Source organism: Orcinus orca, chromosome 4, assembly GCF_937001465.1.
Source record: "Orcinus orca chromosome 4, mOrcOrc1.1, whole genome shotgun sequence".
In the NCBI taxonomy this organism is placed as follows: domain Eukaryota; kingdom Metazoa; phylum Chordata; class Mammalia; order Artiodactyla; family Delphinidae; genus Orcinus; species Orcinus orca.
This window is the reverse complement of record NC_064562.1, coordinates 77,069,637-77,213,815: the sequence shown is the minus strand read 5'-3', so window position 1 is coordinate 77,213,815 and position 144,179 is coordinate 77,069,637. Positions and strand designations below refer to the sequence as shown.

Sequence of the window (144,179 nt, the reverse complement as noted above, 5' to 3'; positions counted from 1 at the left end):
GTCATATGATTACCTACTTCGCTGTGGCATATGGTCCTTGTATCACTGTATGAAACAGCTCAAACTTAGAGCTAATTGAATTAAAAAACACAGGAAGAATTTGCTAATTTGCAGTAGAAGTAGGGTCAATAATAGAAGATCCAGAGAGAGCTGAAATTACAAAGTGAGTGGAGACTAAGTTTCTACAAGAAAACAAGCCAGTAGACGAGAGACAATAATTAGATGCATTTGGAGATTGAGAGGCAAATGGAGGAGAGGTATTCCCTGGTTTCAGAGAAAGGAGAGAGCAGCCTGAATCTAGAGTTGTCTCACTTTGTTTTTAGGTTTTCTGTTCCAGTTCAGTCTACAGGCATTATTAAAATCATCCCACTTTTTCTTGAAATAACTTGAGCTACTATCCTTCAAAATCACTCTAAGAATTATATCCAGTGGTTAAAGCTGATCCCAAAGCTGCTTTTATGTGCTGAGAGCAGTTTCATTCTCCACTACACTTTAGTTTGTAAATTGGTTAAACATAGTAGAGGGTCAAACAGTAAAGTTTTGCACATCATGTTATTTACTCTCTTATATTGTAAGTCAACTGCTTTTGCTATGGAAGTTTAATACCAGAATTAAGTACAACTGCCATTTATGGCATGCATTTTATTCAGTAGGTATGGAGCTAGGTACCTCAAAATAACTCTGTGACATAGGTAGTAATATCCTATTTTATATTGATATATGAAGAAATGAAAGCCCAGAATGTTTAAGGATTGTTTCAGAGGTCACACTCAGGTCTTCTAAACTCCAAAAACAAGGCTCTTGAAACATTAGAATGAGAGAGGATGATACCCGCTTCTATGTCAAAAAGCCCAAATCTTGTCAAAGAAAAATTCTATGTTTGGTCCTCAAACATCCATAATGTCTAAAGTGCTAAAGTGTAAAGAAATTTAAAGTGCAGAAATGTCATCTGTGCTAAGACATACGTAAGTCATACTACATTAATACTACACAGGAGCTATCTGTGGCCATGACACTCCTCTCCTACCAGATGCTTCCTGGGTTTCCTCCAGTGCTTCTTGTAGTCAGTGGTTCTGACTTCTGAGTCACAGCTGTACCCCTGACCTTATATTTCACGAGGCACCACTGTATCCTAATCATAAATATATTGGAAGCCCTACTAAGCTGTCTGCACTTTACAGATTCACCAGGTGAACCAACATTCTCCATTTCCTTTGAAAAACCTACCAACCTCTCATTGTAATCATGGTTGAGTGCTCACTGCTAGTAGGCCCCTGTCTAGGACCCTACCTACTTCTGATCCTGCTGTTTGAGTTCAGTGCTTAACTAGAGTCAGCCTTGTTTTTTCCCTACTGTGCCAATCGATTGTCTCTAAGTTGAATCATTAAATTCAAATACCTATTACATAAGCCAATGGAATATGAATGCAAAAATAAGAAAAATTTCTGTTGTCATGAAATCTAAATTGAATACTGCGGAAAGACTCAAGAAGGAAAGAAAAATATTTTTTAAAATGCTGTGGAATTGGATGTGAGCAAGTCAACTCTAAAAGACTGGGATACAAATCTTTTTTTAAAAAACATTCTACCCATACTTTTGCTGTGTTTTTGATACAGTTTGAGAAATTCTAAGCTCATGTTAAATTGGGGCCATGGTTTATTTAAAATAGGTGATTCTAAGCTCCAATAAAATATATACCCCAAAAAAGCTTTGGCCCTATATCAGAAGTTTAGCAAACAAATATATACTTTGAAATTTAAGTCAAAATAAAATATTTAAATTAGGAATGTGTCACTTTTTTGGTCCACAACTTAAAGTGGATATTAATTAGTCTACCAATTTCCAAGCTCTCTGGATTTGGATAATAGCACTTTTATTCTCTTCCTATTGCTTAAAGTCGAAATAGAATTTATTATTAGATTCCCCCCTTTACCCCCCAAAACAGACTTTTACTATGCAATTTCTATGGATCATTTGGCATTTTAGCATGGTGAGGGAAGCCAAGGTGAGGCAGAAAACATTATACTGGGAGGAGGAGCATTCAGAGGCAGAGGCAGCTAGGACTCAATAATAAGATGTAGAAGTCACCTAGGTGAGAGCTTCCCTGGTGGCGTAGTGGTTGAGAGTCTGCCTTCTGATGCAGGGGATGTGGGTTCGTGCCCCGGTCTGGGAAGATTCCACGTCTGGAGCCTGTGCTCCGCAACGGGAGAGGCCACAACACTGAGAGGCCTGTGTACTATAAAAATTAAATTCAGGACTTGCTTACTTATTATCACTTTTACACTTTCAATCTGAAAACTTCTTCACTATTTTTTTTGCCACCCTACTCCAAAGACTGTGCCAGCCTAACAGCTATAAATCTTTTTGTTCCATTTTCTGCAATAGTTTCCAGGCTATAAAAAGTCTACCACACTGCTTATGGGTCTAATTTACGGACTCAATAAATATGCCCCATCACTTGATTGACAACAGTGAATTCATTAATTTCTAGCAGAAATTTTAGACAAAAGGGTCAGCTCAGGATTCCTATTCTTGGATGAAGGCACAGTGATGCCCCTATGCATGCTTTGCTCCGGATCCACTAGCAGTGATCTCATCATGTCACTTGGTGTCCAGTAGAAAAGAGATTGATATGATATTTATAATTATTATAGATGCCCAAGCCTCATTGTGGAAGAAAAAAAAAAGTATTAGAATTTTAAAGTTATTTTAGCTCTGCATTCTCTGTCTGTTGGGTCCTCAAAAACATCTTGGGTTTGACTGGCTCAAAAATATATTTAGATCTGATTGATCAAAATAAAGCGAGCTGGTTTCTGTTTTTATTTTTTAATATCCAGTGTGCCTGATGTGGGATTTTTATAAGAGGTTCAAACAGAGAGAAGCAAATATCTATTTTAACTAATGAAATATCCATTAAAAAAGTTAAAGAGGTTCATTATAGCTCTGATCTGCTCATTCCATTAAAGAAATTATTAAAGATTGCTTCAGGATGTGGCCAAAGTAATGAAGTGCTCAGAGTAATATCTTACAAACGTCATTCTTACAACTAATGGCTTCTGAGTAGCCATTTTAAATATTAAACCTTTTAAACATCTTTTCTGAATATTTATGATTTGGGGAAAGAGACTCTACTTATTTAGTATGTATCCCCTTGTACATTTGTATGAATGTATGTTTATACATGTGGTTTATGTGTACAGGGCACTTAAACTATAATCTGGCGATTCAGGTTGATTCTAATTCCATCAATGTACACTTGGATTTGGGACAAATAGATGTCACTAAAATGTGCCCAGCTTCACACTTCTGGCAGCCTTCTTTTATATATTTAATTTAGTTCTTTCCAAATCTCACCAAAAAAAGGTCACATCCAAATAAAAGATTTGTAAATTTCATGAGAGCAGAGACTCATAAATGTTTTGCTATGTTTTGTATACTCTCAATTCCAAGGAGGGTGCCTGGAATATAATTTAAGAATTAAAAGGGCAGGGTACAGAATAATATTGCCTGAATGGGAATCTAGCATCATCACTTACTTGCTGTGTAATGTTGGGTATGTTGTTTAACTTGTTCATGCCTCAGTTTACTGAAACATAGAATGGATCTGATGTCTGCTTCTATGTTTGTAACTAGGCTGTATCTATTCCATGATCACATCAATTACAGCAAGATCCTGTATACTCATCTAATTGAATCATAAACTCAATCTAAATTTTAGTTTTCTCCTACCAATTCATAGCCCATTTGAAAATTTCACTTTGAAATCTACCTCAAATCCTTTTCTTGAACACTGAAATAACTGATCTACTAATCTTATGTGGTGTGGGTTTTGTGTTACCCTTATTCTACCCCCCTTTTATGTCCTCATAGTAGTATACAAACACTTGGAACTTTTAAGCTGAATAATGTGTGTTGTGTGTGTGTGTGTGTGTGTCTCTGTGTGTGTGTGTGTGTGTGTGTGTGGTATGTGAGGAGAAGGAGCAACTGTGCTTGTTGGTGTGGTGTAACAATACTCTTTCCTCTTTTTCAAATCAGTGTGGGCATCAATCTGCTCAGATAATAGAACATGTCAGTGTCTTGAATTTACTTGACATTGCACTAGCTAACTCATGCTTCACATTTTTCTCAAAAAAAGTGAAACAGAAAATATGCTTTAATAAAAAGAGCATATATATGGTTTTCTGGTTTAAAATGTAAGAATTTTTTCTTTTGGTTTGCTCTTTTAATTTCACAATTTCTCCATTTTCTTAATAAGTGGGATATTTCTCAGAAGGGCTGAGTCTGAATTTTGTGCTAAAGAATGAAGAGATTAACCATGTAAAGGGATAAGAAAGAATATACATGACTGTATGGTTTCATAGGGATCAAAATCTCCTAAATTTTAGTGAAACCAACTAGTCATGGTCTCACTAGCTGCTGTGGAGTCCTGGGGATGAGGTTGTATTTATCTACTTAGGACTGATAATAGCTCCATCAACACTGTTGGCAGTATCGAGGGCTGCTGAGAGTTCAACAACGTTAGGGACCAAAATGTATGCATTAGATTTGACTATAAAGTGATCACTAGAGTTATGCAGTCAAGTGGTATGAATGCTGTTCTATTATCTGCTCTATTATCTGAGCCCTGTGTCAGGGTGTCAGAGGAGTAAGGAACAGATCCTTGCTATTCAAACAGTGGTTTATGGACCAATGACATCAGCCCTACCAAGGAGCTTGTTAGAAATGTAGAATCTCAGGCACCTCCTCACAACTACTGCATCAGAATATGCATTTTAACAAGACATCCAGGTGATTGCCAAGCATGTTAAAGTATGAGAAGCTCTGGTTATAGACACCAGTTTTGAGAAGGTTGCCTATGAAAGAAGGGACAAAAAAATAAGACAGCAGGTAGAGGAAGAGATATAATTCATGAATTTTGTTATTATTATTATTGTTATTATTAACAGACTGAGCACATGGAAAATGATAATATGCAACGTTTAAAATGCATATTACATATAATATCAAATCAAACAGTAACAAAATAGATGTTATTTTCAAAGTATAGATTTGGAAAATGAGTCTCAGAGAGGTTAAGATAATTTTTTAGTTATAAAATAAGATGTTAACCATTTTTCAAATGTGGGTCTGTCTGTCTGCAGATGCTCATACCCATTATTATAATTAAGGTTGACTCTTAAAGAGAAGAAACATACTGAATTAAGCAAAGGAAGAAAGCTATGATGGTTAAGACTGTTAGTTTTGGTATTATCATTTATCTTAATTTTTTTTTTTTTTTTTTTTTTTTTTTTGCGGTACGCGGGCCTCTCACTGTTGTGGCCTCTCCCGTCGCGGAGCACAGGCTCCGGACGCGCAGGCTCAGCGGCCATGGCTCACGGGCCCAGCCGCTCCGCGGCAGGTGGGATCTTCCCAGACCGGGGCATGAACCCGCGTCCCCTGCATCGGCAGGCGGACTCGCAACCACTACGCCACCAGGGAAGCCCCTTGGTATTATCATTGATGGTACCAAATGGTATAGGAATTGCTTAATTTATTCACTTCCCAATTATTTTATCTAGCAAAGCAAGTGAATTTGGCTAATAAAACAATCAATGGACATTTTTAGAAGATATTTTGTGATATGGCAGGTTCATGACAGGTATAATCGCTACTAGAGTTGCTACTCTTTTGGGAAGCTAAATATTGTGAAAAACTTGAATAAAATATAATGTCATGTAAACATAGTCTCCTAGCTGAAAGTCTATCGATGTTGTGGTGTCCATCCCAGATAGTCTTCACAGAGTTGATACACTCCATCCTTGAGCTGCACGGCTAACTCCTTTCCAGGAATTGTCCTTAGCTAAAGGAATTTTTTTTTTTTTGCCCTATCCTTGGGCAGCTCAACTCCAATGACTATAGAGGTATAAGGACTTAGCCCTCTTGTTTCAATTTGGTCTAACTGGAGAGACTCTGAGCTCCAGAATGCCATGTGGGATCAGCTGAGGCCTCCGCTGCACCTGCATTATAGTTCAGGTCAATGGTGTGCTGGGGCCAGCTGCAAATGGCTGCTAAGAGGGAATTTTGTGCATCATTCCCAATTCCCCATTTAGTGAGTTTATGCCAGTAGTTTGAAAGAATTAAATACATCACGGAAATCAGCAAATCCTGCAAATCAAGGATTTTTTTTTCCTGGAGAACTTGTTAAACTGTTACCTGCACACCACAGTTTCAAATACTACTTCAACTCAAACCTACATTCCTTACTTCTTTAAATTTGTCATGCATTCCTCAATAAACCCCCTGCATGCACACCTTTCCTAACATCTGTTTGGAGGGAACCCACCTAAAACAATGGCATTTTTGCAAAAGTCAGGTATTTTCAACACTTTACAGAAGGGTTTGGCAAACAATGGCCAAAGGGCCTGGTCTTGTAAATAAATTTTATTGGAGTGCGGTCACTCATTCATATATTTATCATCAATGACTACTTTCATGACAGAATGCCAGAGTTATATATGTCTCACAAAACCAAAAATATTTACTGTCTGGCCCTTTACAGAAAATGTTTGCTGACCTTTGAAGTACTGGATAACTTTTATGTCTCTCTAAGACAATTTAAGCTTAAAGGTGTCCAAAACTAATCTCACTATACTTCCTCTCCTCCATTTTCTATAATATTCCTGTCCCTGTGTATTTCTTCTTTGTTTTCAGTGTCATAAACCATCCAGTTTCTGAAGAAACACTTCAGTTCATGTTTGTCTCTCCATCCTTACTGTACTAACATTCAGAATTGTGTATATTGTTTGGTGCCACCTTTTATCTGCCCCCTTTATAAGCCTTTTCTGCCATGTCAGTTTTCTCTCTATGTTCTTCTGAGAATGATTTTTCTAAAACATAAATTTTATTATACAAGTTTTAGGTTTAAAACCCTCATTCAGTCACCATTGATCAAATAAATTGCAAGCCCCTTAACTTCGTATATGTGCTCTTTTTTTTTTTAACATCTTTATTGGAGTATAATTGCTTTACAGGGGTGTGTTAGTTTCTGTTTTATAACAAAGTGAATCAGCTATACATACACATCTATCCCCATATCCCCCCCCTCTTGCGTCTCCCTCCCACCCTCCTTATCCCACCCCTCTAGGTGGTCACAAAGCACCGAGCTGATCTCCCTGTGCTATACTTCCCACTAGCTATCTATTTTACATTTGGTAGTGTATATATGTCCGTGCCACTCTCGCACTTCGTCCCAGCTTACCCTTACCCCTCCCCGTGTCCTCAGGTCCATTCTCTATGTCCATCCTCTATATTCTCTATGTCTGCGTCTTTATTCCTGTCCTGCCTCTAGGTTCTTCAGCACCTTTTTTTTTTTTTCTTAAATTCCATATATATGTGTTAGCATACGGTATTTGTTTTTCTCTTTCTGACTTACTTCACTCTGTATGACAGACTCTAGGTCCATCCACCTCACTACAAATAACTCAATTTCATTTCTTTATATGGCTGAGTAATATTCCATTGTATATATGTTCCACATCTTCTTTACCAATTCATCTGTCGATGGACACTTGGGTTGCTTCCATATCCTGGCTATTGTAAATAGAGCTGCAATGAACATATTGGTACATGACTGTTTTTTGAATTACGGTTTTCTCAGGGTATATGCCCAGTACTGGGATTGCTGGGTCGTATGGTAGTTCTATTTTTAGTTTTTTAAGGAACCTCCGTACTGTTCTCCATAGTGGCGGTATCAATTTATATTCCCAACAACAGTGCAAGATGGCTCCCTTTCTCTACACCCTCTCCAGCGTTTATTGTTTGTAGATTTTTTGATGATAGCCATTCTGACTGGTGTGAGATGATATCTCATTGTAGTTTTGATTTGCATTTCTCTAATGATTAGTGATGTTGAGCATCCTTTCATGTGTTTGTTGGCAATCTGTATATCTTCTTTGAAGAAATGTCTATTAAGGTCTTCTGCCCATTTTTGGATTGGGTTGTTTGTTTTTTTGATATTGAGCTGCATGAGCTGCTGGTAAATTTTGGAGATTAATTCTTTGTCAGTTGCTTTATTTGCAAATATTTTCTCCCATTCTGAGGGTTGTCTTTTCAGCTTGTTTATGGTTTCCTTTGCTGTGCAAAAGCTTTGACGTTTCATTAGGTCCCATTTGTTTATTTTTGTTTTTATTTCCCTTTCTCTAGGAGGTGGGTCAAAAAGGAACTTGCTGTGATTTATGTCATAGAGTGTTCTGCCTATGTTTTCCTCTAAGAGTTTTATAGTGTCTGACCTTAAATTTAGTTCTTTAATCTATTTTGAGTTTATTTTTGTGTATGGTGTAGGGGAGTCTTCTAACTTCATTCTTTTACATGTAGCTGTCCAGTTTTCCCAGCACCACTCGTTGAAGAGGCTGTCTTTTCTCCATTGCATATTCTTGCCTCCCTAAGAGGGTAAGTTCCCTCTATGCCTGCTTTCTGGAGGGTTTTTATCATAAATGGGTGTTGAATTTTTTCAAAAGCTTTTTCTGCATCTATTGAGATGATCATATGGTTTTTCTCATTCAATCTGTTAATACGGTTTATTACATTGATTGATTTGCATATATTGAGGAATCCTTGTATTCCTGGGATAAACCCAATTTGACCATGGTGTATGATCCTTTTAATGTGCTGTTGGATTCTATTTGCTAGTATTTTGTTGAGGATTTTTGTATCTATGTTCATCAGTGATATTGGCCTATAGTTTTCTTTCTTCGTGGCATCTTTGTCTGATTTTGATATCAGGGTGATGGTGGCCTCGTAGAATGCGAGTGTTCCTCCCTCTGCTATATTTTGGAAGAGTTTGAGAAGGATAGGTGTTAGCTCTTCTCTAAATGTTTGATAGAATTTGCCTGTGAAGCCATCTGGTCCTGGGGTTTTGTTTGTTGGAAGATTTTTAACACAGTCTCAATTTCAATGCTTGTGATTGGTCTGTTTATATTTTCTATTTCTTCCAGGTTCAATTTCAGAAGGTTGTGCTTTTCTGAAAATTTATCCATTTCTTCCAGGTTGTCCATTTTATTGGCATAGAGTTGCTTGTAGTAATCTCTCATGATCCTTTGTATTTCTGCAGTGTCAGTTGTTACTTCTCCTTTTTCACTTCTAATTCTATTGATTTGAGTCTTCTCCCTTTTTTTCTTGGTGAGTCTGGCTAATGGTTTATCAATTTTGTTTATCTTCTCAAAGAACCAGCTTTTAGTTTTATTGATCTTTGCTATTGTTTCCTTCATTTCTTTTTCATTTATTTCTGATCAGATCTATATGATTTTTTTCCTTCTGCTAATTTTGGGTTACTTTGTTTTTCTTTCTCTAATTGCTTTAGGTGTAAGGTTAGGTTGTTTATTTGAGATGTTTCTTGTTTCTTGAGGTAGGATTGTATTGCTATAAACTTTCCTCTTAGAACTGCTTCTGCTGCATCCCATAGATTTTGGGTCGTCGTGTTTTCATTGTCATATGTTTCTAGGTATTTTTTGATTTCCTCTTTGATTTCTTCAGTGATCTCTTGGTTATTAAGTAGTGTATTGTTTAGCCTCCATGTGTTTGTATTTTTTACAGATTTTTTTCCTGTAATTGATACCTAGTCTCATAGCGTTGTGGTTGGAAAAGGTACTGGATGCGATTTCAATTTTCTTAAATTTACCAAGGCTTGATTTGTAAACCAAGGTATGATCTATCCTGAATAATGTTCCATGAGCACTTGAGAAGAAAGTATATTCTGTTGTTTTCGGTGGAATGTCCTATAAATATCAATTAAGTCCATCTTGATTAATATATCATTTAAAGCTTGTGTTTCCTTATTTATTTTCATTTTGGATGATCTGTCCATTGGTGAAAGTGGGGTGTTAAAGTCCCCTACTATGATTGTGTTACTGTCAATTTCCCCTTTTATGGCTGTTAGCATTTGCCTTATGTATTGAGGTGCTCCTATGTTGGGTGCATAAATATTTACAATTGTTATATCTTCTTCTTGGATCGATCCCTTGATCATTATGTAGTGTCCTTCTTTGTCTCTTGTAATAGTCTTTATTTTAACGTCTATTTTGTCTGATATGAGAATTGCTACTCCAGCTTTCTTTTGATGTCCTTTTGCATGGAATATCTTTTTCCATCCCCTTACTTTCAGTCTGTATGTGTCCCTAGGTCTGGAGTGGGTCTCTTGTAGACAGGATATATATGGGTCTTTTTTTTGTATCCAGTTTGCCAGTCTATGTCTTTTGGTTGGAGCATTTAATCCATTTACATTTAAGGTAATTATCGATATGTATGTTCCTATTACCATTTTCTTAATTGTTTCGGGTTTCTTATTGTAGATCTTTTCCTTCTCTTGTGTTTCCTGCCTAGGGAAGTTCCTGTAGCATTTGTTGTAAAACTGGTTTGGTGGTGCTGAATTCTGTTAGCTTTTGCTTTTCTGTAAAGGTTTTAGTTTCTCCGTCGAATCTGAATGAGATCCTTACTGGGTAGAGTAATCTTGGTTGTAGCTTTTTCCCTTTCATCACTTTAAATAGGTCCTGCCACTCCCTTCTGGCTTGAGGAGTTTCTGCTGAAAAATCAGCTGTTAACCTTATGGGGATTCCCTTGTATGTTATTTTTTGCTTTTCCCTTGCTGCTTTTAATATTTATTTACTTTTTTAATTTTTGATAGTTTGATTAATATGTGTCTTGGTGTGTTTCTCCTTGGATTTATCCTGTATGCGACTCTCTGTGCTTCCTGGACTTGATTGACTATTTCCTTTCCTATATTAGGGAAAGTTTTGAATTATAATCTATTCAAATATTTTCTCAGTTCTTTCTTTTTCTCTTCTTCTTCTGGGACTCCTATAATTCGAATGTTGGTGTGTTTAATGTTGTCCCAGAGGTTTCTAAGACTGTCGTCAATTCTTGTCATTCTTTTTTCTTTATTCTGCTCTGCAGTAGTCATTTCCACTATTTTATCTTCCAGGTCACTTATCCGTTCTTCTGCCACAGTTATTCTGCTATTGATTCCTTGTAGAGAATTTTTATTTCATTTATTGAGTTGTTCATCATTGTTTGTTTGCTCTTTAGTTCTTCTAGGTCCTTGTTTAACGTTTCTTGTATTTTCTCCATGCTACTTCCACGATTTTGGATCATCTTTCCTGTAATTACTCTGAATTCTTTTTCCGGTAGACTGCCTATTTCCTCTTCATTTGTTAGGTCTGGTGGGTTTTTACCTTGCTCCTTCATCTGCTGTGTGTTCCTCTGTCTTCTCATTTTGCTTAACTTACTGTGTTTGTGGTCTCCTTTTCTCAGGTTGCAGGTTCGTAGTTCCCGTTGTTTTTGGTGTCTGTCCCCAGTGGCTAAGGTTGGTTCAGTGGGTTATTTAGGCTTCTTGGTGGAGGGGACTAGTGCCTGTGTTCTGGTGGATGAGGCTGGATCTTTTCTTTCTGGTGGGCAGGACCACATCTGGTGGTGTGTTTTGGGGTGTCTGTCACCTTATTATGATTTTAGGCAGCCTCTCTGCTAATGGGTGGTGTTGTGTCCCTGTCTTGCTAGTTGCATAGGGTGTTCAGCACCGTAGCTTGCTTGTCATTGAGTAGAGCTGGTGTTAGCCTTGAGATGGAGATCTCTGGGTGAGCTTTCACCATTTGATATCATGGGGAACTGGGAGATCTCTTGTACCAATGTCCTGAACTCGGCTCTCCCACCTCAGAGGCACAGGCCTGACACCTGGCCGGAGCACGAAGACCTTGTCAGCCACACAGCTCAGAAGAAAAAGGGGGAAAAAAAGGAAGAATAAAATAAAATAGTTACTAAAATAAAAAATGAAAAAAAAATAAATTTAAATAAAAATTTAAAAGTAATAAAATAAAGAAAAAAAGAAAGAAGAGAGCAACCCAACCAGAAAATAAATCCACCAATGATAACAAGCACTAGAATCTATACTTTAAAAAAAACACTGACAGACAGGACTCTAGGACAAATTGTAAAAGCAAAGCTGTACGGACAAAATCACACAAAGAAGCATACACACATACACTCACAAAAAGAGAAAAGGGAAAATAATATATATATATATATATCTAAATATTAAAAAAAGGAGGAAGAGAGCAACCAAATTAATAAACAAATCTACCAATGATAATAAACTCTAAATACTAAACTAAGATAAACATAAAACCAGAAACAAATTAGATGCAGAAAGCAAACCCCAAGTTGCTCCCAAAATCCACTGCCTCAATTTTGGGATGATTCGTTGTCTATTCAGTTATTCCACCGATGCAGGGTATATCAAGTTGATTGTGGAGACTTAATCCGCTGCTCCTGAGTCTCCTGGGAGAAATTTCCCTTTCTCTTCTTTGTTCACACAGCTCCTGGGGTTCAGCTTTGGATTTGACCCCGTCTCTGCATGTAGGTCACCTGAGGGCATCTGTTCTTCGCTCAGACAGGACAGGGTTAAAGTAGCAGCGGATTAGGGAGCTCTGGCTCACTCACACTGGGAAGCGGGAGGAGTACGGAATGCGGGGCGAGCCTGCGGCAATAGAGGCCAGCATGATGTTGCAACAGCCTGAGGCGTGCCGTGCGTTCTCCCGGGGAAGTTGTCCCTGGATCACAGGACCCTGGCAGTGGCGGGCTGCACAGGCTCCCAGGTTGGGAGGTGTGGATAGTGACCTGTGCTTGCACACAGGCTTCTTGGTAGCTGTAGCAGCAGCCTTATCATTTCATGCCTGTCTCTGGGGTCCCTGCTGATAGCCACAGCTTGCACCCATCTCTGGAGCTCATTTAGGTGGTGCTCTGAATCCCCTCCCCTTGCATACCCCGAAACAATGGTCTCTTGCCTCTCTGGCAGTTCCAGACTTTTTTCTGGACTCCCTCCCAGCTAGCTGTCATGCACTAGCCCCCTTCAGGCTGTGTTCACACAGCCTACCCCAATCTTCTCCCTGGAATCTGACCTCCGAAGCCAGAACCTCAGGTCTCAACCCCACCTGCCCCGATAGGGAAGCAGACAAGCCTCTCAGGCTGGTGAGTGCTGGTCGGCACTTATCCTCTGTGCGGGAATCTCTCCGCTTTGCCCTCTGCACCCCTGTTGTTGTGCTCTCCTCCGTGGCTCTGAAGTTTCCCCCTGCCCACCCCCCTTATCCACCAGTGAAGGGGCTTCCTAGTATGTGGACACTTTTCCTCCTTCAAAGCTCCCTCCCCGAGGGGCAGGTCCCGTCCCTATTCTTTTGTCTTTTTTTTTTCTTTTTTCTTTTGCCCTACCCATGTACGTGGGTAGTTTCTTGCCTTCTGGAAAGTGTGAGGTCTTCTGCCAGCATTCAGTTGGTGTCCTGTAGGTGTTGTTCCACATGTAGATGTATTTCTGATGTATTTGTGGGGAGAAAGGTGATCTCCACGTCTTACTCCTCCGCCATCTTGATGGTCTCCCTGCGTTCTTTCTTTGTATGACCCTTCTGCTTTTCCAGTTTTATCTGTCAACAGTCTCCTTCAAATACAGCCTCTACTTTAACGCCACTGATGATCTTTTACAAACCAGAAAAGCTCTTTGTTCTTCTGTGTCTGTGTAAATAGATTCAGCTGCCTCTAATGGTTGCCTCTTTTCTGATTCATAAAATCCTATTTATCTCTCAAGATCCAGCTCAAACGTCCCTTCTAATTTTAAGGCTTCTATTGCTCCATCTAACAAAATTAATTACTCTTTCCTTGGCATTCACAAAGCATGCTGTACTTATCTCTACTTTGTACTACATTGTGTTTCAATATTTAATTTTATATATAGTAGGGCCAGTACTGTTTGTGCATCTGTCTTTCTCCACCCAGTGAGTGAGTTCTCAGATCATGGACAATATTTTGTTATTCCTTTTTATCTTCCCCAGAACCTAGGACAATGCCTGAGTTTCCGTTGGTTCTTAATGAATGCTGCCTGTATGGATAAATAAATAAAAATGTATCCCTTGAAATGTCTTGAGATTTGTCTTAGGGGGGGTTTAATCTTAGCAAATGGTAGGAAGTGGTGTATACTAGATTATAAGATATTATCAAGTTTCAGAATTTTGAAAAGACCACTGCTTTCTGAGTAACATATATTTTAATTTGAGTGTCTGAGTTTTGATGAAGAAATGCCTTATGCAACTTCTGGAACTAGAGAGAAAATTTGGATTTCTTAGGAAATGTATTTTATCATTTTGCTTGGCTTGAAGCAAACAATAAACGTTTAAATTCCTATTCTTGCCATTTTTGCATGCCCTTGAAATATGGTTATGGGAGATTAAATAAATTACACAAATGGTATTTTAACAACTTTTTCCTTTTAAAATCATATCCTGAGATAGAGTTCCAAAAGTTCATGTTTCCTGACTTCTCAGCTGCCATAAAGTTGGACATAGCTCTTTAATTTAAAGGATTAAATTCGTTTTAACTGAAAGAGTAGAGCTTGGTTTTCTTTCACAGATTGCAGTGGGAACGTGAGTGCTGCAAAGCTATTAGACCTCTCATATGAAACATTTCAAATAATTTGGAATATCTCAAAAACTGACATTCAGTATCTCCCAAGCATGATCATCTAGAATATTAAAGCTAGAAGACCACGTTATTTAATGATTTAGTACCTTTTTGGATATTCCAGTAGCACCAATTTAATAAATCATAACCTCATCTGGAATAACATTTGATTCAGTAATATTTTTAAAATGTCTAATTAGCACAGAGTATGTATGGCAAAAATGTAGCAAGCCCAAACATAAGACAACAAAACTCAAGCAATAGGAAAGAAATCATTAAAGATGTAACATGTGAAATTGACCAGTGCTTTTTCTTATGATCATATAAATATTAAAAACATCTATTGGAAAAGAAGCCCATTGAAAATAAGATTTTATAGCAATTTGAAATGTGAAATTTCTATCTTTGACATGTTACTGATTTGCAGTGCCATTTATATAATCAACAAGATAACTGAAATAAGATTGCTTTTTCCTTCATTCAGTATGAGGTCCAAATTTTATCCAAACTTATTGCTACTGCCAGCATGGTAAAAAGTTCTATATGCAAGTTATCTTTAAATTGGGATACATACATTTTTATTTTTAATTTTACTTCAAAGTTGTTCGAAGCAGTTTCATTAAAGGCAAAAAAACACAGCTAATTTTCTTTTAAAAAACAACATAAGCTGCTCCTTTGATTTCTTTCTACATTAAAAAAAAATGCTGTCTGAATATACTTCAAACATCATGAGGCAAACATTCTTTAATTAAATGTTGATTTTTCACATCATTAACCAATTGGTTTTATTCTTTTTCTTCCCTTCTTATTTTGCGAACATCTGAAATTATCTTTTTTTTTAATAGTCCATTATGTATACTTTAGCTTTCTAAGTACACAGGGAACCTATATTTTCCCACACAACTATAACAAAAATTCATTTTTCTAATGATTTTAACTTATGCTCTTGACTCATCGGAAGGAATGCCAATTTTTCCTAAGGGAAGACTATGTTTTAACTATTTCTTAAATATTTCACATTTTCTAACTAGTTCAGGGTCAGATTCATTAAACCTTAAGTAAATTCATCTGAAAGTTTGGCTTTTCATTATTAATGCACTATTTTCCAACATTCTCTATTCTGTTACATCTTCCTAAGAGTAACTGGGACTGTTTAGAGTACTGGGGATAAACTGGTGAGAAAAAATCAAGCAGAAGAACCATGATGTAAAATGTAGCAGCGTGGACTTATTTCATTTTGTCCCTAAACAGAGGGTAAATGTGTGAAGGTAACTGCACTTTCAGCAATTAAAAAAGTTACATAAAAATAGTTTTCACTTACTGGAACATGCTTCAGAATAGATTTCTCATTTGATTGCATAACCTGTTTCTGAGCTTCTTAAAGCAATCTGATTAATGTTAAAGACAAAATTAAAAACCATTTTTAGTCTTTTTCTTCCTTCAATACCTAGAAAAGAGGAAAATTTATGACTGTAGTTTAATTTTATTGCTACTGAATCTTTCTTAAAAATGAACTGGCAGATGCCATTACTAGGTTAATTGATTTAATAATGTTCCTGTGAATAAGCTAGCACTTCTGACTTGAACTGCTTTCTCAATTGATTGGTACTCTACAATAGAATTCTATAAAATGTATAGAAGGAGCAACAAGGAACTCAGCTCTGGATTTTTCAGTTAATTCATTAGCATTTAGAAGTCTAAGAAATCATTGCATTTTCAATTTGCTAAGTACATGGCATTTGTTACTAATAATTAGGCACACGCATTGCTTTTACATAGGCTCTTTAAAATGCAGTCTTGTAAGAATCGCAGTAGAAAAAAAAGTGTGTTAATAACCTAGTGGTGCGTTTATTTTTCAAATGCCAGCAAGTAGCACCTTCTAGGGATTTACAAGATGGAAGAAATCAAGATCAGTTAAGGTAACCTGCAGGGCAGGCTTGGTTCCGGAAAAAGAGGAGAAAAGGGGAGTGTCACAGAGAAACTGCAAGACAGGAGCTGCCACCTGAGACAGGAGTCAGGGGGTGGGGGGACATATCCAGTGGAGCACTGGGTCAGCAGGCAAGCAGGCAGGCTTCTCCTCACCCTGTGAGTTTCTGAGCCTTGGAACATTGAGAGACTTTGGGGGAATGTGGAGGGTGTAGGTGCCTGGCTCCAGTTGCATCTGCGGTAGGGAACAGGATGATGAAGAAGTCCCCACCCCAGAGATCTTCAGTCACTGAGAGACAAGCTTGGGAGAGAGGGTGATACCACTCAGAGTTGAGGGAAGGGCACTTGGATGAAGTAGGCAAGGGGCAGGTATGGTGGCATCAATAGCTGTGGTGAGGGTGCAAGCCACAGAGGGAACAGTGGGGTTACAAGAGGCCGGGCCTGGGGATGGTGGACTCAGACCTTTAGATAGGCCTCTGAGGCCTGCTGTGATGGGGGCACCAGGCCCAGGAAGACCATGAACTCCTTACAGCACTGGCAGCTCACGATGACCCAGAAGGCCATCTGTGACCATAGTTTGTCCCTCTGGTACAGGAAGTTCCCCACCCAACTACTCAGTCTTTGCCCAGGACCCACAGGAAAATCCTACATTTGGGGTTCACCATGTTCTCTTCAATGTCCTTTACAAGCATTATAGTCATGTAGTGCTATATTTATATACTGTATATCTAATAGAGATTTCTTAATTAATTAATTAATTAATTTGCACCGGGTCTTAGTTGCGGCAGGCAGGATCCCTAGTTGCCCACACAGGCTTCTTAGTTGTGGCATGCAAACTCTTAGTTGTGGCATGCATGTGGGATCTAGTTCCCAATCTTTAGACTTCTGGATCTTATATTTGTTTTGTAATGAGCACTACAAGTAAATAAAACATGCTTTCTGGCATATATAAACACAAAGTAGCCATTTTTCCACCTTGTCTTTTAAGGCTTAGCTCAATTCCCCTTCTTTAAGATACTTCTCTCCTTAGGGAATTATTTCCCTTTTCTGTGTTTTAATGGACTGTATGTATTTGTATTCACTTATCATGGTTTCTGCTATATTATATCATACAGATTTATTTGTCTATCTGTTCAACTAAGACCCCAGTAGAAGACACGGTATATAATAAATGCCCAACCATGTTTGTTCAATTAATTAACTCACAGTATTATAACACAACATGCTTCCTTGTTATCCTCTTAGTATATGGCTTCATTAACAAAATGTAATGACATCTTATTTTTGAGTGCTAATACATTTCTTGTTTAAGTAAGATTTCTTTCTTCTTATTTTGTATACTTATCAGTCCTTGAACATAGAACTATCATGAAAGCGATATTGATGTGGAAAATATTATAAATTTTTAAATTATTGTTTTTAATTTCTCATATCATCTATATATTTATTAAATAAACATTCCGTATTTATAATGAGACCTTTATTTCTTTTGAGTGGATTAAACAACACAAATTTATTTTCTCACATTTCTGTAGGCTGAAAGATTAAGGTGCCATCAAAATTGGTTTCTGGTGAGACCTCATCCTGGCTTGTGGATCACTACCTTCTCTATGTCCTCAGATGGCCTTTTCTCTGTGCACACATGGGAAGAGAGATCTCAGCTGTCTCTTCCTTTTCTATTGGATTAGATTCTATTCTATCAGATTCCAGTTCTATCGGATTAGGGCCTCATCTGTTTTTATGACTATCTATAAATAGTCCTATAGATTAGGATTCAGACTGAAGGAGAATACTCTGCCTTCAAAAGACAGAAGAAATATTCTAAGTCAGAGAGGAAATCTTAGCACTAGTAGCTATGACCCTGGGTAAAGTATTTTTACTCTCCTGGGATCCCTTTCTTAAAATATTTAAATAAAGAAATCAAAACTCATTTTCCCCAGATTGGTCCTTGATAGCCACAGAAGAGAAAACCTTATTCAATTTCTTATTTAAAAATCAATTTTATCTATTAAGTATTTATTAAGCATTTATTGAGGCAGGTCCTATGTTAAGCACTGAGAATATTTCTAGGATAAAATGTACATAATCCCTGTCCTCATTGAGATCACATTCTCAAATAGGTGACAAACGTTAACTAAACAATATTTATACAATTAAAATTAAGAAAACCGCTATGAAGAGCAGAGAGAAATATTCTAGCTGTTCCAGAAATATTTCTTTAAGGTAGTTCCATTTCAGACCATTTAGGTACTATATTAGATTACTATTGCCACAAACTCAGTAGTTTGAAACAATACAAATTTACCATCTTACGGTTCTGGAGACCAGAAGTCCAAAATGATTCTCACTGGGCTAAAGTAAAGATTTTCAGGGATGCACTCCTTCTGGAGCAGAATTTGTTTCCTTTTTCAGCTTCTATAAATCACCCACATTCCTTTGTTTATAGTAAACTTCCTCCACTTCAAAGGCAGCAACTATGGTTGTCACACTGTTCTCATGCTGCCGTGCCTGTGGTTCTCTCTCTTCTGCCTCCCTCCTCTACTTTTAAGGTGTCCTGTGATTACACTGAACCCATCTAAATAATCTGGGAACATCTGTCCATATCAAAGTCAGCTGATTTTATCAACCCTATTTCCATCTGCAACTTTAGTTCTCATTTGCCATATAATCTAATATTCATAGGTTCCAGGTTTAGGATTCAGGCATCTTTGTGCGGCCATTATTCTGCCTACCACAAGTAGCAACGTAAATGAGTGGGACTTCGCCCTGCAAAGGCAGGTAAGGAAGGAGAGCAGTTCAATCAAAGGAAACAACGTGAGAGAAGACTGTAGACTGTAATAGAGTGGTATGACAAGGACAAAAGTGGTCTACCCCTCAAGCAGAGAGCACGGGTAAGAGTGAGACATGATCTGTTGACCTCATTACATAATGAGAATCGTTCTTTTGGCCAAAAAATACAGCCATTCACATTATCTAGTGACCCATAATTCCTGAAATTTCTAATGAAACTAGCATTTCCATCAGCAAGAATCTCAACAGTTAGTTATTTAAGTACAGGACATAGAACCAATATCAGAATGACCTAATCTGATGGCGAACACTTTGTTCCCTGTTCTTAACACAAAGTCAGATAAACTTCATCTTCTATCTCAGTAACATGGACAATTTTCTAGTGGGTTCTTTAGGTGGTGACATCAGAAAGATTTGTCTAGGTGAATGCAATTTGAAACTTCATCAGTGTATTCTATCTGTTTTGCTAAATTTTTCAAATTTGTTAAAATTTTGCTAAATATTTGAATTTTACATTGTTACTGAACAAATTGAACTATGACTTATGTTTCACAATTAACATAGCTGTTTCATGGTCTATCATGTTTTGTATCATAGCAAGTTTATCGTTTTCTTCTTCTGTAACAGCATGAGACTGCATTGCTTGTGACAGTATTACCTTGTAACTTGGGATAGTCCCAAAACATCCCTCTCCATATTTCTGTTCATCCACCCTGTCTCCCTCCCTCATCAATCAAGGCTTCCAACATCAGGATTCCTGTCTTAAAAGTGGCTCTTATAGATGGAATATTTGTGTCTCCCTAAATTTATACATTGAAGTCCTAACCCCCAGTAAATTGGTGCAGCCACTATGGAAAACAGTGTAAAGTTTCCTCAAAAAATTAAAACTAAAACTACCATATTATCCAGCAATTCCACTTCTGTGTATTTATCCAAAGAAAACAAAAGCACTAATTTGAAAAGATGTATGCATCACTATGTTCACTGCAGCATTATTTAAAATAACCAACATATGGAAACAACTTACATGCCCATCAATGGATGAATGGATAAAGAAGATGTGAGATATATATATATCTATATATCTATGTCTCTCTCTCTATATCTATGTATCTATATATATATACACACATACATGTACACACACACAATGGGATATTATTCAGCTATGAAAAAGAATGAAGTCTTGCCATCTGCAACAACATGGATGGATCTTGAGGGCATTTTGCTCAGTAAAATAAGTCAGACAGCAAAAGATAAATATGATATGATCTTCCTTATATGTGAACTCTAAAAACAAAACAAAATAAAACAAACAAACAAAAAACAAATGAGCTCATGGACATAGAGAAGAGATTGGTGGTTTCCAGGAGGTGGAGAGTGGAAAGTAGGTGAAATGGGGGAAATGGGTCAAAAAGTAAAAATTCCAAGTTAGAAATGAGTAAGTCATGGGGATGTAATGCACAGCATAGTGGCTATAGTTAATGCTGTATTGCATATTTGAAAGTAGCTAGGAGAGTGGACCTTGAAAGTTCTCATTACAAGAAAAAAAGTTATAACTATGTATGGTGATGAATGTTAACTGGACTTACTGTAGTGATAATTTTGCAGTACATACAAATATCAAATCATTACATTGCACACCAGAAACTAATATTATGTCATTATACTTCAATAAAAACATCTAAGATGAATAAGTAAAAACAATAATAAACCTATGCATTTATCTTCGTGTCTTCAATATATACCTATAAAGTTATCAGTTAGAATATTTTACTCCCAGAGCTTGAAGAAGTTTAATGCTTTTTACAAATCTAAATTTATATGACATGATAATGAACCTTACATAAAATTTACTTGACACTTGTCAAGCATTTAAAGAAAACGGAGAATCTGTAATTTGACTTTCAGTGAACTATGAGTGAGTGAATAGAAAATATTTTTCAATTGAGAGTTAAGGGTAAGTGACTGGAGGGATAGAAAATAAGTCACCCTGAAAGTCTGAATTTCTGAAAAATTTCACAAAAGCTCTAACTTAGTCTAGGATTTTTTTTTTTGCGGTACGCGGGCCTCTCACTGTTGCGGCCTCTCCCGTCGCGGAGCACAGGCCCCGGACGCGCAGGCTCAGCGGCCATGGCTCACGGGCCCAGCTGCTCCGCGGTATGTGGGATCCTCCTGCACCGGGGCACGAACCCGTGTCCCCTGCATTCACAGGCAGACTCCCAACCACTGTGCCACCAGGGAAGCCCTAGTCTAGGATTTTTGATACATACTGGCATTTAAACAAATTTAGAATTTAGAAGTTATTAATATATGCCAAATATAAATACATATTTCTTCTGCATCATAACTAACTCTTAACTAGTAAAAGCTTCCTATTAATTATATGAATCACAATTTTTATTGAATACTAATAAAAATGAATTACAGGCCTTGAAAAGAATGTCACCTGTTCAATTTATATGACTGTTTCATTTTTAATCAGAGCTTCTTCTCAAATGGTTCTTCTTTTTTTCATAGTCACAGAATAAAGGAATTGTTAGAAATGGACCTTGGTAATTAGGCTCTAAAGATGAAAAATTTTAGTGGTGACAGGATGACAGAATTGAATGATTAGCAAAGGAAAAGCAAAGTTTCTATGAACTTACCATACTTGTAATTTTCTCATTTATAAGCATGTCACTTTACCACTAAATAAGAATTATTTTTGAGGAAAATAGAATGCTATATGATTTTTCTTCCTGCTAAAATGGGCATAGATAACCACATATCCTACAAGTAGGGAGTATTTGTACATTCAAAACTGGGTCAAGGAGGAGAAAAATGATGGGGGTGTTGATCAGGAGTAGAAAGACTGGACAAAGTGTTACTAAAATGCAAATAAAATTGGGGAAGAATCACATTTGCATATAATTTTAACTGAATACTATTTATCAAATATCTGGATTTTTTATGGTTTTAAAAAATAATAGATTATTTAAATAATAATAGACAAATCTAGTTACAAAGTGGCACGCAAATGATTATAACATCTTTATTCATAATCACTCCAAACTGGAAGCAATCAAGATGTCACTCAGGTGAATGTGTAAACAAACTGTGATACAGCCATACAATGGAATACCATCCAGTTTTTAAAAGGAATAAACTAACAAGCCATTCAAAGACATGGTTGAATTTTAAATGCATTCTGTAAAGTGGAAGAAACAGTGTGAAAATTCTACAAACTGCATGATTGTAGCCATTTATATGACATACTGGAAAAGGAAAAACTATAGAGAAGTTAAACAGATCAAAAAAAAACCAGATCAATGGTTGGCAGGAATCTAGAGTGGGAAAAGTTCAAATGTGTGAAATGCAATGGAATTTTAGGGATGTGAAACTATTTTGTATGATAGTATAACTGTGAATATATGGCATGATTCATGTACCTATGTACTTATAGAACTTGACAGCTCAGAGTAAATCCTATTGTACATAAAATTTTTAAAAAATTATGAGGGCATGAGTCCTATGATAGAATGCTGTCTGTGGCAAAAGAATATAACTGTATTACAAATAGAAGACACAACCTTATATTGGGGTTCGAAGGAAAAGCTGCTGACCTATGTAACTTTGGAAGTGAGTGTAATCTGTAAGACTGAAAGTAAAGGGAAGTGTACATAACTCTGTACTGCAGTTGATAAAGTTTTATTACATGGGGGTGCAGATTTACAATTCTGAAACCACTATACATGTATCCTGAAATTTAACAATTATGTAAATGAATGGTAGATGGTAGGATTTCTCATTGTTAAAGTGGAAAGGTACATACCAGCAAGGAGAGGAGGCTAGAATAATCCATGCCATAAAGGACTCGGAGACAACAGTATGAACTCATGTTTACCTTTGCATAAATACAGATGTCACATAGAGAAATAATTACATATATGTGTACATACATGGTTTAATATATGTATATATATTTCCTTGCTTAGTCAGGTAGAGCATTTATCAGCAATGACACCTGACTACACTGAGTGTCCAGATCTTGGCTTCTAATGCCATTTTCCAATGAAAGGAACCAGAGGTACTTGGAGAAATAGCTGATTTAATAAATACAAGATGAGCCTGAAACATTTTACAGTGCCTGAAATTAAGGTAGCGCTAAAAAAACTACAATAAAAAACATAAACAATAGTAGAGGTATATCAAAGGGACAGAGGTACCAAATGAAAGAGCTTCTAGTTGCCAAATATAAAACAATTTGAGCTACACATGCACATACACACACACAATAATATTGGATCATAACCCAAAGTATAAAATGAATATCTATGATGAATAAGTAAATGGGGAAAAATTAACAACTCTGGGCAGAAGATTTTCAAAGTATTTATGTAAATAATCCACCCTCCAGGAGGTAGAGTAAAACTCCCCACTCTTTAAGGATAGGCTGCACATAATGACCATCTTCCAAAGATTACAGTATGGAAAAGAAGAAAAATTAGTAACTTTGCAATGGAGAAATCTGACAAATTCTATCTCAACTCAGGTGATCAATTTTAACATTAACACATTAACAGTGATAACTCATGTTGACAGTATGTACTTTTGATATGATGCGATGAAGATGACATTTGACCTCTGTGGTCTTCCTCCCACAAACGTATAACACTAGATCTAATTATGAGAAAAATCCCAATAGAGGGGTATTCTACAAAATGCCTGAATAATACTTCTTAAAATTGTTAAAGTCATAAGAAATAGCAAGTCTGAGAAGCTGTCACCGTCAACAGGAGCCTAAGGGAGACATGATGACAAAATGTAATGTATCCTACATGAGATCTTGAAACAGAAAAGAATATTAGTTACAAACTAAGGAAATGTAACATATGGACTTTAATTAATAATAATATATCAGTATTGGTTCACTAATTATGAGCAATGCATCATACTAATATAAGATGTTGACAAGAGGGTAAACTGGGTATGGGCAAAACTTTTTGTGTTATCTTTGTAACTTTTCTGTAAATCTGAAACTGTTCTAAAATAAAAAGTTTATAAAATACTAAAAGATTAGTTCTGAAAATTGAAAAGTACATTATAGTGGAGTTCTGGATACAGGAACTTGTGAGTATATAGACTTCTAATGCAAGCTGAGCAAAAATACTTTTTATTGACAGAGGGTTGACTATAATAGATCATGTAATTAAAAGAAGAATGTGAACAAGGTGTAAATTTCTGAATATAGTTCAAAAAGATAGGGTGAATTCATCTTACCAACAGTACATTCCGTTCAGTCCTGTGTCCTAGCAGCATTGAAGAGGAAATCTTATTATCTAGTATCTATTAATCAACTCGGTAGGAAATACACACCACAAAACATTAGAGTGATGAGGATTTTCTTCAGTATTTTAGAAGTCATCAAGGTAAAATTAGTATTTTGTTGCATTGCTTAGAGAAAATAACATTTAGCTTTCATTGTCATTATCATCATTGGCAAGTCTTACTTGGTTTTGTTGACAATTTGTCTTTTTTAGAATATTAGTTGTTATTAGTCTCCTAAAGAGAAAGAAAGAGGTATCTTTAGGGAGAAACCATTTGAGTTAGAAATATATGTGACAACAGAGTTGTAATATCTTAGGTGGGAAACATGTTGATTTAAAAATATGAATAGAAATCGTGGCATAAACTTCAAACATTTCAGGTATCATGATCATTAATTCTTATGTATTCTATTTCTTATGTTTCCTTATTATCTCAAACTTAGTTGGATTATTCACTGTGGAATACATTCTTAATCAAATGCATATACGATCTGTACAATTGTTAGCTATTTTATTATCACTGGCTGGAACTCTATGTTCTTGATCAGGTACTATTTTTATAAAAAATGTTTAAGATAATTTATTAGTCAGTTTAGCAAAATGGAAAGGTAGTGCCCCCTTACCAAACCCAAACCCACTCGACAGGTTAGAAGGCAGCATGATTTTGTGATGAGCAGCATTGGTGAGATTTCTTGCTACATATCATGGTGGGAGGAATGTTCATAGAAGAATATAGTCTGATGGGAAGCAAGGTGACTTTGTAAAAAATACCTATATTTTTAAAATACCATCTCTGGGAGAAAAGACTACAGTTGCTGAAATGCCTGTATTTTATTGCTGTTTTCACATCAACACCAATGGGTAAACATACATAATTTTAATGATCTAAAAAGATATGACTTACTTAGACATTGTGATTATTTCTGTGATTACAACACGGCAACTCAATATATAAAAACACATCTTTTTTTTCCAATTATACCTGTTCCTGAACATTTCCTTCATGCTAATTTCAGTTTATGAAATAAGCAGCTGAAATCATTGAATTTGTGTTTCCTTTCATCTCATATTTGTTTAAGCAGACACCTGAGAATTTCTGCCTATAGGGAGAAATATAACAAGATGATTCAAAGATACAGCTTACAACAAAGATGTATTGTTTTCATTTTTTTTGCTGTTATTTATATAAAGTTCAAATTTCCCATTTCTTTCCCCAGAGTTAAAACTGTTTTATCCTCTTCAGCTAGATGTTATTGGTGGGGGAAAAAAAAATGAACCCTGCAACTTGAAAGATTTACCTAGAAAGTGACTTTGATTAAACTTTATCATAAGTAGAGCTGAAAAAGCAACATATTTACAATGAACTAATTTTTCCTATTAGTTCTTGGAATTCAAGTAAACTCATTATTGCCATTTAGATAACTTACATCAATGCCTCAGTGAATCACATTATTGATCAATCAGTTATAGAACTTACTATCTTCATCATATTAGGTGTTATATATAACATGAATTTTGCTCTTGCTGAATATGTAATCTAGTTGAGGAGACATGTCTTAACATATAATTGAACATACAAGAGAGTTAATACTATTATCAATAATGGTCAAAATATGTCACATAATCTATATGTTATTAATTTTCATGAGAAGGTTAAAGATTAGACCAGAGAGGCAAAGCTTTAAGAAAGGGCTGAATTTATATTGGGTTGGCCAAAAAGTTCATTCCGGTTTTCTGTAACATGTTATGGAAAAACCCAAACAAATTTTTTGGCCAACCCAATATATGTGTTTAACTGAATAAATAAAGTTAAGATGTTCCTGAGGAGTGAAAAATATATTTCAAAAAAATAAGAAGAGATGAAAGGCAAAGAGAGCATGGGCAGATATGACTAAAAAGTTAGACCCAACTTCTCCCACTTTTATTTGAAGCTTCAAATCAGTGAACCTGACAAGGACTTTAAAACCTTTCACAGATACATACTAGGAGGCCAAATTATTCTGTTAGGTGAGTATAATTATGAAAAAAGCAAGCAATTAAAAATCACAGTGATGTCTAGTAAAAATTTTAACTTCACCTAAAGCAAGAGCTAGGAGAAATGCTTACCTAATAAACGAGGGAGTATCAATCTTTGTGACCCATTTCACACATTCCCTCTTATTCTCTTTTTAAAAGTGTCTGCTCCTTTTTACTTCATGATTAATTGTCAGAGTAACTGAGTAGCTCTTTCCTGAGCAATATAAATGTCATTCACTTCTCTTGAAACATGTTTGGTACCTCTTCTTAGAAGCCGAAAATCTCAGACTTCAGTAATCTCACAGCCAGAGAATGACAAATTATCTTTCAAGACAGCAACAGGGTCATACTTGTGGAGAATAGATTTTTAAAATTAAGTTACGCATGGAAATTGGTATTTTGTTGTATAAATTGGCATATCAGCGAAAAGTTGCTAGAATATGCCACCATTATTCTATTTTCATCTACATAAAATAATCCTTTGGTAAAACAAAATGTCATGAGTCATTGCAAATAGTGTTTTTTCACATGCCCCCCTTTTAAAAAAGGGATATATCTATGCTTACAGTACTCTAAACATTCTTTTGTATATTTTGTTACTTTTATTTGTATTACCCTTCTCACCTTTGAAAGAATAATGTAGTGTAGGGGCTAAGAACTGAGTACTTCACTTAGACAACCAGAATTCCAGGCTTCTCACAGCCACTTTCAAGTTGTATGACCTGTGCCTCACTCCTTTGTGCCTCGGTGTCTTCACTGTAAACTAAGGAAAAGAATAGTGTCTATATCATGGGTTATTGTAAGGATCAGTAGAATTAATACTTGAAAAGCCTTTAGGGTATTGCCTGGTATATGGTATTTGCTACCATTCTATTATTACCTGGAAAAATTCCGACTCGTTTTTTCCTGGATTCCCTTCTAAAAACTCTTTTCTGACAGACTTGGACAAAATTAATCATTCTCACCTCTGTGTGACCATCTATTTTTACTTATACCTAGCTCTTTTCCTGCTGCATTTCTTATATGGTTATCTCTCCTGCTACACAATGAGCTTCCTGAAGGCAAGATTATGCTTTACACATCCTGTGTCCCTGCAACAAAATGATGTGCCAAGCACATACTGCACCAATGATTATCATTCCTGGCGGGATCACTGTGAGGGGTCCTCAAAATATGTACACTCTGAGATGAGGATTCAATAGGAAATTTAGATTTTTTTTTAGGAAGTTCATTGTATGGTTTTCATGTTCTGACTACTTGAGATTCTCTCTGGCAGGCACACAATAAACAGGTAAATAAAGAAATGAGTTATACTTTCTCCTTGCCTGCTATTTATAAATGTAAACATTCTTATTTCTCATTCATTCTGAGTGTCTTGTAGAAAAATTTCATTTATTGATGGAAAAGAATAGCTAGACATCATCTGACTTGTGTAATTACTTTTTTATATTTGGATACTATTATGTATCAATTTTCTCTGATAAACTCTAAATAATTACATATAATACCTTTGGATTTATTTAGGAATGTCTCTGGGTATGATTCAACACCTTAACAAAAGAGAATTTCATCAGGCAAAGGAAAACTTCAAATGTATAGGGTAACTGTACCCACGCTTTGTATATGTTTCTACTCTCAAGAGTTCTTTATTTGAATGTGGATATATGTTTGTCTAATATGTCCACTGTGTGGGCAAATTAGTTAAAACACATAAAATGTTCCTTGTTATCTCTAGGTTTCAAAGAGGAGAAGAGTATGTGTAGATAATACGGGAAGAAAACTTCTTTGAGGAAAAAAACATTTAAAAATGAAAATCAAATCAAATCTCTCATTGAAACTATCAAATAGTGTGTTGTAACCATGAATTTGGAGTATTGTTGAAAATAGGAATACATTTTGATAGACATATTTTGATATTATTAATAGTTTTAGAATTAGTAAATTTTTTATTACATTGAGATCTATATAATCTTTTTGTTTGTTTTACTGGCACAATTTCAAATTTTTCGTTGCGGTTTTCCAAAAGTTTTGGAATGGGCACACATATGTACACACACACACACACACACACACACACACACACACACACACACTTTTTTTTCTTAATTACAAGCAAGATGAACAGATAATTAGTAAAATGTCATTTTGCCATCAGATTAAATTAAATGAATCTGCACCTGTATAGTGGCCTTGGAACTGAGAGATAAAGTGAACCCATGTGTCTTTCTGTACTCCTAGAACAAGTGTACTTTATCAAAAGACAGATGGCTGTTTAGCAATGTATCACCTGCATAAAGAACATGAGTGGAGCATTAACTCTTTTCTGAACTGTATTGAAATCCCCATGTATTTATTATTTCTCATTATTTTTTCATTAACTGAAATTTCCACTTGTCTTTATAATATAATTGGGTATTTAAATGATACACATTGTTTCCTGTTTTGTATTCAAATCTCTTTGGTTATTTTCACTAGCAGATATTTTAAACAATTCCCCACTCCAAATATATTTTTTGAAGAAAATACATACGGTAAGGTGTTCTCTCATTTGAAAATCACTTGCTGTGTCATACTTAAATACCAAACAAAATTCATAAACTCACAAAAACATAGTTTCCTAGAAGACTTCTGGGTCATTCAGGTTGATCCTATGGTTCTCTGAAATATTGTTGTAGAACTTTTTCATAAAAGAGTTTTTGAAGGATCTTTTGTGACAAATTCCTAGTACACAGTGGGTTTTTGTTTGTTTATTTTTGACCTGTAGCTTTAAAAAATCGTCAGTATGTAAGGAAAGTCACTGAAACTGGGGGCAAAATAATAGCTATAGCTTTGAGTTTCATTCAAATTTTTTTCAATAATGGTATTCTATCCCTCTCTTTTATAAAGCTGAAAACAAGTTTCTTGGAGCTGAAAACTCACTTGGGAGATCCATCTTCTCTTGTGCTCCCAAGGAGGATTCTTTCAAATCTTGATCTAAAAGGAAAATTTAATTGACGGTTATGAGCATGTAACCCCTGCCCTAAGCCAGAAAGGTACCTGTGTTTACCTTACGGGTTATTACTGATTAAAGACCTAGATCTTGTCCAGTAGAGTTTCAAATAATTTCTGTCTATTAGAAAAAAGTCCCAGATGTTATATTTTTAATTCTCTGCAAGTATTAATCAGTTTTGTGTCTTTCCTAGTTTTCTAGTTCCCCAAAATACCTAGTTTCTCAAAATGCTGTTTCAACCAGCTTTTTCATTTACTGGTTTCCTATTTTACAAATTAAATATATTTTTGATATATATCATTCTGTATTTGAAAAAATGGTTTGAGCATATTATTAATCTTTATACGTCTCATAATGCACTTTTTAATTTATTCCACAGAACAGTTTGATGTGCTTGTGACAGGTAAGCCTGAATGAACTGTCTCCCAGCCAGTGAGGCTACTAAAAGTTGAACTGATCAATCTTTATGGTAAAATTTCATGAGAGACATTTTCCTTTGAGTATCTTTTCTAGTTGGAAGGTACAATGAGAAGATAAAAGTTCATGCCAGTGATATTCTCAGTGTGCTCTGAAAATTCCAAGTGATTAGTGGATAATGGGCTCTTTCACTTATCTTTCTAATGGTTAAGATTATTCATGATCTAGAGTAACATTGTAAAGAATGGACTGTATTATGCTAACTCATACATAAACTTAAAACACAAGTCTTACGCAATTCCAAAAGGTTACTATGTAATTGCATCCATATTTTAAGAGAGCCTACATTTGAATTTTGTTCCTGATAAGAAGTCAAGCAGCGGTAAAGAATTAATTTATATTTCTTCTATATATTATTATTGTTACAAATTAGTGAGCTAGTTTTTGGAAGAAGAATGAAGCAACATGTAATTTTTGTTAAATAATCGGTTTTCTTAAATCATATGGCTGCATAAGGATATATGCTCATTTTCTTCTACGCCTACACATTACTTAGATGTTCTTGGAAGAAAGGTAGATAAATTGGAAACAAAAGTAAAATCCTAAAACAAATTTTCAGTCATTCGGAAAAGAGTAGGATAAAATCCTGAGTTATTTTAACTCTACTGCAGGGACTAATCAACTAGTTTCCAGTGCTTTTTTTTGAAATAGATTTTAAACACAATGTCCTTGTTTTTTCCTTTTATACCATTCCTCATGTTTGAGTTATGCATCATTGGTAGTGATTTAAACCATGGCATCTACATCTGGTCTTTATTACATGCTTTATTGCATACTTGAATGGCATTTTTCGAAGCCTGGAGGTTTTTCATATTTCCTTTAGTGAGATTTATGCAATAGAATTTGTAGAGTCAGAAAAAAGAGAATCAAGAAAAGAGAGTTGATGACTCTATTTAATGTAACCTTAGATTGCCACAGGCTAACTCAGACCTAAGGGAAAAAAATCAAGTACCCAACTTAAATCAATGGCTTTAAATTCTTTTTTTTTTTTTTTAATACTCTACTGAAGTTCTAATTCCACCAGTCTTCACAAGTGGCTGCTTGTGATGCCGGAATGCCTTCTAACTTCTTTTTCTATCAAGGGCAACTTATTTAAGGAAATATGCCTATCACAGTTATAGAATGCTTAGAAAACTATTTATTGAATGAAAGGGCAATATAAAAAATCTAAGTAGTCTTTGCACTGTAAGACTCCTTTCAGCAATGGGCAGATGCCCTCCAGTATCTGGGGCAATCAATAAACTAGGATTGTTTCCACTAAGAGTTACATATTTCACAGGCATCAGGGTATAATGTAAAGCACCAGACAGTCATAGATTTTTAATCCCATCTCTGTATGGCTATGGGAATGTTACTTGGCCTACTAGGTTTTAGTTTCCTCTTATATAAAAAGGAATGTGACCTTGGAAGGTTGCTGGTAGATTAGAAATAATGGATACAGAGCACCTGGAACATAGAGTCATTCTATAATAGCTGTTAGTAAAAATTATCCCACCCCAAGTAGAAAGAACTGTCATTTTTTTTGGTTGCTATTAGATACCCTAATTGATTCATGTTCTTTTGGTCTCACAAGGTAACCTTGTTCTTTCAGCCTTACTTACTTTTCTGTGAGGAGTTTATATCATGTCCTCCCAGGAAATGGGACAAGAGCTGTTTTTCTGTCAAAGCTTTATGCTAAGCTCAGTTGTCTCCTCCACTGACCTTCCCCATTTTTTCTGAACTGTAGTTTTGTATTTCAAATCTGTGACTAATCAAGGTGGAAGGGACTGGAAATACAATGCTGAGTTAGATATGATCCCTGCATCTGGGATCTCCTGTCTTCCATGTTACTAATTCTCATGTTTGTTTTAGAATGCTTCCAGCAGAAAGCCCAGGGACCTAAATGCCAAGAGTATCCTTAGTAGACTGATTTACATAAGCTGTTCATGGTCTCAATTTCATTGCTTCTCAGTCTATTAAAATAAAATTTTAAAATAAAATCTCTCTACAATACAATTGATTGTTGAAAACCAGAAAAAAATATACAGTGCCCTCTCCCTCTTCCAATACTTCCATACTTAAATTGCTGCTGCAAATGAATAATAAACCATTTATTATACAGATGTTTACTGGGAAGCTACTAAAGTTCTAGGGATACAACACTGACTAAAACAAACAGCAGTCCCTCATGGAACACACACATTTGAGCCTTGGCCTTGTGTGGAACATAGGTTGTATAGGCTACCATATGTAGGTGATGGGAATCATTTTTTTAAAAAAAATATTATTTTTCTTCTGCTTTTTTTGAGATATAATTGATATACAGCATTGTATAAGTTTAAAGCGTACAGCATGATTTGACTTACATACATTATGAAATTATTATCACTGTGAGATTAGTGAATGTCCATCAACTCATATAGATTCAAAATTAAAGAAATATAAACAAAAGTTCTTTGTGATAAGAACACTGGATTTCCTGTCTTAACAACGTTCATATGTAACAAACAGCAGTGTTAATTATATTTGTCATGTTGTACAATACTTCCCTAGTACTTATGTATCTTATAATTGGAAGTTTGTAATTTTGACTGCCTTCCTCCAATTCCCCCTCCTTCCCCTGCCTCTGGTAGCCACAAATCTGATCTCTTTTGCTATGAGTTTGTTTGTTTGTTTTTGAAGTATATTAGTTCCTGGTGTACACTACAGTGATTCGATATTTCTTTACATTTCAAAATGATCACCAAAATAAGTCTAGTTAGGGTATGTCACCATACAAGGATATTGCATAGTTATTGACTATTTTCCCTACACTGTACATTTCACATTCGTGACTCATTTGTTTTGCAACTGTAAGTTTGTACCTCTTAATCTCCCTCACCTATTTGTTTTCTCCCCTCACCTGCCACCCCGCTCTCAGGCAACCACCTGTTCATTCTCTGAATCTGTAACTCTATTTCTGTTTAGTTATGTTTGTTCATTTGTTTTCTTAGATTCCATATATAAGATAAATCATTCAGTATCTGTCTTTCTCTGTATGACTTATTTTACTTAGCATAATACTCTCTAGGTCCATCAATGTTGTCGCAAATGCCAAGATTTCATTCTTGTTACAGCTGAGTTATATTCCATTGTATATATGTACCACACCTTCTTTATTCATTCATCTGTTCATTCATCTATTGATGGCACTTAGGTTGTTTTTATATCTGGCTATTGTAAGTAATGCTGCTATGAACACAAGTGTGTTTCAAATTGGTGTTTTCATTTTCTTCTGATAAATACTGGGCATGGAATTGCTATGGTAAGTCTATTCTAAATTTTTTGAGGATCTTCCATACTGTTTTCCATAGTGATTGCACCAGGATACATTCCCACCAACAGCGCATAAGCGTTGCCTTTTCTCCATGTCCTCGCCAACACTTGTTATTTGTTGTCTACTTGAAACTCGTGGTTTTGATTTGCATTTCCCTGATGACTAGTGATGTTGAGCATCTTTTCATGTGTTTATTGGCTATCTGTATATTTTCTTCAGAAAAATGTCTGTTCAGGTCCTCTGCCCATTTTTAAATTGGGCTGTTTGTTTTTTTGGATGTTGAGTTGTATATTTATTGTATATTTTGGATAGTAACCCTTTATTGGAAATATCGTTTGCAGATATATTCTCCCATTCAGTACGTGGCCTTTTCATTTCATGATAGCTTCCTTTGCTGTGAAAATATTTTGTAGTTTGTTATAGTCCCATTTGTTTATTTTTGCTTCTGTTTCCCTTGCCTGAGGAGACATATCCAAAAGAATATTACTAAGACTGATGTCAGAGAGCTTACTGCCTATATTTTATTCCAGAAGTTTTATGGTTTCAGTCTTTACATTTAATTCTTTAATCCATTATATATTTATTTTTGTGCATGGTGTGAGAGAGTAGTCCAGTTTGATTCTTTTGCATGCAGCTGTCCAGTTTTTCCAACACCATTTATTAAAGAGGTTATCTTTTCCCCATTGTACATTCTTTCCTCTTTTGTTGTAGATTTAATTGTCCATATAAGTGTGGATTCAATTCCAGGCTCTCTATTCTTTCCCATTGATCTATGTGTCTGTTTTTATACCAGTACCATACTGTTTTGATTACAGTAGCTTTATAGTATAGTTTGAAACCAGGGAGCCTGACATCTCCAGCTTTGTTCTTCTTTCTCAAGCTTGTTCTGGTTATTTGGGATTTTTATGTTTCCATACAAATTTTACAATTATTCTAGTTCTGTGAAAAATGCTGTTGGCATTTTAATAGGGATTGCATTGAATCTGTAGCTTGCCTTGGATAGTATGGTCATATTAACAATATTAATTCCTCCAATGCATGCACACAGTATATCTTGCCATGTGTTTGCGTTGTCTTCAGTTTCTTTCATCAGTGTCTTGTAGTTTTCTGAGTATAGGTCTTTAACTCCTTGATTAGATTTATTCCTAGGTATTTTATTCTTTTTAATTAGATTGTATTCTTTTCTTAACTTCTGATAGCTCATCGTTAGTGTATAGAAATGCAACAGATTTCTATATATTAACATTGTATCCTGCAACTTTACCAAGTTCATTGATGAGTTCAAATAGTTTTTGGTGGTATCTTTAAGATTTTCTGTATACAGAAATGTCATTTACAAATAGTTACAGTTTTACTCCTTTCCATCTAATGTGGATTCCTTTTATTTTATTTATTTTATTTTTTTTTTCTTGTCTTATTACTGTGACTAGAACTTCCAATACTATGTTGAATAAAAGTGGCAAAACTGGACATCCTTCTCTTGTTCCTGATATTAGAGAAAGTGCTTTTAGCATTTCACTATTGAGAGTGATACTAGCTGTGGGCTTGTCGTATATAGTCTTTATGATGTTGAGGTATATTCCCTCTATATCCACTTCATGGAGAATTTTTATAAATAGATATTGAATATTGCCAAAACCTTTTTTTGCATCTGTTGAGATGATCATAGGATTTTTATTTTTCAATTAGTAAATGTGATTTATTTACAGATATTGAACCATCCTTGCATCCTGGGATAAACCTCAGCTGATCCTGGTGCATAATTCCTTCTATGTATTGTTGAATTCAGTTTGCTAACATTTTGTTGAGGATTTTTGCATCTATGCTTATCAGTGATATTGGCCTATAATTTTCTTTTTTGTAGTGTCTTTGTCCAGTTTTGGTATCAAGTGATGCTGGTCTCATGGAATTAATTCAGAAGTGTTCCTTCCTCTGCAATTTTCTGGAATAGATTGAGAAGGATAGGTGTTAACAACTCTTTAAATGTTGATAGAATTCAATTGTGAAACTGTCTGGTCCTGGATTTTTGTTTGTTGGGAGTTTTTCTTTTCTTTTTTTTTTTTAATTACTGATTCAATTTTATTACTGGTGTTGGTCTGTTCATATTTTCTATTTCTTCCTGGTTCAGTCTTTGAGAGATTGTACATTTCTAGGAATTTGTCCATTTCTTCTAGGTTGTCCATTTTATTGATATATAATTGTTCGTAGTAATCTCATAATTCTTTGTATTTCTGTGGTGTCAATCATAACTTATTTTTCATTGGTGATTTTATTGATTTGGGCCCTCTCTCATTTTTTCTTGATGAGTCTGGCTAAAGGTTTACCAATTTTGTTTACCTTTTCAAATAACCATCCCTTAGTTTCATTGATCTTTTCTATTGCTTTTTAGTCCCTTTTTAAAAAAATTTCTGTTCTGATCTTTATGATTTCTTTCCTTCTACTCACTGGGTTTTGTTTGTTCTTCTTTTTCTAGTTCCTTAGTAAAGTTAAGTTGTTTATTTGTGATTTTCTTGTTTCCTGAGGTGGGCTTGTTTCAATAACAACATCTGTCTTAGAACTTTTTTTGCTGCATCCCATAGATTTTGGATTGTTGTTTAATTGTTTTCATTTGTCTCAAGGTATTTTTTAATTTCTTCTTTGATTCAGTCAGTGACCCTTTTCTCATACCCTCACTTTTAGTGTCTTTAGATCTAAAATGAGTCTCTTGTAGACCAGCATATAAATGGTCCTTGCTTTTATATCCACTCAGGCACTCTGTATCTTTTGACTGAAGCATTTAGTCCAATTACATTTAAAGTAATTATTGATAGGTATAAACTTATTGCCATTTTATTGTTTGGGGTTGATTTTTTAGTCTTTTTTGTTCCTTTTTTCTTTTTTTGTCTTTTTTCCTTGTGATTTGATGAATATCTTTAGTATTATGTTTGGATTCCTTTGTCTTTTTTGTGTATTATCTATTATACATTTTTTGTTTGTGGTTACCATGAGGTTTATATTTAGCAATTTATGTGTGTGTGTGTGTGTGTGTGTGTGTGTGTGTGTGTGTGTGTGTATATGTATATGATTATTTTACTTTCAAACACATTTTAAGAACTGTGTATTTTTACTCACCTCCCCCTCACAGTTACTGTTTTTGACATCATATTTTATATGTCTTTCTTTTGTGTATCCCTTAGCTACTTATTGAGGTTATAGATTTTACTACTTTTGTCTTTAATCTTCCTACTAGCTTCGTACATGGTTGATTTACTACTTTTACTGTATATTTGCCTTTACCAATAAACTTTTTCCTTTTCATGTATCTAGTGGTGGCCTTTTCGTTTTTGCTTAAAGAAGTCCCTTTAACATTTCTTGTAAAGCTGGTTTGGTGAAGTCTTTTAGCTTTTTTTGTTTCTAAAACTTTTAATCTCTCCATCAAATTTGAATGAAATTCTTGCTGGATAGAATATTCTTGGTTGTAGGGTTTTCCCTTTCATCACTTTAAATATATGATTCCACTCCTTCTGGCCTGCAGAGTTTCTGTAGAAAATTCAGCTTATAGACTTATGGGAGTTCCCTTGTAGGTAACTTTTTTGCTTTTCCCTTTCTGCTGTTAATATTCTCTCTTTATTTATTTTTTTTAATTAATTAATTTATTTTTGGCTGCATTGGGTCTTCGTTGTGGTGCATGGGCTTCTCATTGCGGTGGCTTCTCTTGTTGTGAAACACGGGCTCTAGGCATGCAGGCTTCAGTTGTGGCACATGGGCTCAGTAATTGTGGCACATGGGCTTGGTTGCTCCTTGGCATGTGGGATCTTCCTGGACCTGGGTTCGAACCCATGTCCCCTACATTGGCAGGCGGATTCTTAACCACTGATTTGACGAATATTAAATTCATCAAAGGGGAATTTGAGAGAGGGGAAGTCCCTCTCTCTTTATTTTTAATTTTTGCCATTTTAATTACAGTGTGTCTTGATGTGGTCCTCTTTGGGTTGATCTTGTTTGTATCTCTGTGCTTATCAGACTTGGATATTTGTTTCCTTTCCCAGGTTAAGGAAGTTTTCAGATATTATATCTTTAAATATGTTCTCTGTGCCTTTCTCTCTCTCTTCTTCTTCTAGGACCCCTATAATATGAATGTTAGTATGCTGGATCTTTCCTCAGAGGTCTTTTAAACTGTCCTTATTTTTATTCTTTTTGCTTTTTTCTGTTCAGCTTCAGTGATTTCCACTGTTCTGGCTTCCAGATCTTTGATCCATTTCTCTACATCATCTAATCTACATAATCTTATCATATTCTTCATATATATTTGGTTCTTCTTTATATTTTTAACTCTTTGTTAAAACTTCTAATTTTTCACTCTTTTCATTCATTCTTCTCCTGAGTTCTTTGAAGCATCTTTATGATCATTACCTTCAACTCTTTATCAGGTAGACTGCTTATCTCTACTTCATTTTTTTTAAATTATAAATTTATTTATTTTTGGCTGCATTGGGGCTTCATTGCTGAATGCGGGCTTTCTCTTTAGTTGCAGCGAGAGGGGGCTACTCTTCATTGTGGTGTGTGGGCTTCTCATTGCAGTGGCTTCTCTTGTTGTGGAGCACAGGCTCTAGGCACATGGGCTTCAGTACTTGTGGCTCATGGGCTCAGTAGTTGTGGCTTGTGGGCTCTAGAGTGCAGGCTCAGTAGTTGTGACGCACAGGCTTTGTTGCTCTGCGGCATATGGGATCTTTCTGGGCCGGGGCTCGAACCTGTGTCCCCTGCATTGGCAGGCAGATTCTTAACCACTGTGCTACCAGGGAAGTCCCTCTACTTCATTCTTCATCTTGGGTTCTATTGTATTCCTTCATTTGGAACGTATTCTTCTGTCGCCTCAATTTGCCTAATTTGCTGCTTTTATTTCTATGTTTGGTGAGCTGGTTAAGTTTCTCAACCTTGGAGAAGTGACCTTTTGTAGGAGATGTCCTATATGTCCCAGCAGGGCACTCCTCTCTGACACCAGAGCTATATGTTCTAGGTGTGTCCCATATGTGTGCTGCATGGGTCCTTCTGTTGTAGCAAGCTGACTACTATGGGTGGTCTGATAGGCATGGCTGACCCCCAGTCTGGTTGATTGCCAGGCTCTGACTCGTGTGGAGACTGCCAGTCACAGATGGGTTGGGTCAGGTCATGAAGCAGTTGGCTGCAGATCCTTGGGGGTTCCCAGGGCTAGTTCTGGCCTGCTGGTGGGTGTAGCCAGGTTCCAGAGTGGGTAGTGCAGGGCCGGGGACCCTGGATCTATATCAGCCTGCTAGTGGGTGGGACTGGTTCCTGACATGGCTAGCTACTGAGTCTGGGGAGTCCCAAAGCTGATATTAGTCTGCTGGTGAGTGGGACTGGATCCTGGGGCAGCCAGCTGAGGTGTCCAAGGTGTCTCAAAACAAGTGGCAGCCTGCTGGTGGGTGGGGCTGGGGCACAGGGTGTCCCAGAGCTAGTCCCAGGCCAGTTGTGAATGGATCTAGGTCCCAGGGTTTCTGGCTGCAGGGTCCTGGGGTTTCCAAAGTTGGTGTTGGCCTGCTGGTGGGTTGGGCAGATCCTGGGGCTGCTGGCTGAAAGGCTCAACGTGTCCCAGAGCTGGTTTTGGTCAGCTGGTGGGTGGGACTGGGTCCCGGGGGTCCTGGGGCTGGTGCCATTCTGCTAGTGGGAGGGCTATTTCCTCACATGACAGACTGAGGGACTGTGATGGTCTCAGGGCTAGTGCCTGCCCACTGGTAGGTATAGCCAGGGTATTGCTGCTGGCTGCAGGGCCCTGGGGTTCCTGAAGTTAGTGTCATCTTGCTGGTGGGTGGGAGTGGGTCCCAACGTCTGACTGTGTGGTCCCTGGGCGGTTCGAGGACTATTGCTGGTGCTCTGGTATGCAGGGCTTGGTCCTAGGGCTTTATGGTGGACAGGACCATGTCCCAAAATGTCTGTGGGCTCAGAGGGTCTTAGGGCAGTTGGCCTGCTGTTGGGTAGAGATGTGTCCCTGCCCAGTTAGCTGCTTGGCCTGAGGCATCCTAATACTGGTGCCAACAGGCTGGTGGGCAGGGCTGGGTCCCATCACTAATAAGCTAGAGGGAAGATTCCAAAATGGTGCTTGTCAGCACCAGTGTCCTTGCGGTAGAATGAGTTCCCAAAGATGGATGCTGCCAGTGTCTGTATCCCTATGGTGAGCTCCAGTTTCATCCTGCCTCTACAGGAGGCTCTCTGAGATCAGCAGGTGGGTCTCACCCAGGCTCCTTTTAAATTACTGTTTCTGCTCTGGGTCCAGAGTGTGTGAGATTTTGTGTGTACCCTTTAGCAGTAGAATCTCTATTTCCCATAGCCCTCTGCGTCTCCTGAGAGTAAGCTCCACTGGCCTTCATAACATGTTCTGAGATCTCATCTTCCTGGTGCAGGACCCCTGGGCTGGAGAGCTTGATGTAGGGCTGACACCTCTTGCTCCTTAGGGAGACTCTCTGAAATTGTCATTATCCTCCCATTTGTGGGTCACCCACCCAGGTATATGGGTCTTGAGTATACCGCATCTTCAGCACTCCTACCTGTCTCATTGTGGTTCCTTCTTTATATCTTTAGTAGAAGATCTTTTCTGCTAGTCTTCTGCCTTTCTGCCTTCTGCTAGTCTTCTGCCTTTCTGCCTTCTGCTAGTCTTCTTTAGTAGAAGATCTTTTCTGCTAGTCTTCTGCCTTTCTCATCAATAGTTGCTCTGTAAATAGTTGTAATTTTAGAGTGCCTGTGGGAGGAGGTGAGCTCAGGATCTTCCTACTCTGCCATCTTGGCCACTCTAGGAATCTTTTTTTTTTTTTTTTTTAAAGTGCATTTCTTTCTCTGTTCTGCTATTGGTTTCTTTGGAAAGCATCAATTATCTGCTAACTGGGCATCATTGCAGGTTCTATAACCATTCATCAGAAATTTAAGATCCCTTTCTTAAGGCACAGGCAAGACCCAAAGTCCTATTTAGCCAGAATAATCACCTCAGGTTAGAATTTTATCCAGGACATTTATTATTCTTTTATTTTTGAGCTAGAAAGCTGTACTGAAGCACGTTGTGACAAAGGGAGAGTGTGGGTTTTTAATTTGTTCCTGGGAATAAAATATCAGTTTCTTTTCTGCCTGAAGCTATTTGCTTGCTTCACTTAATAATTAACCCCTCAGAAGAACCAAAACGCAAAAACAAAAACAAGAACTTTTCAAGGGTAAAACTATAAGTTGTTTTCTCAGACCATTAATAATTTGGTCAGCAGAAGCTGAATTAACTATAAAGTTATAGCTATAAAAGCTGTTTTACATAGTAGAAAGAGAGAGCTCAAGAATGACCTAGACATTTGTTAAAATCTTTACTTCACCACCTGGCCACTGTGCAGTCTCGGGTAAGTTTCTTATGTGTAGTAAGCTGAAATTTCCACACCTGTAAGATAAAAATAATATTACCTATCATATAGATATTTGGGGGGAAAATGAATACCATAAGTACAATACTGTGACTAGAACATGGTAAGTAGTCAGTAGGTAGCAATTGTTCTCATTGTTATTATCTTTCATAAATTCACAGGAATTAGAGAATTAATCTTTTTAAAAACTATTTAAAATGTGAATACTATTGTAGAAATTTAGAAGAAAAGGTAGCGTTTTTACTTGAGCTGAACTATTGGATCGGGAATAGACCATAAAGATTTCTCTATTTACTAGAATTTTCCTCTCTCCCAACCTGACAGAGAATGTTGAGGAAATCTTTGTTGAAAATTTGTATTACAGATATCTCCACTTTTAGATAAGAATAACTTATAGATAAAATAACATTCAAATTCATAAAACCAGTATTTTACTAACCATTGTTCATGTGTCAAAAATTGGTTTAGATGAGAAAAAGATATATAAAATTAAGAAAAACAATATTCTCAAAACTTTGCTTTCTCATGGATAAATTCTTTCACTCATTTGCAAATGCCATAAATTGTTTAAAATGCTAGATATACACATTTATATAAAATTTAATTTTCTATCTATTACTGTGTAAGAATAAGGTAATATAGAGTAAAATCTTTATTTGAAGGTAAAATAATATAGAGTTTTACCCTTAAAAAATGGGATGTCTTGAGACCTACATGTCTTTATTTTATACTCTACAAAGTCAGCTTGAAAGCATCTAGTCCAGACTTTGTTTTCGGAAAACAAAATGACTTTTTAAAATATAATACATGACAGATGGATGAAAACATATACACACATGCACGTTGAGTGTTCTTTCACACTGATTCCTCAGTGAAAGGAGAGTCTAATGAGAGTTCCTATGAATGGTGACCAGGAGGTGACACAGAAGAACTGTATGCTCACCTTTCTTCCTTAATTTTACTTTGTTAAGACTTGACATTGTTCGTGTAAGACAAGCTTTGTTTGTTCCCTAACATTGTACTTCTTCCACCATCATTTAGTGTTTCAACTCATTTATAAACTCATGAAGATGAGATGAAATACATTTTTCCTAATGGAATCTTAATCTTTTTCTCATTCAGTAGAAAACTGAAATTTAAGTTACCATTACCTTTGGGCAACTGTGAGATATACACTAAGTCTCTGGAGTTTAAAATACCGTGTTGGGTTTCTACCTTTGAAAATATTAACAACTATAAATACTAAAGCTGGAGGGTTAAAAATGTTTCATTAAAATTCTTGTGGAAGTAAGGTGCTGTGGTCAGAAGAATCTCTCTTCTCTTGACTCAAATCCAGCCTAAGAACTTGTGGAATCCAGGTGTGGGAAAGCTGTATGCCTAGCTGGACCAGCATGCCAACACAAGTACCAAAGAAACTGCCCCGTAACAACTTCATGAAATCGATATTGCCCCAGTTTTGCTGCTGTGGAATTTGATGCTTAAAAAGTTATGGCAAATTAAGAAGGTCACACAGCTGATAAGTGGTGAAAAAGACTCTCCTTGACTAAACTTTATTCAGCTCCTCTAAGCCCTCTTCTCAACCAGACCAAACTGTGGCCCCAGTCCTGCTAGGCCTGCATAGTCCAATTTTAGTGAGAACCCTGTTAAGCCAGTTCAGAGAGAATCCTCTACCCTCTATATCTGATCAAATTCCTCATGCCCCACATTGGCCTGCCTTCAGCAAAAATCCCAAGTCACTTTAGCAAGAATTCCCCTTACTCTTAATGTCTCCTCTTAGAAATTTTCCATCCACCAACAGCCGCCACCAACCTGCTCCTCTACTGTGTTCCCTTTTCCTTATTGTATTCAGGGTAGAGCTCAGTCTCTCTCCTCTATTGCTATAGTCTTGACACCTATCACAATAGTCTGGAATAAAGTTTGCCTTACCATTTTAACAAGTGTCAGAATAATTTTTTTCTTTAACAGAGACAAAACCAAGAATGGAATCAAGTCAGCTGAACTCAAAATCCTGGTTCTTTTCCTTAAATTGCTCAACATTTTCCTTTTCCTTAATAGCTCAACATTTGATATTTTTATTCTCTAACATTAAATTTCTGTTCTCTTAACTAGGCATATTAAAATAGTTTTTTAAAAAGCAGTAGACAGTTCTATTTTTGGATAGCAATGAGCATGACACCTAAAAATTTTTCAAAATCACTTTTTTATGTCACAGAAGTATTTATACTACGGTTTATTTCCTTTTTAAAAAATCTCTGCAGGCCATATGGTCTGTGGGCCAGTGCCTTCTCTGAACCATCCAATGAACTTGGTCAAACATACTTAGTTTAACAGGAAGAGAATTAGCAGATTTTCTTTTTCCATTGTAGAGTCTTTTTTTTTTTTTTGGTAATTTTATTGAAGTATAGTTGATTTAAAATGTGTTAGTTTCAGGTGTACAGCAAAGTGATTCAGTTATACTTCTTATACATATATTCATTCTTTTTTAGAATCTTTTCTCATATAGGTTATCATTGAGTAGTTTTAATGACTTTTCCTGCTGTCATAATTATAAATATTAGTTAATGTTGCATTGAGTTGGTGTGTGATATATGTGATTTAAAAAATGGGTATGTAAAATAAGTTTCCAAAGAATAGTGGTTTTCATTTAATACCTTCATTCATTCATTATGTGGTAATATTTGTTATTATTGCTGAGAGAAAAATGTAACAAAAAATCTTATTAGAAAATCCCTTTTTTGTGGTAGCTATGATGTCTCTCATCACAACTAAGTTTAAACAATTAGAGGTGATTTTCAAAATCTGTAGTCCTATATTTTGGCTGTTTTAAAAATAGAGTTTGTCACTACTTATCACATTTATTTTTTAATTAGACAAGAAAGTGTTTATTTTTCTTCATAGTTGACACTTTCCTTCTACTTCATCAAAAGCTTTCATTTTCCTAACTTTAATGCTTTATTGCTGCCTGCTGCTCTTAAAGAGATCATGTTTTCCATTGCCTATAAAAGATCATGCTTAAATTGTGTTCTTTGCTACATCACACAAACAATAGTTTTAATAGTTTTCCTTATTAACTGTACTTTGCCTACTTTAAGAAAAAAGTCAGATAAACAAACATCTTCAAGCACAAATGTTTTATTTATCCTGATTTTATTACTCAACATTTATAATCCCTCGAATAAAAACAATTACTAGTGACTTAGGCAATACTTGAAGATCATATCATTTTCACAACCACTGTATGTGATAATTATTATAATGCCCAAATTTTAATCTGAAGGGTTTAATTTACTTCTCTGAATTCCCACAAACTGTAAGTAATTAATCTTGGACTTGAAACTTGGTCTTTTAAAAATTCAAAGCATTTTACATTTGATCTTCACAAATGTACAATTGAGCAGTAAATATTTATTGTTGATGCTTAATTAAAGTTGTCTGTATCCATTAATCTATTTCTCTATGCTTCAGAAATGTGCTTACCGTGCCTTGAAGAATATTGAAAGTAAAGCTTGGGTGTTTCAATAGAAAATCTTAAAGATATCTGGGTTTTATTTAACGGGACCTATTTCATTACAGAAAAAAAATATTCTAATGTATACTTATGCAGCATCAAAAAGAGCATATCTGACATCAAAAATTTTTGGCTCAGGTTTATTCTGTTAAAGTGTGTCATTCACTTTAATTATCTTGAATACTTGCCCTCTTCTGTTTAATAATGTTGATATATATATATATATATATATATATATATATATACATACATACATACATACTTAGAGAATGAACTTATGGTTACCAGGGGGAAGGATAACGGGGAGGGATAGGTTGGAAGTTTGTGATTGATGTGTACACACTGCTATATTTAAAACAGGTAGCTAACAAGGACCTATTGTAAAAAAAAATAATTAATTGAAAAAAAAAAAAGACTTTCCCTGACCCCTTCCTCTCCTGGAACTATCTCACTAGCCCATCTTATTGTCTAAGGAAATAAAAACATTTTTATATGTGTGTGTGTGTGTGTGTGTGTGTGTGTGTATAAATACTGCAGCTTTAAAACCATTCTCAGAAACACTAGGTTTACATATATGTACTTGGCCTGCTAAAAATGTATTCAGCCCACCCCTATGTATCAATAGCTCCCCTTAATCCGTACCTCCTGCTGTTCCTTGTTCTAAGAAGCTAAGACAACACTAACATTTGTCTGCGACAATTATGCTTAGAATTTACGAAAGCATGCTGATGCAAGCCAAACAAGTAGTTTGTGGATTTAGAAGTGGCTTGAATTTCTTTTGGGCTTGCTACTTTATTCTTGTTAGTCCCCTGCCTGACTGCCATCAAGCTCAGTTCAATTCCATTTAAGCCTTTAGCATACAGACTGTATTTGTCATCACAGCTGATAAAGACAATTTATATGATTATACCGATTTTTGCAACTTTACTACTGAATTCAATTTGAAGTCAAATATATTTTATAATTTAAAATATGTAAAAGAATATGGCCTCAAAATACATAGTACTTAGTATTGTCCACTTTGAATGATACTGAGCTGTCTTCCACTGAATAAGAGTTGATATTAGTACTACAAAACTTTATAAGGCATTTACTACAAACTGGAAAAAGATTCTATTCAGCACTGAATTTAGGGCTGAAATCTCCATTTCAGTGTGGAGGCAGTGTGACCTCTGTTTAATGATCTTATTTTAAGTATTGATAAAATCATCCTCAGGTTTTAAAGGTTAATGTTCCTGAAAATACTCAAAGCAGATTTCATCAGAAAATATTTCTTCTTATTCACAGTTGTATGTATGCCATATAGTACTTTTTAAATAAATGAGGGAAATGCCTCATTACAAGAATGTACCATGTAGATTAGACTGCCTATATAATGCAAACACTGATATATTAATGACTACTTAAGCAACTGGTTTCTTTTTTTCTTTAACGTCTTTATTGTAGTAAAGTTGCTTTACAACAGTGTGTTAGTTTCTGCTTTAAAACAAATTGAATCAGCTATACATATACATATATCACCATATCTCCTCCCTCTTGTGTCTCCCTCACACCCTCCCTATCACATCCCGCTAGGTGGTCACAAAGCACTGAGCTGATCTCCCTGTGCTATGAGGCTGCTTCCCACTAGCTATCTATTTTATATTTGGTAGTATATATAAGCCCATGCCACTCTCTCACTTCGTCCCAGCTAACCCTTCCCCCTCCCTGTGTCCTCAAGTCCATTCTCCACGTCTGCGTCTTTACTCCTGTCCTGCCTCTAGGTTCTTCATAACCATATTAATATTTTTTTAGATTCTATATATATATATGTTAGCATATGGTATTTGTTTTTCTCTTTCTGACATACTTCACTCTGTATGACAGACTCTAGGTCGATCCACCTCACTACAAATAACTCAATTTCATTTCTTTTTATGGCTGAGTAATATTCCATTGTATATATGTGCCACATCTTCTTTATCCATGCATCTGTCGATGGACACTTAGGTTGTTTCCCTGTCCTGGCTATTGTAAATAGTGCTGCAGTGAACATTGTGATACATGACCCTTTTTGAATTATGGTTTTCTCAGGGTATATGCCCAGTAGTGGGACTGCTGGGTCATTGGTAGTTCTACTTTTAGTTTTTTAAGGAACCTCCATACTGTTCTCCATAGTGACTGTATCAATTTACATTCCCACCAACAGTGCAAGAGGGTATGCTTTTCTCCACACACTCTCCAGCTTTTATTGTTTGTACATTTGTTATGATGGTCATTCTGACTGGTGTGAGATGATACCTCATTGTAGTTTTGATTTGCATTTCTCTAGTGATTAGTGATGTTGAGCATTCTTTCATGTGTTTGTTGGCAATCTGTAAATCTTCTTTGGAGAAGTGACTATTTAGGTCTTCTGCCCATTTTTGGATTGAGCTGTTTGTTTTTTGGTATTGAGCTGCATGAGCTGCTTGTAAATTTTGGAGATTAATCCTTTGTCAGTGCTTCATTTGAAAATATTTTCTCCCATTCTGAGGGTTGTCTTTTTGTCTTGTTTATGGTTTCCTTTGCTGTGCAAAAGCTTTTAAGTTGCGTTAGGTCCCATTTGTTTATTTTTGTTTTTATTTCCATTTCTCTAGGAGGTGGGTCAAAAAGGATCTTGCTGTGGTTTATGTCATAGAGTGTTCTGTCTATGTTTTCCTCTAAGAGTTTTATAGTGTCTGGCCTTACATTTAGGTCTTTAATCTATTCTGAGTTTATTTTTGTGTATGGTGTTAAAGAGTGTTCTAATTGCCTTCTTTAACATGTAGCTGTACAGTTTTCCCAACACCACTTACTGAAGAGGCTGTCTTTTCACCATTGTATATTCTTGACTCCTTTATCAAAAATAAGTTGACCATATGTGCGTGGGTTTACCTCTGGCCTTTCTATCCTGTTGCATTGATCTATATTTCTGTTCTTGTGGCAGTACCATACTGTCTTGATTACTGTAGCTTTGTAGTATAGTCTGAGGTCTGGAGGTCTGATTCCTCCAGCTCCATTTCTCTTTCTCAAGATTGCTTGGGCTATTCAGGGTCTTTTGTGTTTCCATACAAATTGTGAAATTTTTTGTTCCAGTTCTGTGAAAAATGCCATTGGTCCTTTGATAAGGATTGCTTTGAATCTGTAGATTGCTTTGGCTAGAATAGTCACTTTCACAGTGTTGATTCTTCCAATCCAAGAACATGGTATATCTCTCCATCTGTTTGTATCATCTTTAATTTCTTTCATTAGTGTCTTACAGTTTTCTGCATACAGGTCTTTTGTCTCCTTCGGTAGGTTTATTCCAGGGTATTTTTTTTCTTTTTCTTGCAATGGTAAATGATAGTGTTTCTTTAATTTCTCTTTCAGCTTTTTCACCATTAGTGTATAGGAATGCAAGAGATTTCTGTGCATTAATTTTGTATCCTGCTACTTTACAAAATTCATTGATTACCTCTAGTAGTTTTCTGGTAGGGTCTTTAGGATTTCCTATGTATAGTATCATGTCATCTGCAAACAGTGACAGCTTTACTTCTTTTCCTATTTAGATACCTTGTGTTTCTTTTTCTTCTCTGATTGCTATGGCTAAAACTTCCAAAACTATGTTGAATAATAGTGGTGAGAGTGGGGAACCTTGGCTTCTTCTTAATCTTAATGGAAATGGTTTCAGTTTTTCACCATTGTGAATGATGTTGGCTGTGGTTTTGTCATATATGGTCTCTACTATGTTGAGGTAAGTTCCCTCTATGCCTACTTTCTGGATGGTTTTTATCATAAGTGGTGTTGAATTTTGTCAGAAGCTTTTTCTGCATCTATTGAGATGATCATGTGGTTTTTCTCCTTCAATTTGTTAATATGGTGTATCATATTGATTGATTTGCCTATATTGAAGAATCCTTGCATTTCTGGGATAAACCCCACTTGATCATGGTGTATGATCCTTTTAATGTGCTGTTGGATTCTGTTTGCTAGTATTTTGTTGAGGATTTTTGCATCTATGTTCATCAATGATATTGGCCTGTAGTTTTCTTTCTTTGTGACATCTTTGTCTGGTTTTGATATCAGGGTGATGGTGGCCTCATAGAATGAGTTTGGGAATGTTCCTCCTTCTGCTATATTTTGAAAGAGTTTCAGGAGGATAGGTGTTACCCCTCTCTAATTGTTTTATAGAATTCGCCTGTGAAGCCATCTGGTCCGGGGCTTTGGTTTGTTGGAAGATTTTTAATCACAGTCTCAATTTCAGTGTTTTGATTGGTCTGTTTATATTTTCTATTTCTTCCTGGTTCAGTCTCGGAAGGTTGTGCTTTTCTAAAAATTTGTCCATTTCTTCCAGGTTGTCCATTTTATTGGCATAGAGTTGCTTGTAGTAATCTCTCATGATCCTTTGTATTTCTGCAGTGTCAGTTGTTACTTCTCCTTTTTCATTTCTAATTCTATTAATTTGATTCTTCTCCCTTTTTTTCTTGATGAGTCTGGCTAATGGTTTATCTATTTTGTTTATCTTCTCAAAGAACCAGCTTTTGGTTTTGTTGATCTTTGCTATAGTTTCCTTCATTTCTTTTTCATTTATTTCTGATCTGATCTTTATGATTTCTTCCCTTCTGCTAACATTGGTGGTTTTTGTTCTTTCTCTAATTGCTTTAGGTGTAAGGTTAGGTTTTCTACTTGAGATGTTTCTTGTTTCTTGAGGTGGGATTGTATTGCTATAACCTTCCCTCTTACAACTGCTTTTGTTGCATCCCATAGGTTTTGGGTCATCGTGTTTTTATTGGCATTTGTTTCTAGATATTTTTTGAATTCTTCTTTGATTTCTTTAGTGATCTTTTCATTATTAAGTAGTGTATTGTTTAGCCTCCATGTGTTTGTATTTTTTAAAGATTTTTTCCTGTAGTTGATATCTAGTCCCATAACATTGTGGTCAGAAAAGATACTGGATATGATTTCAGTTTTCTTAAATTTACCAAGGCTTGATTTGTGACCCAATATATGATCTATCCTGGAGAATGTTCCATAGCACTTGAGAAGAAAGTGTATTCTCTGTTTTTTGAATGGAATATCCTATAAATATCAATTAAATCCATCTTGTTTAATGTATCATTTAAAGCTTCTGTTTCCTTATTTATTTTCATATTGAATGATCTGTCCATTGGTAAAAGTGGGGTGCTAAAGTCCCCTACTATGATTGTGTTACTGTCGATTTCCCCATTTTTGGCTGTTAGCATTTACCTTATGTATTGAGGTGCTCCCCTGTTGGGTGCATAAATATTTAACAATTGTTATGTCTTCTTCTTGGATTAATCCCTTGATCATTATGTAGTGTCCTTCTTTGTCTCTTGTAATAGTCTTTATTTTAACATCTATTTTGTCTGATATGAGAATTGTTACTCCAGCTTTCTTTTGATTTCCATTTGCATGGAATATGTTTTCCCATCCCCTCAGTTTCAGTCTGTATGTGTCTCTAGGTCCGAAATGGATCTCTTGTAGACAGCATATATACAGGTCCTGTTTCTGTATCCATTTAGCCAGTCTATGTCTTTTGGTTGCAGCATTTAATCCATTTACACTTAAGGTAATTATCGATATGTATGTTCCTATTACCATTTTCTTAATTGTTTTGGATTTGTTATTGTAGGTTTTTTCCTTCTCTTGTGTTTCCTGCCTAGAGAAGTTCTTTTAGCATTTGTTGTACAGCTACAACAAATTGCAAAACTGGTTTGCAAAGCTGGTTTTGTGGTGCTGAATTCTCTTTGCTTTTGCTTGTCTGTAAAGGTTTTAATTTCTCCATCAAATCTGAATGAGATCCTTGCTGGTTAGGGTAATCTTGGTTGTAGGTTTTTCCCTTTCATCACTTTAAATATGTCCCGCCACTCCCTTCTGGCTTGCAGAGTTTCTATTGAAATATTAGCTGTTAACCTTATGGGGATTCCCTTGTATGTTATTTGTTGTTTTTCCCTTGCTGCTTTTAATATTTTTTCTTTGTATTTAATATTTGATAGTTTGATTAATATGTGTCTTGGCGTGTTTCTCCTTGGATTTATCCTCTGTGGGACTCTCTGTGCTTCCTGGACTTGACTGACTATTTCCTTACCCGTGTTAAGGAAGTTTTCAACTATAATATTTGAAATATTAGCTCAGACCCTTTCTTTTTCTCTTCCTTTTTTGGGTCTCCTATAATTCGAATGTTGGTGTGTTTAATGTTGTCCCAGAGGTCTCTGAGATGGTCCTCGGTTCTTTTCATTCTTTTTTCTTTATTCTGCTCTGTAGCAGTTATTTCCACTATTTTATCTTCCAGGTCACTTATCTGTTCTTCTGCCTCAGTTATTCTGCTATTGATTCCTTCTAGAGAATTTTTAATTTCATTTATCGTGTTGTTCATCATTGTTTGTTTGCTCTTTAGTTCTTCTAGGTCTTTGTTAGTGTTTCTGTTATTTTCTCCATTCTATTTCCAAGATTTTGGATCATCTTTTCTATCATTACTCTGAATTCTTTTTCAGGTAGACTGCCTATTTCCTCTTTATTTGTTTGGTCAGGTGGGTTTTTACCTTGCTCCTTCATCTGCTCTGTGTGTCTTTGTCTTCTCATTTTGCTTAACTTATTGTGCTTGTGGTCTCCTTTTTGCAGGCTGCAGGTTCGTAGTTCCCATTATTTTTGGTGTCTGCCCCCAGTAGGTTAGTCTGGTTCAGTGGGTTATGTAGGCTTCCTGGTGGGGGGGACTGGTGCCTGTGTTCTGGTGGATGAGGCTGGATCTTGTTTTTCTGGTGGGCAGAACCACATGTGGTGGTGTCTTTTTGGGTGTCTGTGAACTTAATATGATTTTAGTCAGCCTCTCTGCTAATGGATGGGACTGTGTTTCTGTCTTGCTAATTACTTGGCCTAGGGTGTCTAGCACTTTAGCTTGCTGGTCATTGAGTGGAGCTGGGTCTTAGCATTGAGATGGAGATTTCTGGGAGAGCTTTCACCGTTTGATATTATGTGGAGCTGGGAGGTCTCTGGTGGACCAATGCTCTGAACTTGGCTCTCCAACCACAAAGGCACAGCCCTGACACCTGGGTCCAGAAGAAAAGGGAGAGAGAAAGAAAGAAAGGAAGAAAGGAAGGAAGGAAGGAAGGAAGGAAGGGAAAGAAAGGAAGGAAGGAAGGAAGGAAGGAAGGGAGGGAGGGAGGAAGGGAGGGAAAGAAAGAAAGAAAGGAAGGAAGGAAGAAAGGAAGAGAAAGAAAGAAAAAGTTGCTAAAATAAAAAAATAATTATAAGAATAAAAAAATTAAAAATAATTTAAAAAAAGAAAGAAGAGAGAACAACCAAACCAGAAAACAAATCCACCAAAGGTAATAAGTGCTAAGAGCTATACTAAAAAAAAACAAAAAAAACCAAAAAACCGACAGGCAGAACCCTAGTACAATTGATAAAAGCAAATCTATACAGACAAAATCACACAAGGAAGCATATATATATATATATATATCTTTGCTCCCAAAGTCCACTGCCTCAATTTTGGGATGATTTGTTGTCTATTCATGTATTCCACAGATACAGGGTGCATCAAGTTGATTGTGGAGATTTAATCCACTGCTCCTGAGGCTGCTGAGAGAGATTTCCCTTTCTCTTCTTTGGTTGCACAGCTCCTGGGCTTCAGCTTTGGATTTGGCCCCGCCTCTGTGTGTCGGTCGCCTGAGGGCCTCTGTTCTTCCCTCAGACAGGATGGGGTTAAAGTAGCAGCTGATTAGGAGCCTCTGGGTCACTCAGGCCGGGGGGGGGGGGGGGGGGGGGGGGGGGGGTAGGGAGGGTTATGGAATATGATGCGACCCTGTGGTGGCAGAGGCCAGGGTGCTGTTGTAATAGCCTGAGGCCTGCCGTGTGTCCTCCCAGGGAAGTTGTCCCTGGATCACAGGACCCTGGCAGTGGCGGGCTGCACAGGCTCCCAGGAGGGGAGGTATGGATAGTGACCTGTGCTTGCACACAGGCTTCTTGGTGGCTATAGCAGCAGCCTGAGCATTTCATGCCCACCTCTGGAGTCCGTGCTGCTAGCTGTGGCTCACGCCCATCTCTGGAGCTCCTTTAGGTGGTGCTCTGAATCCCCTCTCCTCACGCACCCCGAAGCAATGGTCTCTTGCCTGTTAGGCAGGTCCAGACTTTTTCCCGGAATCTCTCCCAGCTAGCTGTGGCGCACTAGCCCCCATCAGGCTGTGTTCACGCAGCCAACCCCGGTCCTTTCCCTGGGATCTGCCCTCCGAAGCTCAAGCCTCAACTCCCAGCCCCCACCCGTCCCAGCGGGTGATCAGACAAGCCTCTCGGGCTGGTGACTGCTGGTCGGCACCGATCCTCTGTGTGGGAATCTCTCCACTTTGCCCTCTGCACCCCTGTTGCTGCGCTCTCCTCTGTGGCTCTGAAGCTTCCCCCCTGCCACCCCCCATCTCTGCCAGTGAAGGGGCTTCCTAGCATGTGGAAACTTTTCCTCCTTCACAGTTCCTTCCCAGTGGTGCAGGTCCCATCCCTATTCTTTTGTCTCTGTTTTTTTCTTTTTCCTTTTCCCCTACCCAGGTACATGGGGGAGTTTCTTGCCTTTTGGGAAGTTCTGAGGTCTTTGGCAGCGTTCAGTAGGTGTTCTGTAGGAGCTGTTCCACATGTAGATGTATTTCTGATATATTTGTGGAGAGAAAGGTGATCTCTAAGTCTTACTCTTCTGCCATCTTGTAAGTCTCTGGTTTCTTTCTTACTTCCTGTTTTGATTAATAATTTAGGAGTGGTATGGAAAACAGGGTGGTAGAAAGGTATATTAGATACAGTATTATGGGTGAAAGGGTGTAGAAAATAGAAGGGAATATTGAATGTTTAGTGTAGAAAAGGAAAGGAATCTTGAGAGAAACACAAAAATATTGATACTTTCATGAACCAATACTCCTTGTACACATCAAAACTTCCGAATACTTCGTGATGAGTTCTTACATATTTAACTATAGAGTCTTTTGACTTTTTGTTTTCTTAGGGAATGTTTTTGGGGATAGCAGACATATTAGCTCTCTAACAGACAATTTGAACTAATTCTATAATACTGAAGGCCATTAAAATCTATTTGGCTGGCAAACGAAAATTAAAATGTAAAAGTATTAAAACTAATCTTTGTTATAATTAACGAGGCTTGGATTAGGAACAACCATAAAGCCCAACACTGAGAAATGGTGTTGAAAATTCTTTGTGATTCTTCTTCCAGTTTCATTTTGATTTCTATCTCTAAAAACATCTGAAAAGTTGTTTAAGCATGATGTTAAATGGTGAATGCTAGAGATTATAGTATTGCAATTTCATATATTTGCTTAATAAGTATTTGCTTTTTTCCCTCTCTCCGTTCTTTCTTCCCTCCCTCCTTCTATTTCCCATTCCTCCCTCCACCCTTCCCCCTTCCTTCTTTCCTTTTTTCCTTCTTTCCTTTCTTTCCAGTTCTTAATAAAGAATTCATGCAGTATAAATTCTTCTTGGGAATATTGAATCTTAAATAACATTTCTTTCATTTATCAAATTTTAATATTCATCCTATACAATGCTATAAAAATAAACATTATTTACATATGTATTTAAACAATATTCTAATACATAAAAACGTGTTATTTTTAAAAGAGAAAATATCTGTAGTTTTATATCTATGTAGATATTTGCAGATAAGTCTTGGGAAACACTGCAAACTAAATAAGGTTTTCTTTTTGAAGCCATGTTGTGTTTCGTCTCTGCTTCATTTTCAGCTCTCATATTGTCATCCAAGCCCTCACTTCTCTTGTCTCACAGAGATTGTTACTGCTGTGCTCTGTTTTGCACCTTAGGTTGAACTTTATTAATATATTATTGGATAAGGCAGAAAAAGAAATCACTGAAACATCTGCCAAAGATCATCTGGAACTTCCATGTGGCAAGAGAATGTCTTTAGCATCCAGCAGAAATGGCTATGTATTCTCTTCCTGAAGGCATTCACATGAAGGGCCTCTATCACTCTCCCTGCTTATTTTCCATTATTTAGTCAACTGACAATCAAAATATTTTTCTTGGTGCTCGTCTGATTCCTCTACTGCCTTTATTTAAGTCCATTGCTTCCATGTGTTCCTCTGAAGAGAAACGATTAAATAGCAGTTCTCTCAAGACTGAAAAAAAAGTTTTTATTTTTGAAAATCCACAAAATTACCCAGATTCCCTTAGAAAAAAAAATTGGGGTCATAGGCACAGAAATGAGTTCTATCAAATGGAAGAGTCCCAGGTATTAAAAGGTAAACTACATTTTAGCATAGAGATATCTTTTCCTACACAAAACCTGACAATTGCAGGTTTGAGCAGCTTATTATATAGTCATTGCTTCCTCTTCAATAACTCATTTTGATATTTTGTAATTTGCCAAAACGTGCCTTTGTGATCCCACAGGCTCTTAAGTACTTTGTAATGAGTGTGTATGAACAGATGGAAAATGTTTTCAATTTCAGGGAAAACCACTAATGGATGTCACCAGCTATTAGAAAAGCTCAGGTGGCTCCATTTTCCAAGGAAAGGTATTGTCATAAAGCTCTTCATTTTTTAATAAAATGTTTGCTCATTTATACCTGGATGGTAATTTAAGATTTCACAAGTCTAAACAGATTACAACTATAGTTGGAAATTATTTAGTGCTAAATAGCCTGGAAATCCAATCTCAAGAATCTCACCTGAAAACAGTAATGACAATCCAGGTCATTTTATTAGCGCAACATGAATTACTATAAAAACAATCCCCCTGAAGAAGTGGACAAAGACATTTCACTAAGAAGTCAAATCCATGCTTGAGCTTTGGTGATAATCCCTCTTTTAAAGTAAAAAGGAGTATACCTTCTGTCCTCAATTTGTATCCCAAACTAACACATCTTCTCAAAGAGAAACACATCAAAGGAATGATTGTAGCAGAGGCTGTTCCCAAAGTATAGTCTATCTCATGTTCAAAAGGTAGTTACTTGTTCTCCAAAATGCAGAGCCATTAGCTGTTAACTCTCCCCTCAAAATTCACACCAGCTCCTTCTTTTACAAAGCTCTTGGTCTGATATCCTGTGGAAGAAATAAGAAGATTTCTGATCTAATTAGTTTATTTTCGGCCTTTGTTACCTCTCTTTTACTTAGTAAAACATTGGTCAAAAATAAATGCAACACCATCTGTGCAATGATTGATATAGCATGTGCTTCTTTATTTAGAGCTCCACTAACAAGAATTATTTATATGTAGGTTAGGAAAGAATGGAGCTAGCAATTCTATCTAGCAAAGTAACTTCCTATAATTTTAAGGAGTGCTTCATGGCTGCATTTCTTCCTTACTTGGATATGAAGTATTCAATATATATTTTGGATAAACGCTTTTCTCTTGTCATGGAAAATAGGTGGTCTAACACCATCCAGAGTGCTGACACTACACTTCTTTTAGTATCATGGACATCATGTAAATGTAATTACATCAAAACCAAAGTTATTAACAATAATATATATCTTTTAATAAGAGTGCTTCAATATAGAACAAAAAAGTTAAAAAAAAATTATAGGTCTAAGGGCTATGTCAAATGCACATTGGAGTTTCTTCATATTTTGTTTCACCATGAAGACAAACCATCTGACAGTGGTACTTCTGATGAGCCTACATTTTAGAGTAGTAGCAATTAGACAATGTTGTAGAAGCAATATGCATGAGAAAAGTCACTGCTTTTAAAAATATAACTACTCTAAGGATACCATTTGCTTTGATCTCAATGACTTTTATGTATAGATTCATAGGTTTAGTAATATAATTTTTTAAACAAGACAAATGGCACACACCTCACTTTCTTTTTCATTATAAATGCTAGGAAGTTCCCACTTGTGATTATATTATTTAGCTAGGGATTATTGATATAATTTTCTTAGCCTCACTATCCAACTTTTATAACTTGCTTTCATTTTCATTATTCTTTTCAAATAGATCTTGGTCATATGGTATGCATTATATTTTTTAAAATTTCAAATCAAATCACCTTTTAATCATTTGTTTATGTACATGTAGCTTTAAGTCTAAATGAATTGTTTATGATAAGATGGACTTACTCTTCTTAAACACACGTTAGAATAGAATTTAGAATCTTGTTTGTAATATGGCTTAACAAATGAAGGGCTGTAATTAACTCATGAGTTAAATTAGTGTCCCTAAACTTAGCCATCTGCATCAAAATTTCTCCATGAAATTTTTGGCCTCTGTGAAGGGATGTGTTAATTTCTAACTTTGAATATTAACATTATTAAGACATGAAATTTTATGCTTCTGTTCTTTTTACTCAAATGAACACACACACATACATAATTATCTTAATCACACATGAAATTAATAGAAGATTAGATAATGGAGAAGAAAAGATTAGTGAACTTGAAAAGATAGTTAAAGAAACTATCCAAAATGAGGCAGAGAAAGAAAATCTGTGGAACAACTTCAAGTTGCCTGATTGGGGTCCCTGAAAAAGGGGAAGGGCAGAAAATATTTGAAGTAATAATGGCTAGAATTTTTCCAATTTTATGAAAATAATAAATCCACAGATTTAAGAATCTCAACAAATCCCAAGCAAATAAATATGAAGAAAAGTACCTTAAATCATAGCATCATATTGCTCTGAAGTAAGTACAGAGGAGCAAATATATAGAGATGATAGCAGATTTCTTATCAGAACGATGCAAGTAGGAAGACAATTGAGCAGTGTTCTTCCACTTTGTCTTCATTATCCCTCTCACACAGAAGACTTTTTAAATATATATATTTTTCCTAATCAATCCTGCCTGATGAAATCTCAATACTTCAAATGTAAGGTATATCTGTTCAATATATACAGGTATACATACAGATATTTGTTCAAAATTATATATATATTGTATGTACTGTGGCTCTTTTGAGAGACACAAATCATTTCATATGACCCCCCCACCCCAAGAATAAACTTTCACTCCCTTGAGGGTGGTCTTGCCCCATTGAGGATGCATGCAGAAAGTAACAGCTTGAAAATAATGGGGGAAACTGTCAATCTGGGATTCTATATCCAGCAAAGATATCCTTCAAAAAACTAAGAAATAATAAATACTTTTTCAGATACAAAAGTGCTGAAAGATTTCATCACCAGTACAGCTGTACTATAAAAAAGGAAGGGCAGAAGGAAGGCAATACCATATCAAAATCTAGATCTACACAAAGAAATGAAGCACAGAAAAAATGGAAACAGCTTTTGAAAATATAAAGGCTTTTCCCTTTATTATTTACATCTCTTTAAAAAGGTAATTGAATTAAACTATTAACAATGTTTTGTGAGGTTTGTAACTTTACCCCAGTGAAAAGAAACAGAAAATAAACATTAAAAATACTCAAAATAATGGCTATTAATAAGAGGTATGAAGAAAATAAAAGAGTATAATGGTTTAGTAATTGACCACAATGGTGGAAGCAGGCACTGGTATTGAAATGATAAAGTTCTCCTTGAGGAGCTCAGGAAGTCAACCACAGGAGAATTCTAAAGTCAGAATAATCAAGGCAGGAGAAATAGTTAGAACAAAGATTCTTAAAAACCCTACACAGAAATCAAAGTGTGTGGTATAGTGATAAAAGATGGGATGATTAGTTGTCAACTACGCAGAAAGAATACAGATTGGGGGGAGTGTTCAAAGGAGGAATAACAATATTCAATAAGTCTCTGGGGTCAAAAGGACCTTGTTTTGGAGAGAAAAGAAAAAGGAGAAAGAGGAAAAAGATAGGATTAGACCTAAAGGGAATCTTTTTTGACACATCTCATTATTGAGTTTGACATACCAAAGGATATCCTAATAACATGGTTTTAATCTAAGCATATTCATTCGACCACCTAAAAAGCATATTCTCTTATTTTAGATTATCATACATGTTAATAACTTAAGAATATGACCATTAATCTTTCCTTACTGTGACTCCAGTGCTAGTATATAGCTTTCATATCAAAACTTTCATATCCCCCGTTGGACTCTATGCCAGAGCTTTATGACGTGGTCAGAGCTAACCCTTTTTATTCTGTCTAAGCAACCTGTTACTTAAATGTAGTTTATCACATAACACAGAGGCACGATGTTATCAATTATCTCAGACATAGCACAGATAATCTAGTATATTTACTGGCATTTTTGCCCAGGTCTTCATAATTGTTTGGTTAAAGTTGGCATAACATCATAGTAATCTTTTCTTCTATGTTTCTTATTCATGAGGTTTTTTTCAGTATCTTTATTGGAGTATATTTGCTCTACAATGGTGCATTAGCTTCTGCTATATAACAAAGTGAATCATCCATACATATACACATATCCCCATATCCCCTCCCTCTTGTGTCTTGCTCCCACCCTCCCTATCCCACCCCCCTAGGTGGTCACAAAGCACAGAGCTGATCTCCCTTTGCTATGTGGCTGCTTCCCACTAGCTATCTATTTTACATTTGGTAGTGTATATATGTCCATATCAATCTCTTACTTTGTCCCAGCTTACCCTTCCCCCTCCCCATATCCTCAAGTCCATTCTCTAGTAGGTCTGTGTCTTTATCCCGTCTTGCCCCTAGGTTCTTCATGGCCATTTTTTTTTCTTAGATTCCATATATATGTGTTAGCATACAGTATTTGTTTTTCTCTTTCTGACATACTTCACTCTGTATGACAGACTCTAGGTCCATCTACCTCACTACAAATAACTCAATTTCATTTCCTTTTATGGCTGAGTAATATTCCATTGTATATACATGCCACATCTTCTTTATCCATTCATCTGTTGATGGACATTTAGATTGCTTCCATATCCTGGCTATTGTAAATAGTGCTGCAATGAACATTGTGGTACATGACTTGACTCATTCTGAATTACGGTTTTCTCAGGGTATATGCCCAGTAGTGGTATTGCTGGATCGTATGGTAGTATTATTTTTAGTTTTTTAAGGAACCTCCATATTGTTCTGCAGAGTGGCTGTATCAATTTACATTCCCAGCAACAGTGCAAGAGGGTTCCGTTTTCTCCACATGCTCTCCAGCATTTATTGTTTGTAGACTTTTTGATGATGGCCATTCTGACCAGTGTGAGATGATACCTCATTGTAGTTTTGTTTTGCATTTCTCTAATGATTAGTGATGTTGAGCATTCTTTCATGTTTTTGTTGGCAATCTGTATATCTTCTTTGGAGAAATGTCTATTTAGGTCTTCTGCCCATTTTTGGATTGGGTTGTTTGTTTTTTTGATATTGAGCTGCATGGGCTGCTTGTACACTTTGGAGATAAATCCTTTGTCAGTTGCTTCATTTGCAAATATTTTTTCCCATTCTAAGGGTTGTCTTTTTGTCTTGTTTATGGTTTCCTTTGCTGTGCAAAACCTTTTAAGTTTCATTAAGTCCCATTTGTTCATTTTTGTTTTTATTTCCATTTCTCTAGGAGGTGGGTCAAAAAGGATCTTGCTGTGATTTATGTCATAAAGTATTCTGCCTTTTTATTTTCTCTAAGAGTTTGATAGTGTCTGGCCTTACATTTAGATCTTTCATCCATTTTGAGTTTATTTTTGTGTATGGTGTTAGGGAGTATTCTAATTTCCTTCTTTTACACGTAGCTATCCAGTTTTCTCAGCACCACTTATTAAAGAGTCTGTCTTTTCTCCATTATATATTCTTGACTCCTTTTTCAAAAATAAGGTGACCATATGTGCGTGGATTTATCTCTGGGCTTTCTATCCTGTTCCATTGATCTATATTTCTGTTTTTGTGCCAGTACCATACTGTCTTCATTAATATATCTTTGTAGTATAGTCTGAAGTCAGAGAGTCTGATTCCTCCAGCTCCGTGTTTCTTTCTCAAATTGCTTTGGCTGTTCAGGGTCTTTTGTGTTTCCATACAAATTGTGAAATTTTTTGCTTTAATTCTGTGAAAAATGCCATTGGTAGTTTGATAAGAATTGCATTGAATCTGTAGATTGCTTTGGGTAGTATAGTCATTTTCACAATGTTGATTCTTCCAATCCAAGAACATGGTATATCTCTCCATCTGTTTGTACCATCTTTAATTTCTTTCATTAGTGTCTTATAGTTTTCTGCATACAGGTCTTTTTTCCCATTAGTTATGTTTATTCCTAGGTATTTTATTTTTTGTTGTTGTTGCAGTGGTAAACAGGAGTGTTTCCTTAATTTCTCTTTTAGATTTTTCATCATTAGTGTATAAGAATGCCAGAAATTTCTGTGCATTAATTTTGTATCCTGCTACTTTACCAAATTCATTGATTGGCTCTAGTAGTTTTCTGATAGCATCTTTAGGATTCTCTATGTATAGTATCATGTCATCTGCAAACAGTGACAGCTTTACTTCTTCTTTTCCGATTTAGATTCCTTTTATTTCTTTTTCTTCTCTGATTGCCATGGCTAAAACTTCCAAAACTATGTTGAATAAAAGTGGTGAGAGTGGGCAACCTTGTCTTGTTCCTGATCTTAGTGGAAATGGTTTCAAATTTTCACCATTGAGAATGATATTGCCTGTGGGTTTGTCATAAATGGCCTTTTTTATGTTGAGGTAAGTTCCCTCTATGCCTACTTTCTGTAGGGTTTTTATCATAAATGTGTGTTGAATTTTGTTGAAAGCTTTTTCTGCATCTGTTGAGATGATCATATGGTTTTTATCCATCAATTTGTTTATATGGTGTATCAAATTGATTGATTTGTCATCATGAATGATACTTGATATGATTTCAACATTCTTAAATTTATCACGACTTGATTTATGACCCAAGACATGATCTGTCCTGGAGAATGATCCATGAGCACTTGAGAAGAAAATGTATTCTATTGTTTTTGGATGGAATGTCCTATAAATATCAACTGAGTCCATCTTGTTTAATGTATCATTTAAAGCTTGTGTTTCCTTATTTATTTTCATTTTGGATAATCTGTCCATTGGTGAAAATGAGGTGTTAGTCCCCTACTATGACTGTGTTACTGTCGATATCCCCTTTCATGGCTGTTAGCATTTGCCTTATGTATTGAGGTGCTGCTATGGTGGGTGCATAAATATTTACAATTGTTACATCTTCCTCTTGGCTTGATCCCTGGATCATTATGTAGTGTCCTTCTTTTTCTCTTGTAGTAGTCTTCATTTTAAATTCAATTTTGTTTGATATGAGAATTGCTACTCCAGCTTTCTTTTGATTTCCATTTGCATGGAATATCTTTTTCCATCCCCCCACTTTCAGTCTGTATGTGTCCGTAGGTCTGAAGTGGGTCTCTGGTAGACAGCACATATACGGATCTTGTTTTTGTATCCATTCAGCCAGTCTATGTCTTTTGTTTAGAGCATTTAATCCATTTACATTTAAGGTAATTATCGATATGTATGTTCCTATTCCCATTTTCTTAATTGTTTTGGGTTTGTTATTGTAGGTCTTTTCCTTCTCTTGTGTTTCCTTCCAGAGAAGTTCCTTTAGAATTTGTTGTAAAGCTGATTTGGTGGTGCTGAATTCTGTTAGCTTTTGCTTGTCTGTGTAAAAGTTTTAGTTTCTCCATCGAATCTGAATGAGATCCTTGCTGGGTAGAGTAATCTTGGTTGTAGGTTTTTCCCTTTCATCACTTTAAATATGTCCTGCCACTCCCTTCTGGCTTGCAGAGTTTCTGCTGAAAGATCAGCTGTTAACCTTATGGGGATTCCCTTGTATGTTATTTGTTCCTTTTCCCTTGCTGCTTTTAATATTTTTTCTTTGTATTTAATTTTTGATAGTTTGATTAATATGTGTCTTGGCGTGTTTCTCCTTGGATTTATCTTGTATGGGACTGTCTGTGCTTCCTGGACATAATTAACTATTTCCTTTCCTATATTAGGGAAGTTTTCAACTATAATCTCTTCAATATTATCTCAGACACTTTCTTTTTCTCTTCTTCTTATAGGACCCCTATAATTCGAATGCTGGTGCATTTAATGTTGTCCCAGAGGTCTCTGAGACGGTCCTCAAGTCTTTTCATTCTTTTTTCTTTATTCCACTCTTTGGTAGTTATTTCCACTATTTTATCTTCCAGGTCACCTCTCTGTTCTGCTTCAGTTATTCTGCTATTGATTCCCCTAGAGAATTTTAATTTCATTCATTATGTTGTTCATCATTGTTTGTTTGCTCTTTAGTTCTTCTAGGCCCTTGTTAAACATTTCTTGTATTTTCTCCATTCTATTTCTAAGATTTTGGATCATCTTTACTGTCATTACTCTGAATTCTTTTTCCGGTAGACTGCCTATTTCCTCTTCATTGGTTAGGTCTGGTGGGTTTTTACCTTGCTCCTTCTTCTGCTGTGTATTTCTTTGTCTTCTCATTTTGCTTAACTTACTGTGCTTAGTGTCTCCTTTTCACAGGCTGCAGGCTCATAATTCCTGTTGTTTTTGGTGTCTGCCCCCAGTGGGTAAGGTTAGTTCAGTGGGTTGTGTATGCTTCCTGATGGAAGGGACTGGTGCCTGTGTTCTGGTGGATGAGGCTGGATCTTGTGTTTCTGGTGGGCATGACTGCATCCATTGGTGTGTTTTGGTGTGTCTGTGAACTTAGTATGATTTTAGGCAGCCTCTCTGCTAATGAGTGTGTTGTTTTCCTGACTTGCTAGTTGTTTGGCATGGAGTGTCCAGCACTGTAGCTTGCTGGTCGTTGAGTGGAGCTGGGTCTTAGTGTTGAGTCGGAGATCTCTGGGAGAGCTCTCGCTGATTGATATTACGTGGGCCTGGGAGATCTCAGGTGGACCAATGTTCTGAATTCGGCTCTCCCACCTCAGAGGCTCAGGCCTGACAGCCGGCCAGATCACCATGACCCTGTAAGCCACACAGCTGGAGAAGATGGGCTATGAGTTGGGTGTCAGCCACTGCCCTGTTGTAGCTCTGTCTTAGCTATCTCCAAAGGTTCACCCAGATATATTGGGTTATTCCACCATTCCTCATAACTTGCACATGCCAGTCTGGGATTTGTAGATGTCCTCCTTATACTCTTCATTGAAACATCTTGCATTCATTGTGGTGAGAGATATGCTAATAGTGTTGGTTCTCTTCAGTTCAGAGACTGGGACAGTCTGAGCCTGCATGTGGCCAAGTCAGGAGCAGCTGGCCACCAATCCCAAAGTGATAACTTGTCAGATTCCAAGAAGGCTTTCTGCAGCACCCGAGCATTAATCCCAAGCGGCTGCTCCACTCAGTTGCAGCACTGTGACTGGGGAACTCGGTGGGACCCTCAAACAAGGATTTCTGCTGGCCCTAGAGCCTGGCTTGCCCACCCAGGCAAGGAGCTGAGGAGAGTGTCTCCCGGCCCGTCCCACCAGAGGGGCAGACACCTGGAAGCTGCACAGCCGACAGCACAGGAGTTCTCATGTTTTTCTATCAGTGTGTATTCCCCACTCCCAAACCTTCCCCTCAAAAACTTAGCATCTGTAGTTTGTTTTAAAAAATATTTCTAACAATTTTCACAGAATATGGGGATTTCTTATAGCTTATATGAAAATATTAAGTAGTGATGTTCTACATCATTAGCACATGACAAGACAAAACTTTCAAAATATTAATCCATAATTTCTCTGTGTTTTCTTACATGATTTGACCTTTTCCTCACTTAGAGGAGGGCTAATTTGGCTAAGAGAATGCAGTGGTCAAAATCTGCTTTTTGTGTTTCAAAAGCCTTGTAATTGGAGGGAAATTAAAGCAACTCAAATTTTGAAAAATAAATATAGGAGAGAATATCTATGGTATAAAAGCCAGGTATTCTATCTTCGGACTAGATCAGAATGGAAAAAGAAAAGTATCAGAGTAGAAAGAGGGAGTGATTAGATGTGGGAGAATCCCTTTGAAAGGGTTTAGACTTCAAGTGGGATGAGCCTCAATTGGAGTGGGACAGTGAGAGACCAGTTAGGTTTGTGTAATCTAAGAGCAAAAAAAAAAAACACAAAAAACAAAAAATGGTGTGTGTATATTTCTTGGTAAACATTAGGAAGTTAGAGAGACCCAATTCTAGGAATATATATGTAATGTCTAGAAATGAGCTTACTTGGTTCTCCCTTGCACCAGTATAGTATTAGGTGTACCTGAATAATTACACAAACTTAAGAGTACATTTGGCATTAAACTAGACATCATGTGACATCCACAGAGATACTCTCCTGTCCTGGTATGGTGTGAAGCACTAAAGTGAACGCCAACAAGGAATGCTACTGAAAGTAAGAGCAATTAGTCAGACATTAACATGGGATGAAGCAGAGGCACTGGAATGGATCAGTGATGGATGATCATTCAGAATGATGAATGTTTCACTGAATGTCAACAGAGACTGAAGGCTACGAGGACAAGATATTACATACAAAATCCTTGCCATTCTGCAGGGTACACACAATTCTTGGCAGTAGGGTAGGGAATTTAAATGGACTGGTTTTAAGTTTTCTCGTCTCCACTGAATAGGAGCTTGAAATAAAAACTATACTGAATTATAAAAAATAAAGAAAATGACACTTCTGGCATATTTCTGGTTTTGGAGTGAGACATGCACCTTCTATGAATAAAGTCTATGTTTCCTCTGAGGCACATCTTACATTACATTTGAACAATCAAATATGTCATTGTCTATGTTTGCTTTTTCTCATATACCTGAAAAATGGCAACAAAACTCAGACATTTTTAACTCATTTTTTCCAGATGATTTGTATTGGTTATCAAATGTATTACTTAAATTTAAAAAACAAACCCACAATATCTTTTTCTCTGTAGAAAAAAAGGACTCTTCTAAAATTATAACTAGAGTTGATATCTTTTCCATGTATTATATTCAGCTCATGGAACATAATCACATTAAAGGATCCTAACTTAGGACCTCACCCCATCATGTTATATGCCACATATTGTTTATAAATTAGTTAGCCACTTTCTCTCTACTTAATATTAGCAATTCTAACCAGATGTCTTTTTCAAAATTTATAGAGTATTTATTTTAAAAAACACTTAGAAACAGTATGGTTAAGTCTTAGATAGTAATATACTTTTCTAATTCACTTCTAGATTTTTATCAGTTTATATCAAGTTATATAAATTTGCTTAGGTTATAATATCTGATCCACTTCTGAAATCTCAGTATCAAAAATGTCTTTCTCTCTCTCTCTCATCATATCCTATTCATCCAATTTACTTATTAAAGAACGCTTACAGCAGTGATTCTTTGATTTCATCGAGATCTCTAGTCCACTTATTTTACCACTTTATCATTATTAATCGGAACTCTCAGGTGTTCATTTTTCCTAGTCTAGCGTACAATTCATACTCCATCATTGTCATTATTTCTTACTTTTATTTTGCATCCGTAGTACTAAGGTGAACACATTAAAGTGATGTAAACCCCAATATCCATTTATTTTCTCCAGATCTGTACTACAGCACATAACTGCTTGGTTGACGTGAATCATTTCATATTACACGTTTTAAGCAGGTAATCAAGACTACTTAACTCTCTTATAGGGCTTTCTTGTTGGGCTCATGTTCTCATGCCATGAAATATTCCTTCTCTCTTTTAACCCTAAACTTCTTCACCTTTAATCTGAGCTGAATATTCATCTTTTAACTCATTGAGAAAGTGGAAGCCACCAGAAACCATTTCCTTCAACATTCCACCACAAAATCTACAGATTTATCTATCCCACACCCATCTTCTCTTTCTACCCTACCACAGTTTAGAGTGTTACCCTTCTTATCAAAAAATAGTCCATCCCTGCATTCTTTGGATACAGTTCCTTTTCAAAAAGCTCACTCTTGGGCTTCCTTGGTGGTGCAGTGGTTGAGAGTCCGCCTGCCGATACAGAGGACACGGGTTCGTGCCCCGGCCCGGGAAGATCCTACATGCCGCAGAGTGGCTGGGCCCGTGAGCCATGGCCGCTGAGCCTGCGCGTCCGGAGCCTGTGCTCCGCAACGGGAGAGGCCACAACAGTGAGAGGCCCGCGTACCGCAAAAAAAAAAAAAAGAAAAATGCTCCCTCTTTTTGTCATATCTTCTGTTTCCTCCCTCGAGATTCTCTTCCTTTATAGCCAGCTGATAATTCCTGCAAGCATAAAACATATTTTTGCTAGCTCGTATTTGTTCTGTGCACTGCATATTCCTTCCACCTTCTTTCTTGGCTTCTACAAAATTCACCTCATTGGGGTTTCCTTTTACCACTTATTCAATCTTCTTTGCCAACTCATCCTCCTAAACCAAACCTTTAATTGTTAAGATCCTCAGAATTTGGTCTTGGTCCTTTTATTCATTTCTTTTTGATTACTTCTCAGTAATGTCATTGACTCCAAAGAATTCCAGTGTCATCTGTATGCTGATGACTCAAAAATTATCTTTTCTCTCCACAGGCATCTCCTTTGACTATCTGTTTCTCTCAAATTGCATATCTTGCTCCTTTCAATAAATGCCACTATCACCCACCTGAGGCCAGGAATTCAGAAATAATCATTTATTATTAATAGTAATCTGTCATACAGAGTGAAGTAAGTCAGAAAGAGAAAAACAAATACCGTATCCTAACACATATATATGGAATTTTAAAAAGCGGTAGTGATGAACCTAGTAGCAGGGCAGGAATAAAGACGCAGATGTAGAGAATGGACTTGAGGGCACGGGGTGGGGGGAAGGGGAAGCTGGGATGAAGTGAGAGAGTAGCATTGACATATATACACTACCAAATGTAAAATGGATGGCTAGTGGGAAGCTTCTGCATAGCAAAGGAGATCAACTCAATGCTTTGTGATGACCTAGAGGGATGGTATAGGGAGAATGGGAGGGAGGCTTAAGAGGGAGGGGATATGGGGATATATGTATACGTATAGCTGATTCACTTTGTTGTACAGCAGAAACTAACACAACATTGTAAAGCGTTTATACTCCAATAAAGATGTGAAAAAAAGTAGTAATAATTTATATTAGTAACTATATTAGTAATTCTCTAAGCTAACAATTGCTCCCTCCTATCCTTTCCTATTGATTATAGCTCTGAAATATATTGATTACATATTTGAATTGTATACTGATTATATTTTGGAAATATCTGCCAATTTTTAGATTCTTTTACTACATGATTGTTCTTTATCTTGAGTTGCTATTAACTATTATCTGAATTACTAGAGATACCTCCTGTCCATTTGCTTCAACTTCTTCTCTACATGGCAGTAAAAGTGATCTTTTAAAATGTAAGTTGGATCACATTGTTCTACCAAAAAGTTTGAGTTGTTTCCCAAACCTCTCAGAAAAAATTTAACGTTTCCTATGGTCTATACAGTTGGGCATGATTCACTTCTACTGAATCACTAAACTCACTTCACACTTGTGCCCCTCCATCTCCTTCCCCAGTCACATTGATCTTTTCTCAGTTGTGAGAATATGTGAAATTATTTTCATTACTTTGGGTGGAAATATACATGTTGGACCCCAGTTCCCACTAAACGTGCCCACAACTTCCTCTTCATCTGATTGTTTCTTTTTCATTTTTAATTCTTATCTTACATGACATGTGCTCAAAGAGACTCTCCCTCACTACTTTATTTAAAGTAGTTTTTTCCTCAGTGATCTCGTACCTTTCTATTTTATTTCTTAGCTCTTATTCACCCTAAAAGTATTTTCTTTGTCTTGTATTTGTCCCTTTGTCTGTCTACTCTACTAGAGTGTACATTCCATGAGGTTAGGTACTCTTTCTCCTAGTTTACCACTTTTTCTCCAATACCTTTAATGGGGTCTGTCATACTGTAGATGCTCAGTAAACATATATGTTGACTGAATTGCTCCTCATCAAAGGTATTTTTGATAAATAGCCATCATTATATCTGATGAATATAAAGCTTGGCAGGACATTTTGAACTGTTTATCTTACTTCTTGTAATAATCAACCACACGGGTAGGAAGATGGCTGTATTCCTAAGGATCTTTCATTTTTCCTATTCATGGTAACTTTTGCTACTTTACCTTTGCTTTCCAAATAAGACTATGGGAATTGTGCCCTAATCACAAATTTTAGGACATATTTGAAGTTTGGACACATTTTCTTACATTTGGAGGTAATTGTTGATGGTATTGTTAAGAAAACTCCCTAAATAGGTGCTTGATTTTCACTAATACCTAATTCCAGACTTTATTATGGTCAGTGCTCTCATTCTCTATTGTAGCACAACAAACTATCACCAAATTTAGTGGCTTAATACAACATCCATCTTGTTATTATTCTTTATATTTTTTGGATCTGGGACTTAGGCAGAGCCCACAGGGAAAGACTTGCTTCTGCTCCACAAAATGTAGCCTCTACTTGGGGTAACTCAAACAACTGGAGGCTAGAACAGTTGCGGACTAGCTAGGCATCTCTTTTCACATTATCTCAGGGTTTCTTCTTTTGGTTTCTCCACATCATCTTTTATCTTGGTGTCCTCAGTAACATAGCCTCAAGATAGTTGAACTTCTTACCTGGTAGCTCAGTATTCCAAGAGCAGGTGTTCTGAGAGCGGAAGAAGATGTCAATCTCTTGAAGCCAGTACCTGAAAGCAGGTACAGAATCACTTCCACTGTATGCCATTTGCCAGAGCAGCCACAGAGCCTGCAAAGATTCAAGAAGAGGACACTTAGAGGAATGCCAAACAATTTGTAGCCATCTTTAATCAACCAAAGTAAGGTACTGAGTTTTAATTATAAGTAGAAAGACGTTATTAAAATAAAAACAAGTGAAGGGCAAATCTTTCTTATTAATGATGTTATTGAAAAATCAATGGGCATTTCTGCCAATTTATAATTGATAATTTATTCCTTTATGAAGATGAAGCATATATTGTATTAGCCTCATATTCTTTACTGAATGCTCATTCATCCCAGTTTTGGTGTTTTAAATGTTGGCAATTATTGATACTTACATACATCCCTATGCTTTTATGTCATCCAATTTTAAATAATAATTTGGCTGATCCAATGAAACTCTCCTCTAAGCCTTTCTTTTTCATTTTTTAATTCCTTTCCATCTTTTAGTAATAGAAAATTTATTTCATGGTGTGGTGTGCGGTTTTTGTTGTTGCTGCTATTTTTGGTCATTGTTGTTTTTCTTTTCTTTGTTTTGGACATTGTGGAAGGTGAAAGGGAGGAACCTCACATATTCCAAATACAAGAATGAGGACCTATGCTGTGAACAACATGTGGGTTCTCTAAGCATTTAAATGTTTTGTTTTATTTAATCCTCACAACAAACCTATCACAACAAATGCTCCAGTTATATAATTGAGAAAAATGTTTAATATGGGTTAATGAAATTGCACATTGGATTGAGAAATGTACCCATAATGAAGGCAGAAGGCCATTCCTTGAGTTTATACTGACATTTTTATGGACAACATTAGTCTGGGTCTTGATCCTGATTCTGTAGGTACACAAGCTTTTAACTTTTACACAAATGTTAGATTAGTGGATATCTAAATTTCCTATTGGTTACAAAACTCCATGAAGGCATACAGTCTTGAAAGAGAAAAAATGTCTTTTCAAGTTCAGGAGAAAACAATTTTTGTTAGTTAATTGAGTTGTTTAAATAGATGGCAAATTAGAAAGCAGGACTTATGTTGGAAATTCCTTGGCTATAATTCACTTTTACTTACACCTGGAAATAACTTTTCATGTGTCTTGAAATTACTCTTTGGTCTTGATCCATTTTCTGAACAATATTTCCTTTTTCATGAAAGTTAGCATGTGTTTACAGCTGAATAGTTTTTTTCATCTATTTCCTGACAGTAGAATTTTGGATGTCTATAGGACTCTGTTCATTTTGTGTTCTTTCTGTTTCTTTCAGTTCAAGCTGGCATCTTGCTGAATATGGAAATCTTTTAAAACTTTGTAGATCTCCTATTAATCTTTTTTTCTGTCTACCACATTCGACAAAAAAAAAAACAAAAAACCTGTAGATTTCTTCAAAATAAGCACTTTTAGAACTTATATTTCTCCTAAGGAATAATATCCTTATACTTCTTAGGAGCACTATTTTTTATTCAGAGAAATCTGTGAATTATACTTTTTAGGTCCTTAAAGGGTCTTTTATCTGACTAAACAGTGCTTTCAGGCACTGTTTTTTCCATCCATCAGTTTCATTTTTCTTTTGGTCTGAAAATTTGTTGCCTTTTGCTTAATAACAAATTAATTAATTACTTCCAAAACAAGCATTTATTATCTCATAAAGTTTCTAAAAATCAGAAACCCAAGGGTAGCTTAGCTGGGTGGTTCTGACTCAAGCTCTCTCATGACATTACAGTTAATCTGTTGGTGAGGTAGCAGTTATCTGACTGCTGAAGGATACACATCCACACTTACAACCATGGAAGTTGGCAGGGGCTTCAGTTCCTTGCTTTGTAGCCCTCTTCATGCAGCTGGCTTCTTCCAGAATGAGTGACCACAAGAGAGAACAAGATGCCACACTGCCTCTTGTGGCCTAGTCTTAGAATCAGAAACCATTAATTCTCCTTCATTCTATTAGTTAGAAGTGCGCCCCCAGGTCCAGCCAACACTCAGCACAAAGGCACAGATACCAGGAGTTGGGTATCACTGTGAGTCAACTTGGAGGCAGACTACCACAATGCATTTCATCGGTTTTGGATAATCCATGGGCAGTGCCATCTCAAGTTTTACTTTTGCTTTATTATTGCTCTTATTTCTTCATACTACTCCATATACACTTGTATCTTTTCATCGTGGATTTTTTTTCTGTTTTCCACTTCATGCTTTGTTTTGTGCTTCAATCTCTATTCATTCTACTGACCCATATTCTAGTTTCTAAATTGTCTTTTCTGCTGGGTCTAATGAGATGTTAAATCCTTCTACTGAATTTTAGTTTCAACTATTGCATTTTTTAGCTTTAAAATTTACCTTTTGCTGTTTTTATTCCTGTTCTTTGTGAAATTCTTTATTTTAAAATTTCTTTCAATAAACATCCTAATCCTTACAATTTAAAAGTTCAATACCTATTATGTTCTCTATATCCACTTTTCACAATTTTGATATTTTGATTTTTGTCTTATAATACAGGTAAGCTTTAGTTTACATGCTGGAAATTGCATAATAAAAATAAAACAGATTCTGCATAATAGTATCTTCCTTCAGAAAGGATTTAATTTTCTTCCAGTAATTAGAATATGGGCATATCACCCTCCTAGTCAATGTTGATAAATTTCCAGTTTGCCTTTTGTCCCCAGGACCTAACACTTATAAGGTTGAACTGAAAGGTTGGGATGTTTACTTGGCCTCTCATACTTGAAAAGCCCTAAGTGCTAACTTCATCTCCCTAGTGTGATAAGGCTGTTAAAATTTCTGCTTAGCTTTTAGAAGCTGCTATAGATTTATTACCCTAAGAATGTGAATCTTTGGAGTCAACCAACAAATGTAAATTTTATTCAAAATGTTGTACTTGCTTCTCTCTGGTTCCCTTTCCTCTGTGTCTTGACCCATAAAGTCATACTTTATTTGTTAGACCTCAATGACAGTTTTTGTCTCCTCAGCCCAGTGAGACTGTTATAAGCTCTAGATCACTGTATGTTTTTGCTCGTTGCCCCTGAACAGTGAATAATCAAATTTCAAACCTGGGAATGGGTGGAAATTTAGCACTCACGTCAATATATTTCCCATCCTTCAAAAACTTTGTCTCTCAAATACCTGCTACCATGTTTAATTCCTGATGCCTCCAAACACTGTTTTTGTATTTTAACCAGACTTTATAGCTGTTATTAGTGGGAGATTTAGTCTAATGTCATTTATTTTATCTATGCCAGAAGCAGAAGTCAAATCAAGTAATTACAACATATATGCACATTTAATACACAGATATGTAGTTTATTTTTTCACTTATTCATAATTAGTTCTTAAAAATGTTGAGTTCAGAAGCTCAGATTTAGCTATGGTTCTATAGGATGTACTGGGAGCCAGAGTATAGATATACTGGTTGAAGAGAACATTATGATACAATCTGGAAAAGAATAGATAAATATTTTTTTCTGATAGTAGAAACTTATTTCCTCTGATATCTGACTTATCAATTGACCTCAAGCCCAACTTTGCTGAAACAGTATAGGACCACAAAATAGCAGATTACATTCTGTTTTCTTAAAGATTCTGCTTGGAACTACCAAAACCCAGAGGGAAAATATATTTCATTGGGATTAATGGATAATATCTATTGAATGCAAAAAGTTAAAACTATATTATGTCTACAGTTGTTAACACTTTAGCAAAGAGAGGATGTAATTTTATTTATAGATTCTTGCTTTGAACTGCATTTAACTTTCTCAAAAGTATCTTTGGGCGATAAAACTTTCTGTGATTTTCTAAAAATATTTTATTTTTGGTTCTGGCTTTTTTAAGAAAGGTTATAACATTTAAACTTTTTGTAGAACTAAGAACTAATGTGATAATAGAACAAGGCTTAAAGAAGTAACGTTATAGTATATTAGAAAACGGCAAATATGCTTTAAGAAAACATTTTAACATTTACATTTTTTACACTCAAGATCAGATATTCTATTGAAATAATTATAGTGCCAACTCATTTTAGAAATTGGTTATTAAACTTGAAATTTATTGGCACAATTTTTCATTGTCTACATGTTACTACTTTATTTTTTTCAGGTTTTAAAAAAAAAAATTATTGGAGTATAGTTGATTTAAAATGTTGTGTGGCACATTTAACTGAAACTCTACTCCCTTTCCACAAAACTTTGAAAAAAATCTAAATACATTAACATGTCCCACAAAACCATGCATGATCTGAGTCCTCATAATGCAGATGAAATTACCAACTTTCCAAGTTCATCTCCTGTCTCTACCTAGTTGCTTCCTTGCCTTCAGCCACTAGGAATTATGCTGTTCCTTCAAATTGTGAACTTATTCTCACCTAAAGGTCTTTTTCTTATTCTCTTAAATTGAAGAGCTCTTCTTCCAGATTTTTAAATGACTTTCTCAGTTGCTTCACTTGTCTTTCCTTGTTTTTTTACATTTTCAGAGTCTCTCCTCTCATTATTGTAACAAAATAACATTACTGTTCTCTTACCCATACTGCATTTTAAAAATAGCTTCTAACATTATATATTTGTTATTTTACTTGCTTAGTATCTTTTTCCCACTAAAGTGTCAGTTCTGTGAGAAGCTGTATTATCAGCGCAAATATTAGTGCTTAAAGAGAGTAAATAGTTGCTATTTGTTATTGAATAAAGGACTCCCAGGCCCTTCACACATACATACAAATAGAAAAAGACAGGATGTAACTAACAAAATAACATTTATAGAATTAATCATCTGACAAATATATGTTTCTATTGATTTTTATGCATAATTTCCTTGAGAAGCAAACTGATACTTTGATCCCATCTTTAGAGATGTATGATCCCATCTGTTTAGAGATACTAAGCAAGAATCAAAGTATTTGGATCCTAGTGATGAAACATAACTAGTAGTTAGGAGGTATGTGTTCCCTGGAGGGTGAGAGACAAGGTTTCAAATCCCAGGTTTGTCTTTTATAAGTGCTATTGTGTAATATTGGACAAGTTGCTCTCTACACCTCAGTGTCTCATCTATGCAATCAAAATGATTATAACTATAATACTTCATGAAGTGGAATAAACTAGGTACATTCTAAAACAGACTAATGAAACAATAAAATTTAGTTATTATTTTCACTATTAGTTCTTGTTTCAGGAGATACAGGCTATGAATGACCATTTATGTCTCCGAGGCTCATTTTTCTCATTTTCAAAAATAGCATTTGCAAAACTTAAAAATGTTTTTATCTTTGAAGGTAGAGAATAGTTAGTGGTTGCTCTTACCATTTAGAGTATCTCAACACTGAAAAACAATAATTAGGACTCTATTCTATTTTCTCTTTTCCAAAGTAAGTAAACAATCTCATGGCTTTTAATACCATCAAGGTTGACATTTTTAATTTTATTCTCAATCAGAGACCAGCTTCATGAAGAGCACAAAATCTGACTTTGCTGTTATTAAGGAACACTGTCAAACACACAACTCCTGAGCTACCATGTCTTTTCTTTGCCATGTGGGTGGGTCAAGGGTAGTGGGAACAAACTAGTCTCTAATTGATCTTACTCTGCCATGGTGCATGTGGAGTCAGCAAAGTTGGTATCTCCTTTGAACTTTCACTATATTCTCTATATCTTTAGGTGAGATTCATTTATAACAGGAGATTTTTAAGTTCAGTTAAAAACAAACAAACAAACAAACCTCAGTGTAGCTTAAATAAAGAAAGGATTTTATTGGCTTACTTATCTGAAAAGTTAGAGGCAGGCAATACTGGATCCAGTCTCCCCTAGGACTTCATGTCTCTGTCTCTCCGGAATGCTTTAATGATGTCAGTTTCCATACCAGAGCTCCAGATTCTACTGTTAGGATAGTAAAATCACTACAGCATATTCAGACCACACATTTTTACAGTTTCCAATCCAAGAGAAAGTAGTGTGTGTCTTTTGCTATATCTTGAAATCTTGGAGATTACTTGTTTCCATTTATTTGAATCATCTTTCAGTGGCCAGAGAGGTTTGTTTTAGGCCATCAGTTCTACTCAAGCCATGTAGCTAAGAATGGGAAGAACAAAAAATGTTGATGGAGAAAAAAGTATTGGACCTGAAGAAGCAATCAGCAAATATCTACTGACCTGTTTTAAGTTATACATTTTCATATTGAGAAAACCTGTCTGATAAATACCACCAGGAATACACCAGCAATAAAACAAATTTGGTTTATTTAATTTTCTGCAGTATTGGCAAACACTGTCCATGAGTAACACTGGGGCAGATAACTAAAAGGGAATGGGAAAGGACTTTTAATATGGCTTGCATTTCTGCCTAATGACTATTTCTAAGGAGCAATTTAGAGAAGCATGAAACATTGCTAGATGTTTGTCACAGCAGTCCTATGCAGGAGGCAGGAGAAACAAAGCAGGGCTAAGGAAATCATTGGTAAGGAAGCCATAATTTCTCAAATTATGTGTCCTTGGCCATGTCTAGTTGAAAACTTTCTTTTAGTTTCCGTTAGAAATGCTATAGTCTGATTACTAGTCACACTAAGAAGATGACTTTGGGTTGTGTTTCTTCAGAAACCACAAAGTTAGGGTAAATGAGGAATGCTGTGAAAACAAAAATCAAGAGTGAACCCCCAAAAAAATCCTCTTATTTGAAGAACTGAGGATGGAAATTAAAGCTACTTCAATTGTGACCCAAAATAGATCAGCTCCTTTAAGCAAAGACAGAATGTTCTATTTTCACTGATTTAATTTCAAACAGTTACGTTTCTCACAGCTGAGAGTTTTAATCAACAAGGTTTCTCAGCACTAGGTGTTTGAAGTTAGTAAAAGAAGTCTTTACATATTCAAAATAGATAACTGCCACACTTAAAAAAAAAGATATTATTTTTTTAGTGCAGTTTTAAGTTCAAAGCAACATTGAGGGGAAGGTAGAGATTTTTCCATATGCTCCCTACCCCTTATATGCATAGCTTCCCCAATTGTCAGTATCCCCCACCAGAGTGGCACATTTGTTATAATTGATAAACCTACATTCACACATCTAATCACTAAAAGTTTACAATAAAGTCCACTCTTGGTGTCGTATATTCTATGGGTTTGGACAAATATATAATAACTGTACCCAACATTATAGTATTATACAGAACAGTTTGACCACCCTAAAAATTCCTTGTGCTCTGCCTGGTCATCCCTCTACCCACCCCCAGCCCCTAGAAACTACTGATTTTTTTTTTCACTGTCATATGATTTTACCTTTTCCAGAATGTCATGTAGTTGGAATCATGACATGATAATGACTTTTGAGATTGGCTTCTTTTGTTTAGTAATATGCATTTAAGGTTCCTCCATGACTTTTCATGGCTTGATAGCTCATTTCTCTTTACCACTGAATGATATTCCATAGTCTGAATGTAGCAGGGTTTATCCATCCTCTACCAAAAATATCTTTGTTGCTTCTAAGTTTTGGCAATTATGAATAAAGCTGCTATAAATATCTGTGTGCAGGTGTTTGTGTGGACATACATTTTCAACTCCTTCAGGTAAATACCAACGAGTTTAATTGCTGGATCATATGGCAAAAGTATATTTAGTTTCATAAGAAACCATCAAACTGGCTCTGCAATTTTGCTTTCCTACCAGCAATAAATGAGAGTTACTGTTAATTCATGTCCTGTCCAGAATTTAGTGTTGTCAGTGTTCTATATTTTGGCCATTCTAATAAGTATGTAATGGCATTTTGTTGTTTTAATTAGCATTTTCCTGATGAGAAATGATGTGGAACATCTTTTCATATGCATATTTGCCATCTGTATATCTTTGGTGAAACATCTGTTTAAGGTCTTTGGCCTGTTTTCTAATTGGATAATTTTCTTCTTATTGTTGATTTTAAAGAGTTCTTTGTATATTTTGGAAAATATTCCTTTTTCAGATGGGTCTTTGTGAATATTTCCCAGTCTGTGACTTGTCTTCCTATTCTTTTGGCATTGTCTTTGGAAGAGCAAAACTTTTTAATTTAATGAAGTCCAGTTTATCAATTATTTCTTTCATGCATTGTGCATTTTTTGTTGTCTCTAAAAAGCCATCAACACAAGGTCATATAGGTTTCCTCCTTTTTATTTTTGAGTTTATAGTTTTGTGTTTTACATTTATTTAGGTCTGTGATCCATTTTGAGTTCATTTTTGTGAAGGGTGTGAGGTCTGTCTGCAGATTTAAAAAATTATTTTTTGCATGTGGATGTCCAGTTGTTCCAGCACCATTTGTTGAAAAGACTATCTTTCCTCCATTGTACTGCCTTTGCTCCTTTGTCAGAGATCAGTTGAATGTATTTATGTGGATCTGTTTGTTTTTCCTATTCTGTTTCATTGATCTATTTGTCTGGTTTTGGCCAGTACCACACTGTCTTGGTTACTGTGTCATTAAAATAAGTCTTGAAATTAGGTAGTGTCAGTTTTCCAACCTTGTTCTTTTCCTCCAATATCGTGTTAGCTATTCTGGGTCTTTTGTCTCTTCATACAGACTTTGGAATCAGCCCATCAATAGCCACAAAATAATTAGCTGATATTTTGGTTGGGATTACATTGAATCTATAAATCAACTTGGGAAGAACTAACCTCTTGACAATATTGAATCTTCCTATCTATGAACATGGAATATCTATTTATTCAGTTCTTCTTTGATTTCATTCATCAAAGCTTTGTTGTTTTCCTTATATACATCTTGTACATCTTTTATTAGACTTATACTTTAACATTTCATCTTTTTCGGGGTAATGTCGATAATATTATGTTTTTAATTTCAAATTCCACTTGTTTATTGCTGGTATATAGGAAAGTGGTTGACTTTTGTATATTAATTTTGTATCCTGAAACCTTGCTATAATTGCTTATTTCAGGAGTTTGTTGTTGTTGATTTTTCAGATTTTTTACATAAATAGTAATGTCATTTGCAAACAAAGACAGTTTTTATTTCTTTTTTCCCAATCTGTATCTTATTTCCTTTTCTTATCTTATTACATTATCTAGAACTTCCAATATTATATTTAAAGGAATGGTGAGAGGGGATATCCTTGCCTTGAACCTGATCTTAGTGGGAAAACTGAGTTTCTCACCATTAACTACTATGTTATCTATAGGTTTTTTATAGATATTCTTTATCAAGTTGAGGAATTCTTCTCTATCCCTATTTTACTGAGAGTTTTTATCATGATTAGGTGTTTGCTTTTGTCAAATGCTTTTTCTGAATCTATTGATATGGTCATGTGATTTTTCTTCTGTATTCTATTGATGTGATGTATTATATTAATTTATTTTCAACTGTTGAACTAGACTTGCATACCTGGGATAAATCCCACTTAGTCATGAGGTATACTTTTTTTATACACATTGTTGATTTGCTAATATTTTGTTGAAAATTTTTGCAGCTATATTTCATGAGTCTAGTGTTCTATTTTTGTAATATTTTTGTCTGGCTTTGGTATTAGGGTACTGTTGGCCTCATTAAATTAGTTAGGGATTATGTCTTCTGCTTCTGTTCTCTGAAATTGTAGAGAATTGGTATAATTTCTTCCTTAAATGTTTGGTAGAATTCACCAAAGACCCAATCTGAGACACTCTATAACTTATTGTTAACTAAAATATCCATGAAAACCCTTAAATAACTTAAACATATGTGGTAAAAAAAAAAAGTAGTACTATTCTTTGTTCTGTTTTTTTAAATTTTGTTTTACCATGGACATTTAGTCTAAAAATTAACTTTAGGAACCTTTTATTCTGTCCTAATAATTTTTCATATAAGAAACCAGAGATGTGTATTGGTGAAATAACTTGCTCAAGTTCACAAGCTAATTAGTGCCAGACCTAAGAGTAGGTTCTCTCTCCACAATACTGCACTGTTACCAGCTAAGTGGCAACAAATAAGAAATGTTTGTACAGAAAGGTGCATGCTACAGTACTACTAGTTGTAAGAACTCACTCGGACAGAAGTTCCTTCCCTTAAATAATCCATCATCTTCTTCCATGGGTCTGCTATTTGTATGCCATTCATTTGGACAGTTTAATTATTGGTAAAATAATTTCAACTGCCATTGGAAAAAAAACTTTTTATTATTTTATCGGAAAAATATTAGCTACAGCTTTTTCCATCTGAAAAGAAAGAAAAAACACCAACTTATCAAGAAGGAAAAGTTGGAGGGCTATCTTCTTAACTATGATGATTTGGGAAGTAAAATCTCATTATGGGAAGAAAGGGGTGGGATGGGGGGAAGGTGTTTGCCTTGATAGCTAAAAACTGACTCATCACTGTCCCCGGTCCTTCTCAATGGATCTATTGATAGTTTCATTCATTCAACAGACACTTTTGAACATCATTTTGTGTCAGGCACTATTCTAAACTATAGAGATATATAGTAGCAGTTATTAAAGTAAACCAAGTCCTTGCCTTTAGAGAACATACTTTCTAGTGAAGGGAGGCAGAAATAATCCAATAAGGAAATAAATATATAACATTCCAAATAAAATAGGGAATGGGATTTGGGGGCATTCATTCAACATGTATTTATTTCACGTCTGTTATATGTAAGTGCAATCTCACCTCTTGGAAATGCAAAGACAGAAGTGTTTCATCCTTGGGAATTCACAGTGGGAAACACAGTTGAATAAACAGGCAAAGTTAGATTAAAGCTTTATAGAAGAGCAAAAATGGAATATAGAAACTTATACATTCTGCCTTATTCTTTCCAGAGTTATGGTGATTGGGAAGATGCCATTAGCATAAGCTAGTTGGGAGAAAAGTAACTACCTGGTCAATTGGAAGCCCCACCCTGATGATCAGACCTCTCATTGCTGAACTTAGATAGATTTTTACTATAGCAAAGGAACTGTAAATAAAAGAACTGTGAAAGAACTATGGGTATTCTACAGAGTAACCCAGACTATTAGAAACATAATATGAGCCACAAATAAAAGCCACATATGTAGTTTAAATTTTTCTAGTTGCTTGATAAAAAGTGAAATGGATTTTAATAATATATTTTATTTAACTTGATATGTTCAAACTATTATCATTTCAAAATTTAATTACTATAAACTTATGAATGAGATTTATATATTTTTCTTTCCATACTCTCTTCAAAATCTAGTACATATTTCCACCTAAGCACAGCTCATTTTGGACTAGTGATATTTCAATTGTTCAATAATTCATGTCTACCATATTACACAGCATAGCTATAGAACTTTCCATCTCAGCCTACCCTGCCTTTCTGCTGAGATTTTTATCTTAGACAATAAAGATATGTACAGATTTCAGCATAGAGTATGGATTTTCTAGATTGTTTTGATTATAAATTGCAGCTGGCAATTTTGGGGGCTTTTCTGTTTATGTTGAATATTTGGTTAATAGTTCTAATAAGTTACAAGGTAGTAGACATTTTTGTGTAGAGAAAAATGATGCTGTATCTGAATAAAATAAGCCGAATCTCTGTGAGCCTCTTACCCCTGCTAAATTACTGTAAAATTATTAATTATTTTAAGAATCAAACAAAAATTTTTCCTTTTTCTTTTTTTTTTTTTGGTCCAATAACAATGAGAGTATGAAGGTCAGGCTCAAGTGTCCCAAGATTTTCTGAAATTGTAAAACACAGTGTAACAGAGAAGAATCTGCATTTCTTCTGGTTTCTCATTGAATTACATAGTAACTAAGAACTGCCAACTTGCTGACTATATATATTTTTAAGTTCAAAAGGCAAAAGGTGAGTATTCACCATTGACCTGCTTGTCAAAAACACTGAACAATTTTTTCTAGATGCTGACAGTTTATTTGAGTTTTTTCCTGCTTTGTCCTTACAGCCTTCTCTCACAGGTGTTTTCTTTCTGTGCTTTTTCAGAGCATTTGTTCAGGTGATGCTTGAATTTATAAACTCACTAAAGTATAAGATCTAATTTAGTTAATCAGAACCAAGAGTCTGTAATCTGGAAAGGTAGATTTTAGGTATCACAATACAGTATAAATAACATACATCATTTAAAAAATAATCTATTTTTGATATTTAATTAGTAAGTTATTGGTAATTATGACTCAGCATAACTATGGAAAGACTAATAATGAAATATCCTCCAAATCTAAATGATATTCTTATAGGACACAAATTAAAAAGTTATGCTTTTATGTATATAATCTGACCAGAAAATGAAAAAAGTTTATTATTCTTCACTGTAGTAATTTATGGTTAACTTCCATTTTTTGATTTTTCTAATTGAATAGTTAGTTGATAGCTATATAAAGAAATTTTTATTCCCCTATACTGTTTCCCTGCCTTTCTTTCAGGTCAAATGGTATTGAAGCATTGATCTTTTGTAGGTTGCAATTTTCTCATTAATACAACTTGAGGACACCACTATGTTCACCCCAAAACAAGCTTAAATACAGTCATCAAATACATACAACAGAATGCGTTATAAACCTTTAACTTTTCTTTGGTGATTTACTGGGGAAATGTTTAAACCTCTCCAAGAATTTTAACATTCCTGAGTATATTTACTTCTATTCGTGTTGTGTTGGTCCACTTTACTTGAGATATTAACTTGAGAGAAAAGATCTGCCAAATCACCTTAGGCATGAAATACAAAATGTTAAAAGAATTTTCTTCTAAACACAATGTATTTTTTAAGTCAGTATTTAAAACTTAGGGGTTGACCAAGTTTACTAATTGAACATTTTTATTATTAGATTATAAAGTTGCTTAAACATGTCTATGTATGCCATTTATTTTATCCTGAGACTACAGATTTTTAACTTAAATCTATATTCTATGTTACTGGGTTGAACCTCTCTTTTAAATTATCATAATTACTTTTCCTTTGATGTATATTCCTCTTTTAAATTTCCTTTGGTATGAGAATCTGCAGTATTTTATAATGTAGTATTTGTTCCTCCGTATTATATTTGTTATAGCATGCTATGAAAACTACATTCAGACTTTTAAAATTTCATTCGACATTTTAATAGTAACTTCCTACAAAATTTTTAAGGAAAGCATCACTGTTTTATAGTTAAAAAAGGAAGAATAGGTTAAAGAGGCAATTCTAGAAATTCCAAATGGTCTATTCAAATCTAGAGGCAATTGCAGTAGACCATGTTGATTCGCCAGAGATCTAGTGTCCCAGTTAGCTAGTTATACAGGTAGACTCAGGCATCTGAAGTGTATTTTCAAACCATCATTTTTTATCTAGTTATTATAAGCCTATTCATTAAGTAGAAAGAAAACACAAAAAATTTAGTCATGGGATGAAAATGACAAAAGTAGGATATTTTATTGTTAGCTGTCTAAGGAAAAGAGCCAACATAGGTTCTCAGGATGTTTATTAGGACAAAGTCCTGGTAAATAATTTTGACCAAATGAAAATATTTGAAAGGACAGGTAAACTGAGGTATAGAGAGTAGACCAAATTATCTGAAAGAGTATTTGTTCAACAATTTTTTAAATTTTTTATTCTGAGTTGAGTATAGATTCATAGGAAATTGCAAACACACACACACACACACACACGGAGATTACGCATGCTTCACCCACATTTCCCCAGTGGTAACATCATGAGTAATCATAGTATAGGATCAAAACCAGGAGATTGACATTGGTATATGCTACACAGAATTCATTTGTTTGTGTGTGTGTGTGTGTGTGTGTGTGTGTGTGTGTATGTGTGTGATATGTAGTGCTATGCATTTTTATCACATGTATGGATTCATGTAACTACCACCACACTCAAGATACAGAGCTGTTACAGTACCACAAGGTCCATCAGACTAACCCTTCATAGCCTCGCCCAAACGTTCTCTCATCTCCATCCCTAACCTCTGTAAACCACAAATCTATTGTCTATCTCTATAATTTTGCTATCCAGAAATGTCAAATAAATGGAATGATACAATATCTAATCTTTTGAAACTCGCTTTTTATTCACTCAGCAAACGCCCTTGAGATCCATCCAAGTTTTTGTATGAACTTCACATTCTCTTTCTCCTCTCTAGGATTTCAGTGCTAGGCAGAGAGTCCTGTATTTGTCTGCAGGTCCTTGTGGCTCTATTCTTTTTTTTTTTTTTTTTTTTAAGTCTGTATTCTCTCTGTTTTCCAGATTATTCAGATTGGGTAAATCTTTGAGTTCACTGATGCTTTTTTCCATCATCTCATTCTGCTATTGAGCCTATCCATTGAGATGTTCTCCCACAACCCCCTTTGGTTACTATATTTTTCAGATCTATGATTTCTTTTTGTTTCTTTTTTATATTCTCAATTCCTTTGACAAGATTTTCTATTTTTTCACTTGTTTCATGACTGCTCATAATTGCTCATTGAAGCATTTTAATGATCACTACTTTAAAATCCTTGTCTGGTAACTACAGTTTCTCAGTAATCTCAATGTTGATATCTCTTGATTGTACTTTATACAAGTTGTTTATTTGTAAAAGAGAAATTATTTGCAAAAGAGATTTTTTTATTGTCATGTGACTATTTTGGATATTACGTTGTGAGACTCTGGAATCCATATAATCCTTTTTAGTAGGCAGCTGTCCTGTTTAGGATACATTGGAGTTAGATGAGGGTGAAGGTTCAGCTCCTCGTTGGTTCTTGTTGACACCGAGGTAGGGTGGGGGAGGTCAGAGTACTGAGTAACCTTGCCTCACACAGCCTCATTCAGTCTTGTTGCTGCTGGATGGGAGTGAAGGCTCAGCTCCTCATTAGGTCTTGATGGTACTGAGACATGGTAAGTTGAGTGCTAACTAACCCACCTTCTACCACATTGTTAGGTATTTTTGCTGCTGACTGTGGTTGGTGGCTCAGCTCCCTGCTGGACCTTCATGAAATTTCCAAAGTAGGTGAATTAGAGCATTGCCTAATTCCTTCTTCTGTATAGAGGATTGAAGACCTACTCCCTGTTTAGGTACACTGACATTACCCTAGTAGTATAATTAGAGCATTGCCTCTTTATGCCAAGTAGGGGATGGAAGATCAACTCCTGTGGTTGGCAAACTCTAATATTGTCCCTCAATATTTTTCTCTTTAATCCCCGTGACCATAAGTATAGAGATATCTTGCCCATGATTATGTCATTACAGAGTAAAATGGATTTTGCAGATGTAATTAAGGTTTCTAATCAGTTGACTTTGAGATAATCAAAATGGAAATTATCCTAGTGGGTCTAATCTAATTATATGAACCCTTTAAAAGCAGAACTACTTCTCTAGCTAGTAGCAGAATGGGAAGTCAAAGATATTCAAAGAAAAAAAAAAAAAGATTTCAGACATCTTTGCTGGTTTTAAAGATGGAAAGGGCCATGTTCATGGAGCATAGAGCAGCCTCAAGGGGCTGAAAGCAACCCCTAAGCAACAGCAACCAATTATTAAAAGTAGGATTATGGTGGTTGATTATATGAATAAGATGCTTAAAGATTTTTCTGAGACATGCATATTAAGCTACCTGATTATGTCCCTTGAGTGGTATCCCTAGGCCACTACCAAGCCATCTGTTGTACAGAACCTTGTATTATGTGACTCTCAAGATGTTGATCTTAATTTAATTACCTAAGGATGGCCCAGGTCATTGCTTTATTACTAAAAGAGTAATCCAAAGTTTCTAAGTTATCCTAACTCTTAGTGGAATTTAAAAAATAATAATCACAATTTGTTTTCTCTGAGTGCTGTGATAGCAGAATGTGAATGAGAAAAATCATAAATGAGGATGATCTGTGGAGATAGATCTGATTTTATGCTGGGTATAAAGAATATGGCTTAGAATAATTTAGTTTGTTTTTCACTGAATCACTATTTTTTATATGAATTGTCATTTTAAAACTTTATTATTGCATAGATTTTGTAGATATGATCCTTTGTCAATACAAAGACTCAATAATGGAGCAGAGGAACAAATGCAAAATAAAACTTTAAAGGATTTTCCTATCTCCATATCTTTGATGGCAAGGGCAGTGAGCAACAGTATTAAGAGCACATAGATCCAGAAGAGGTGGGAGAATCTCCTGCTAAAGGATTCTTGAAGAAGTTTCATTGCAAAGTTAATTTTATGAAAATACAAGGAATGCTCACAGGAACAGTCAGGATTTCAAGGCTGCTTATCCAAAGTTTTAAAATCTATTACAGTACAAAAGTGAAATACAGACTTTAGTGGAAGAAGCAATAATTTCCTGAATGTTAAAGAAAACACTTAACAGTTATATAAAAGTAGGAGTAAACTTTATTTACAACTGCAGCTATATTCTCAAATTCAGTATTGAAATCAATCAAGACTGAAAAGCAAAAGTGTCATTTACAAGCTATTCCCTCATGGTTCCTTTTTACTCAAATCACATTTGGAGCCTGTCTTCTGTGATAGAAGGTAACATTTACTGCATGTACTGGGTGGCATTTGCAATATACCCTTACTGAAATCCCAAATCATATTTATAAAGAAAGGTTCAATCAAAAAACATTTTCAACCCATTTACTGATACATACTTTATAATCTTCAGTACTTTCCCTGTTTCCTAATATGCAAGTTTGTTACAAACTGACTATCATGCAAAGGAGAAGAAAATAATAATTTTTACATGGCAAGAACACAAGATTTCAAGCTGATTTTTACGTTTGTGAATATGTGTCGTTGGCTAGATTTGCTTAAACATTCCCTGAAATGAATTCAAGACTGTTTTCAGGTATCAGATGAAAAAGCATATGTAAGAATAAAGATCCTATATTTGTGTTACTGCAGAGTTTTGTTTCCTCCATAGATATATATAAAAAGTAAATCAAAAAATAAGGCTAAAAAAATTATGTTTCCTGAGCATCTACAAAATTTATTATAAATCTGTTGTTCCCTTTCCAACATTAGATGTTTGTGTGTTGTTACCAAAACTATTTATGCACAAGTGAAGATTTTCAAAGTGCAGGAGGATTTAGGATGGAGAAATGGAAGAATGTATTGAATCCAATGATATACAACTATATACTTTTCAAAATAGGCTCAATTTTTTTACCTGAAATGGGTTAAACTTTGCTATGACTACAAAGTAAATAAGAATTGCATATTCATGCATATCTTAAAATGAAGATTTTGAATATAAAATATATACATTTCATATATGGCAAACCTTTGAAATTAGTGAAAATTAAATTAAGGTCTAATAAATACCTAATTTTAGCTGGGTAGCTATTTGAAGAATAAAATGAAGCTGGATTTCTCTGTCTCTATATCAGAAATAATTCTGGCTGACTCAATTTTAAACAAAAAAGGCAGCTACTAAATAAATTATGAGTGAATATTCATTGTGGAAAAGTGACACAAATTCCAACAGAGCCTTATGTTGAAATAAAATCATCACAAAAAATTATGGGAGATAAATTCAAAATCTAGTTCTATGGTTAAAAGAGATAATATGCACATTCTTTTTATTATAAAATAAACAGTAATAAATCAGTAAAAGGAACATCCCAAATAAATGAGAGTAAAAAATGAAATGAATTATACAACAAATGATCAACCTCACTAATAAAGAAGTTAAAAATAGATTTCAAAAAGTACCTTCCCCATCTATCTATTTATATTTCTCTATACCAATATATATGTTCACATTTCATCAACAGTCACATAAAAGAACTTTCTTTTCTCCATGCCAACAACAGTCTTAATTATTTTTGTCAATCTTATATGGATGGGCAAAGATAAGCAAAGACAAAATTATTGTTAGCATGGAGAAACAAGTCTCTTTATATGCTGTTGATGGAATGTGAACTCAATTTCTACATCATTTTAAATCATTTATTAAAAGACAAACATTTTAAAGAGTTTGCCACATTCTCATCTTTAGAATATCACAAACATATTTGCATGAATGGGACAGTACAGGCATCTATATACTGTTGACCCTTGAACAATACTGGGGTTAGGGGCACCAACCCTCTACACCAACCAGCTGAGGACCCGTGGTACATATTTATTGAAAAAAAATCTGCATGCAAGTGGACCCGCATTTCAGACCAGTGTTGCTCAAGGTCAACTGTAGAAGGTTTTCAGTTTTTCACATCATTGTTTGTGCTCTTCCTCTTTGATAGATTAATAAATGAAATATGACCCACCCATATGACTGTATCAATTTGTAGCAACAACAAACGGATGTTTAGAATTTAGTGTGAAACAGCAAACAAAACATTGTAAAATACTTAGTATAGTATCAGGATGTTTATTAAAATATGCAGTAATAATATATGATTTATTATCATGCAAGCATATTGAAATGAATTAATCATATTTCATCATTTAGTTCACAAATACTTTGAGACTCCACACTGTGTCAATCATGTGGTTCTTTCTCTTTTTTATGTCATTATTATGCAACCATATGATTATTAATTATTTTGTAATAGTTGTGCAAATAGTTGGTACATATATATCTACATGGTAAAAATAAGCAATAAAATGACCATCTTTTTTTTTTGTGGTACGTGGGCCTCTCACTGTTGTGGCCTCTTCCATTGCGGAGCACAGGCTCCAGACGCGCAGGCTCAGTGGCCATGGCTCACGGGCCCAGCCGCTCTGCGGCATGTGGGATCCTCCCAGACCGGGGCACAAACCCGAGTCCCCTGCATCGGCAGGCGGACTCAACCACTGCGCCACCAGGGAAGCCCTAAAATGAACATCTTTTAATCCACAATCCAACTTAATTGGAACTTTGCCAATAACACTGCATCATCTTCTGTGCTTCTCCAAATTACCATCAAATGCCTCATTTTATTTTAATTATTATTCCCAAACTGTGTGTATCATTCCCTTACTTTTCATTTTAATATTTTTCAAAGTATAATATTCATATAAGAAACAAGTAAGCGACCAGTTTGATGATTTTCACACTTACACAATAAAGCAAAACAAATACAAAAACAAAAAAATAACAACAATCCCCAGATGGAGAAACAGAACTTTACTAGCACCCAAGAAGCTACTCATTCCCCCTTTAAGTCAATATTTTCTTTGAATGGTAACCACTTCCCTATCTTCTTACACACTGTATCACTTTTGCCTGTTTTGGAATTTTATATAAATAGAATTATAGTGTTTTGTTTCTCTTGTTCAATATTATTTGTAAATTTCACCTATCTTGTTCTATGAAGCAATGGCTCATATAGTCTCGTTAGATAGCTGTTTGTTATAATGTAGTCTAATTTATTGTTTTTTCTCATTTACAGTTTGTACTTTTGCATCGTGTCTTATACCCTGTGACTATAAAGATAGCATATATTATATTTAAAATTTTTTATTGCTTACAGTATTTAAATTTAAATCAATGACCAATGTGGAATTATTTTCTATGTATGCTGTGAGTTAGGGTCACAAGTTTCATTTTTTTCCATAAGGATTTTCATACTGAATAACCCATGCCTTTTCCCATACCTGAAACCCTGAAACACGCTTTCATCACTGCATTCCCACATCACTCTTACATGGTTTATTTAGAGTTACACATATGATATGGCTGCATAAAATCACTGAAGCCTCTTCGGCTTACAACTAAATCTTTGGATAAAATACAAAAAATCTCCTTGGAAAGAAAAAGAGACTCTGCATTGACAAACTGTAGAGAAATAGAAAGGAACTAGCTACCTTTTGCCCTCTCTGTAGTCATGAACAGAACATGATCAAAAGGCATTACACTGGCCTTCTGTTTCACGATGAGGCCTGTGTATACTCACTTCCCCATCAGCATCGTTATTCAAAACAACAGGTCTCTTGTTAAAATTTCAAATTTCTTGGGCAAAAATATATCCACAGGGTTCAGATGAGGCCAGGCATTGCTTCTTCAGTATCTCAAGCACCAGAAAAATATGTTAATTCCTGAAGGAAACGATATTAAACTTGTATCAGATTCAGCTGCTTTGATTCAGCAAACCCCAACAGTTAAAAACATGGTTATCAGAAAATTTTTGCATAGTATTTATGTTGCTGAAAAAGGATGTTCAGCAGGCTGATGATTAAGACCTAAGTTGTCCAGCTACAAAAACAGTAAGGTGCTGGATGATTCCTGTTTATTATATATATATATATAATTTTTTTTTTTTTTTTTTTGCGGTATGCGGGCCTCTCACTGTTGTGGCCTCTCCCATTGTGGAGCACAGGCTCCGGACACGCAGGCTCAGCGGCCATGGCTCACGGGCCCAGCTGCTCCGCAGCATGTGGGATCTTCCCGGACCGGGGCACGGCAGGCGGACTCTCAACCACTGCGCCACCAGGGAAGCCCTGTTTATGATGTTTTAAAGACACAATGAATGCCCTGTGTCAGAAAAAAAGAAAGTTAATAAGCAGCTTTTCATTCTTTGAATGGACCAGGCACATTTCCTACTTCTCTGACCTCAAGTTGGAGGACCAGGTCATTTTGTTCTGGGCAGGGTAGAAGGGATTACTGATTACCTCCTCTTTCCACTTGGTTTCTGTGCAGGATGGCATCCTTCTGGCCATAGGCTTATACATCCACCTGAGCAGTGTCTATAATGCTGGGGTTGGCTCCATCTTTGACAGAGTTCTGACTGAGCTGGTGTTCAAAATGAAGCAGATGGATAAGTTGTAGCTGGGAATCCTGCAAGCCATTGTGCGTTTAACCCAGATGCCAAGGGTCTGTCCAAGCTCCCAGAGGTTCTGTGGAAGTTTATGTTATTCTTGAGGCCTATACCAAGCAGAAGTATCTGGAAAAACCAGGCAGCTTTGCAAAACTGCTGCTGTGCCCCCTCGTCCTGCACTCCATCAGCTTGAAATGCCTGGAGCATCTCTTCTTCAAGCTCACGGGGGACATGCCCATTGACACCTTCCTCATGGAGATGGAGATCCTGCTGCAGTTCACCTGAGCCTCACCAGTTACAGCCTCCTCTACCTCATAATTGTTTATGATAAATGTAAGCAAGTATAATCAGATTGTAGAGGGAAGAAAAAATTTGGAGAAGTCGAGCACATTAGGGAAATGAAGATATTAAGGGAATAAAAAAAGGTATTCTGAAATGAATGAAAAGTAAGAGCATTTGCACTAGCAAACTTACTGTATGAGAAATGTTAAAGAAATTTCTTTAGGCTGAAGGAAAATAATACCAGAGGGAATCCTGGGTCTTTAAGAATGAAGAGAGACCAGAAATGCTAAACACCTAGTTAAATACAGTAGACTATTTTTTGTTTTAATTTCTTTAAAATACAAACACATATTGACAGCAAAAAGTATAACAATGTCCAATGGGACTTTCAGCATATGTAATAGATTTAACAACTATAAGATAAAGTTTATGGGGGTATAAAGAGACTTAAATGGCAGCAAACATCCTATATTTTATTGAAGTAGTGCAACATTATTCTGAGACGACTCTGAACACTTGAATATGTGTATTTAAATTCCTAGAGTAAGAAAAAGTTATACAAAGAGATATAACCAAAAATCTAATAGATACCTTAAAATACAGTGATCCAAAAGAAGGGGTAAAAGGTAAAACAGAGCACCAAAAATCAGAAGAGAAAAACAGAAAACAAGCAATAAATGAGACTATATCAACCACATGAGACTATATATAACCATAACAATAATTACATTAAATTTTAATGGTCTAAGCACCAAGAACCAGAGACTGACAGAGGTAGATTAAAATGTAGAACTGCATGATATGTGGCCTACAAGAAAAAGATTTTAAATGTAAAGTCACAGGTCGATTAAAAGTAAGGAAATAGAATGTCTTACCATACAAACAGTAAGCTTAATAAGATTGGAGTAGCTGTCTTAACATCAGATAAAACAGACTTCAAGACAAAGAATATTACCAGAAATAACGTAGGACATTTTATAATGATAAAAGTTAGAAATCTTCAACAGCACATAATTCAAAATGTATATGCACCTCAAATAAAATAGCTTCAAAATATACAAATCAAAAATTGAATGAATTGCAGAAAGAGACAATTCAACAAACATAGAAGATATTAACATCCCTCGCTCAACAACTGATAGAATAACAAGACAAATAAATCATTAAAGACATAGGAGATCTTAGCACTATTCATCACTAGAAATATTATTTATTACATTATCACATTCAATATAATGTGTACTCAACACACATTCTTTTCTATAGAAAAGAATGCTATTTAGATTGACCATATACTGGACTATAAAATAATACTCTAAATTTAAAAGGATAAAATACATAAAGATTTTATTCTCTGACCAAAAGAGAGTTAAATTAAAATAAGATATGTAGGGCTTCCCTGGTGGCGCAGTGGTTGAGAGTCCGCCTGCCGATGCAGGGGACACGGCTTCGTGCCCCAGTCTGGGAAGATCCCACATGCCGCGGAGCGGCTGGGCCCGTGAGCCATGGCCGCTGAGCCTGCGCGTCCGGAGCCTGTGCTCTGCAACGGGAGAGGCCACAACAGTGAGAGGCCCGCGTACCGCAAAAAAAAATAAAAAATAAAAGATACGTAGACCTCTGTCCCAAATATCTAGAACTTAGTAAAATACATCTATATAATTCATGGGTCAAACAATACACTCCTGTATCATAGATGAAATCAGAAAGGAAATTAGAAAATGGTTTAAACTGAATGACAATTGAAATCCAGCTGATCAATATTTGTTTGAATCAGCTAAAGAAACACTTGGTGGGACACTCATAGCTTAAAATGTTTATATTAGGAAAGAAAAATAATCTAGAATAAATTATCTATGGTTCCAAATTAAGGTATTAGAAAAAGAAAAGCAAAGTAAATAGAATTAAAGAAATAATAAATAGGGCTTCCCTGGTGGCGCAGTGGTTGAGAGTCCACCTGCCGATGCATGGGACACGGGTTCGTGCCCCGGTCCGGGAAGATCCCACATGCCATGGAGCGGCTGGGCCCATGAGCCATGGCCACTGAGCCTGCGCGTCTGGAGCCTGTGCTCTGCAACGGGAGAGGCCACAACAGTGAGAGGCCCACGTACCACAAAAAAAAAAAAAAAAAGAAAAAGAAAAATAATAAATAGAAGAGCATATATAAATGCAATGAAAACAGGCAACAGAGACAATTAGAAAAGCTAAAAATGTGTTTTGATATGATCAGTGTCATCGATAAATTCCTAGGTAGACTAATTAAGAGAAAAAGAGGTAACACAAATCATTATTAAGGTGGCTATTGTTATAGATATTATAGAAATTAAGATGTAATAATTGAATACTATGAACAACTTTATGCCAACAAATTTGATAACTGAGATGAATGGACATATCTCTTGAAAAAGATAAATTATCAAAATTGACACAACCCCTCCCCCGCAAAATTTGAGCTCTATATCTATTGAAGAAATTGAATCTGTTATCAAAATAACTCCAAAAAATTTTCAAGATCCCGATGATTTTGCTGGTGAATTTTATTAAACACTTAAGGAAGAAATAACACATTTAAAATAAATCTTTTCAAAAAATAAATGAGGAGGGATGACTGATCAGTTCTTTTAATGAGGCCATTATAAACCTGATATTAAAATCTGACAAAGAAATTGGAAATACAGAAGGAAGCAAGGAAGGAAGGGAGGGCGGGAGGGAGGAAAGGAAAAAGAAAATTACAGAAATGGCTTATTGATACATGCAATAGCAAGGATAAATATCAATATCATTGGTACATAGTTTATGATTCCGTTTACATAAAGTTGTAAAATATTTATACGTGCTAATTACTGTACTTAATATATCTTAATAAAGTTATAGCCTATAACATTATAGGAAAGTGCCTAATAGAGCATATAACAAGTGTTAAATTTTCAGTAAGTTATTATTGTATTAGTAGTTTCTTTGGGTTGCCATAACAAAATGTCATAAACTGGGTGGTTTAAACAACAAAAATTTATTGTCTCAAAGTCTGGATGTCTGAAATCGAAGTGATGGCAAGGCTGGTTCAGTCTGAGGGCTGTGAGGGAAAATCTGCTTCATGCCCCTTCCCAGCTTCTGGTGAATTGCTGTCAATCTTTAGCCTCCTTTGGCTTTCTGATACTTCACTCCAATCTCTGTTTCTATATTCACGTGGTATTCTCCCTGTGTGCCTGTCTGTCCCTGTGCCTAATTTCCACGTGTTATAAGAAAACTGGTCACATTGAATTAGGGCCCACCTAATGACTTCATTTTAACTTGTTTACCTCTGTTAAAATTCCTTCCAAATAAAGTCACAATCAAAGATATTGGGAGATTGGGAGTTAGGGCTCCAACATATCTTTTTTGAGGGATAACAATGAAACCCCTTGGAGGAAGGAATCTATTTCAAGAAATGGAAAAATCATTTAAAAAATTAAAAGTTTTTTTTTATATTAAAAAAAATTCTCTCTCCAGATTCTGTTTATACATCACATTTATGAGGACCATTTGTTCACCCAATTCTAGCCGGTGGTGTTTGAAAGCCACCCTGGTACTCACTGTCCAAAATTAATCTAGACCAACTCCTCTTTATATGCTTGATCTTGCTGTTTAAAAAAATTGCTCTTCAACTTCTTGTTCTGTAAATACATCTTCATACTTAGCATTTGTCTGGCTCCTTTGATGAACGACCAGGTTTGGGTTCACTTTTCTGCTTGACTTGGTTGCTATCATCTAGGAAACCACTTTTGGTATTTCCGGCCTTTTCCCTAGGCCCTTTTGTGTTCATCTATCAAGTCCAGTTTTAGTACCATGAAAATGACTGGCTTTACACATCCTCTGTTCAGTATCCCACAGAAAATGCCCTTACTGATATTTCTGAACAAAGCAAAACAATTCTGTGCTCTGTTCCATGTGACAGCACTTGAAAATATTTGAAGAGAACTATTTTATGCTTTTAATATACTACTTTTTCTTTTGAATTGCCCATCTAAGCCTTGTTTTTCTTGAATTCTTACATATCCTACAAGGATAAACTCAAACATTACCTATCTAAAAATTCTGCAAACCTTAAATCCTGGCTGTGTTGATCATGACTTCTACCGAGTTGTAGTTCTCTGCATGCCTTAGATTATCTATTATAATTTATTGTAATTATTTAATCTTATTTTACCCACAATGCTATCTGCCTCTTGAGTAAGGATATCTTGCTTAAATCATCTTTTCGATTCCAGGGCAAAGAATTAAAACGAAAATGAAAACTTACAGGCAATCAGTAAATTAACTTTGAATGAATGAATGAATAAAAGAGTCATGAGCTCTGTAAGCATTATCTTCAAGTTGAATAGTCATCAGTTCTCCAATATCTTATTATATTAGGTCTACTATCTGTCTGGTTAAACGTCTGAGTGCAGGCTCATTAGTCCATGCTTTGCTTAAAATGCAGTGAGCAGAACTGAACAAAATGATCTTGAAATACAACTTCCAGTTAGAACTTACTGCAAGTTTTTGTTCTGAGAATGACACATAACATTAGTTAGGATAATCTAGATTTTGGTGAAATATTGTACCTGTGATGGTTAATTTTATATGTCAACATAACTGGGCTAAGGGATGTCCAGATAGCTAACCAGTTAGGATTAAGGTTAGGGTTAGGGTTAGCTAACATTATTTCTGGGTGTGTCTGTGAGGGTACTTCCAGAAGAGATTAGCATTTGAATCTATAGACAGAGTAAAGAAGATTGCACTCACCTATGCAAGTGGCATCATCCAATGCACTGAGGGTCTGAATAGAACAAAAAAATGGAGGAAGAGAAAATTTGCTCTTTGCCTGAGTTGGGACGTCTGTCATCTCCTGCTCTCTAACATTGGTGCTCTTAGTTCTCTGGCCTTCAGACTTGGACTGGGACTTATTATCCTCCCCCTCTCCCCACTCCCCCTTCTTGGGCCTTTATACTTGGACTGGGACTTAAACAACATTGGCTTCCCTGGTTGCCAGGCCTTCAGACTTGGTTCTCTGGAAGATATCAGATGTGGGACTTCTCAGCCTCCACAACTGCATAAGCCAATTCCTATAAAAATATAGATATATAAAGATTATATACAGACCTCTCTCTATATATACATACATATATACATATATATGTAATTGGTTCTGTTTCTCCAGAGAATCCTGACTAATACAGTACCCAAATATTAACTATTTTAAAAATGCTGTAATTCTTTCTCAGGTAACATTGCAGGCTTGGGCAGACATACTCTGAATATTTATTTGGGGCCTAGAGTAATAGCAGGCCTTTTATCCTCTATATGTCACATGCAAATTCACTTTTGAGTGAATGCAAAATGCAAATTCATTTATTTCTGATCTGATCTTTATGATTTCTTCCCTTCTGCTAACATTGGTGGTTTTTGTTCTTCTTTCTCTAATTGCTTTAGGTGTAGGGTTAGGTTGTTTATTTGAGATGTTTCTTGTTTCTTAAGGTAGGATTGTATTGCTATAAAGGTCCCTCTTAGAACTGCCTTTGCTACATCCCATAGGTTTTGGGTTCTTGTGTTTTCATTGTAATTTGTTTCTAGGTATGTTTTGATTTCCTCTTTGATTTCTTCAGTGATCTCTTGGAAATTAAGTAGTGTATCCTTTAGCCTCCATGTGTTTGTATTTTTTACAGATCTTTTCCTGTAATTGATACCTAGTCTCATAGCGTTGTGGTTGGAAAAGATACTGGATATGATTTCAATTTTCTTAAATTTACCAAGGCTTGATTTGTGACCCAAGATATGATCTATCCTGGAGAATGTTCCATGAGCACTTGAGAAGAATGTGTATTCTGTTGTTTTTGGATGGAATGTCCTATAAATATCAATTAAGTCCATCTTGTTTAATGTATCATTTAAAGCTTGTGTTTCCTTATTTATTTTCATTTTGGATGATTTGTCCATTGGTGAAAGTGGGGTGTTAAAGTCCCCTACTATGAATGTGTTACTGTCAATTTCCCCTTTTATGGCTGTTAGTATTTGCTTTATAATTGAGGTGCTCCTATGTTGGCTGCATAAATATTTACAATTGTTATATCTTCTTGGATTGATCCCTTGATCATTATGTAGTGTCCTTCTTTGTCTCTTGTAATAGTCTTTGTTTTAAAGTCTACTTTGTCTGATATGAGAATTGCTACTCCAGCATTCTTTTGATTTCCATTTGCATGGGATATGAACAGACCAACCACAAGCATTGAAATTGAAACTGTGATTAAAAATCTTCCAACAAACAAAAGCCGAGGACCAGATGGCTTCACAGGCGAATTCTATCAAACATTTAGAGAAGAGCTAACACCTCTCCTTCTCAAACTCTTCCAAAATATAGCAGAGGGAGGAACACTCCCAAACTCATTCTACAAGGCCACCATCACCCTGATACCAAAACCAGACAAAGATGTCACAAAGAAAGAATGCTACAGACGAATATCCCTGATGAACATAGATGCAAAAATCCTCAACAAAATACTACCAAACAGAATCCAACAGCACATTAAAAGGATCATACACCATGATCAAGTGGGGTTTATCCCAGGAATGCAAGGATTCTTCAATATACTCAAATCAATAAATGTGATACACCATATTAACAAATTAAAGGAGAAAAACCATGTGATCATCTCAATAGATGCAGAGAAAGCTTTCAACAAAATTCAACACCTATTTATGATAAAAACCCTCCAGGAGATAGGCATATAGGGAAGTTTCCTCAACATAATAAAGGCCATATATGACAAACCCACAGCAAACAGCGTCCTCAATGGTGAAAAACTGAAACCATTTCTACTAAGATCAGAAACAAGACAACGTTGCCCACTCTCACCACTATTAATCAACATAGTTTTGGAAGTTTTAGCCACAGCAATCAGAGAAGAAAAAGAAATAAAAGGAATCCAAATCAGAAAAGAAGAAGTAAAGCTGTCACTGTTTGCAGATCACATGATACTATACATAGAGAATCCTAAAAATGCTACCAGAAAACTACTAGAGCTAATCAATGCATTAGGTAAAGTAGCAGGATACAAAATTAATGCACAGAAATCTCTTTCATTCCTGAACACTAATGATGAAAAATCGGAAAGTGAAATTAAGAAAACACTCCTATTTACCATTGCAACAAAAAGAATAAAATATCTAGGAATAAACCTACCTAAAGAGACAAAAGACCTGTATGCAGAAAATTATAAGACACTGATGAAATAAATTAAAGATGATACAAATAGATGGAGAGATATACCATTTTCTTGGATGGGAAGAATCAACATTGTGAAAATGACCCTACTACCCAAAGCAATCTACAGATTCAATGCAATCCCTATCAAACTACCACTGGCATTTTTCACAGAACTAGAACAAAAAATTTTGCAATTTGTATGGAAACACAAAAGACCCCGAATAGCCAAAGCAATCTTGAGAATGAAAAACAGAGCTGGAGGAATCAGGCTCCCTGACTTCAGACTATACTACAAAGTTACAGTAATCAAGACAGTATGGTACTGGCACAAAAACAGAAATATAGATCAATGGAACAGCATGGAAAGCCCAGAGATAATCCACGCACATATGGTCACCTTATCTTTGATAAAGGAGGCAAGAATATACAATGGAGAAAAGACATCCTCTTCAATAAGTGGTGCTGGGCAGACTGGACAGCTACATGTAAAACAATGAAATTAGAACACTCCCTAACACCATACACAAAAGAAACTCAATATGGATTAAATATCTAAATGTAAGGCCAGACACTATCAAACTCTTAGAGGAAAACATAGGCAGAACACTCTATGACATAAATCACAGCAAGATCTTTTTTGACCCACCTCCTAGAGAAAGGGAAATAAAACCAAAAATAAACAAATGGGACCTAATGAAACTTAAAAGCTTTTGCACAGGAAAGGAAACCATAAACAAGACCAAAAGACAACCCTCAGAATGGGAGGAAATATTTGCAAATGGTGCAACTGACAAAGAATTAATCTCAAAGATTTACAAGCAGCTTATGCAGCTCAATATCAAAAAAAACAAACAACCCAATCCAAAAATGGGCAGAAGACCTAAATAGACATTTCTCCAGAGAAAACATATAGATTGCCCACAAACATGAAAAGATGCTCAACATCACCAATCATTAGAGAAATGCAAATCAAAACCACAATGAGATATCACCTCACACCAGTCAGAATGGCCATCATCAAAAAATCTACAAAAAATAAATGCTGGAGAGGGTGTGGAGAAAAGGGAACCCTCTTGTACTGTTGGTGGGAATGTAAATTGATACAGCCACTATGGAGAACAGTATGGAGGTTCCTGAAAAAACTAAAAATAGGACTACCATACGACCCAGCAGTCCCACTACTGGGCATGTACCCTGAGGAAACCATAATTCAAAAAGAGTCATGTACCAAAATGTTCATTGCAGCTCTATTTACAGTAGCCCGGACATGGAAGCAACCTAAGTGACCATCACCAGATGAATGGATAAAGAAGATGTGGCACATATATACAATGGAATATTACTCAGCCATAAAATGAAACAAAATTGAGTTATTTGTAGTGAGTTGGACGGACCTAGATTCTGTCATATAGAGTGAAGTATGTCATAAAGAGAAAAACAAATACCGTATGCTAACACATATATATGGAATCTAAAAAAAAAAAAATGGTCACGAAAAACCTAGGGGCAATATGGGAATAAAGACACAGACCTACTAGAGAATGGACTTGGGGATATGGGGAGGGGGAAGGGTAAGCTGTGACAAAGCAAGAGAGAGGCATGGACATATATACACTACCAAACGTAAAATTGATAGCTTGTGGGAAGCAGCCGCATAGCACAGGGAGATAAGCTTGGTGCTTTGTGACCACCTAGAGGTGTGGGATAGGGAGGGTGGGAGAGAGGGAGATGCAAGAGGGAAGAGATATAGGAACATATGTATATGTATAACTGATTCACTTTGTTATGAAGCAGAAGCTAACACACCATTGTAAAGCAATTATACTCCAATAAAAATGTTTAAAAAAAAAAAAAAGCCAGTACCTGCATTTTATTTCTCACTAGAAGGAATCTTTTCCTAATTTCTAAATTTAAAGTACATTTCAATCATTTTGTGGTATACCTTTCTATCAAGTTGTGGAAGCTTACTTCTATTGATAAGTTGCTGAGATGTTTCAGTGAAATCCTAGTCTTTGTATTTTGCATTGATTTTATGTTTCTCACCTTAAAATGTTAATATATTTAATAACTTTTATATTTATTTTAATTATAAATTATACTTGCATTTCCGAGACTGATTGAACCTGATCATGATATATACTTATTTTATGAAATTTTGTTGCATTCAGTGTGCTCATATTTTATGTACAACATATTTATGATAACTTATGAAATTAGATGATAATTTTAATTTATCACATGATTCATTCCTGCCTTTGGTATCCAAGATGTACTTGCTTTATGTAATGAACCTGGGGACATTCTGTTTTTTCTCTTATCTCAATGTTTATATGAGATTGATAATATATATTACTTGAAGTTTTGATAAAACTTTCTGATAAAAACATCCGAGTGTGATGATTTATTTTTGGGGAGAATTTTAAATATTTATTTGATTGTTTAATACTTATAAAACACCATATATTTCTAGTTTTTATATAAGCTTGGTAAGTTATATTTCTAGAAAGGTGTACATTTTGCTTGTTGTCAAATTTATAGCATCTATATTTTCATAAAACCATGCAATGATGGTTTTTAAAAGTCTTTACTGCTAGTATTATTTTTTCATATTCTTTTTTTACTCTTTGATCTATCTTGCCAGAAGTGTGCCACTTTTATTAGTTGTTTCAAGGAAATGTCCTTTTAGTCTATATTTAATATTTCATTAAGCTTTTTTCTTGTTTTATTTCTAGATTGTCTAGTTTTCTTTTCATATTCATCTAGCTTCTGAATTAAACACTAACTTAATATTTTTAAAAATCAGTATTTTTAAAGATGCATTTAATGTTATAATTTTCTAAGTATATTTATTTAGTTATATTCTGTGTCTTGTCTCTAGCTTCATACAAATATTTCAGAGCTCTTCTGGCTGCCATGACACAGCCCATCACAAAGAGTTTCTTATAGAATTTCTATCCTAATTAAAGGACCAGCAAAATATCTTTTGAAGTCTTATAATTTTCATTTTGGAGTTCACCCATTTCATTAAAAGTTATCTGCTTTACCTGTAAAAGTGATTTTATGTTTAGTTCAGGTGAAGGGAGGGGATAGAATGGTACAATGAGACCATTGTCATAATACATGTTTAAAAAACCTAGAGTTTAAAGATTTGAAAATATATATGTGTGTGTGTGTATATATGTATATATATTCTTAGTATATTTCTTATGTATTGTTGTCTTTCCAGGGGAAAAAAACAAATTAAGTTCTTTGAATCTAAAAGTTTATCTTGATTTTGGATATAAAATTTTCTTATCTTAAAGGTCCCCATGAAAATTCTCTAAATCCTCACTTTCACCTTTTCCTGTCTTTTCTTCAATACTAAGCACAAATAAAGCCAGCCTAAAGTCAGTTTAGCTTCACTAATAGTTGAAGATAATGTCGGAGACAAACATCAGATTGGAAGATAGCCAAGGACTCTAGTCAAGCACTGGAGCGCCTTGCTGCTTCCACCAAAAGTGGTATATTGGTCAGTACTTCAAACCCTTGGTTTCTTAGATCTCATTAGAACTCCCCAAAATGCCTTTTGTCTGTTTTTCTAATCAACACCCTGATGGAGAAACAAAGTCTGAAACTCTTCTCACTTATAGTCTTACACTTCCTGTTTCCTGTAACTATGTGTATTCTGCTGATTCTGTACAGTACTAGGAGTAAAATTAATACTGACATTTGCCTGCAAACTGTGTGGAATGTGTGACAAGTGATGCAATTCACTGTACAAAGTGAAAAACCAGACATTTTAACAAGTAAAATTATTACCTCCCTATTCTCTCTGATATCAAAACTGTTAGTTGCTAGCCTTCATCTTAAGGATGGAACTCAACTGTTCATAAAAACCTCTCTTAATGAGCAATGGCTGGCTAGTGAAAAATGATCATTATCCTTCCTTCTTTGCAAAAGAAAAAAAAAAAAAAAGACCTTGACATGATGAAGTGCTCTAATCGACTGTAACCTCTCTTTCGTTGTTGAAAAATCTATTAACCTATGGGGAACTGTGGCCTTCAAGGCCAAAGAGTCAGCATTGCTGATTGAGGAAGATCTATATTTTTTGTTTGGCAGTTTTGCCCAAATTAAAGGAATAAGAAAAATGGCCATATTTCCCCCCCACCGCCTTTTCCCAATAGTATGTTTTGTTTTTTTTTCTCCCCATTCTATCTGATTACTTATCCTGAGGTGAAAGCGTTTTTAAATAGCTCAGAGTGTTCTGCCTGGACCTTTTCTGTATCTGGGATACTTCTAGAATTTTACACAGGTGGTACAGCTCAAGCTGGCACTGCCTTCTCCTTGGCAGTGTCTCAAATATTTATCTGAGGAAAGAAGGTTTAAGATTTCCTCCAGACTTCTTGATGGTCTCAATTTTTCAGAGTCAACAGCCTTACTTTTCCATAGGGAAAATCAGTGTTTAAATCAGGATTAATAGTAATATAGATCCTGGGTTCTACTTTAGAATGATTTCGGTGCTGGAATTATTAAACGAACTCAACATGGTGGACAACTTTTGACTAAAGTCATTTTTTAAAATTCATATTACACTTTCAAATAATAAAACAGCTAGAATCCTTTTTTTATTTAGTGAGTTACCATATATGTTTAAAAGTTCATTCTATGTATATGCTAATTTTATAATTGGATAAAAGTGACTATTTTAGAAGGATATCTAGATTTAGATATAGATCTTTTTTCCCATGGAAGAGGAAGACTATATCCTAAAGCTGGGAGATAAACCCTAACAATCTAAATATGGCCATGTATAAGGACCTTTCTTGCCTTGGGATTCTTCCTTTTGTGAAATTGCTAAATGATCTCCCTTAGTGAATGGCTTAGGATACACAGTCCCTTTCATATGGTTTTCTAGTGTCAAGATAGGAAGGGTATGCTAGAGAACACAGAAGTGAGCAAAAACAACTCTTAGGGAACAGTCACTATCAGTTTATATTACTTCAGACCTTCACTTTCCATACTTCCCTCAGCTACCTCCTGGCCCTATGAGTCTTCTTCTTTTATATTAAAAAATATATGTCTTCATGCCCTCTTATCCATCCTTTATTAAAACTTACTTTCAGAAAATATGTTTATAACCATGTAAGATTTTCAAAACATTAACAACAGGTAGAGCATGGTGAGTGTCCAGTCAGAACTGATGGCAGCCATGGGGCTAGAACAGGATTGTGGGTACCTTCTACTGTGCAAGGCACCAGCCCTGGGAGAAAATGTGTTAGATACATATATATATATAGACTTCCTGGCACCTTTGAAATCACCTCAGAATCAAGCTCTTTTTTCCTGGGGTCAGCAATAAAGTAATGTATAATTACATGCATTTCATTGGCTGATTTGTCTCTGAACACTTTGGGGCTGTTTCATTATTGAGGTTTAGGAAATTTAGATTTCTGTGGGTTAAAGTACGTTGGCCCTGGGATTATATGCTAAGGAACTACCAAGTACAGAATCAATGAGTTTCAAATTTCTTTATCTCAATGGTTTCTGTAATGTTGGTTATCACATTCTCAGTAAAACTGAAAAGTCAAAATATTTTATTTTAGTAAATTAGTTCAAGGTATATTCATTCCATATAATATGAAATTGTTTAGATATATTTTGTTTACCTTATAAACATGATTTTAGCACTTATGCAAACAGATGCAAAAATTCTGAATTAGATATTAATTAGCATTATATTTCAACCATATATCAAGAATAATACACTGTGGCCAAATAGGTTTAACTTCAGAAATGGAAGGGTGGCTTCAATGCAATTATGTATTCATATATAATCAATTACATCAACACATAAGGGGGAAAAACATGAAGATAAACATAAAAATGTAGAGCATTTGATAACATTTCACTACCATAGTAAATAAAACACTAAACATACGTAATAGAAGAAAACTATATAAATAAGATAAACTACTTAAATTTACTTAATAAAAATACTATACCAAGGCTTCACTGGTGGTGCAGTGGTTAGGAATCCTCCTGCCAATGCAGGGGACACGGGTTCGAGCCCTGGTCTGGGAAGATCCCACATGCTGTGGAGCAACTAAGCCCGTGCACCAAAACTATTGAGCCTGTGCTCTAGAGCCCGTGTGCCACAACTACTGAGCCTGCATGCCACGAGCCTGTGCTCTGCAACAAGAGAAGCCACTGCAATGAGAAGCCCGCACACTACAACGAAGAGTAACCCCAGCTCGCCACAACTAGAGAAAGCCCATGCACAGCAACGAAGACCCAACGCAGTCAAAAATAAATAAATAAAATAAATTAATTTTAAAAATAAATAAAATAAAAATACTATACCAATGTGGAAATCTTTAAAAATTTTAATTAAAACAAGAACTAGCCAGGAATGCCAGCTATCACCTGTATTTGTTTAATGTCTTAGAGATTCTAGCAGATGCATTGGACAAGAAAATTAAATAAGCAGCATACGTATTGGACAATAAGAGGCAAGTTTAGCTCCTTTACTATCATTGAATTCATTATGGTTGAATTCCTCAAAAACCTGAGAGCTTCCAGTGAAAAACTGCCAGAAAAAAAAAAAGATAATTTGATTGTATACAATATTAGCATGTAAAGTCATTTATTATTTATGCCAGCAATATGCTCCCAGTAGTAAAAATTGGAAAAAGATGTTATTCACAAAACCACATAAATACTAAAAACTTAGAAATATGTTTTAAGAAGATATAGAAATTATATTAAAAATCTTGGTGAAATATATAAAGATCTAAACATACGGCAAAACACAAATGTCCTTGGTTATGAAACCAGTATCTAACAGATATGAATTCTCCAAATACTTTGTTTTCAAAATAATTTTCCTATATCCCTTGTATAAACTAACTTCAACATTCATATGGCAAAGTAATATCTTACAATATCTAAGAAGAAATTTTAAGAAGAAAAAGTGCTAAATTGTCAATATCATATTATCTATTATGACCATAACATCAATGTTATATGGTACTAGCATTGGCATAGATGAATTGAACAGAACCACGCAGCGTGATATGCAGAGATAGATTTCAGTTCAGTATACAAGAATATATTCTATGAAAAGTGGTATTTCAATTCAGTGGGAAAGGGATATATTATTTCTTAAATAATCTGGCCTAAGAGGACCTTCAAGATGGTAGAGGAATAATACGTGGAGATCACCTTCCTCCCAACAAATACATCAAAAATACATCTACATGTGGAACAACTCCTACAGAACATCTACTGAATGCAGGCAGAAGACTTCAGACTTCCCAAAAGGCAAGAAACTCCTCAGTACCTGGGTAGGGCAAAAGAAAGAAAAAACAGAGACAAAAGAATAGGGATGGGACCTGCACGTCTGGGAGGGAGCTGTGAAGGAGGAAAGGTTTCCACACACTAGAAGCCCCTTCACTGGCAGAGACACGGTTGGGTGGGGGGGAAACTCTGGAGCCACCGAGGAGAGCACAGCAACAGGGGTGCAGAGGGCATAGTGGAGAGATTCCCGCACAGAGGATCGGTGTGGACCAGCACTCACCAGCCCGAGAGGCTTGTCTGCTCACCCACCGGGGCGGTTGGGGGCTGGGAGCTGAGCTTGTTGTTTGTGAAAAAAACAACATATATATATATTTCTGAGAGATATATATATACACATATACATATATCTTACAAAAATCCAAATCAATACCCGTACAGTCCAAAGACATGGAAAACATTACTTATCAAAAGTAGAACCTTAGAAACTATAAAAAACAACATAAGCATACTACTTTGAGAAATTATATATCTATATAATCTTCAATTCAGAAAAATACTCAGATGGTAAGAGTCTAGATTCTGGAATACACAAAGAGTTCTTAGCTCTTACAAATTGACAAGTAGAAGCAAGCCACTCAATGCATAAATAGGCCAAGATTTTGAATAAGAAATTGTGAGAAGAGCATATTCAAATGCCTAACAAACATGTGAAAAGAATTTTAATTCACTAACAGTAAGATAAATGCCAATTTCAGTAACATCAGACTGGAAAATATCAAAATGAGACAAAAATATTTTGCCAACTGGCAGGGTGGGAGAATGGTATTCTCATATACTGAGAGTTATAAAATGTGAAATTACAAATATACTGAAAAACAAACTGGAAAAATATATTAACACTTTATATTATTTTTGTATTATTCTAGCAAACTGAATTATACAAATCTATTTGCTAAAGCATGAGAACTTAAAGAAAAACATATAAGAAAGTTTTCTGCAGCATTTTTGTAGAAACAATATACAAACCTATCATTCTTTGTGATAATGTATCAAGTTGTGTCATATCTATACCATGAGTTAACATGCAGCCATTAGAAAGAATTAGTTTAAGCTCTAAGTTGTCTTTCAATGTATTACAGAAGGTATGTTGGAAAAGAAATATAAGATGCAGAAAAATGTGTCATACTAGATTTTTTTGGCAAAATGATGAATAATCTCTTATAAATATATAGATTTAAGTAGAGACATAGAAAAACATGGACATATGCATATTCCATTATTAATTTGGTTTACACAGAGGGGAAGAGAGAGGTAAGAGAGATGAAGAGGGAAGACAGGCATTTTAAAGGCAGCTCTTTTAAATCGGCCTACATTCATGTAAAATTTGGTATATGTGATTAAGTGACCTTAAATTAAATTTCCAAATAATTGGAAAAAAATTTTAAAATAAGGAAGAACTTTAAAGGAGATACCCCAGACTAGGTATTGAGTAGTTCATATAATAAATCTTATTATTTTTTTACTTGTACTTAAAAATATTAATCAAGCTTATTTAAATGTGGTAAAGAGGTTTCATTTCATGATGTTAAAAAATATAACAAAATCACTTTATTCCTTAACTTTTTATATAATGCATACTCCATGTGAATTTCTTCAAAGATGATAGTAAGAAAAATAAGCAGTGAAATGGCTAAGTAGCTGTCATTTGTAGTTTGCATAGATGGTGTCACATTTGTTTATGCTTCAATAACTATTATCTTCCTCTGTCTACTTCAGAAGTTTCATTTCACATGTGACAGACTGCCAAATTGAGGGTGTATTTCTATTTTCTTTATGAATATTCAATCTTTTAGGGTGATTTAAAATGTATTATTATCAGAAAACTTGGAAGAATATCATATAGTACATTTATTGGTATTTATTTTGTGTGTGGTAATAAATGTTTTACCTTAGGACAGAGCTAAAAACAACATTTAAAAATTTTTAAATTGACTTTATTTTTTAGAGCAGTTGTAGATTCACAGCAAAATTGAAGGGAAGGTACAGAGATTTCCCATATATCCCCAATCCCATACATGTATAGCCTCCCCCATAATCAACATCCCCAAGAGTGGTACATTTGTTACAACTGATGAATTATGCATAGGCACATCATAATCACCCAAAGTTCATAGTTTATGTTAGAGTTCACTCTTGGTATTGTGCATTCTGTGGGACTGGACAAATGTATAATGACAAGTATCCATCATTACAGCACAATACAGAGTATTTTCACTACCCTAAAATCCTTGGTGTTCCAGCTATTCATCCCACCCATGCCCCTAGCCCCTGGAAACCACTGATCTTTCTACTGTCTGCATAGTTTTGCATTTTCCAGAATGTCATATATTCTGGAATGATACAGTATGTAACCTTTTCCAATTGGCTCCTTTCACATATAATATTCATTTTAGGTTCCTTCTTGTCTTTTCATGGCTTGATAGCTCTCTCTTTTTTTTTTTTTTAACTGAATAATATTTCATAGTCTGTATGTACCATAGTTTATTTTTCCATTAATCTACTGAAGGACATCTTGGTTGTTTACAAGTTTTGGACAATTATGAATAAAGCTGCTATAAACATCCATGTGCAGGTGTTTGTGTGGACATAAGTTTTCAGTTAATCTGGGTAAATACCAAGAAGCTTGATTGTATGATTGTATGGTAAGAGTATGGTTCATCTTATAAGAAACAACCAGACTGTCTTCCAAAGTGACTGTACTATCTTGCAATGAATGAGAGTTCCTATTGCTTCACATCCTCATCAGCATTTAATGTTGTCAGTGTTCCATATTTTGGCCATTCCATCAATGTGTTTTAATTTGCAGTGTTGTTTTAATTTTCATTTCCTCAAAGACATATGATGTGGAGCATTTTTTCATATGTTTATTTGCCATTTGTAAATCTTCTTTGTGAGGCATCTATTCAGGTCTTTGGCTTGTGCTTTCAATTGGATTGATTGTTTCTTATTATTGAGTTTTAAGAGTCTTTTATATTTGATAGATAGATTCTTTGTATATTTGCATATTTATCCTTTGTCAAAAGAACATTCTTTATGTTATTCTTTTTCTTACAACTTATTCCTTTATCAAGAACTCAACTGACACAGGGCTATAATAAGAATCATTATGACTAAGATAAAGCAAAGACATGTACCTGAAAGAGCTGTACTAGCTTGTTATAGGAGTAATGTAGATTTATAAAAATTGAGATCATCCTCTGAAATTGTCAACCTTCATTCTCTTGTAATTTAGAACCATGGGAATAACATTTTAATTATGTTAATGTGAAGCAGAAGTATACTACATTAAAAGCAAAATTGGGGTTACACTGAATTTTTAGTAAAGCCTTTATATCATTAGGAAAGTTACAGTTGCTAGGAGATATTCTGAAGCGTATATTTTCTAACTCCTAGAAATGTACATCTTCAAAGTCCAAGTCAGAAACATATGGCAATTAAAGATATAAGTAGGATAAAAATAATCCTAATTGTAGTCTGCAATGTAGAATTTATAAGGAAAATATCCCTTTATTTTTGAAAGTGGTCATTAATCATTCCAGCTATATAATGCTATGAAAAATTCTACATTTGGAGTGAAGACAAACAGGAATATTGTATAGACTATGAAGGATCAAAAAGGCCACTAGAACCAGGAAAACCATTTTGTCTTGTTTTTTATACAAATGAGCCATCTGGCTTTGAGAAAATTAGTTAATATTTCTTATCTTCTGCCCCTGTGTCTTATGACTATATAACCCAGTTTACTTTTATAGTCCTAGTTTATGTCTGTGTCCTAGTAAAATAGTAATCAGGTACCTTTCACTGTTAAAACCGTTGCTTTAGACAATATAATTGTAAACTTGTTTATGTACATATACTTTTTTTACATGGTATTTAAGTCCCCTTAAAGTTTATTCGTGGAACTCATAGAGAAGTGATTCTTTTTTTTTTTAATTAGTTTATTTAATTTATTTATTTTTGGCTGTGTTGGGTCCCCGTTGCGGCACGCGGGCTTCTCATTGTGGTGGCCTCCCCTGTTGCGGAGCCCAGGCTCCAAGCCCGCAGGATTCAGTAGTTGTGGCTTGCGGGGTCCAGAGCACAGGCTCAGTAGTTGTGGCGCACGGGCCCAGCCGCCCTGCAGTGGGATCCTCCCAGGCCAGGACTCGAACCCGTGTCCCCCGCATTGGCAGGCAGGCTCCCAACCACTGCGCCACCAAGGAAGCCCAAGCAGTGATTCTTAATTTTAGTGTGCATACAGATCTCTTGAATGCTTGTTACATATCACATATAAAGCACTGGATCTCTCTCCCAAATTGTCTTGTTCTACAGCTCTGTAAGGGTGAAAAATGTCTTTTTACTCAGGTGGCAATCGTTAGTGTTGTTCACTGCTATGCAGTTCTCTGATTTCAGGCGTGGTGGAATTGCTTTCTGTGGACCCTTTGTGTCCTTTGTGGTTAGCTGGGATATGTGACTAGTTCTGGCCATTGAGTTGAAGATAGAGGTGATATTTGTCACTTCTGGGCTGGGACTGTTCTTTTGGGCACAGTAACAGGCAACATTTGAGATGGTAGCTGATCTACTAGCCTTATTCCTTGACTATTAGCAAAGATTTCTTCCTTGCCAGTCCTTGATGCTGATTATGGAAATGAATGAGAAACAAACCTTTTCTACTTTAAGCCATGGATATTTTTTAGCCTTTAGTCAGATCTAGCCTGTCTTGATTGATATGTGCTTCAGTCCACATTTTGTGAACATTGGATAGAAACTTTATTGATCTAAAGTTAATACTTAATATACTACAGGAATCCCAATAAATTATGAGTTACAATATCTAAAGATTGTATGTAAGAGAAACAATGATAAAAGAGTTTCTAAATCTATTTTCAGAATGGCAGATGGAACTAGAGGAGGAAGAATTAAGAGAAGAAAGTGTTGCAAGAATATCAAATGGTCACGTGTCAAATGCTGTGAAGTTAAGTAAAATAAGGACTGAAGGTATGTACTGGATTTTGTTTTATGGTGCCCAGTTTTTGATTGGCAAAGGAAGATTTTGTGAAAAGTGTTGATAAGTCAGCAAAGAAGAAAGCCATTTAGACAACCAGTGTAAATTACTCTTTGAGATATTTTGCTTTGAAGGGAAGAAAAGCAATATCTGGAAGAGACAGGTGTACTGGGAGGGATAGTTTTAATTACATGAGAGATTATAACAATGCTTTTCAATCCTTTACATTAAAATAATCTAAAGAATATTTTTTAAAAAAGATGTCCAGGACCTACTAATGGCCAATTAATCAGAACTGCTTGGCATTTGTAAAAGCACTCCGCGTGATTATATTGTAGAGTCACATTATGAGAACTATTGACAGAAACATATTTGAATTCTAGTGGGAGGAATTTAGTGGATTGAAAATGTCTCTGAGAGACAGAAAAGAAAATTATAGCAAAAGAGTCCTAAGAATTCCAAAGAATTTGGGATCAAAGCTGAGATAAAGAGCTGAACTTAAGTAAGAGAGATATTTTCTTTTTCCCACATTATAGCATAAGGGCAAGAGGAGAATATTTATAGTGCATATCATTCTGTTTATTAGAGACAGAATGTTGACAGAGTTTGCATCTGATAGAAACTTCTATTTTTGTTAGTGTAGCAGAGGAAAAGTAATATTCTTAGTACAGAGAAATATAAGGAGGTCAGAGGTTTAAGGAGAGCTAACTTACTGGAGAAACATTGTGATGTCTCTGAGAAATATTGAAGTCCCTTATGAGACGGAAAACCACAAATTATTATAAACTTCTCAGGTATGTGATTTTTCTCCAGAAATGTCCAACTTCCTGGTTATAGTCAAGGACAAAGCTTCTGATTGGGTTCACTGTGGTTGTAGATATGCCATAAGATTGTAATTGGAAAGCAGTGGTGCAGGGATCTGGACATTTTCAAGATAGTGATTGAAATGAGGGGGTTTTTGCTTGGAATTAAAGCTGGATATGGAAAAAATAAACGGATGATGGCACTGATTTTACATCATATACTGTGGGTCTGCATTATGACTAAGAGCAGGAAATTGAAGAGGGAAGAGATTGTGGCCAGAGAATGGCATGTTTAAGTTAACAATTTAGGAAATGAAATAGTTTTAGGTCATGGGAAGAATATAAGATCAGGTGGCAGAGAAGGAGGATAAGGTTATTAGTCTTAAGGAGAGAGAAAGACTGATTTGCTAGTATTCTTTGGAAAATTCATTTTCAAGGACATTGACATGTTAAAATAGTGACAAGGGTTAGGTTGGAAAGGATAGATTTAGAAGTCTTCATTGATTGATGACTAATGATTAATGGCTAATTGATTAATGGTAATGATAGGGAAATTTGGAGACTGCTGCAATGAAGGAGGAAGAGGTGTATAGTTAGATATGATTAATTCACTGGAGCTGCAGGACCTATAAAACTGGTAGAGCAACTACCTAGAAAAGGCATTGGAGAGCTGTGAGGATGCCATCTCTACCTTCTGACCTTTAGGTACATGGGGTGTGAGAGAGAGACAGCTGTGAAGGAACATTACAGATTTTCCTGTTTCAGTTATGGGTGGTAGAAATAATGAGATAGTGTGAGTTAGTGAACACTACAATGAGCTAATAGGAGTTGGAATGATGTTGGGAGGAGATAGATGCTAAGGAATCTCCTTTCTAGGGTCTTTAACTTTAGGATTTCTACTGATTTCTTAAGGTGATTTCAGTGTCTTCCGCTTTGGGGAAGGAAGTTGGATTTAACCAGACCACCTCTAAAGCATCTTTTCCACTGCTCTGAGGCTTGAAGTGTTCTTCACTTCACATGAAAGTATCAGTGCTTTAAAGTTGCCTAAGGTAATTGTATAATATCATGATGATATGGGAAGTCATATAACTAAAACCCCAAATAGAAAAGATTTAGGAGTGTCTCATAGGATATAGGCTACTTTCCTGAGAGAGTTCTTATCTACATGGCAACCGTATCCCATTAACTATTTTAAGCTGCTTCAGTTACTGTTCTCTCGTTTGTCAGAAGTGAGTAAAGAAATGAAGGAAATGAGTATCATTGGGAGATTTCTTCAAAGTCACAAAAACCTTCTCAAAGCTTCTAATATGTATAAAACACTTACACTTCTAATATGTATAAAACACACAGGGACACGCTGTTTCTATATTGAGTCAAGTAATGAGTACAGTAATTACCTGGATATATTTACCTTTTATGACCAAATGTTGTCTTTTCCTTCCCACAATTTTCTCTGAAACCTAAAACACAGGTATTAAAACAAATGAACCACACCTACTTGAATTGGTATTTCGAACTCCGTTTCTTTGAGATCTGTTGATATTTTCTTAGAAAGGATTCACCACCAACACAATTTAAACTTTTCAGTGTGACTTTTTAAATACAAATATGCATTTCCATCAGTCACAAAGTAAAAACTACCTCAGCAATTTGAACATGGGCCATTTAATGCAAATCATTATGAACTAGTAAAAAGGGTAACTTCTAAAAGGTTTGCAAACTGGTACTCTAGGAATACAGAAAAGCCAACGCAGGGGGCAACTACTCCCACTAGGGCTGAGAAAAAGCGAGCAAGGAAGAAACTAAAAATTTAGGGAAACATCCTCTGGCCCCACCTCCATCAATCCTGAGATTCTGAACTTGTGGAAGAGTGTGTGGCTGCCACAGAAACACACAATCTATCAGAGGCAGAGAAACTTGACGGAAGGAATGGGTGAGGACTGAAGGGCTGAACCAACAGGAGACAGAGAAATTCACAAGGGAGTATGGGCAGGCCAAAGCTGGCTTGTAATAACAGTCCGCTGGGGCCAGGAAACTTACTGAAAGTCCAGGTGAACCAGGCCTGGTGTGCAAGGGCCACTGAGATAACCACCACAGGACCTCCCACAGGCCCAGCTGCTAGCAGGCATGCCCACAAAACAATAGCACATCATAGGAAGAAAAGCATCTTACTTGTGCTATATCTTCACAATGACCCTCCTCTATCCTCTATGAAAATGCCTAACGTTGCTCTAGTTAGCTAAAGAGAAATGTTTACAGAATTCAGCCGTAGAATCATCATCATAAAAAGCACCTCAAAAAAAGCATGCAGGGCTTCCCTGGTGGCGCAGTGGTTGAGAGTCCGCCTGCCGATGCAGGGGACACAGGTTCGTGCCCCGGTCCGGGAAGATCCCACATGCCACAGAGCGGCTGGGCCCGTGAGCCATGGCTGCTGAGCCTGCGCGTCCGGGGCCTGTGCTCCGCAACGGGAGAGGCCACAACAGTGAGAGGCCCGCGTACTGCAAAAAAAAAAAAAAAAAAAAAAAAAAAAGCATGCACTTAGAACTGAAAAGGAAATATACTGATCGTTGTCACAGCTTCTACATCGGAAAATCAGAAAACAGTTCCTAATTCCGGAGTCTCAGAAGCAGAAGAGCAAAAGTAAACTACACACAATTATCCGTCCGATTTTACGCTTCAATATAGTCATCCCCAAAGATGAATTTTGGAGTAATTAGGCAAGATAAGCAACATTTTATCTTAAAATTCCAATTCAAACTTAGACATGACTGAAGAATAATAACAAGCTGTAATACATTAAGATTGCTTTTATAAAATACAGAGAGATAAATTTTATAAGTGACAGATTTTATTTTGTAAACATTTGACACATTATGTGCCAGTTTTGCAGGTTGATGTAAAGGGACATAGGAGCTGGAGCAACCCCTATGTCCACATTGTCTATCTGTTGGCCACCATCACATATCATTCACTTACAGTACTTAATGCTTTGGGTTAATTGTTTTCTTCACTAGCTTCTTCTTTAGAAATGTAAATATCCCCAAGAGGATTATCCTGTTTAACTACTGTCAGCTACCTCTGGAGCCAAAAACATATGCAGCTTTTAAACAGTCATTACTATTCATAGAGGCAAAAAGCACTCCCCTGGTTCTCAGAGAAATCTTGAATGTTATTCTTATCAAAAGCCAAATGCTGCATGTAAAAATTAGTCTAAAATCATAAGTATTATTTATCATAAAATTTCTCAGATTTTAATATCTTGAAGTGGATTTGAGGCTATCTTGCTCAATTGCTCATATTTTCTATTTAAGAGAGGGACAAGTGCATGTAACCCATGATCAGTTTTAGTTACTGTGGGGACACAATAGTACTCATATCATCAGACCGCCCGCGGTGAGGTACAATGAAGACAATGCACAAAAAATGTAGAAGGGCTTAAAAAGATACTTAGAAAATCATGAAAGCTAAAGTGGAGTCACTGTGTTGGACATCTCAGAATTTTAACAAGGGCATGCTCCAATTCTAACTCTGTAATTGTCTCTACATCATTCCAAGTCACCGTTTAAAAAAAATATTCAGCCAACCAATCAGCTGATTTTTGTGGCTGTTGTTGCTTTTATTGGTCTCTGTATACAATAGCATACAACTGACCCAACTGCCCTTATATTTCTCACTGAATTGACTTTTGTAGGCTAACCAAATCATTGGGGCTTTTGTTAGGCTTCAAGCATAACTGGAATTCTGCCTGTGAAAGATGAATAGCATTGTTAATCAGCATCTATAAACCATGCTTAACAAATGGCAGTGCAGAAATACCAACAAGAAAATTTAGTTTGGTTTCTAAATTTGCCTTTACTCAATATGTCTCATGAAGAATGGCAAAAGATTTCCAATCAGTTATTGGACTGTAGGAAGAAGTGAGGTCACTGCGTGTAGTATGGTCCTAGGGCGCATTTGGAAGAGAATCTTAACATTGGAAGTCGTTTGGCATGAACATGAGTTTCGGAAAGTAGCTAGTATAGGCCAAACCACTGGGTATTCAGCCTCAAGAATAATACTAAATGCTATCGATACATTTGAGGGTATTTTTCCATTTCACAATGGCCTCTTATTACTGAGAATTGCCTCCCTGACCCCCAGGGATTAAGTGCTATTGTTGTACTATGTGACACTGTCATTTTAGTGCAATTAATCAGATGAGATAAGCTGCTGCCTCATGCTGGGCCAATCATATTCTGTCCCTGAGAATTCTGGATTGAGATTCAAGGACACTGCTGAGTCTCTCTGTATGAGCTGGAATTATAAATTGTAAACTCAGGAACTGTGGGGTGTCCATACTCAGCTATGAGAGTGGGAAGCCATGTGATGTATAGCCTTGAAAACTGAGGCAAATAATAGAGAAAGGCAGAGGCAACTATAAGAGAGGAAATTCATTTTGGCTTTATAGTTCCTGATTTCAGTCCTTTGGAAGTAACCTGCTTTTTTTTCTTTTTCTATCCTTTCACTAATTCCTCTTTTTTTTTTTTTTTTTTTTTCTGCTTAGGGTAGCTCCAATGATTAACTTGAGGTTATTTTTAAAAATCACAGTTTTATTCTTTTTTTTATAAATTTATCTTATTTATTTATTTATGTTTGGATTCATTGGGTCTTCATTGCTGCACATGCGCTTTTCTCTAGTTGCAGAGAGCGGGGGCTACTCTTCGTTGCAGTGCGCAGGCTTCTCATTGCAGTGGCTTCTCTTGTTGCGGAGCACGGGCTCTAGAGCTCAGGCTCAGTAGTTGTGGCGCACGGGCTTAGTTGCTCGGAGGCATGTGGGCTCTTACTGGACCAGGGCTCGAACCCGTGTCCCCTGCATTGACAGGCGGATTCTTAACCACTGCGCGACCAGGAAAGCCCCCGCAGTCTTATTCTTTTAATGTATACCATAATTCCTTTCACTAAACCTTCAAAATGTATACGGCACATGTGTCTAAGTGCCTTACATAGAATGGGTGCTCAAATTAAACCGTACAGGAAGGTAACAGAATTAATAACTAACAACATTTTGTGCCTTATGTTAAAATGTCAACAGCAAACATTGTGTCCAGTTTTGTTACACTTTTTTTAACTAAAATAAGCCATTCATAACACAGGTAAAACTTTTCCTTTAATAGTGATTGTTCCTATATATGACAATACAGGTTTCAGAAAAGAATTTTGCCAAATAATTTTTCCATTTGTTTTATTATGTTTTTATCAAAGAAAATGATTGGCACATTTTTTTCTAAATTTTAGCTGTTTGATTGCATTTCTTGGGAGACTTTGTGGTATAGGTTATTGTAGCAAATTTAAAGAAAACCAAGAATAAATAGTTTTTAAACACCTGTCTTGTATTTAGGTTCTTATGGACAAGTACTCAAGCAAACAGGAGGTTGTAATAATAGGATATATAAAAACTGAGTGCCAATAAAAATTTAGAAACAACATAAATTATTATTACTGATATTAATATTGGTAATAGTTAAGATGGTCTTTGAAGTCCCAGTAGTAGTATAACTGACATTTAACAAGTACCTATTCTATGCTATGAACTCTTCTACAACTTTTATGATTTTCTCATTAATCTTTGTAGCAACTATGATAACTGTTTTCATTTTACAGATGAGAAAATGAAAACTTAGTGACATTAATAATTTTTAAATGTCTGTGAGGTTCAATTAAGTATTTTAATTTTATGTTTTGAGAAGATGCATTTTAGTATGTGAGACCCATACTTTACATATGAAACATAATCATTGTAATTTTTCTTTTGAGACTTTTTCTCCTGACACTTTCATCTACCTTGAAGCAGATCTTCTCCATATCCTTAGGTACTTAATAAAAAGCATAAAAAGGTCATTATTAAATGTTCCAACCAAAATATTAAACCCCAAATATTTACCCTAATACCAGCCAACTAAACATTATTGTCAAGGGAACAGAAGTCCTTATATCTTTTACTATTCTGTCTTCAGTTTTTCATAATATTTTTTCTTTCTGATGTTAATTTTCTCCTCAGGATATGACGTCCTCTGATATTTGAAAATGAATGGTGTTTCCACCAAGTTTTGAGTGACTAGGAGGTTGTTAAGATTATAAATGTGTATCCTCAGACACTTGAACATTGTTCATAAATTGGATTTTTGAAGTGTTAGCAGTGTTCTCTTTGAGGGATTAATCTCTCCTTCAATAGACTTGGGAAGGAGGATGAGCAGCCTAAATGTAATATTCGACCAACTTTATCACACTCAGTTTTTAAAACTCAAGACCCCAACTTATCTCTTGAGGAATTTTTCATCTCTTTAATCTCATATTTCTCCTCTGTCAGCCAGATCACACATTTTTAGTGCATTTCCAGAATTTTGTCTATGTATCCTAAATATGTTTTCATCCCTATTTTCATGTCATTCCATCTTATTTCAAGGGTTTCAAGGCAAGTGCCTCAGTAAAAACATTTTACTTCACTTATTTTCGCCTTATAAAATTCACAGAAATAAGTGGAACAAAGAAATATGTTTGAAGGCATCTTAATCAAAGATAGGGGTGCCCCTTCCCTCTTCAAGGAAAACTTTACTTTTACCATAGGGGCACCTCTAATTTGGAAATTTCCATCCTAAGGAGAAAGTCTAAAAGCATATTTTGTTCCTTGTTTACTCCTAGGTAGTAACCAGAACGTCTAGGGAAATGTTTTGGAAATTTAGTAAATATAACCCTTTCTCTGATCTAAGAGGATTGCCCATGGTATATAGAAACTTGACAGTGATAATGAATCTTGCAAGTGATTGACATAGTACAAAGCAATCCAAAAATCTTATTCTCCTAGAAGATAACAGTTCCACTCCAGTTTTTTTTTTGGCGGAGCACAGGCTCCGGACGCGCAGGCTCAGCGGCCATGGCTTATGGGCCCAGCCGCTCCGCGGCAAGTGAGATCCTCCGGACCGGGGCACAAACCCGCGTCCCCTGTATCGGCAGGCGGACTCTCAACCACTACGCCACCAGGGAAGCCCCCACTCCAGCTTTGAATTAATAACTTAAGGAAGCTAATCGTTTGTTTCTAAAGTTGGGAAAGCAGATCCTCAAATGAGATAGTCATATTTACAAGGCCATCAGTTACTTTTGTGGTCAAGGGCAATTGCTAGGAACCCTTGACAAAAGATGAAATAATAAGATTGGGGGATGGTATTGTGGAGTCTTTCTTTAAATAATTTTAACTTACAAAAATATGTCATACAAGGTGACATAAAAATAACTATAGTAATTATGATTGATGATACAAATACATTCTGCTATTTAGATTTTATAATGCTTTGCAGAATATATTGTTCTCTTTTAAAGGTTCTATAAGAAAGGCATGGAGGATATTTTTTTTTTTTCACCTTTTCAAAGATGATGCAATGACATATAGAGTTCAGTGGTTTGTACAAGGACATATTGTTGTAAATATGATAAATGAAACCCAATTCCAAGTCCCTGTGTGGTATAGGGTAGGACTTTCTAAAACTGTAGTATACATTTGAATCACCCAGAAAGTTTGTTTAAACAAATTTCTGAGTGCCACCCCTATAGACTGATTCCGTGCATCTGAGATGGGGCCAAGGTGGACTTTTCCAACAAGCTCCCAAGTGACAGTAACACAGCTGCGCCATTGATCACACTCTGAGCAGCCGATTCTGACAGATATTGGTTTTAATCTTGTGGTAGCACATTATAATTCTTATTTTTTAAGTCATTTAAGCTTTTTAAACCACGTTCTCCTTAGCCTCACATTAAAAAATAATAATAATATGTAGTTTTATTGTAAGAACTAAATGAAAAATAGGTTAAAAACATCTAGTCTATCCTAAGTGCTCATATTACTAGTTCCATTCTGCTCTCTATGGAGCCATCCTGTGGAGTTTTATTGATTCCTCCAGTTCCTTTCTCAAGATTGCCACTCTATTCCCATTCTGATGGAGTCAAGCAACCTTTAATGCTTCATTCTGACATCTTCCTGAGAAGGTATTGAACTGAAAATTCAGCAGTTGAGAGAATTATTTACTATTAGAAGTATTAAGTTCTTTTTACGACACCAGCTCTCTCCTAAGTTTGCGATAGAGTCATCATTTTAATATTTCTTTCAGCGCTTTATCATAAAAATGACTCATTAATTTAGACCATTCTGAAAAACTGAATGTGAGAATTTGGGAAAAGGCAAGACCTAAGTTGAACTTGTCATCATCTGTGGGACGAAATTTCTTCTAGCGGACATATTGACATATGAGTACAAAATTATTTGAAGGTATGCATGTAATTTAATTGACAGAGTAAACTAAAGCATTTTTAATAAAGAGTTGTTTTAATTTGAAACAAATTTTATTTTATGCTATTTTGCTTCATTGCAACTGTGAGCTTCAATTTTCAAATAAACACTAAAAATTTTAATAAGATACATTTCCATCTACTCAAGTACAAAAAAGTCATGAAAACACTTTTATATAGCATTTTAAATAATTATATATATATATTTTTTTTTTTTTTTTTTTTCTTGCGGTACGCGGGCCTCTCACTGTTGTGGCCTCTCCCGTTGCGGAGCACAGGCTCCGGACGCGCAGGCTCAGCGGCCATGGCTCACGGGCCCAGCCGCTCCGCGGCATGTGGGATCTTCCCGGACCGGGGCACGAACCCGCGTCCCCTGCATCGGCAGGCGGACTCTCAACCACTGCGCCACCAGGGAAGCCCAAATAATTATATTTTTAAATATAGTATTTTACATTTTATTGCTATGATATTTTAAATCAATTTTATTGGGATGTATATAAAGAAAACGTATGGCAATGCAGGACTATACATACAAATTCATGCATATTAAATATTTTTAAAAAGTGAAATTGGAGTTCTTACATATCATTTTTTTTAATTTGGAGGAAACCAAAACGTAAACTTAAAAAAACATTATTTTTTAAAATGACAATTGCTATAACTTCTATACTAAAAGGAAAATAAAACTAGATAGCACAATGAAAATATTTTGGATTCCACATGATTTAAGTCCAAATAATACTTTCCAAATTTTTCCCAGTAATAGAACATGTAACCAGATCACTTCAACCAGTATTTAATATGGGTTTCATTTTATTGATGATTTATTTATATCTGTTAATAGTTGTATGGGAGTATTGGAGAGTGTTTCAGTTCTACTACCGAGGGACTATCTTCTTGAATTAACCCTCCTCTTTCTGCTTTGTCCTTATCTTTTTTTTTTTTTTTTTTGCGGTACACAGGCCTTTCACTGTTGTGGCCTCTCCCGTTGCGGAGCACAGGCTCCGGACGCGCAGGCCCAGCGGCCACAGCTCACGGGCCCAGCCGCTCCGCAGCACGTGGGATCTTCCCAGACCAGGGCACGAACCCGTGTCCACTGCATCAGCAGGCGGACTCCCAACCACTGCGCCACCGGGGAAGCCCTGTCCTTATCTTGTATAAGGTTCAGGCCTTGCTTTACCAATGTCTTGAACTTGCAATTCATAATCATATTTCCTATCTCAGAGTGCCTCATGTTTGGTCAGGATGATGATGAAACTACCCAGTGTTTTAATTCCCCTGATGTGGCTTCAAGAGATTCCTTCAGATTCGTTCCCATTTTAGTTCCACTAGTGCAGTTCAATGTATTCAGGTCAAGGAACATCTTTTTGTTATGTCCCTACCAAAGATGAGCAGGTAGTGAATACCCTAAATTAAGACTGTGAACATTTCTTAGATAGTAGGACATATAAAAATTCTGTAGATCTAATGTCATTAAAAACTTCATTAAATATTTCTTGTTGAAATGAAAACAGGGCCTAGAAATTCTCTGAAATGACCCTCAATTAAAGAAATTAGGGCTTCCCTGGTGGCGCAGTGGTTGAGTCTGCCTGCCAATGCAGGGGACACGGGTTCGTGCCCCGGTCCGGGAAGATCCCACATGCTGCGGAGCGGCTGGGCCCGTGAGCCATGGCCGCTGAGCCTGCGCGTCCGGAGCCTGTGCTCCGCAACGGGAGAGGCCACAACAGTGGGAGGCCCGCGTACCGCAAAAAAAACAAAACAAAACAAACAAACAAAAAAGCTACATATTAGAACCAAGTCCAAATGTATGTATTTCCATGAAGAAATACTATGAAATAAAAATCTGCATGTTAGTTTCCAGATACATGGAATAAATAGATATTGTATTGCAATTTTTAGGTAGACACTCCTTAAAAAAGCATAAATTGCAAACAATTTTCCCTGGGAATGAAGAGGATATGGTGTTTAATGATGTTGCTGTAGTTTTGCATTGAAATCTGTTAATGTGGTTAGGCTGAAGTATTTCCCAGAATTCCCTTTCTGCTTATGGTGTGACAAGAGAAAGATTCCTGTGTGAATTTTGGAGGGCGGAAAGGAACTGTATATATATATGTATGTATACACACACACACACACACACACACACACACAGTTCTTATAGTTCTGCTTCTCTGAGTAAACCCTGAACACAGAATTTGGAACAAAGAGTGGCTGCAGAGTAACCTACTGTCCTGATTTGCTAGGAATATGGTGTTTTCTGGGATGTGAGTTATTCAGTACTATCATTGGGACAATTCTGGGCAAACTGGGGTGATTCATCAATCTACCTCAGAGAACCAGAATTTTGAGGATGAGTTTTCTGAATCGTTTTAGGGTTTCCTGAAACTGGTTCTCTGATTTTATTAGCTTTAAACACATTAATGTTTATATTTCCAGTGGTTAAGTGGGCACTGGGTAATCCATGGCATGCATGGCAAGTGGTCACTCAAATTATCATGTATAAATACCTGTAATCAATTGCCTATAAAAAGCAAGGCACTGGGTAACAAAGTATTCACTACTATAAAAACTTAAGTGAAAATAAAAAGAGTATAATGGGCTTGGTTTTTGCTTCTAACCACACTGAATAATTTAGGAAAGAAAACGGTATGATCATGCTTTAAATTCTCAGCTCAAAGAAACTGAAAGCTTCTATAATTGCCCTGAAGGAAACCTACATCTTTCATATCTCCAGAACCAATATTTCTGAAAACCACACTCAATGTCTAACCCTGCAGATGGCTGAATAATAATGCAAGTTGAATTCCCAATGTCTCAAAGTCACTCTCAATCAAGCTGGAGCAAAGATTGAGAAGGAATGCAATAGTAAAATTTGGCATGGGGGCAAATGAACAGATTCCAGTTAAGCTGAGAACCTCGAAACCCTAATTTATGCTGTGTCTTCTGTAGAATCAGCTCTGCCTAAGAAGACTAGCCTCCCTCACCTAAAGAAACTATAATTTGTTCCTGTGAGGCAGTTGCCTTGCAAAACACTGATGATTCCTCCTCAGAGCCTTTCCTACCACCTATCCTTGTGTCCAGATTCATAACCAGATTAAAGTCCCATCAGGCCCCAAAGGATCTGAGGTACAAAATGTGTCCCATGAGGAAGTATGATGCACACTAAAAAAATTGCACAATTTTACCAATATGTGGGGATAAAGCTTAAGAGAGGAGTGTTCAGATTGAAGAAATATAAAGTTGGGCTCCAGATTCAATGTTTTAGCTTGAGAAGGTTAATAATGATTGTTTGCTTGGTTGGTTGACTGAAATAAGGATCAAAAGATGCCTTACACTCACTAAAGATAGATACACACACAAAGATGCCTTACACTAATAAAGCCAATATGCCAGAACTTAGTTGGTTTACTGTAGATCAAGGTATCCAAAGGCTTAGAACTGCTAGAGGGCATTTATCGCATAAGTCTTGCCAACCCACCTTCATGGAAATCCAGAGGATATGCTCTTCACCATACCTGTAAAAAACAAATTTGTGAAAGAAGTCTCAGCATCCTTGAAGAGCTCTGTGGTCACTCTTAGCTGGGGTCAGAAATTATATTGAGAATTGCTACCATAGAACTGGGATTCCCTAAATTCCATGGAGATAATTGGATCCCAGGGTACAGGGACCAAGTGGCAGCACTTAATTGCCAAAGACAAGATGGTCATAGTTTCTGTAATGGACAGTAAAGCCAAAGCAGTAATCAGAATATTCTGACCTATAGAGATACGGTGTTGGCTAGTTGATCTTTGGTGTCCCTGGAGTGAAATAGATGAGCAGAAAACTACATTGTTACTTGATCTGTATAAATGGGAAAGCTCTAGGTCTAGTGAACAGAGGTTTGACTGGAATAATCAAATCAAAGAACCGTGGCCCTTCCTTCATTTAATTCCCAAATCTGAACCAATTCACAGACCTAGAACTCCTTGAAGGAATGTAACGCTATGTGCTCTTGAGGAAGAACCCTGGTACACTGCCAACATCTTATACTGCTAATTTTTCCTCCCTGCCTTCTTTAAGGAGAACTGTAGCCATTTTCCAGTATAACTGTGAATTAAGGAAGGGAGCCTAATCAGACATTTTAGGGATTACAAAATACTGGATAAGAAATGAAATTAAGATCTAGAGACCCAAACATCACTGTTAAAGCAGTGGCTAATAGTTAGAGTAGAGGCTAATGGTCAGGTGATCAAGGGAGTTTTGCCTCTAATTAAGCCTACAGTGTGCCCAGTAGGTCCCTGAACCCATTCTATGGTTATTTCCTCAGTTCCAGATGTATAATTGAAATAGACATAGTGAACAGCTGGTGGAGCCTCTGTATTTTATTCCCTTACCTTTGAAGTAAGGGCTGTTATGGTAAGAAAGGACAAATAGAAACCACTAGAACTACCTCTCTCTCTCTCTTCCTCTCTCCCTCTCTCTCTCTCTCTCTATGTATCTATATCTATATAGATATAGATATAGTAAATGAAACAAAAACAATACCTCATTTCTAGAGAGATTGCAAAGACTGGTGACACCATCAACTTGGGAAATTCAGGGGCGGTGATTCCTACTGTCAAAGAGAAACAAGGTTGGGTAGAAGTTAAAGGTGGTAAAGCCAGATTTTATTCAGCGATAACTACCAGAGTTGGAAGAGAATTCAGCATAAACTGAGCTCAACTTTGCAGAAACAAAAGGCAAGAGACTTTTGAAATGCTGGGTATGCTATAGGAAAGACACTGAAGGGCCTTAAGGGGAGGTTTGATCCATGTGGCCAGGCTATCTGGGTTTACTAATTGATGCTTGTCTAGAAGAGAAACAAACTTCTGGTATTTCTGTGACAAGCAGGGGGAATAATTGTACAAGTTGGAGTGAGGTACCTAGAATTTAAGAACTTCCCCTCCCACAGGGACTGGGAAGAAAGAGAGTTATCTCCCTGAATATTTGCATTTCAAAGAGAGGACTACCAGGTCCTTAGGATGACAGTTCTGGGGGGTGGAAGATTAATATCTCAAAAGGGCAGAGAAAGGATTTATAATTATAAGTTTTCTAAAATAACTGCTCTAAAGGGGGTTCAGAGCCTATCATAGAACATAATTCTCCTGGCAGCATTGAGCTTTCTTAGGCAGGCATTTTAAATGGGGTTGGGTCATCCTAGGGAAGCACCTTAAGCTGCTACAAGTCATGCTGGAGTTTGGTATAGGGGTCTCAGTACAGGAGTTTGGATGGAGAGTTTTGGTGCTCAGAGTTTTTTCAGTTAACACTACCACATTCCCGCTCTACTCACCAATTTGGCCTCTGTAGAAGAAAAATGAATCTTTAAAAACGCGACTGATAATTATAAACTTAATGAGGGGGTGACTCGAATTGCAGCTGCTATAGCAGATGAGATTTTGGTGTAAGAGCAAATATATACATTCCCCGGCACCTGTTATTGATTTGGCAAATGCTCTTTTTTCTCTACATATTGTATCAATTTTCCATTGCTGCTGTAACTCATTATTATGAATTTTGTGGCTTGGAACAACACAAATTTATTATTTTACAGTTCTGGAAGTCAGAAGTCTAAAATCAATTTCCCTGGGCTAAAGTCAAGGTATTAGCTGATTCCTTCTGGAGACTCTGGGGGATGAATCTCTTCTCTTGTCTTTTTCAACTTCTAATGGCTGCCTGTATTCCTTGCCTTGGGGCCCCTTCCTTCATATTCAAAGTGGTCACTCCAATTTCTGCTCCCATTATCACATCTGCTTCTCCTCTGACTCCTCCTGAGTCCCTGTTACAAAGACCTGTGTGATTACTTGGACCCACCTGGATCCAGGATCACCCCATCATCTCAAGGTCGTTAATTTAGTCACACTTCTAAAGTCCCTTTTGGCATATTCATCAACATTCACAACTTCTGGGGAATAGGATGAGAACAACTCTGCTTTCAATGTCACATCCCCTTCTCTAACTTTGACCTTCTTGTTTCCCTCCTATAAGACTTTGTGATTACATTGGGCCCACGTGGATAATCTCCCCATCTCAAGACCTTTAACTTAATCATATCTGTAATATCCCTTTTCCATGTAAGGTAACACATTCACAGGTTTCTGAGATTAGGATACAGACACTTTGGGGATGCCATTATTCTGTTTACCAAAAGCCCTTATCATGATGTGAGATGGGTTTTGTACAAAGGTGGTTCTGTAAACAACTATATACACTGGTCATAGACCAATTTTACTCAAAGTTTGTGACACAATCATCATTTTTAAAATATTAGAACTAAAGAACGTAAATATATACACATATATATGTATGTATATACATATACATGTTTTATAGGACATATAGAGAAACAATTGTTGTGTCAATCTAAAGAGACAAGTTTCTTTAGAAGAAGGATTTATTTACCACATGGCTGAGTGTCTGTTATCTGTCAGACACTTTAGGTGGTTACTATACATCCATGAACAAAGTAATGATCCAGTCCCTCATGGAACTTACATTCTAATGGAGAAAAGATAGACAGTAAATAATGATCATAGTAATCAACAGATTAGAAGATGGTATAAGATATACGGAAAAATGAAGCTAGAAAAGTGGAGTTTGCTGGATGACGAGTTGCAATTTTAAAAAGGGTCACTGAGTATGTGGATATTGAATGAAGACTTGAAGGATTTGAAGGAGATGGTCTTCTAGATAGGAGGAGAAAGGACACAGCAGGCAGAGGGAACAGCCAGGGCAAATGCTGTAAGGCGGCAGGAGGCCTGGTATGTTCATGGAGATGCAGGAGGCCAGGATGTGGAGTGAAGTGAGTAAGAAGATAAATGTAGGCCAAATTCTGTGGGCCTTTGAAGGCCATTTTCAGGACTTTGGCTTTTATTCTGTGTAAACCATTGCAAGATTTTAAATATAATATTCACATTATCTGATTTATATGTTCAAAGGGTTATACACAGTTTCCCAGGATAGAGGCCAGGTCTAAGAGAAAGGGAGAGGACTTCCCTGGTAGGGCAGTGGTTAAGAACCTGCCTGCCAATGCAGGAGACATGGGTTCGAGCCCTGGTCCGGGAAGATCCCATATGCCATGGAACAACTAGGTCCGTGAGCCACAACTGCTGAGCCCATGTGCCACAACTAATGAAACCCACACGCCTAGAGCCCGTGCTCTGCAACAAGAGAAGCCACTGCAATGAGAAACCCGCACACTGCAACAAAGAGTAGCCCCTGCTCTCTGCAACTAGAGAAAGCCCACACGCAGAAAAAAGACTCAAAGCAGCCAAGAAAGAAAGAAAGAGAGAGAGAGAGAGAAAGAAAGAAGAGAAAAAGGGGGAAATGTAGTACGACTTCAATTTCAGAAATGGAGCAACTGAAATGTGGAATTGCTGTCAACTGAGATGGGTTGAGCAGAGTGGTTTTAGGAGGGAAATGAGAAATTCAGGTCTGGGCATGAGGAGTTAGAAATGTTTTTAAGGCATCCAAATGTAATTGTCAATTTGTAGTGTCAAATCGGATGTCTGAGTAAAGAACCCAGCTAACAATGTAGGATAGAGACATAAATTCAGGATTCCTGGACATTTGAATGTTATTTAAAACTGTGAAACTAAAAGAAAAATGAATTTAGATATAGAGAAGACAGATAACCAAAGAATGTGTCCTGCAGCCTCCAACATTGAAGTAGAAGAGTAAAGGAGACTTTGAGACAGGAATCTGAATGTAGTAAGTTGTGAAATAAACAAGCTGTCAAGTTGTGACCAATGATGTAGGCCTGGGGACCAAAAAGACCAGAATATCACAATATTTCTCAAAAAACATTGCCATTATTTCTGTCGGCTTTGTTTTTTTCTTTTTCTTTTTTAAAATGCTAGGTTGAATTCTCAAAATTAGTGGGTGATTTTGGAACCATTTCTTCCATTATTGAGAAGGAGATTCAGCTCTTTGAAGTGTAAAAGGCTGTGATGCAATGATTACTAGATACTATTTTCACTTGAGCTGAGACATTTGATCCTAACCTTCTCTCCCTAGTGAATCCAGATTTTGGCTCCATTCTCTGCTCTGATTACTGAGGCCCAGTGAACGGCCTTAATGAATTATAGTGGCAACTCCCTGGTGATTATTGATTTCATCCAGCTCACTGAACAGAAATAAGTACTTTCTAACTTGTTGTGACATTGAATAGATGTGTTTATTTATTAAAGGATGTTGTAATGGCAGCATGCCATCTTGTCAGGAGAAAGAACAACTTTCCTTTTCTGGGACAGAGAGAGCATCAAGGAAAGACTGGCAAATTAGAGTTTGCTACAAAAACCCAAAAAACGGCCATCTATGTAGTTTTGAAATATGACAGAAGCAAGAAAAAGAAACTAGAATTAGATTCAAATACCTCTGAATTTCTTCTCAACCCTGACACACACTAGCTTTGACTTTTGGTAAATTATCCAACATCTTATTATCAGGTTTTTCATCACAGAGACATGGATGATGGCAGAAACTACAAGGATCATTCTATACATACAATGAAAATAAAGGACTCTGTAAAGTTTAAAGTGGTTCAGAAATACAAAATACTATTGTCATTATTAATGACTAAATTTCCAGTGCCTTTAATCCAGCTAAAATTAAGGCCAGATCAACTGTTATTACGCTTGAACTTCTACATGACTCGAACGTTTGAGCTTTCTTGAGTTTTAAATTAAATACCTTATTGAAGGCCACCATAATAGGAACAGACTCAATTCATTTGTAGAGAAATAACCCAAAGTATAAAAATTATGTAAGTCTTCTACTTGTAAAGATCTTGTTGAGGGATTTCTGCATTTGAATTAAAGACAAATTTTTTTCCAGAAAATATAGACATGGTTATCAAAAAGAAGTATAGTGTTGATAAAAGGATAATTTGAATAAGATTTTTTTCATATTGTGATGGATTCTTTAAAAAGTTAATACTTGTAATAAGAGGTATATAATGAAAACATGAATAATATAAGCCTTCTTTATCCCAAACCTACATTTCCAATTTCTTTCTCTTGAGATAATCAATGTTACATAATTATAAATTATAGTATCCTCTCTAATATTTTAATGCCCCTAAAACATATGTACACATGCATTCTGTCCTTGAATGAAAATTAGTTTGGTTCAGAATTATATATTCTTAAGGATCAACAACTTTTTATTAAAAGAAATAGGGTCATGGCATTTAAGTAAAATGTAAATACTCTGAGTATAGATATTCTAGTATAGTCTGGCAAACTCTTGAAGAGAAAATTGAAATGTGTTTTGTGCCTACCTATCAATCCAAGGGGAGTGAGAAGAAATGTCTGTAGCATGTTTCCAAATATGCAGGTGTTTGGTACCACATGAGTAAACACTTGGATGATGTTTATATTTATATAAACCAATAAATAGCCTATGTGAAAACAATATTGAATGAATTCAACTTTGACTTTCCCTCAGAAATTTCCAGATCCTCCTATAAAATTAAGAATAGATTTCTCCTTGATGGCTCCATTTTTACACTTCGTACATCTTATGTGTGTGTGTGTGTGTACATTACCTTAAACAATAGTATAACAGTAGATAAACTCTATTTAAAAATCATCAAGGACTTTTTAAAAATCATGTTTTTTTCAATTGTGGTAAAATAAATAACATAAAATTTACCATCTTAACCATTTCTTAGTGTACAGTTCAGTAATATTAAGTATACTCACATTGCTTGCAAACAACCTCCAGAACACTTTTCATCTTGCAAAACTGAAACTCTATACCAGTTAAGCAACTACTCCACATTCCCCGTATCCCCCTTGGTAACCACCCTTCTACTTTCTGTCTCTATGAATCAGACTACTCTAGATACCTCATATGAGTAAAATCATACAGTATTTGCCTTATTTGTGACTTGCTTATTATCAAAATATACCACAATTTCCTCAAGTTTCACCCATACTGTATTGTATATTAGAATTTCCTTCCTTTATAAGGCTGAATACTGTCCCATTGTATGTGTATGCCACATTTTGTTTACCCATTCATCTCTTGGTGAACACTTGGGTTGCATCCAACTTTTGGCTATTGTGAATAATGCTGCTATGGATGTACACATGTCTGTTCAAGTCCCTGTTTTCAATTCTTTTGTGTATATAGCCAGAAATGGAATTTCTGGATCATATGGAAATTTTACTTTTAATTTTTTGAGGTACCACCATACTGTTTCCATAGTGGCTGCAGTTTTTTACATTTCTACCAACAGTGCACAAATGTTCCAATTTCTCCATATCCTCACTAATGCTTGTTATTTTCTGTTCTTTTAATAGTTGCCATCCTATTGGGTATGAGGTGGTATCTCATTGTGGTTTTCACTTGCATTTCTTTGATGATTGGTGAAATGGAACATCTTTTCATGTGCTTCTTGGCCATTTGTATATCTTCTTTGGAGAAATATTTTTCAAGACTTTTACCCATTTTTATTTGGGTTGTTTGTGTTTTTGTTGAGATATAGGGGATCTTTATATATTCTGGATATTAACCTTTATAAAATAAATAATTTGCAAATATTTTCTCCCATTAGGTAGCTTGCCTTTTTTGCTGTGTTGACTGTGTCCTTTGATGCACAGAAGTTTTTAATTTTAATGCAGTCCAATTTATCTATATTTACTTTTGTTACCACTATTTTTGGTGTCATAACCAAGAACTTGTTGCCAAATTCAGTGTCATGAAGCTTTTCCCTTGTGTTTTCTATTAAGAGTTTTATAGGTTTAGGTCTAATATTTAGGTCTTTGATACATTTTGAGTTAATTGTTACATATGCTAAGAATCCAACTTCATTCTTCTGCACGTTGATATCCAGTTTTTCCAACACCATTTGTTGAAGAGACAGTCTTTTCCATTGAATTGTCTTGGCATCCTTGTCAAAAATTATTTGATAATGTATTTCAGGGCATGTACCTGGGCTCTCTATTTTTTCCTATTGGTCTGTATGTCTGTCTTTATGCCAGTACCATTTTGTTTGATTACAGTAGCTTTGTACTAAATTTTGAAATCAGGAAGTATTGAGACATCCAACTTTGTTCTTTCACAATTGTTTTGGCTATTAAGGGTCTCTTAAGATTCCATGAATTTTAGGACAGAGCTTTCTATTTCTGAAAAAAAACACCATTTTGGGGATTTTTATGGGAATTGCATTAAATCTGTAGATTGCTTTGAGTAGTATTGACATCTTAACAATATTAAGTCTTTCAATCTATGAGCACAGGATGTCTTTCCACTTATTTGTGTCTTCTCTAATTTATTTCTGCAACATTTTGTAGTTTCCATTGTACAAATCTTTCACTTCTTTGGTTGAGTTTATCTTTAAGTATTTTATTCTTTTTGGTGTGAGACCAGCTGGATTCTGTGGTACCAAGTTCATTCTGGAATCATCCAGGTTGATAAAGGGTCTGGCTAAAGATTCTCTGGGGCCATTATGTTCATCAGGGGTCCTGAAATTCTGATCAGCTTGGTCTTGTGGTATCATGTCCATGCTGTAATCGCCCATGTGGATAAATGAGTGGGTCTGGGGAATCCCAGGTGCCCCTCTGTTCTTCTGGGCAACAGAGGGCTGCATTGGTAGATCTAGCATGAATCCCCTTGGAGTGCCCATTTTCTCTTGATGTGCCTCTCTGTGGATATGAAGCTTCTTCAGTGTGTTATCATCAGGGATTTTAATTTTGAAATAGCTCAGAACCACAATTTTCTTTTAAAGCAGTCTATTTGATAAATGCTACATTTCTGACTTGGTAAGTATGGGGTTTACATTATTTTCACACCTTTGAACATTACTAATTTATAGTCAGTGGAATTTCAAACCTGAACATTGGAATCAGACAAGTCCTCATTCTCAGGACCTGTAAGGGTGATGATTATGTCATGTTACATGGCACCATTTATCTGAAAAAAAGTGGAAATTATCTAGATGGGCCTAAATTAATCACATAAGCCCTTAATCAGAGAAATTTCTCTTGGTGATGGCATAAGACTAAGGCAGAAGAGGAAGACAGATACAGCAGAAGGGGCTGTCTGAGATTTGAAGCATAAGAAGGGCTCAATACCCTGTTGCTGCTTTCAACTTGGAGGGGGCTACATGAGAAGAATACAGAAGGCCTCTAAAAGCAGAAAGTGGCCCCTGACTGATAGCAGCAAGGAAACAGGGACTTCAGATCTACAACCCCAAGGAACTAGATTCTGCCCATATCCTGAATAAGTTTAGAAGATTCTTTCCAGAGATTACAAATAAGAGCCCAGAGCAGGTATCACTTTGATTTCAGCCTTATGATATCCTAAGAAAAACCCAGCCAGCCAAGTTGGACTTTTGACCAAAAGAACTGCGAGGTAATATATTTGTGGTGCTTTAGGACACTATGTTTGTGATAATTTGTTATACCACAATAAAAAAACTAAGAAAGGTCTCAAAACAGCACTTGGTTCATTGAAGGTGTTCAGTAACTGTTAGCTCTCCTTCCTGCTTTACACAAGCTCTAATATCATTGTTGGGTACATTGACTGGTTTCACTTAACATTTATGTAAAAGAACAAAATTATTACCATGCAAGGCATAACAGAATGCCACCTTCCTCAAGAAGATTTCTCTGATCTTGGGCAAAAAAATGTTTTTTTTTCCCCTCTCTTTGAATGACCATAATGGTTTTATTTATATCGTTTTACCCCACTAACTGTATTTTGATGTTTATTATAATTATGCATAGATATCTTCAGAACTAGGCTATACATCCTTTGAGAGCATAGACTAGATGTTTTTCATCTTCAGTTCTGATCTTATTGTTTGTTCCATTAAGTTGTGCACATTTGCATCTCTTCAAATATTTATTGAATAAATACATGTTTACTGATTCACTACTTGATGTATTTTATAATCAAATATACTCAAGTGACAAAAAAAATCTTACTGCTAAAACTATAATTATAAGCTGATAATACCTGTGGAATAAATATCTGCTAATAAATATTGAGAAACTCTGTAAGTGGAAAAGTTAGCTGATTATTACTAGTTCTATTTTGAGTCCACCATTGCATTTGTAGCTGTCCTATTGTCTGATTTATTTCCTGTCTTGCAAGTGAACTGATTTCCTAGCTGCCTGAAGGTAACAGGTGTCCCATAAACGTTAAACAAGAGAAAAGGTTTGGGAAAGTATTTGAAACATTAAGAATAAAGCTTTAGTGTAAAGAATTCCCCACCATTTGAAGAGGGCCAAAAGTCATCAATAATCATTACAGTATCTTACAAGGGCAATATAATTTTAAAACATTTGTCAAATACTATTTAAAAAATACTTAACATCTTATAGTTGAAAGAGTTCAGAATCTAAATATTTACCACTTCTTTATCTTGTCATTATTCCTTAGTAATTCTTAGAGAGGTCAATGACTTGTATGTAAGGGTATCAAAAGTCTACACTTTTCTTTAATATCTTTCAAATCTGAAAATAAATATAAAGGGAGAAAGTAATGTTAGTTCTACTATTTATATAAACTTATGTTTTAAGTAGGTTTCTGGGCTAAATATAATAATGAGAAGAAATAGCAAAATTAGAATCTAAATAAATGATGAGAATCCCTATTCAACACAGGAATGAAATAACATATTTAGATAGGTCAAAATTAAGGCTTTCAGAGGGAATTCACTGTACATTTCAATTAAATAGATAAGAAATCCACAGTCATATTTTAAATTTTGTTATAAAATAAACCATTCATGGCTATAAATGAAGTTTTAAAATTACTTCAGGTATTGCTTTAGGAAAATACATTAATGTGGATAAAAATACTTCTCCCTCCTGAGTCCTACCTTTTCATGTTCTTAAGCGTTCCATTTTCTGGGGGGCTAAACTTTCATTCAATAGAAACCAGTTGATTTACTCTGTGTGACAATAAAAATCTGGTTTCATGTCATCTGGAATCATTTTTGCTATGGTTATTCTTTCAAATATAGCACTCCTTAAAATAAAAATAGAAAATATGTTTATAAGTATGCATATATATAATTATTATCATCATATTAATTAAAGTACAATAATATAATGGAAAGTTGAAGACAGTTGAAACCTGCAGTACTATAAGCTAAATACTCTTAGGGATTTTAACACCTGAGAATGGGCTTGAGTTGAAGAGCTAAAAAGAAAAGAATCTGTGCTAATTAATGCTAATTAATATAACTAATGATTACACTAAACACATAAAGATTGAACATAAGATTGAACTTAAAGGCTGATAAAGAAAAAAATATTTTTACTTGACTATCTATAAACTAGTTCTATTAAAGTAAACTACCATTTAGAGAGAATAGGGGCCATTAATATTACTGCATATTTAGGAGAAAATCGGAGAAAACCAGAGGATGTTGGGCAAAAACTTCAGAGGAGGAATTGTGTTTAGATGAAATAGGTTTGTATAAAATAGATGATTGCTGAATAAAATCTTTTTGAAAAGTAATGAGACAAAAATAACAATAATAAATAAAGTAATGAAACAAAGCACTTATCTAGTTTATCTTTCTAGAATTTCCAAAGACTTTAGCAATTGAGACAACATTCACAGGTCATACCTTAAAATTAATATCATGATTACAAATGTTATTTGAATCAGTATATGCACAGAACTTTAAAGTTTACAAAGGATATGTGTATTAATTTATGTATATACATTATATATATGCATATATATAGTTATGTATATACATACACACACATATATGTATATATACATACACAGTTTTTGATAACTTGTTGATTATTCTGATTCTACCAATGAAGCAGCTTAGGCTCGGAGAGTTAAAATGGCTTGGCTCACGGTATACAAGAATATAAAACGGAGCTATAGACAAGTCAGTAATCCACATAATAATTCTGACAGTTTTAATTCATAATCCAAGCTATTTCTACCATACTAATTTGCCACAAAAGAATACATATGTACTCATTTAAAGTCAAAATTATAAAGACAATATTGAGGATTCTAAATTAAAGAATATTTTTGGTAATTAAAAAGCAAAAGGCTGGGGAATCATTTCCTTGACCCTTAAGGGAAAGTCAGTCCAAGGATACATTACGAATGCTTGTATTACTATAGAGAAGTTGGATATTATCTGTGATGGACAGACCCTAAGATTTCTTAACCCCTGGTGTCAACTTGTGGTATAATACTCTCCCCTTGATTATGGGCAAAACCTATGGCTTCCAAGCAGTAGAATATAGGAAAGGTGATTGTGTGTTATCCCTGGGATCATGTTATGCTATATAAATCTTCATTTTATCAGATTAGAGTTTTTTATTTGCTTGGTGAAGTATGTGTCCATGTTAAGAAAGTCCACGAGGCATGGGACCGTTGGTGGCCTCAAGGACCTGAGAGCAAATTCCAGCCTACAGCCAGCTGAAAGGAAATGAATTCTGCCAACAATTTGAATGAGTTTGAAAGCGGATTATTTTCCAGTCCAGCATTCAGGTGGGAGCACAGCCTAACACTCTGCAGATTTTTGAGATCCTTAGCAGAAGTTGCAGCCAAGACTTGACAGATGACATACAGAATCTAGGTGATAATAAATGTGTGTTGTTTTAAGCTACTGTATCTGAGATAAATTTGTTACTAAGCAATAGAAAATTGACAGCAATTTTGGTATGCAAAGCAGGGTGCTTCTGTAACAAATACCTAAAAGTGTGGAGGTGGCTTTGGAACTTGCAAAGGTATGGAGGTTTGAGGGAGTTTGCGGAGCATGGTAGAGAAAGCCTAAATCGCCTTGAAAAGGCTTTTAGTAGAAATCTGGACTATAGTTTGTTGCTACTAAGGGCTCAGAAGGAACATGTTATTGGAAACTGAAGTCTATGGATTCTTGTTTCATAGTCACAGACTATTTAAGGAAAATGTCTCCTACAGTTATGTGCAAAGCAGAAGTGATAAATGGCGGAGTTGATTATATAGCAAAGGAAATTTCAAGCAAAGTGTTGAAGGTGGTTCCCTTTTTTCCTTGTTGTTTATAGTAAAGTGAGAGATTAGCGAGAGAAATTGAGGGGAATTTGTTTATTTAAAAAAGTATCAGAACTATAGGCAATAGAAACCTACTGAGGGATAAATGTGGGAATAATGTGATCAGATTTATATTTTAGAAAGATGGCATTGGGAGTGGCATGATTGAAGAACAAGCAGTGATATTGGTTAAGGATATTGGTTAATTTCTACTTACAGTTCAAAATTAACAATAACTACTTATTCAGAAAGTCTTCCATAAGCAATGAAAGTTCGATGTCTTTTCTCTGAACTTCCACTGGTGTCTAAGAACTCTATAATACTCCTGATATTGTATTGTAATTATTGAATAATTTGTGTATATAATATATTGACTATACATTTCTTTTGAGCAGTTTCTTAATTTCATGTTGCTTCTGTAACAATTTACCACAAATTTAGTGGCTTAAAACAACACAAACTTTTTATCTTACAGTTCTGGAAGTCACGAGTCTGAAATTAATCTTATGGGCTAAAATCAAGGTTTTTGGCAGACTTGCATTCCTTCTGGAGTGTATAGGGAGGATCTATTTTCTTGACTTTTTCATCTTCTAGAGGGCTTCTTCATGTCATGGCTTGTGGTCCCTTCCTTCATCTTTGAAGCACATCACTCCAACTTCTGCTTCTGTCATCATGTCTTTCTGACTGCATTTCTCCTGCCTCCCTCTTTCCCTTATAAGGTCTTTGTGATTACACTGGGCCCACCTGAATAATCCAAGATAATCTCCCCATCTCAAGAATCTTATTTTAATCAAATTGGCAAAGTCTCTTTTGCCATGTAAGGTAACTTATTCATAGGTTCTGGGTATTAGGCTGTGGACATCTGTGGTGGAAGGCATTATCCTATCTACCACATGCAGGGTTTACATTTTTCTTCTCTATATCCCCTGCCTAGCATTGTTCCAAAGCCATGGTACCACAAGGCCTAAGTAATCAAAGACTTGTGTATAGAATACATGTATAACCAACAACTAGCCTTTTTTTTTTAATTAAAAAAATTATTTTATTTTTTAAACATCTTTGTTGGAGTGTAATTGCTTTACAATGGTGTATTAGTTTCTGCTTTATGACAAAGTGAGTCAGATATACATATACATATATCCTCATATCTCCTTCCTCTTACGTCTCCCTCCCACCCTCCCTATCCCACCCTTCTAGGTGGTCACAAAGCACTGGCTGCTTCCCACTAGCAACCTATTTTACATTTGGTAGTATATATAAGTCCATGCCACTATCTCACTTCATGCCAGCTTACCCTTCCCCCTCCCCGTGTCCTCAAGTCCATGATCTGCATTTGCATCTTTATTCCTGTCCTGCCCCTACGTTCTTCAGAACTTTTTTTTTTTTTTAGATTGCACATATATGTGTTAGCATACTATATTTGTTTTTCTCTTTCTGACTTACTTCACTCTGTATGACAGACTCTAGGTCCTTCCACCTCACTACAAATAACTCAATTTCATTTCTTTTTATGGCTCAGTAATATTCCATTGTATATATGTGCCACATCTTTATCCATTTATTTGTCAATGGACTCTTAGGTTGCTTCCATATTCTGGCTATTGTAAATAGAGTTGCAATGAACATTGTGGTACATGACTCTTTTTGAATTATAGTTTTCCCAGGGTATATGCCCAGTAGTGGGATTGCTAGGCTGTATGGTAGTTCTATTTGTAGTTTTTTAAGGAACCTCCTTACTGTTCTCCATAGTGACTGTATCAATTTACATTCCCACCAACAGTTCAAAAGGGTTCCCATTTCTCCACACTCTCTCTAGCATTTATTGTTTGTAGATTTTTTGATCATGGCCATTCTGAACAGTGTGAGATGATACCTCATTGTAGTTTTGATTTGCATTTCTCTAATGATTAGTGATGTTGAGCATTCTTTCATGTGTTTGTTGGCAATCTGTATATCTTCTTTGGAGAAATGTCTATTTAGGTCTTCTGCCCATTTTTGGATTGGGTTGTTTGTCTTTTTGACATTGAGCTGCATGAGCTGCTTGTAAATTTTGGAGATTAATCCTTTGTCAGTTGCTTCATTTGCAAATATTTCCTCCCATTCTGAGGGTTGTCTTTTCGTCTTGTTTATAGTTTCCTTTGCTGTGCAAAAGCTTTTAAGCTTCATTAGGCCCCATTTGTTTATTTTTGTTTTTACTTCCATTTCTCTAGGAGGTGGGTCAAAAAAGATCTTGAAGTGATTTATGTCATGGAGTGTTCTGCCTATGTTTTCCTCTTAGAATTCTATAGTGTCTGACCTTACATTTAGGTCTTTAACCCATTTTGAGCTTATTTTTGTGTAGGTGTTAGGGAGTGTTCTAATTTCCTTCTTTTACATGTAGCTGTCCAGTTTTCTCAGCACCACTTATTGAAGAGGCTGTCTTTTCTCCACTGTATATTCTTGCCTCCTTTATCAAAAATAAGGTGACCATATGTGCATGGGTTTATCTCTGGGCTTTCTGTCCTGTTCCATTTGTCTATATTTCTGTTTTTGTGCCAGTACAATACTGTCTTGATTAGTGTAGCTTTGTAGTAGAGTCTGAAGTCTGGGAGCCTGATTCCTCCAGGTCTGTTTTTCTTTTCAGGATTGCTTTGACTATTCGGGGTCTTTTATGTTTCCATACAAATTGTGAAATTTTTTGTTCTAGTTCTGTGAAAAATGCCAGTGGTAGTTGACAGGGATTGCATTGAATCTGTAGATTGCTTTGGGTAGTATAATCATTTTCACAGTGTTGATTCTTCCAATCCAAGAACATGGTATATCTCTCCATCTGTTTGTACATCTTTAATTTCTTTCATCAGTGTCTTATAATTTTCTGCATACAGGTCTTTTGTCTCCTTATGTAGGTTTATTCCTAGGTATTTTATTCCTTTTGTTGAAATAGTAAATGGGAGTGTTTCCTTAAATTCTCTTTCAGATTTTTCATCACTAGTGTATAGGAATGCAAGAGATTTCTGTGTATCTCAATAATTTTGTATCCTGCTACTTTACCAAATTCATTGATTAGCTCTAGTAGTTTTCTGGTAGCATCTTTAGGATTCTCTATGTCTAGTATCCTGTAATTTGCGAACAGTGACAGCTTTACTTCTTCTTTTCCACTTTGGAATCATTTTATTTCTCTTTCTTCTCTGATTGCTGTGGCTAAAACTTCCAAAGCTGTGTTGAATAATAGTGGTGAATGTAGGCAACCTTGTCTTGTTCCTGATCTTAGTGTAATTGTTTTTTGAGAATTATGTTGGCTGTGGGTTTGTCATGTACAGCCTTTATCATGTTGAGGTGAGTTCCCTCTATGCCTCCTTCCTGGAGGGTTTTTATCATAAATGGGTGTTGAATTTTGTTGAAAGCTTTTTCTGCATCTATTGAGATGATCGTATGGTTTTTATCCTTCAATTTGTTTATACGTTGGAACACATTGATTGTTTTGCATTTATTGAAGAATACTTGCATTCCTAGAATAAACCACTTGATCATGGTGTATGATCCTTTTTATGTGCTGTTGGATTCTGTTTGGTAATATTTTGTTGAGGATTTTTGAATCTATGTTCATCATTGATATTGGCCTGTAGTTTTATTTTTTTGCAACATCTGTGTCTGGTTTTTGGTATCAGGGTGATGGTGGCCTCGTAGAATGAGTTTGGGAGTGTTCCTCCTTCTGCTATATTTTGGAAGAGTTTGAGAAGGATAGGTGTTAGCTCTTCTCTAAATTCTAAATAGAATTCATCTGTAAAGTCATCTGGTCCTGGGCTTTGGTTTGTTGGAAGATTTTTAATCACAGTTTTAATTTCATTACTTGTGATTGGTTTGCTTATATTTTCTATTTCTTCCTGATTCATATTTGAAGGTTGTGCTTTTTTAAGAATTTGTGCATTTCTTTCAGGTTGTCCATTTTATTGGCATACAGTTGCTTGTAGTAATGTTTCATGATCCTTTGTATTTCTGCAGTGTCAGTTGTTATTTATTTTTCATTTCTAATTCTATTGAGTCTTCTCCCTTTTTTTCTTGATGAGTCTGACTAATGGTTTATCAATTTAGTTTATCTACACAAGAACCACTTTTTAGTTTTACTGATCTTTGCTATTGTTTCCTTCATTTCTTTTTCATTTATTTCTGATCTGATTTTCATGATTTCTTTCCTTCTACTAACTTTGGGAGGTTTTTTTTTTTTTGTTCTTTGTTCTCTAATTGCTTTAGGTGTAAGGTTAGGTTGTTCATTTAAGATGTTTCTTGTTTCTTGAGGTAGGATTGTATTGCTCTAAACTTCCCTCTTAGAACCGCTTTTGCTGCATCCCATAGGTTTGGGGTGGTTGTGTTTTCATTCTTATTTGTTTTAGGTAACTTTTGATTTCCCCTTTGATTTCTTTAGTGATCTGTTGGTTATTAAGTAGTGTACTGTTTAGCCTCCATGTGTTTCAAATTTTTGCAGATATTTTCCTGTAATTGATATCTAGTCTCATAGTGTTTTGGTCGGAAAAAGTACTTGATATGATTTCAATTTTCTTGAATTTACCAAAGCTTGATTTGTGACCCAAGATATGATCTATCCTGGAGAATGTTCCATGAGCACTTGAGAAAAAAGTGTATTCTGTTGTTTTGGGATGGAATGTCCTATAAATATCAATTAAGTCCATCTTGTTTAATGTATCATTTAAAGCTTGTGTTTCCTTATTTATTTTCATTTTGGATGATCCGTCCATTGGTGAAAGTGGGGTGTTAAAGTCCCCTACTATGATTTTGTTACTGTCGCTTTCCCCTTTTATGGCTGTTAGCATTTGCCTTATGTATTGAGGTGCTTCTATGTTGGGTGCATAAATATTTACAATTGTTATATCTTCTTCTTGGATTGATCCCTTGATCATTACGTAGTGTCCTTCTTTGTCTCTTGTAATAGATATTATTTTAAAGTCTAGAGAATTGCTACTCCAGCTTTCTTCTGATTTCCATTTGCATGGAATATCTTTTCCCATCCCCTCACTTTCAGTCTGTGTGTGTCCCTGGGTCTGACGTGGGTCTCTTATAGACAGCGTATATATGTGTCATGTTTTCGTATCCGTTCAGCCAGTCTATGTCTTCTGGCTGGAGCATTTAATCCATTTACATTTAAGGTAATTATTGATATGTATGTTCCTATTACCATTTTCTTAATTGTTTTGGGTTTGTTTTTGTGGGTCTTTTCCTTCTCTTGTGTTTCCTGCCTAGAGAAGTTCCTTGAACATTTGTTGTAAAGCTGGTTTGGTGGTGCTGAATTCTCTTAGCTTTTGCTTTTCTGTAAAGGTTTTAATTTCTCCATTGAATCTGAATGAGATCCTTGCTGGGTAAAGTAGTCTTGGTTGTAGGCTTTTCCCTTTCATCACTTTAAATATATCCTGGCACTCCCTTCTGGCTTGTAGAGTTTCTGCTGAGAATTCAGCTGTTAACCTTATGGGGATTCCCTTGTATGTTACTTGTTCCTTTTCCCTTGCTGCTTTTAATTTTTTTTCTTTGTAGTTAATTTTTGATAGTTTGATTAACATGTGCCTTGGTGTGTTTATTCTTGGATTTATCCTGTATGGGACTCTCTGCACTTCCTGGACTTGATTAACTATTTTCTTTCCCATATTAAGGAAGTTTTCAACTATAATCTCTTCAAATATTTTCTCAGTCCCTTTCTTTTTCTCTTCTTCTACTGGGACCCCTATATTTCGAATGTTGGCGTGTTTAATGTCCCTGAGGTCTCTGAGACTGTTCTCAATTCTTTTCATTCTTTTTCTTTATTTTTCTCTGCCATACTTATTTCCACTCTTTTATCTTCCAGGTCACTTATCCGTTCTTCTGTCTCAGTTATTCTGCTATTGATTAGTTCTAGAGAATTCTTAATTTCATTTATTGTGTTGTTCATCATTGTTTGTTGCTCTTTAGTTCTTCTAGGTCCTTGTTAAACGTTTCTTGTTTTTTCTGCATTCTACTTCCACAGTTTTGAATGATCATTATTATCATTACACTAAATTCTTTTTCAGGTAGACTGCCGATTTCCTCTTCATTTGTTTGGGCTAGTGGGTTTTTACCTTGCTCCTTCATCTGCTGTGTGTTTCTCTATCCTCTCATTTTGCTTAACTTACTGTGTTTGGGGTCTCCTTTTCACAAGCTGCAGGTTCGTAATTCCCGTTGTTTTTGGTGTCTGCCCCCAATGGGTAAGGTTGGTTCAGTGGGTTGTGTAGGCTTCCTGGTGGAGGGGACTAGTGCCTGTGTTCCGGTGGATGAGGCTGGATCTTTTCTTTCTGTTGGGCAGGACCGCATCCTGTGGTGTGTTTTGGGGTGTCTGTGACCTTATTGTGATTTTAGGCAGCCTCTCTGCTAATGGGTGGTGTTGTGTTCCTGTCTTGCTAGTTGTTTGGCATGAGGTGTCCAGCGCTGTAACTTGCTGGTTGTTGAGTGGAGCTGGCTCTTAATGTTGAGATGGAGCTTTCTGGGAGAGCTTTCGCCATTTGATATTACATGGAGCAGGGACGTCTCTGGTGTAGCAATGTCCTGAACTCAGCTGTCCCACCTCAGAATCATAGGCCTGACACCCAGCAGGAGCACCAAGACCCTGTCAACCACTCGGCTCAGAAGAAAAGCAAGCAAGAAGGAAAGAAATACATACAATAAAGTTGTTAAAATAAAGAGTAAAAAATAATTATTAAAAATAAAAAAATTAAAAAGTAATAAAGAAAAAGAAAAAAAGAAGAGATCAATCAAACCAAAAAATGAATCCACCAATGATAACAAGTGCTAAAAACTATAGAAACAAAAACAAAAAGAAAAACAGAAAATGGACAGACAGAACCCTAGGACAAATGGTAAAAGCAAAGCTACACAGACAAAATCACAGAAAGAAGTAAACACAAACAGACTCACAAAAAAAGAAAAAGGAAAAAAAAAATATATCTATATATTTTTAAAAAAAGGAGGAAGAGAGCAACCAAATCAATAAACAAATCTACCAATAAACTCTAAATACTATATTAAGATACACATACAACCAGAAATAAATTAGATGCAGAAAGCTAACTCCACGTCTACAGTTGCTCCCAAAGTCCACCGTCTCAATTTTGGGATGATTCATTGTTTATTCAGGTATTCCAGATATGCAGGGTACATCAAGTTGATTTTGAAGATTTAATCTGCTGCTCCTGTGGCTGCTGGGAGAAATTTCTCTGTCTTTTTTCTTTTTCTTTTTCTTTTTTATTTTTTTAACATTTTTATTGGGGTATAATTGCTTTACAATGGTGTGTTAGTTTCTGCTTTATAACAAAGTGAATCAGCCATACATATACATATGTTCCCATATCTCTTCCCTCTTGCGTCTCCCTCCCTCCCACCCTCCCTATCCCACCCCTCCAGGCGGTCACAAAGCACCCAGCCGATAGCCCTGTGCCATGCGGCTGCTTCCCACCAGCTATCAACCTTACGTTTGTTAGTGTGTACATGTCCATAACTCTCTCTCGCCCTGTCACAGCTCTCCCTTCCCCCTCCCCATATCCTCAAGTCCGTTCCCCAGTAGGTCTGTGTCTTTATTCCTGTCTTACCCCTAGGCTCTTCATGGCATTCTTTTTTCTTCTTAAATTCCATATATATGTGTTAGCATACGGTATTTGTCTTTCTCTTTCTGACTTACTTCACTCTGTATGACAGACTCTAGGTCTATCCACCTCATTACAAATAGCTCAATTTCGTTTCTTTTTATGGCTGAGTAATATTCCATTGTATATATGTGCCACATCTTCTTTATCCATTCATCCGATGATGGGCACTTAGGTTGTTTCCATCTCTGGGCTATTGTAAATAGAGCTGCAATGAACATTTTGGTACATGACTCTTTTTGAATTTTGGTTTTCTCAGGGTATATGCCCAGTAGTGGGATTGCTGAGTCATATGGTAGTTCTATTTGTAGTTTTTTAAGGAACCTCCATACTGTTCTCCATAGTGGCTGAACCAATTCACATTCCCACCAACAGTGCAAGAGTGTTCCCTTTTCTCCACACCCTCTCCAGCATTTATTGTTTCTAGATTTTTTGATGATGGCCATTCTGACTGGTGTGAGATGATATCTCATTGTAGTTTTGATTTGCATTTCTCTAATGATTAATGATGTTGAGCATTCTTTCATGTGTTTGTTGGCAGTCTGTATATCTTCTTTGGAGAAATGTCTATTTAGGTCTTCTGCCCATTTTTGGATTGGGTTGTTTGTTTTCTTGTTATTGAGCTGCGTGAGCTGCTTGTAAATTTTGGAGATTAATCCTTTGTCAGTTGCTTCATTTGAAAATATTCTCTCCCATTCTGAGGGCTGTCCCTTGGTCTTGCTCATGGTTTCCTTTGCTGTGCAAAAGCTTTGAAGTTTCATTAGGTCCCATTTGTTTATTTTTGTTTTTACTTCCATTACTCTAGGAGGTGGGTCAGAAAGGATCTTGCTGTGATTTATGTCCTAGACTGTTCTGCCTGTGTTTTCCTCTAAGAGCTTGATAGCTTCTGGTCTTACACTTAGGTCTTTAATCCATTTTGAGCTTATTTTTGTGTATGGTGTTAGGGAGTGATCTAATCTCATACTTTTACATGTATCTGTCCATTTTTCCCAGCACCACTTATTGAATAGGCTGTCCTGTCTCCACTGTACATTCCTGCCTCCTTTATCAAAGATAAGGTGTCCATATGTGCGTGGGTTTATCTCTGGGCTTTCTATCCTGTTCCATTGATCTATCTTTCTGTTTTTGTGCCAGTACCATACTGTCTTGACTACTGTAGCTTTGTAGTATAGTTTGAAGTCAGGGAGCCTGATTCCTCCAGCTCCGTTTTTCGTCCTCAAGATTGCTTTGGCTATTCGGGGTCCTTTGTGTTTCCATACAAATTGCGAAATTTTTTGTTCTAGTTCTGTGAAAAATGCCAGTGGTAGTTTGATAGGGATTGCATTGAATCTGTAGATTGCTTTGGGTAGTAGGGTCATTTTCACAATGTTGATTCTTCCCATCCAAGAACATGGTATATCTCTCCATCTATTTGTATCATCTTTAATTTATTTCATCAGTGTCTTATAATTTTCTGCATACAGGTCTTTTGTCTCCTTAGGTAGGTTTATTCCTAGGTATTTTATTCCTTTTGTTGAAATAGTAAATGGGAGTGTTTTCTTAAATTCTCTTTCAGATTTTTCATCACTAGTGTATAGGAATGCAAGAGATTTCTATGTATCTCAATAATTTTGCATCCTGCTACTTTACCAAATTCATTGATTAGCTCTAGTAGTTTTCTGGTAGCATCTTTAGCATTCTCTGTGTATAGTATCATGTCATCTGCAAACAGTGACAGCTTTACTTCTTCTTCTCTGATTTGGATTCCTTTTATTTCCTTTTCTTCTCTGATTGCTGTGGCTAAAACTTCCAAAACTATGTTGAATAAGAGTGGTGAGAGTGGGCAACCTTGTCTTGTTCCTGATCTTAGTGGAAATGCTTTCAGTCCCTCACCATTGAGGATGATGTTGGCTGTGGGTTTGTCATATATGGTCTTTATTATGTTGAGGAAAGTGCCCTCTATGCCTACTTTCTGCAGGGTTTTTATCGTAAATGGGTGTTGAATTTTGTCAAAAGCTTTCTCTGCATCTATTGAGATGATCATATGGTCCCTCTCCTTCAATTTGTTAATATGGTTTATCACACTGATAGATTTGCATATATTGAAGAATCCTTGCATTCCTGGAATAAACCCCACTTGATCATGGTGTATGATCCCTTCAATGTGCTGTTGGACTCCGTCTGCCAGCATTTTGTTGAGGATTTTTGCATCTATGTTCATCAGTGATATTGGCCTGTAGTTTTCCCTCTTTGTGATATCCTTGTCTGGCCTTGGTATCAAGGTGATGGTGGCCTCG

General features: G+C 35.9%; 1 pseudogene; it reads left to right on the top strand.

The window, feature by feature from the left end:
- The first annotated feature begins 89,017 nt into the window (after positions 1-89,017).
- On the top strand, positions 89,018-89,594 carry LOC117200854 (retinoic acid receptor RXR-gamma-like; annotated as a pseudogene).
- The last annotated feature ends 54,585 nt before the right edge of the window (positions 89,595-144,179 follow it).